Below are 144179 nucleotides of genomic sequence, written 5' to 3' on the forward strand. Positions count from 1 at the left end.
TTTAATTCTTCAGAGATCATTTTAGTCCTTCTTACTCTGTTAACTACCTAATTTAACAATGCTTTCCTCTATTAAACAGACTCTTAAATCGTATTCTAATTTTGAGTAGATTGTCACTAGCCCCTTTTATTTTTTATTTAGAGTCAGGGTCTTGCTAAGTTTATGAGGCTGGCTTTGAACTTGTGATACTCCTGCCTAAGCCTCCTGAGCTGCTAGAATTATAAGCATGCACCACTGTGCCCAACTGTCTCTTATGTGATATGTTAATGTTTCTGATTTGATTGGAAATTAGGAATAGTCTATACCTTCAATAAACCAGAACATAAAGTTTAAAAAACTTATTGGCTAATGTGTAGGATGTCAAATACATAGTTGCTAAAAACAAGTGTTTGAAAAATAAATAATAAACTGGTTCTAAGAATTAATTTTCAAATAGGGCTTTTCTGGGGGGTGCGGGTGGTTAGGGATCAAATCCAGAGGCTCCAGGCAAATGCACTACCACTGAGCTACACCGACAACCCTAAAAATAGAGGCTCTTATATCAGTAAGTCATCCTTTTATCATAAAAGGTAGAGCATCTAAAGTCATACAGATTTTAAAAATAACTTCATCCTTGAAAGCCAATTTAATTATGGAATGCCTGACATTTTGTTTATCCTACATACTTTTAATTGATACCATTTAACTTTTTTTACACTTGATATATCCTCCTATATCCTTACAAATCAACATAGATCTCTAGCTATATTACTTATGTATATATATTACATACGGTTGTAGAGTATTCCATTTGCGGGAGATACTCCACAATTAATAAAAAAAATACTCAAGAAGTGATTATTACATGCCAGGCACTATTCTAAGCATCATGTATTAACTTATCTAGTTTTCATAACAACTTTATGAGATGTAGGTACTATTATGTTTTATACATATCAGCAAGAGATGTTAAATAACTTGCCTAAAGTTACAATTAAGAAGCAGCACAGTAGAAGTTCTAAAGCAGGCATCTAAGGAGTCATCTTCAATCAATATTTTTTTAATATTTATTTTTTAGTTGTAGTTGGACACAATACCTTTATTTATTTATTTTTAAGTGGTGCTGAGGATCAAACCCAGGGTCTCACACATGGCTAGGCAAGCGCTCTATCGCTGAGCCACAACCCCAGGCCCTTTAGTCAATGTTTTTAACCACTAGGTGAGTGCCACTAAGTATGTGCCCTATCAGGATTGATGGTCCCTCTGTATGAAAGGCTGTTCCTTTTGCCTGATACGCCAAATGCTCTTTTCCCAGATCTCACACTGCTGTAATCGTCTTGTCATTCAGGTCTCATCTTAACATCACTTCCTCAGAGGGGCCTTTCTGACCACTTAATATAGTAACTCCCCAGTTAGTTTTGATCACAGATTCCAATTACATTTTCATCACAGAACTTATAATTGCTTCATAAATAACTGCTGAATAAACCCCCTACTGATGGACATTCATTGGGGTATTATTGTAGAATTCCTCTTCAGTCAAATGAACTTTTTCCAAATAATATGAACAAAGTAGAAAAATGCATAAATTGTTGAATCCTATTGTTTTACCTATATTTAACCATACTTGAGAAGTCTACATGTTGTTTCTAATCTTTCACTACTGTGAATCTTTGAGGGTATACCTTATTGCTTTCTTTTAACTACTGGAAGGTAAAAGGATATGGTGGATTTTTGTTTGTGTTTTTCTGAGACAGGGCCTCAGTAAATTGTTAAGGCTGGCCTCAAGTTTGCAATCCTCCTGATTCAGCCTCCTGAGTAGCTAGGATTACAGGCATGCCCCAAATGATGTTTTGAATACTTCTGATATATATTATGGCCCTTCAAAATGGCTGTTCAATTTATTAACAAAGGATTTAAATATTCATCTTACCATACTTGCTCCAACACCCTGTATACAGTTCTTTCAAGTCTTTACCAAATTTCACAGGCAAAACAGACAATATATTGTATGTAACATATGTCAATATATGTAGACTTCTTAAATATGGTTAAATATAGGTAAAACAATAGGATTCAACAAGTTATGTATTTTTCTACTTCATTCATGTTATTTGGACAAAGTTCACTTAACTGAAAAGAATAGTTCTACAATAATACCCCAATGAATGGCATACAAAAACCTGAATTGCATACACTGAATTACCATAAGGTTAATGGATACAAATGGAGGGCTAAAGAAAAGTCAATAACCAGCTGCATTAAACAGGAATTTACTAACTGTGTGGCATGTGACTGTGGGGTTTTACTGTTTTCAATACTTATTTTTTTAAAAAATATTTTTAGTTAAACATGGACATAATATCTTTATTTTAAAAAAATATTTTAGTTGTAGTTGGACACAATACTTTTATTTTGTTTATTTACTTTTATGTGACACTGGGGATCGAACCCAGTGCCTCACATGTTCGAGGCCAGTGCTCTGCCACTGAACCACAACCCCAGCTCTTGTTTTAAATACTTTTAAAAATAGGTTAATACACAAGTTCTTTGGGTTGTTGTTAGCATACTTTCTAATACAGACTCAAGACAAGGCAGGCCTACTGATTATTAAAAGAAAGGGCTAAGCCTGGAGTCTATCCTACTCATTCTCTCAGAAGCAGGATCAGAGTAAGATGAGGCTGGGGAAGAAAGACAGCTACTACTTCTGCCTGTCTCAAAACAACCCATGAATCATGTAGGTGTAAGGAAACTATAAGACTGGCATGAAGGAAAAGATGAGAAAGAAGCAACCCTATCTTGAAAACAGAATATACTTTTAAGATGTAACAATGAATCTCTGGACTAAGAAAGGGAAGTGTCAAAAATATTTGAGCCAAATGGGTTCGTGATGTATGACCTACTCCACTCCATTTTCTTTGGGGTTTTATTTCCTTTGGGGCCTTTATCCCTTCTACTAATTGGAAGAGGGCAGGGAAGGAGGGAGAATTAGCTATGTGGGTTATTAAGAGTATCTGTATTGTGGTATCAGTGGTAAGTTCTTTTTTTTTTAAAGATAGAGTGAGAGAGGAGAGAGAGAGAGAGAGAATTTTTTAATATTTATTTTTTAGTTCTCGGCGGACACAACATCTTTGTTGGTATGTGGTGCTGAGGATCGAACCCGGGCCGCACGCATGCCAGGCGAGCGTGCTACCACTTCAGCCACATCCCCAGCCCTGGTAAGTTCTTTTATAAGGTATTTTGCCAGAACAAAGACTGTATTAACATTGTCTTACAACTGAACAACTAGTTCTCCTTCTCCTTAAAAGGTGGTTTCTGAACTTATTTTACAGGAATAAAGATTTTTCAAAAATCAATCACAGTATTTTATAGGTATGCTTCCTTCACCAATTCTAACATCTATACCACCACTAGGGAAATGCCCAAAATAACGATGGATCAAATTCCTAAACTCCTAATATTAAGATGAACTTTTTTGAACGTGGTTTTCTAGAAGAAAGTAAGAACAGATGCAAAAGGTTGAAAGCTGAATGAGGGTGAACCCTAGGCTCAAGATTGAGGTGAACAGCAAAAGCCATAGAGATTCTAAAGAGATGACTGGAGGCCTTGCAACTGAAAGAAGGGGACTTAATGCCCAGAGGACTTGTTTCAATAAATAGCAGTGCTTTTATGTTTTAGGGTTTTATGTAAGATTTCTTTAAAAAAAAAAGAGTTCTATAGCTGCTTTATAAAGTGCTGAAAATCTGAGTCATACTATCATCCTTATTGTAAAATCAGGAGTTGAGCTGGGTGTGATGGCTCATGCCTGTAATTCCAGTGACTAGGGAAGCTCAGGTAGGAAGATCTCAAGTTTGATGTCAGCCTCAGCAATTCAGTCAGACTCTCAGCAACTTAGTGGAACCCTACCTCCAGGTAAAAGATTTTATAAAGGGCTGGGGATGTAGTTCAGTAATAAAGTGCCCTTGGGTTCAATCCCTTGTACCAAAAAAAAAAAAAAAAAAAAATCAGGAGTTGAAGCCCATAAAAGTGAAATTACTCATTGAAGGTTATAGAATTAAGTAGGGTATTTCTATTATGACTTATTCTGAGACAGGATTAAATTAGTATGGCTATCTCAATGAAATAGTAGTAAGATAATGATGAACTTAAGCTAAAACTTCACAGTTTTAGTATCCTTTTTATGAAGAGCCAAAATGATGCAAACCCAAGTGGACAAATTTTTTTTTAGAAAATAATACGTAGTAAGATAAATAATTTTCCAATATAAACCCAATTTAAACATATTTATCATCTTTTTTTACTCAGTTTTGTTTTTAATTCCATGAACCAAAGAGAAATGATTGCTGAGGCTTTCACTCCAGCCTTTTTTAAAAATCAGGAGAATCTAAATATGAGAATCAACTATTTATTTTCTAATTTTAGGCCACTAACCTGATAAAGTATTTATTGTTATCTTACCTTAAAAAATCAAGTTCATAGGGCCTTTGGCTGGAAAAATTACATTTTAATTCTATTACAAAGCATTTTAGTTTCAACACAGAATTTCTCAATGATAATCATATTTTGGTAATGTGCCTTAGTCTAAAACAATAAAACTCAAATAAAACAAAAAATACTCAGATTAAAGAAAAAAATGTTATTTTTCTTTCCTTATTTACCTAAATTCTAAAAAAAATCATGTCTAATGCCTACCTGAGCCATCAGTGGGAACCGAACTTGCATTGATTCCAGAAAGACCAAACAAAGGACATTCTCGATCTGTGTTGACATGACCCCATTTGTGACATTTAATACATCTTACATTTCGAACCTGAGAAAAGTGAATGAATATTCTTTTGGTTACTAAAATACTACGAATCTAACCAATGTTTGGCAGGATTCAAGTTAAATTACTCACATTTTAAAAAGATCTGTAGGAAAAGATACTACAAAACTAAGTTTGGTAAATTTAATACAAATACTAAAATCTTATTATAAATTCTGCCTAACACCTAAGCTGAATCCTATTGTTTTTTACTTCTTAGTTGGTTGCAATATAACAATATCATCTTAAAATTTCTTAGTTTTAATAAGTCAAAATTAAAAGTTTCAAATTTCTAAACCAGGAGCTGGCAAAATTTTCCTGTAAAGGTTCAAATAGAACTTATTTTAGGCTTTTTAGGCCCAACCTCTGTGCCAACTGTAAGGACTCAGCTCTGCTGTTTAAGTTACAGATAATACATAAATGAACAAGCAAGGAAAGGTTCCAACAACATTTTCTTTATAAGGATTCCCTCTAGTGACAGGCTGCCCTGATTCTAAACAAATTACTGTTTTAAATCTTTTCTTGGTCATGACCTAATTCTCTAAATTCTTGGAAAAGAGCAGACACCAACATCATTATAACTCTTTTTTTTAAGTATTTATTTTTTAGTTGCAGTTGGATACAATATCTTTATCTTATTTATTTATTATTATGTGGTGCTGAGGATCAAACCCAGGCCTCACACATGCTAGGTGAGGGCTCTACAGCTGAGCCACAACTGCAGCCCTATAATTTTTTTTTTAATATTTATTTTTTTAAGTTGTAGTTGGATACAATCCCTTTATTCCACTCATTTAATTTATGCGGCGCTGAGGATCGAACACAGGGCCCCACGCATGCTAGGCGAGCGCTCTACCATTGAGCTACAATCCCAGCCTCCCCATAACTCTTATTAGTAATTTTGATTCACATTTTTGGTCAGTCTACCACATTTAATGTTTTCTCCTTATTCCTACCATCATCTGATACCAATACAAACCATATTGTTCTTTTTCAGCGTGAACACCTTTTTGATAATTATGTAGATATTTACTAAATAAAAATTATTCGTAAAGGGTAAAATACATGTCACTTGCCTGAATGCCAAAGGGCTGATCTCTGATGTTCATGTCATCTTAGGCATATCTATTAAATAGAGAAAATGTATAAATAAAATATTAAGAATAATTTAATAAATTCAATGGTAGTTAACTTGAAAAAGTTATAGTCCTCAAAACAATATGAAATGTGTTATTACTTCAATAAGTATACAGAACTATAGTCTATTTAATATTTCAAAATAGTTATCAAATATCTAGGCTTATAGTTTGTAATTTATAAATAAAAAGAACAAGAATATAAAACAAGACTATGATAAAAGTAGATTGGTTGCATAAGAAAGTTCAATAAAAATGTTTTCATATTAGTTACTTTCTCTAACGCATATAAAGGTAATAACATAAGATGGGATTGCAGATATAGTGATATATATTGTATCTTAAAAGCAAACCAGACCGTACTTTTCTCATGGAGCTCCTTTCTGCCATTCAAATTTGTATTCTGTCTCTCCTTCTGTTTCTTCTTTCTAAAACATTCATTAAAAAGTCTTTCAATTTTCTCCATAAAATCAAAATTAATTATAAGTAAATTAAAACAGTAAATAGTGCTTTACCTCTTTGTTTTCTTGATTGCATATCAAAAATACAGGAGGGGAAAAAGTAAGACAAGTTAAAATTATCAGTGTAAAAATCAAATGTATATTACCACTATGATATGTTATTTGATTATAATTTGTAAGATTGTACTGGTTTGACTTCTTTCTTTTTGCATGAGATAAAAATCAAGGACGAAAGGATAAAATACAATACTGAATTTAACAATACTATATTTAACAAACATGTTAACTGCTAATTGTTAATTGCTAATTTTGAAACTTTTATGCTTTTTACAGATAGTGAATATTGTATTTTATATACACAAGTATATTTAGAAGGAAAGACTAAAGATATAACCACATTATAAAAGAATAAATGCATTTCTGCTGGTGTTGAGATTTTTTTTCCTCCCAAAAGGACACCTCATGAAAAATTACTAGAACAATATTTTTAATATTTATTCTACTTTATTGGTTATAATATTATTCTTTATTATCTCCTCAGAAAACCAATTTTATTTATTTTTTATTTATTATTTTGTAGTACTGGGGATTGAAGCCAGGGGTGCTCTAACACTGAACTACAAACCCAGTCCTTTTTATTTAAGTGAGGGTGTTACTAAAGTTGTGATCTTCCTGTCTCAGCCTCCCAGATAAGGATTATAGGTTTGCACCATTGCACCTGACATGATAACAATCTTTAAAAACAAAGAATACTTTTAAAAAGTCTGTTAGCTGGCTGGGGATGTGGCTCAAGCGGTAACACGCTCTCCTGGCATGTGTGGAGAGCTGGGTTCTATCCTCAGCACCACATAAAATAAAGATGTTGTGTCCACCGAAAACTGAAAAATAAATACTAAAAACAACAACAAAAAAATTTTCTCTCTCTCTCCTCTCTCTCTTAAAAAAAGTCTATTAGCAGTTTTCAATCTTTTTTAAAAATTTTGATTAATTAATTTCTTTGAGATGGAGGTCACTATGTTGTGCAGGTTGGTCCTGAATTTGCCTCTTCCTGTTTTGAGACTCCCTGGTAGCTGCCACTACAGGTTTGTGCTATCACACCCAGCAGTTCTCAATCTGTAGTTGTAAACATATAAAATATTTTAAGGAAACAGGGCAAGTACCTTTTTTGGCTCCTGGTGGGGCTTCATACATGAAATTAAGGCCATTCTTTACACGTTCATCTCCCATAAGCAATCTAAATGACATAAGAAATAAACTTAACAGTTTTATCCTTCCACCCCAAAAGGAACCCCAAGAGAATAAAAATAAATATTTTTTTTGTTAGAGTTCAAATTCTAAAATTTTACCCCACTGATTAGAGGACATTTAGAATATGTGAACGGAAATCAAACAATACTGTTTCTTTAGAATATGTGAATGGAAATCACAATACTATTTCTTTAATAATAGGCTGTAAGTTTTGAAACCGTCTTCTTACTTGAAATATTCTGGTCCTCTCAACAAAAAAGAGGAAAAGCTCTACGGTCACTCTAAAGGACTTTTCTTAAATTCTGAAATGCTGTTGAAATCCTGAAGGTCATCACAGAGTTGGAATTAAGTTAAACAGTTGGACAAGGACAAGGTTGCCAACAGTTTTTCTTAATTGTGAGGAATCAGTTTTGAAAATGAGTCTGGGTTTTCTTGAGAAAGTCAAAGCCAATTAATGCTTGTAAGAATCTAAATGAGAGAATCAAATTCTTTAGTGAGGCCAATGAAAAAAGACTCATTTTAAAAAAACTCTCCAATAAGCAACTTAATATGATAGAATCAGTGCCTGCTGTACCTCAAAAATCTTATTTTTATTGTTCCATTTTAACACTGAAAGTTTCCTGTTCAGGTTCCATTTACAAAAAGAAATGTTTGGCTTTTTATAAAAAATCCTCAGCCACAAATTGTATGCCTGAGTTAAAGTTTAATTCAAAAAATACAGGTAAAGGGCTGGGGATGTGGCTCAAGCGGTAGCACGCTCGCCTGGCATGCGTGCGGCCCGGGTTCGATCCTCAGCATCACATACAAACAACGTGTCTGCCGATAACTAAAAAAATAAATATAAAAAAAAAATACAGGTAAAGTGCTAATTATAAAGAAGAAAGCCAACAAGGAAATAGAATTTCCTCTCATACTTGGAAAAGACAATCAAAATGGATATGCTACATGATTGAGATTCTTCTCTTACTTCCATTGGATTCTATAAACAACTGTTATGGAAAAAAAAAGAGAAGCAAAGGAACATAGGTACAGACATCCATACAATGGATTATTATTCAGCAACAGAAAGGAATTAAGTGCTGATACATGTCATACCATGAAACATGCTAAGAAAAAGAAATCAGTTACAAGATGCCACATGTACAGGACATGTCCAGAATTGGCAAATTTATAGAGATAGTAGACTGGCAATTACTTAGGGCTGAGAGGTAGAAGAAGGACAAGGTTGGGAAATTGGAAGTAATTGCTAATAGGTATAAGATTTCTTTTTCAGAGATGAAACGTTCTGAAATTAGATTATGGTGATGATGCCAAAACTCTTAGTTATTGGTGGACACAACATCTTTGTTGGTATGTGGTGCTGAGGATCGAACCCGGGCCGCACGCATGCCAGGCGAGCGCGCTACCGCTTGAGCCACATCCCCAGCCCCAAAAACTCTTAATATACTTAGAAGTCAACATATCTTTACACAAGTATGTAAATTTTGTCTTATATTAACACCATTAAAAAATGAAAATTAAGGGCTGGGTTGTGGCTTAGCAGTAGAGCAATTGCCTAGCACGTGCGAAGCCCTGGGTTTGATCCTCGGCAACACATAAAAATAAATAAAATAAAGATACTGTATCCAACTACTACTAAAAAATATTTTTAAAAAGTGAAAATTAAAAAGATCAGCATCACTAAATATTATGGAAATGTAAATCCAAAACTGCAATGAGATACCACTTCATACTTACTAGGATGGTTACTGCTGAACACAAAAAACCAAAAAAAAAAAAAAAGTTAAATAGAGCATTTCAGCAAAGGAAATTATTAAAAGTATGGAGAGAGAGCTACAGAATGGGAGAAAATCTTGACCAGTGACGTCTCCAATAGGGGGTTAACATACAGAATATATAAAGAATTCAACTTAATACCCCCCAAAAAAAACACAACAAAAACTCAAACCAACTAACTCAATCAATAAATGGGCCAAAGAACTAACCAGAAACTTCTGAAAAAAGAAACACAAATGGTCAAAAAAATCTATGAAAAAATGTTTAACATCTCTATCAATCAGGGAAACGCAAATCAAAACTACACCAAGATTTCATCTTATTCCAGTCAGAACAGCAGCGATCAAGAACACAAACAGTAAATGCTGGCAAGGAAAAAGTACACTTGTACATTTTTGTGGAACTGTAGACTAGTACAACTACTCAGGAAAGCAGTATAGAGATTTCTTACAAAACTAGGGATAACCCACCTATCTCATTCCTTGGTATTTTCCTAAAAGATCTAAAATTGGCATACTACAGCAATAAATTCACCTCCATGTTCATTGCAGAGCAATTCACAATAACTAAATTATGAAATCAACCCAGGTGCCCACCAATAAATGATGGATTAAGAAATTGTGGCCGGGAGGGGCTGGGGTTGTGGCTCAGAGGTAGAGCGCTCGCCTAGCATGGTGAGGCTCTCGGTTCTATCCTCAGCACCACATAAATATAAAATACAGATATTGTGTCCACCTATAACTAAAAAATAAAAAATAAATTAAAAATAAAAAATAAATTAAAAAACAAAAACATGCCTGAAATCCCAGTGGCTTGGGAGGCTGGGGCAGGAGGATCATGAGTTCAAAGCCAGCCTCAGCAAAAGTGAGGTGCTCAGCAACTCAGTGAGACCCTGTCTCTAAATAAAATACAATAGGACTGGGGATGTGGTTCAGTGGTTGAGTGCCCCTGAGTCAATTCCTGATACCAAACAAACAAACAAAAATCAACAGGGAACTTCACCATTATGCATAAGTAAAAAGAACTGATCAAATATAAATAAATAAGCAAATGGAATTATAGTAGAGGAAGGAGAATGGGAGAGGGGAAGGAAATGGGAGGAAAAAGTGGGGATCATGACCTGAATTAAAATTTCATGCATGTATGAGTTTGTTGGGATGAGCCCCCCAACTACTATATATAACTATAAAGTTCTAATAAAAAAAAAAGATAGCACAGTCACTACAGAAAAGAATTTGGTGAATTATATGATCCAGTGATTCCATTCCTAAAAATATATTTATTATTTTTTAATTTTATTTTTTAATATTTATTTTTTAGGTGTAGATGGACATAACACAATGCCTTTATTTTTATGTGGTGCTGAGGATCAAACCCCAGTCCCACCAGTGCTAGGCGAGCACTCTATCGCTGAGCCACAATCCCAGCCCCACCTAAAAATATATTTAAAGAAATTGAAAACAGGAACTTGAGCAGTTACCTCTAAAGATTTACACAGCATTATTCACAATAGCTCAAAAGTATAAGCAACCCAATGCCTATAAACAGAGGAGTGTTCTACAGTTCACTTGATTTTTATTGATTGGTTTACTTATTTTTATTATTTATTTATTTATATTTTTGTACAAGTGATTGAACCCAAGGGCACTCAACTACTGAGCCACAACCCTATCCCTTTTTTATATTTTATTTACAGCCAGGGTCTCAATGAGTTGCTTGGAGCCTTGTTAAGGTGCTGAGGCTGGCTTTCAACTCCAATCCTCCTGCCTCAGCCTCCTGAGCTGCTAGGAATACAGATGTGCCCCACTGTGCTTTGTTTATTAAATCTATTTTTGTGACAGTGGTCTCACTATTTTCCAAGGCTGGTCTCAAACTCTTGGGCTCAAGCAAATCTCTTGCCACACCTCTGAAGCAGCTACCACACCCAGCTTTTCTCAGAAACTATATGAGTCGTAGAAAATACATTTTACGTGAATTATGGGTAAAGTCAAATAAAGTGACCATCTATGAGAGTAAAGGGATTAGTCTCCTGTAATTGATTATTCTATAAACAATGGCAGAGGGGCATATCTCACCTATTATCATATGACTCTTGTTCTTTAAGGTACTGTTGCATTAATTCTTCTTGTTTCTTCTTATCATATGATATTTTCTGTTCTGCCATCCATACCTAAATGAGTAAAGTAAAAAAGTAAATTAAATAGTTGGATTTAAGTTAAGTAGCAAGTTTGTTTTTTCATAATTAAATATAAAATGGCATTGTTTATGACAGTCCAATTTAGTAATAATGACATCATCACAAAATAATATCTGAAAATATGATTTGTATCTTGATATAAATCCTAAAATTCAACCATTCAACATAGCTATACTTTCACACAAACATGAGAACTGCTTTCAGTATGTGTGGTACAACAGCACCTTGTACCGGTCCCTACATTATTTCAGAGAGCAAAAAAAGCATTTCTTTACATAGAATATGTTTAACATAGATAACCCATTAGTACAGAACATTAGAAGTAGTGTTATGCAATGGCCACCAATGCTACTGGGTGTCACCAATACCCTAAGAGAGGAGAACTGGAGAAAGAGAAAAAAGGGAAAGGAAATGAAATTGTAGGAAAAAAAGAAAGAGACAAGAAAAGAAACAAAGAGATAAGACAGGGGCTAGGGATTTAGTTTAGTGGTAGAGTGCTTGCCCAACATGATGGAGGCCCTAGGTTCAATCCTCAGCATAAAACAAAACAAAAAACCAAAGAAATAAGACAGAAGTGCTCAGGAGCATGAACACCTTAGGGTAAAGGTGTCTGTGTGAAATTCACAACACCATAAAAATAGTAAAGAGAATGAGACATAGATTAGAATGCTTTACAAGCATAGAATGCTTTATAAGTTTTGGTTATTTATTTTTTAGTTTTGGTTATTAAAAGTTATTTTTTATCAAGTAATTGTATTCACAGGTTGCTAGTGTTATCCATTTATTGCATATCCTGCCAAAGATTCTTTTTAATTTTTTTTAAAGTTGTAGATGGACACAATATATTTATTTGACTTATTTATTTTTATGTGCTGTTGAGGATTGAACCCAGTGCCTCACATGTGCTGGGCAAGTGCTCTACCATTGAGCTACAACCCCAACCCTTGCCAAAGATTTTTTTTTTTGGCACCAGGGATTGAACCCAAGGGTCTTATCTACCAAGCCACACACCCTCAGCCCTTTTAAAATTTTATTTAGAGACAGGGTCTCTCTATGTTGCTTAGGGCCTCACTAAGTTGCAGATGCTGGTTTTGAACTTGTGATCCTCCTGCCTCAGTCTCCCAAGCCACTGATATTACAGGTGTGCACTATTATGCCCTGTTCTGCCAAAGATTTTCTAATGCATATGCATTAGTATATAAAACATAATTCTATTTACATGGTGGTAACATACTTTACATATATATGTACATATTCACATGGCTATATAAAACTCAAAAACATAAAACATGCTATATATAAAATTAAAAGCCTAGTTCATTTCACAACTTTGTGTGTATAGTCAATTAACAATTTTAGTACCCCCTGTATGTGATGCACACAGTAGTAAGCACTCACTTTGTTTCAAATCCTCTACCCACACTATCTCATTTTTCCCCCCAAAGGCACAGATAGAGATTTAGGAAAGTAGATACACATTCAAGGAAGAATGCAGGGTATAAAGAAAAGGATGGCAGTTCAATGGTATGAGGTGTTAATATTTATGGAGGACAGTCCTAGGGGCTGGATGAGATACACCATCTCATTTACTCTTCACAACTTTACAAGTCAAAGCAAGTGATACTGATCATCCTTTATTTGTAGATTAAGAAATTTTGGATCAGGAATATTAACTATTTTGTGTGACAATGCCTGTAATTCAGGGACTGCAGGAGGATTGCTAAGTTTAAGGTTAGTGTCAGCAACTTGTAGAGAGAGATCCTTAGCAACTTAGCAGAACTTGTCTCAAAATAAAAAATGGTTGGGATGTAGCCCATTGGTTCAATCCCCAATACCAATAAACAAATTAATATATAAATATTTTATGCAAGGTCTAATACCGACTATGCTGGAATGGTTAGAATCCTCGTCTGCCTCCAAAGCCCTGACTTTTTACTTCATCCTTTTGCTTTTCACCACAATCATTTTCGCTATGGTTTTTCTGCCCTGAGCTTAGCCAAACTGTAATTAATTAATTAATTAATTATTTTTTTTTGAGAGAGAATTTTAATATTTATTTTTTAGTTTTTGGCGAACACATCTTTGTTTGTATGTGGTGCTGAGGATCGAACCTGGGCCGCACGCATGCCAGGCGAGCGCGCTACCGCTTGAGCCACATCCCCAGCCCTAATTAATTATTTTTTAAAAAATATTTTTTAAGATGTTGATGGACCTTGATTGTATTCATTTATTTATATGCGGTGCTGAGAATTGAACCCAGTGCCTCACACATGCTAAGCAAGTGCTCTATCACTGAGCCACAACTCCAGCCTCTAATAAATTAATTTTGCTTTATTTATTTTTGGTGCCAGTGATTGAGTCCAGATGTACTCTATCACTAAGCTACATCCTCAACCCCTTCTTCTTCTTCTTCTTCTTCTTCTTCTTTTTTTTTTTTTATTTTGAGACAGGGTCTCGCGAAGTTGCGGATCTCGCTAAATTGCAAAGGCTGGCCTCCAACTTGAGATCCTCCGGAGTGCGTCACCGCCCCGACTGTAATTAATTATTTAAAACGCTAATATTCAATGAGGGTGATTTCTTTTATACGATCTATCTTAAATAAACAGTAGTCTTTGTAGAGGAGAAAACTAAGGAGCCGTGAACCTCGGATTCGAAAAGACCAAACCCGAACCAGTTAAGGCAAGTATTGAGCAACTGTGAGCGCAGGCTCCACGTTTTATGGATTTACACTTTGACCGACAGAGCCAACGAGAGCATCCCAACTCGTCTTGGATGTAGAACAAACGTAGAGCGCCTGCTTCATCAGTGAGGAAAAGGGGGCGAGAGCACCTGGGCTTCTGGCCTGGAGAGGAGGTGATATCCTGGCATCCCAGCGACATCACCACTCTCACCCCAGCAGCCCCTGGGGACCCAGTGGCCGTAAGCCAGATCCCTTTGGGTTTCTTCTACTCACCTTTTTGATATTGGATTTGGAGGCAGGATGAAAGTCCTTTTTGCACATGAAGTTGGCGAAGGATTTCCCCATCTTGGCATCCGAGCTGAGGAAGGCAACCAACCGGTCAGCGAGCAACGTAAACAAACTCTGCCGCCTAACCGGAACTGCGCCTCCAGCAGCCGCGGGAACTTCCTAGGTCAAAGGTGACAGCTTCCGTCAACTGGCGCCTCCTCCCGCTACTTTCAGCTGTCACTTCTGGAAGCGCAGAGGCCAGGTGAGGGGCTTGCTAGAGGGAGGAACGTGCGCAGCGGAGGCCAGAGCCCTGGACTAGCTGCGGCGCAGCGCTGCCTGACCGCGGGACTCGCGGCCACAGCCGTTTGATCGTCTCACGCAGTGTACGGGGTCCGCGGTGGCGGCTCTTTCTACCAGCTGTCAGATTGCTTTCGTTGAACGCTGACACGAGTTGCAAAAACTTTTCTGCACCGGGTTTTTCACCTGTCTTGTGGAGAGAGTAATTCTCGCTTTAACTGGAGTACGATTGTGAGGTTCAAACGATGTGATGCTTTTTGAAAGCTATAAAATAGAATGTCAGCTCTACAGGAGCGGGAGCTCCTTTTGTTTCTAGTTATTTCCAGCTGTACGTTCCCTAGTGCAGAAAGATGTTCAGCAAACATTTGTTGAGTGATAAATGGTGTGAGAGTCCAAGTTTCATGTCCTCAATGGGCCAAGTACCATTCTAACTAGGCAGCAATTGTACCTAGCTTCCCTGACGACCCCTCTTGGATAGTTGAGATCTCCTAGTGCAGCGTGATGGACGTCAGGACTCCAGGGTTTTGAATAGATGTGGCTGCTATTATTATAGAGCACACATCAACCAAGTCCTCTAGCGGGGTTTAGACTAGACTATTTGTGTAATTTACTCTTCTGCCAGATAATAACATCTTTCATTTGAGGATCTACTATGTTTCATGTTAAGCAAAATGCTTAACTTGTCTAATTGAAATCTCCCGTAATAACTCTGTTTAATCTTTTATTCTACTATTGAGCCTGCAAGCATAGAACAATTAAATAGCTTGTCAAAGTTATGTAGTGGTGGAACCAACTTTGGAACACAAATAGAAGGAGATGCAAGATATAAAAGTTGAAATACTCAAAGAAAAGAACAATAAGGATAGTGACCTCTTTCTCATCATTGAGAAGAGAAAAACTTCAGGAGTTTGGGCATTATAAAATAAACAGCTAAAACAATGTGTCTATTCTGAAAGCAAAATAAAGTATAGAATACTTAAGTATATTACTAAAATTGATGATTTAAATTTTACAAATTTCTAGTGAAGACAATCTACATATGAAATTCTACAATCAGGATTTACAAATTATATTTGTGAACTTCCACCATGAAATATTGACAATTGGAATTTCATTGACATTTTTTATATTTGAAGTAGTGAATCTGTTTCAAAATTTCTGTCTTTTTAATATTATAATCTCTGCATATTCTTCCTTAGGTCAAAGGAAACCTTTTCTTTCTTATTTCGAGAAAATACTGAAAACATGTTTTTTTTTCCCCCTGTAAGTTTCAATGATAACAATACAAAGATAATTAAGGCATACTCTCGCCTCATAAGGATTTTATTGCCAATAAGAGGACTGGTGCACAAATATATAGAATATAGCCTTTATAACAGTAGGCTAGGTGTAGAGATTCCCGAATATAGGAATAATGAAAAGAAATTCAGGGGAGACTTTAGGAGAGAAAGGTTTTAGAGAATAAATTTGACCCATCAACTAGAAGAAAGTAGTTCACATTGCTATTTTCTTGTTGATTCTTGTAGTTCATGGTTGATTCTTAAGTCATGTTGATTATTGTATTATAGTTTATGATATTTAAAGCTTTAATGAACACCCTTTATTAGACATGGTAATAATATCCCTTGGCCAGAGAGTAGGAGTATTTGTTTTGTATATACTTAACAATATTTTCTCTTGTTATTTAAAAACTTCTATGTGATTGGTAGTTGTTTAGAAAATGGAGCCCTATTCCTGTGATACATTTGTGGCATTACCTCCAGCAACAATTGATAAGAGGATTATTTTTGGAAAAAATTCAGACAGACTCTGTGATGAAGTACAAGAGGTAGTTTATTTTCCTGCTGCAGTTCATGATAACAGAGAACCTCTTAAGGTAGGTAAAATATATGTTTTTATTTTCTAGATATTCAAATCTTTATTTTTAAAAATTGCCTTCATTCCAAGTCTAAATCTGGGAAGCACCTTCACCTCACAAAGAGTGCATAAATATGTACAACAGAGGAAACTCATTTTTAAAAAAATATTCGTTTTTTAAAAAAATATTTTTTAGTTGTAGATAGACACAATACCTTTATTTATGTATTTTTTCAATGTGGTGCTGAGAATTGAACCCAGTGCCCCACACATTCTAGGTAAGTGCTCAGCCACTGAGCCACAACCCCAGCCCAGAAACTCATTTTTAAAAGAATGTCATTAAAAAAGTATAAGATAACACCCATAGATATTAGTCCATCTTCTAAGAGGCAGTGCAGTCCTCACATCGCCAGAGTACCAAGGTTGTCTTAAACACCAGAATCTATAGCTTAATTTCTCCACTTAATACCAAGCAATAAAAATTAGACAGTCCTGGGCTGGGGATGTGGCTCAAGTGGTAGCGTGCTTGCCTAGCATGCATGTGGCCCGGGTTCGATCCTGAGCACCACATACAAAGATGTTGTGTCTGCCGAAAACCAAAAAATAAATATTAAAAAATTCTCTCTCTCTCTCTCTCTCTCTCTCTCTCTCTCTCTTTTAAAAAATTAGACAGTCCACCAAGGGAAAAACTGCTTCTATCTGACACTCTTAGAAGGGTCCCCAACTTTCTATTTGAGATGATGTTGAATTTTTGTTTCCCACTGGCCCTTGGATTGTTTCTCCAGATGTAGCACTATTATTTCGTAACTCTTTTTACACAACAGTGATTGAAAACTTCCTTTGATCAGAGAATAATGTTAGGTGTAACCTCTAATATTTAAAAACACTGGTTTATATGTGACAACTTTCAATGAGAATATCCCATGGGTGTTCATGTTTCTTGATGCCACAGAAGGTGAGTATAAATGAATTTTAAGAGGTCAGGCATCACTCTGCTTACAAGACAACCCGTTCCTAGATGAGTTCTGGGGTGGCATGTTATTCACAAAAGGCATTTGTCTAATTCTGACCAGGAGCCAGAATTTAGAATAGTTTATAGACAAATCACCAAGGCCATGAATTGACACAAAAAACAGGCAGAGCCCTCTAGCATGTCAGAGATCTTCATTGCTTCAAATTGCAAACCAAAGTATCCCAGAAAACAGGAAATCTGAAATACATGTTTTATTAGCAATATGCTACTTTAAAAATATCATAAAACAGTTATTACTATCATTTTTTTTGAGAGAGAGGGAGAGAGGGAGAGGGAGAGAGGGAGAGAGGGAGAGAGAGAGAGAGAGAGAGAGAGAGAGAGAGAGAGAGAGAATTTTTTAATATTTTACTTTTTAGTTTTCGGCGGACACAACATCTTTGTTGGTATGTGGTGCTGAGGATCGAACCTGGGCCGCACGCATTCCAGGCGAGCGCGCTACCGTTTGAGCCACATCCCCAGCCCTATTACTATCATTAACTAGCAATTTGGAAGAGATAATAGAAGTTAAAATTCAAGAATTTAAATATGAAAAATAATTGAATTAGAAATAGGCTTCTGATTTTTATTTCAATGATTTGGAAGCAATTGAAATAACTAATGAAAATTATTCTTTGATGAAATATTAGAATACTTTTCACATGCAAGCATGTTAGAGCAAGGAGTTTAAAGTCAGCTGTAAGATTCAGATGTTGTCTGATGGGAATTCAGAGTCTACAGTTGGAATAGGAGGTATATGCAACTAATTCCACTATAAATTAAATGATAAATTTAAGTAGAAGCAACATATTGCAGCATAGGAGAAACATGTGATTCAGACTAGGGATCAAGGAAAGCTTCACTAGGAAGTTTGTTAGACAAAAAAGATTTTGATTGGTGTAGAATAAGAAAAGTTAATCCAGATTCTGGATAAAGGTTTATGACTCATTAAAAGGTTTATTAAGCCCTGCAATAGCACTAACAACATGCATTTTATTCAGTCACTTGATAGTATACAAATGAATTGAAGGATCCTTTAAAATTTTTATGGAAGAAATAATTTACTATGGAACTTTAGTGAAAGTTTCACTTTATATTTTATTGCTAAGTTATGTACTTTTTGTATTTTAATTCTGTGACATTCTAACACTCAGATATATTAGACATTTTCTATATATTAGGCTATATTTTTTTCTTTTTCTGAAACTGTTTATTCATCTGGGATACCGGTTCCACTTTATCTCTATATTTAAATCTGGCTATCTTGTAAACCAGTGGTTCTCATTCTTTCCACTGCTGCAGACATACCTGATGGACTTCTTCCACAAGTGATATAGACTTCTATGATAATACTCCTGTATTTAGGGGTTACCATATGTGTGCCTAATTAGGAAACACTGGACATTGAGGTTGAGAATTCATTTCTTTTTCATATTTTATTTTTTAGTTGTAGATGGACACAATATCTTTATTTTATTTTTATGTGGTGCTGAGGATCAAACCCAGGCCCTCGCACACACGGCCTCGCATGTGCTAGGCGAGTGATCTACTGCTGAGGCACAACCGCAGCTGGAGAATTCCTTTCTTAATCATCAATTCCTATACATCTTCCTTTGCAAAAAATGTTCAAGACTTTACAACTAGAATTCTTTCCTGAGCTTCTGTAGTGCCTCATGTTCACTTCTCTTCATGACCCTTGTACTTTATATTTTGTTGTGTCTTAATGTAGAAGTCTTAGTTTGTTATAAGTAAGCTTTGTATTGATTAAGTCTTTATAACTAAGATCTCTTTTAGCAGACTACTTTACGGTAGGAGATACTCAGCCATTATTTGGATGAATAAATGATTTAGCATTAATTCTGAATATTTTTAAGAGTAATGCCTTTATTACTAAAAGTTTCAATTTAGTTATATTTCATTGACCTCTTTGATAATGGTGTATCTTTTGAATGATTTTTGAAATTCTAGATTTTGATAACTTTTTTTGGTTTTGTGGTTATGGCTATGACTTTTTTTTAACAGTGTACTTATATAGAAATTGATCAAGTTCCAGAAACATATGCTGTTGTCCTTAGTTGCCCTGCTTGGTTGTGGGGGGCAGAAATGGGAGCCAGTGAGCATGGAGTTTGCATTGGGAATGAAGCTGTATGGGGAAGAGAAGAAGTTTGTGATGAAGAAGCACTACTGGGCATGGACCTTGTCAGGTTATTTGTGTGTTATATTTTTTCATTATAGAACTTGTCTAATTGTTAAATCTTGGTATAATTCTTACCTATTTTATTTTTCAATTTTTCTTTTTTTGGACTTTGATACTTCATAGTATCAAAGATAAAAATGTTTTAGAGTTTCAGCATGCAATTTCATGGCTATCAAAGATCACTAATTGGGAGAAGGGAAGGAGAGGGAAATCATGATTCATTGGAAGTACCTAATATAATTGTGTAATTTACACAATAACCTTATGGAATATGTATTACTATCATAATTTTACAAATGAGATATCTGAATTTCAGATATAAAGCAACTTGCCGATAAATTACCAAGTCAAAAAGTTTAAAAATTAGATTTCATATTATTTGTTAACTTGAAAGAATTTTTGCTTTGAATGTAAACACAAAGTCATATGAGCATGAAAATATTTCAGAAAAATAAACAAAGTTTATTTTAATATTTTTATTTTAGACTTGGCCTTGAAAGAGCTGACACAGCTGAAAAAGCCCTCAAGGTCATTGTTGATTTGTTAGAGAAATATGGCCATGGTGGAAACTGTACAGAGGGCAGGATGGAATTTAGTTATCACAACAGTTTCCTGATAGCTGATAGGAATGAAGCCTGGATTCTGGAGACTGCAGGGAAGCATTGGGCAGCAGAAAAAGTAAAAGGTATGGAAAACTTTTTTTTTTTATTTATAAGGGAACAAATCTATTTTGGCTCACAATTCTGAAAGGGGGGAAAATCCAAGAATATGGTGGCACATCTGCTCAGTTTCTTGTGGCAGGTCTTACTGCTTCGGCCTATAGGGGAAAGCAGTAGGGCAAATGGGCACATGCAGAAGACGAAGAACATAAGGAATGACTTTGCTTTAATAACTTGCTCTTGTGGTAATTAATCTAGATGGACAACTTTTTTGTGTGATTTAATTTACTATTAATAAAATATACCCTTAACTGCAGATATTGCATTTCATTGTCTTTGAAGATTTATATTCCAGCAAAATAAAGGGTAACCTGTAGGGGAAAAGTTAAAAATTGGAAAGAACATGTACTATGAAGTGCATTCTTGAAAAGGTTAAAAGGTAGCATTATCTCTGGCTATATGAGTTTCATATAATGTGTGTATATTTTATGTGCATCAGTTTTTGGCTATTTTATAGTGCTTTTTTTCTTTTAATAACCCCTTGCTATCTTGTCCTCTTTTAACTTTGAGCTGAACACCAAAATTCTTTCATGCTTAAGTATGGAGGTGAGAAAAGGGGAATGGAGCTGGAGATGGATGTCTTTGGGTTGGTGGTTAGAAAGGATATAGTGAAACAAGAATGTCCACTCTCACGAGTATATATATTTCAATACATTTTCTGAAATTTTAGCAATTATGTGAGAAGGAAATAAAATAAAAGGGATACAAAGAGTAAAGGGAAAAGTCAAATTATCACTGTTTGCAGGTGATATTATCCCATACTTATAAGATCTAAAAAGTTCCCCCAGACTTCTAGAACTAATAAACAAACTCAACAAAGTATCAAGATACAAAATCAATATTCAAGAATCAGTAACTTTCCTATTCACCAATAATCAATCCATTGAAAAAGAAATTAGGAAAACAATCCCATGCATAATAACCTAAAGAAAGAAAGAAAGAATAAATCTAATCAAAGAGGTGAAAGACCTTTATAATGAAAATTATAGAACACTGAAGAAAGAAATTGAAGAAGACACTAGAAAATGGACAGATCTCCCATGTTCATGGAGAGACAGAATAGCCGTAGTACAAAAAGTGATCTACAGATTCAATGCAATGTCCATCAAAATACCAATAATATTATTCAAAGAACTAGAAAAAACAGTCCAAAAATTCATATGGAAGAATATAAAATCCAGAATATCACAAGCAACTCAAAGAAAATAAAAAAATGCTGATGGCATCACAATACCCAATTTTAAATTACACTACAAAGCTAGTAAGAAAAACAGAACAGAACTGGCATAAAAACACACATAGAGCAATGCAATAGAAGACACAGAGACAGACCCACACAGATACATTCATCTGATCCTTACAAAGGTGCCCAAAATATACTTTGGAGAAAAGATAGCCTTTTAAACAAATGTGTGGAAAAACTGAATATCCAGATGTAGAATAATGAAACTCACCCTGAATTTGAGGTTGAGCTCCCTCTCACCCTGCACAAAAGTCAACTCAAAATGGATGAAAGACCTAGGAATCAGACCAGAAACGTGGCAACTTTAAAGTGGGTCAGCACTTCAACATATAGGTACAGACAAGCAACAACTTCTTCAACAAGACTCCTAAACTTCAGGAAATAGTACCAAAAATTAATAAATGGGTTTGCATCAAATTGAAAAGCTTCTGTACAGCAAAGTAAAAAAAGAGCATGAAGAGAGTATACAAACTGGGAGAAGTCTTTGCTAGCTAGTTTTTCAACAGAGGATTAATATCCATAATATATAAAGAACTTTAAAAATCTATAAAATAACCCAGTCAATAAATGGGGAAAAAAATTAAACACTTCTCAAAAGAAGAAATACAAATGGTCAACAAATATATGAAAAAAATTTCAACATCTTTAGCAATCAGGGAAATGCAAATCAAAATTACCCTAAGAGTTCATCTTATTCCAATTAGAATGGCAGTAATCAAGAAATACAAATAATAATAAATGCTGGCAAGAATGAAGGAGAAAAAGAATACTTATGGGATCTTGATGGGATTATGACTTTGTATAACCAGTATGGAAATCAGTATGGAGGTTCCTCAAAAGACTAGGAATGGAAAGATCATATGATGCAGCTATGATATTCCTCAATATTTATTCAAAAGAATTAAAGTCAGCATAGCTATACATACATACCCATGTTTATAGCAATGCAATTCCCAATAGCCAAGGTATAGAACCAATGTCTGTCTGTAAGTGTCTAATGTTAAGGTCTGTAAACAAGTCAAAATAACACCTGGTATTTTGCCAGGGGAATGTTAGAGTTCGTAAACAAGTCTGGATGGTGCCTGCCTGGCAAAATGCCAGATCTGCTGCAGTCCGGCTGCAGCAAAATAGCCGGGGGTGGGGGGGTGGGGGGTGACGAATAACTTCTGTAGATTGATACAGCAGGAGTAGGAGCGTTTATTGTAGGACAACAGAGCTATTTATACATTTTGCACAGCTTATCTTAATTAGTATAAAGTAGATACATCAGTCAACCAATAAGGAATCTCCACACTTAATGGCTCGCTTTTGTTACTTTTCAAACCACTCCCTCTGGCATTTTGCCAGGCACCATCCAGACTTGTTTACGAACTCTAACATTCCCCTGGCAAAATACCAGGTGTTATTTTGACTTGTTTACAGACCTTAACATTGTCTATCAATGGATAAGTGAATAAAGAAAATGTGGCATATATATACAATGGAGCTTTTTAAAATTGATTTTTAAAAAAATAAATGACAGCGGAATGCAATACAATTCTTTTTTTTTAAAGAGAGAGTGAGAGAGGAGAGAAAGAGAGAGAGAGAGAGAGAGAACTTTCAACATTTATTCTTTAGTTCTCAGCGGACACAATATCTTTGTTGGTATGTGATGCTGAGGATCGAACCCGGGCCGCACGCATGCCAGGCGAGCGCGCTACCGCTTGAGCCACATCCCCGGCCCCGGATACAATTCTTATTACACATATACAGCACAATTTTCATATCTCTGGTTGTATATAAAGTATGTTGACACCAATTTGTGCCTTCATACATGTACTTTGGACAATGGAGTTTTATTCAGACATAAATATGAATGAAACTGTGTAATTTAAAGGAAAATGGATGGAACTTGAGAACATTATGTTAAATGAAGTAAGCCAGACTCAGAAACTCAATGGTCATATTCTCTTTCGTATGTGGATGCTAAAGAAAATAAAAGGCAGGGGCAAGGTTGTCATAAAAATAGAAAGGAGACCAGTGGAGTAGAAGAAAGGGACAAGGAGGAGGATAGAGGAGAGGGAAAAGAAGGTACTGGTGAATGAAATTGACTAAATTATGTGCATGTATTAATATGTAATAATAAATCCCACTATTATGCTTAATTTTAATGTTATCAGTAAAAAAAGAAAGGGTACGATGATATAATAGTAAAACAAAATTTTATGTCATTGGGTAGAACAACACAAGTTGTTTGCTTTAGAATGCTTTGCTTTTTCTTTCCCATGGTTTTGTTTTGATCATATATTCCTTTTATTTGTTTCAAGTGAGGAAATCCAGAGATGTAAGAGACTGGTATATGCAAAACTTGGAATTGAGATCTTCCTGATTTCAGTTCAGTGTTCTTTCACTAGAGCACAACCTGTGTTCAAACATAATCATGTGATTATGTTTGAGATCCAGGAGGATCTCCTAGTTTTACTAAGGAGATAATATATACATGTAAAAATGTTAATTGTTGTATGAATGATACACATAGATGCTGTGAATATTAAAGAAAGGAAAGGTCATTGTAAGCTGGGGGAGTTCAGAAAGGCTTCATAAAGGAAGACTTGAGCTTTGGAGGATTTGGATATTATTTTCAAAACAGATCATTGCCAGTTGTTTTGTTGGACATTTTGTTATATATTTTGCTTTATATATATTGTTTTATGTTTTATTTTATGTATTTTATCTTTTTTAATATATAAAGTTTAACTTAGACTATTTTCTGATTGTGTTAATTGACCCTATTATATCATTAAGCACTTTTAATTTTATCAAATATGCTACATGAAAAGACAAACGAATTCTGTTCAACACAGTTCAACATTCTGTGAAAAAGTCTCATTAGGTCATGCAAAATAAGCACCTTCACTGGGTATCATTATCCAGTTGTACGTTTTGTCACCAGTTTTTCTATTTCTAAATGAGCCCAAGAACTAAATTGTTGTCTTTGAATGTTCCTAACACAAAGAAATGATAAATGTCTGATATAATATACACCCATTTGCCTTGGTCTGATTATTAGACATTATTATACATGTAATGAAATGCTACACTGTACCACATAAATATGTACAATTATTATGTGTCAATTAAAATATATGTTGATTTAAAAAAACTGAATTGTTGGATTATAGGGAATCATCTCTTAGATGGAAACTTCATCACTATCCTTGATTCTATTTTGACTTAAGTCTTGATTTTATAGTGAGACTATCCCAAGTATTACTTCAGTAGAATAATTACTTAGTTGATTTTTACTTTGCAGCTGTCTTTTAAATCAGTTTCAAAACATTATCAATTTTAATTAATTAACATTTATTTTTGTGGTACGGGGATTAAACCCAGGGACACTTTACCCCTGGGCTACATTCTCAGCCCTTTGTAAAAAATTTTGAGACAGGGTCTTCCTAAGTTGTCTAGGCTGTCCTCAAACTTGTGATTCTCCTGAGTGGTTGGGTCAATTTTCATTTATCATCAGCTATATAATTTATTGTGAACAGACTTTTATTATTTTTTCCTCTTTTGTATTTTAGTGGAAAATTTTATTTGTGACTTGTGCCACAATATCTTTGCAAGCAATGTATTTATGATTTAAAAAAAATAGTGTTAGAAACTATAGTAAATCCACATCCTTGAGTATTACTCAGCAATAAAAAGGAACGAACTGTTGATACCTACAGTAAGCTGGATGAATCTTTAGAGAATTATGTTGAGGGGCTGGGGATGTGGCTCAGGTGGTAGCGCGCCCGCCTGGCATGCGTGTGGCCTGGGTTCGATTCCCAGCACCACATACAAACAAAGATGTTGTGTCCGCCGAAAACTAAAAAATAAATATTAAAAAAAGAGAATTATGTTGAGTAAAAAAAAAAGCTAGGATTTTTAGAATTAATATTTAGAGAAATAAGAGAACAAACTAGTGGTTGCCTGGAGTTCATGTATGCTACGGGTGGGAGACAGTGGGTATGGCTCTAAGAGGGGGCAACATAAAGGATTCTTGTGGTAGTACAAGCATTCTTTTTCTTGACTGTATCATTACCAGTATTATGATTGTGACTTTATACTCTAGTTTTTCAAAATGTTTTTGTTGGGGGATATGGAGTAAAGGGAACACAGTTTCTCCCTGGATTATTTCTTATAACTGCATATGCATCTACAATTATCTGAACATAAAAAGTTTAATTCTAAAAATTGTCTCTTAGAATATGCAATAGATGAACATAGTACAAAATTTAGAAGTCTATGTTTACATTTAAATAGTGATTAAGAATTTATAATGTATAGATGGAACATTAATGTTAAACATAACTTTTCGTTTTCATTTCCCTTTTCTTTGAAAATAGAAGGAGTTCGTAATATTTCTAATCAGCTTTCTATAACAACCAAGATTGACCAAGAACACCCAGACATGAGAAACTATGCTAAGCAGAAAGGATGGTGGGATGGTAAAAAGGAATTTGATTTTGCTGCAACATATTCTTATCTTGACACAGCCAAGATGATGACTTCATCAGGCAGATACTGTGAGGGCTACAAGCTTCTGAATAAACACAAAGGTAATTTTAGCATTTTAATAATGTCAAAATAACAAATTACATTTTTGTGGATATAATGTAGGAGTGATAAATCTGTTTTTAGGAATTATATTTAATAAAAATATAGTCATTAAAACTGAAAACAGTATGATGATGTAAGCTATTTTTTGAGATGTGTAAAATTTATAATTGTGGGAAGGTAATGATTCTATGTGAAAGTTCAGATTTTCATTTCTTAGAAACTTTAAAAAAAATTCTGTTAATATTCTTCAAACAAAATTGTGGTTACTTCTCAGATTTTTTTTTTTTTTTGGTACCAGGGTTGAACTCAGGGCTGCTTAACCACTGAGCTACATTCCCAGTTCTTTGCTAAGTCGATGAGCCTGGCTTTGAATTTGTGATCCTCCTGCCTCAGCCTCCTGAGCTGCTGGCATTACATGCGTGCACCACCCTACCTGGCTCTCAGAATTTTTTGAAACATGGAAACATGCTTCTTTGACTCTTGCTGCTACTTCTTGTATTTATCTTTTGATAGTACTCTTTTAAAAAATATTTATTTAGTTGTAGATAAACATACAGTATGTTTATTTATTTTTACATGGTGCTGAGGATCAAACCTAGTGCCTCACATATACAAGGCAAGTGCTTACCACTGAGCTACAGCTACAGCCCCTTGATAGTACTCTTATTGGTTATTTTATTACTGTAAATTATATCTAGAAGTTCTGGTTGAGAAGACAAACTGAGCAGATACAAGAATTCCCTCCTTCCCACTTCAAAACTGCAGAAATATTGATTAAAATAGTCATTAAAAGCATATATAACTAAGTTCAAATACAAGAATAGGAAATCACCAGGTTCTAAAAATGAAGAGAAAACCTATAATATGAGCAAGATTTGGAATATTTCCACCCCCAGACAGTCCTCCTCATCTCTGGGTCAAAGGGCAGGGGGATTCTGCATTGGAGCTAAGCCTTACAGGCTAGAGTTTTAACATCCATGAAAGCATAGATGGCTAGGTCAAAGACTTGTTTGGAAAATAGGAGCTAGGCTCTTTCCCAAGGTACAAATCTAAAAAATACTACTGTACTTCTTGCCTAGATTCCTAGCCTAGAGTTGCGCTTCCTGCTTTCTCAGGCTATAAGTCAATACAGTCTCTTATGAGAGATTGAACTCTCAACCACATTTATTTTGTGGGCTACCTGTGTGGGGCTGAGAAACAAATGTTGGTTTGGAATTAGTAAACCATACAAGACCTCAGCATATGTGTATTTCTAACTCTACTATGTGAATATTTGATACAATACATATTCAGATTTTACTCAAATTACCTATCTAATGGAAAATGTACTATAATAAATCTACATGTAACTGCACTGAAAACATTTAAATTACATGGGATTCTGATGAAAGAATGAAGTTTCTATCTATACTATAATAGCTTCTCCTGTAATGTCCTCAAGTATTCTGACTTTTCCTGTGTATTATCTGATCTGCTGTTAAATCTCATCTAGTGATGTTTTCATTTTCAATATTGTATTTCATCTCTACAAATTTCATTTGGTTCTTTATCTTTCATTTGTCTACTCATTACCTTTGTGTTTTTCTTTAAATCCTTGAGCATATTCGTCATATAGCAATGTAATAGAAATTTTAGCATTCTTGTCTGCTAACAATATCATCTCCATAATTTTTGAGTCTGTCTTCCGGTGACCAAATTTTCATCTTTTTTGCGGGAGGGGGAGTTGCATTTTCAAGGATCTAGTAATTTTGATTGGATGGTGGGCATTATGATTTTATTTGATGAATGCTGCAATTTTGTATTCTTTGAAACACTATTGGAATTTTAGTAATTTCATTCCTTTAGGCCTATTTTTAAGATTTATTAGGATCGCTCTATAGTAGTCTTTCCTTTGGGGCTGGTTTAAGTCTAATTCTGGGGAGGAAGAAGATATAAATGACTAGTGTCAGAAATAAGAGTTCATTATAGGCTCCACAAACTTTAGGAAACTAACAAAGGAATACTACAAATAAATCTATGCTCCTAAATTCATTAACTCAGAGGAAATGAACCAATTCCCTAAAATCCACAGAACACCAAAATTACCTAATAAGAAATGGATAACTTGTTTTAGCAGATACTTATCTTAATTGATTATACTCAATCTGCAAACTATCATTGGCTCAACTTTCAGTCCATTTCTTGCATTCTGCCCCACATGATTATTTAGGGATCAGATGAATATTTGGGTTATTTGGGCAGATGTGTTCTTTTTTTGTTATTGTTTTGAACAGAGAATTTAGAATTTCTTCTGCCTGACTCTCTGCATTATGGGATTTGCCCTTCACTTTCCAGTGCTTGTGGTTGACCTCTGGTTCTTGAGGTCAGAAATACCAAGGTTATCTGTTGCAGCCAGCACAGCACTGACTGTGGACTTCCTATAAGTTGCAGTCATAAAAAAATTGGGAAACTCACCCTATGCATCATCCTCTCATCCACATCACCTCCAAATTTTCTTGCCTTTGTTAGTTGTAAAGAGCCCTCAGGTTAATTGTTCATTGCATTTTTATTCCAAGTTTATATTAGGGAGGGTTGGTCTGATACGAGCTTACATAGTGAAGTTCAAAGTAGAACTCCTTCACATGTCTTTTATTATTCCATGATATTATTTTACTTTTAAAAATAAATATATTCACATGATTGAAAATTTAAAGGTACATTTGTAGTCTGTCCCCAAATACTTAGTTTTTTCCCCCATAGGCAGTTCTTTATATATTCTCCCAGAGATGAAACAGGTTTAATGAGACAAATATGTATATGTATTTTACTGAAATGGTAGCATGCCATTTATACTTTTGTACATATAACTTTCCAAAGTTAGTAGTATATAATACAGATCATTCTATTTTAGTATCTGCAGAACTTTCCTTTAAATAGATACATATTTATTATTTTGATATTGCCTCAATTTTTATGTAGTAGTATTTTGATCATTACATAATAAAGAATGATTGTATGAATCATACTTTAGCTAACAAATAACTGTTACTTAGGTAATTTTTAGTTTTTCATTACTGAAAATCATATAAAGTGTTCATAGCCTACTTATATTCATATCCATGGTTATTTTAGTAGAATGAGTTTTTAGAAGAAGAATGTGCAGTCAAGATGTATATATATTTTAAAGTTTTTGAAACACACTGCCACAGTGGCCACCAGAATAGATACATCAATTTAAATTAACACCAGCAATATTTGAATAGTTGAGTGCCTATTTTCTAAATACTTATTTTTTAACCTTTATAATTTTGTGGGGGGTACCCAGGATTGAACCCAGGGGCACTTAACCACTGAGCCACATCTCCAGCCCTTTTTTATGTTTTATTTAGAGACAAGAGTCTTGCTGAGTTGTTTACGGCCTTGCTAAATTGCTGAGGCTGATCTTATTTTTATTCATTTTTAAATAGTTCTTTTTATTTTTTAAATTTTTATTTATATATGACTGTGGGATGCATTACAATTCTTACCACACACATAGAGCATAATTTTTCATATCTCTGGTTGTATACAAAGTATATTCACATCAATTCGTGTCTTCATACATTTACTTTGGATAATAATGATCATCACATTCCACTATCATTTATAACCCCATGTCCCCCTCTTCCCCTCCAACAACTCTGCCCTATCTAGAGTTCATCCCTGCCTCTCATGCTCCCTCTCCCTATCCCACTATAAATCAGCCTCCTTATATCAAAGAAGACATTCAGGATTGTTTTTTGGGGGATTGATTAACTTCACTTAGCATTATCTTCTCTAAGTCCATCCATTCACCTGCAAATCCCATGATTTTTTCTCTTTTATTCCTGAGTAATAATCAATTGTGTATATGCCACATTTCTTTTAATACATTCATCTACTGAAGGGCATCTAGGTTGGTTCCACAGTTTAGCTATTGTGAATCGTGCTGCTATAAACACTGATGTGATTGTGTCCCTATAGTAAGCTGTTTTAAGTCCTTTGGGTATAGACCCAGGAGAGTGGATAGCTGGGTCAAATGATGGCTCCAGTCCCAATTTTCCAAGAAATCTCCAAACTGCTTTCTATATTGGCTGCACCAATTTGCAATCCCACCAGCAATGTATGTACCTTTTCCTCCACATCCTCGCCAACACTTGTTGTTTGTATGCATACTAGCTGCCATTCTGACTGGAGTGAGATGAAATCTTAGAGTGGTTTTGATTTGCACTTCTCTAATTGCTAGTGATGATGAACATTTTTTCATATATTTGTTGATTGACTTATATCATCTTCTGAGAAGTGTCTGTTCAGGTCCTTGGCCCATTTATTGATTGGGTTATTTGTGTTTTTTTGGTGCTTAGCTTTTTAAGTTCTTTATATACCCTAGAGATTAGTGCTCTATCTGATGTGTGAGCGGTAAAGATTTGCCCCCAAGATGTAGGCTCTCTATTCACCTCACAGATTATTTCTTTTGCTGAGAAGAAACTTTTTAGTTTGATTCCATCCCATTTATTGATTCTTGATTTTAATTCTTGTGCCACAGGAGTCTTATTAAGGAAGTTGGGGCTCAATCCCACATAATGGAAATTAGGGCCTACTTTTTCTTCTATTAGATGCAGGGTCTCTGGTTTTATTCCTAAGTCCTTGATCCATTTTGAGTTGAGTTTTTTGAGTGGTGAGAAATAAGGTTTTAATTTCTTTTTGTTGCATATGGATTTCCAGTTTTCCCAGCACCATCTGTTGAAGAGGCTATTTTTTCTCCAGTGCATGTTTTTGGTACCTTTGTCTAATATAAGATAATTGTAATTTTGTGGGTTAGTCTGCCGAAGCTAATCTTGAACACATAATCCTTCTGCCTCTGCCTCCTGAAACACTGGGATTATAGGTGTGTGCCACTGCACCTGACTAGCCCTTATAAATTTTGTAGGTAAAAGTGGCATATTATTATCTCAATATATATTATTTTATTAGTAAGATTAGACATTCTGATATTTATTGAAAATTTATAATTTTCTTATAAATTGTCCACTTATTAGTGTATCTTTTTCCCATTTTTTATATTGGGTCACTATTAACTCCTAAAAAAATAACTTTTAATGTACTTTTCCCCTTTGCTACCAAATAATTCTGGCAGAATAAATTTTATTTAGATTACTGAGTAGCAGATAATAGCTAAAAGAGTCATTTTACTAAAAAAACATGTGACTGCTCTATCCTCCTTCACTTAAAGAATAAAATGGTTCTATAAATCAATCAGATACCAACTACTCAGATGGATCAGTCAGTGATTGATATTTGCTTTTTTCAAGTATTCATTAAACAAATTAATTTCACATTAGTTATTTTTCAAAGTATTTAATATCTTATATTTTAATTTCTAAAACAATGTCAAAATTTGAAATATTTTCTACAAAGTTTCTTAATGTTAGTTTATCATTTTATTTTATGTATTAATTAATTTATTTTTAGTACTGGGATTGAACACAGGGGTGCTGAACCACTGAGCCACATCCCCAGCCCTTTTTTGTATTTTATTTAGAGATAGGATCTTCCTGAGATGTTTAGGGCCTCGCTAAGTTGCTGAGTATAGCTTTAAACTTTTGATCCTCCTGCCTCAGCCTTCTGAGCCACTGGGATTACAGGTGTGTACAACCATGCCCAGCTAATTTATCATTTTATAAGTATATTTAAACTATTTTTCCATAGGGATAGGTATATAAAAATGATACAGAATGTTATACTAAATATTTCAATTTTAGACTTATTATAAAAGTAGATTTAAAAAAAGTTGTAGCAGTATCTACTCTCATTTATTGCAAACTTATCCAGGGCTAGGTACTGTATTAAGTTATTCACTTACATTTTCTTTTTAAACAGCCATATGAAGTAGATATTATCTTCATTTTACAAATGAGAAAACTATATGTATTTGTGCTCTTCATTTATATTCTCTATGAAACTGAAAAAAGGGCTTTTTAAATTTACCTTTATTTTTCTCTTAATACTTAGCTCAATGTCTTGTACTACTATGTTGTGTGTGCTTAATAAGTGTTGAAATGATTAATTAAGAATCATTATTGGGTTGAATTGAATTAAATTGTAACTTCTAGGTAGTTTAGCAAAGATCACTGTTGTGTATATTTTTCAGGCAGTAAACATAAAGTCAAGGAAATAAAATTAGCAGATAATTTTTAAAAATGAAGAGCAACAATGCATAATTAAGATGGAAAGGAAAATGTCAAGAATGTAAGGTTTAGAGTAATTGGACAAAAGGAAGAAAACCAAATAGAAATAATAAAACATTAATTCCCCAGTGCATCATAATACTTGTTATATTTAACTACAAAATACTGAATTGTAGATTTGATAGTTATACATGAATATATTAATATATGCATCTGACATGAAGCTTATTTTTTTCAAGTGTGAAGTATAGTTCATCTAGCTTTCTGTGCTTTGCCAAAAGAATAAATGTATTTCCAATTCTTTCATAGAAAATTGTCCACTAGTACATTATGGCTAATTTTTCTAGATAGAAGAGCCTACCTTTCTCCTTTCTAACCATCCCTACCTGATGGCTATTAACTGTGCTGCATGTATATCCAAATTGTATCTATATTCACTCATGTATTTTAAATAACTAGTTTAAATTGCAATGAAATTGCACCCTGTGTTTTGCATTTATTTTACTGAACCCTGCCACTGCAGTCTCAGTACTTATTCAATGCTTGCTAGTGGATTACTTATAGCTACCCTACTCAAGTGATCATGTAAATCCTCCTTTCATTTTGAGAATTGTAGGTTTTGAATACAGAAAACATTTTTGTAATACTTGTATTATCACAGTGTTATGTTCTGCCACTGTTTTTTATTAAAACTTGCATTTATAGGAATTTAGACTTGAATCATTTTTAAATCTCACTAGGTATTGGAGCTATGTATCTGATAGTAGTAGATCAGTATGGGTGGTAGGCTTTTGTTTTATTGCCGAGTTTTAACATTAAAGGTGCTTTTTTGGGTAACACCCTTTTTTCTTCCTGTGTTTTTCAAAATTAACAGAAAATTATGACTCCTATAACAAGTTACCTATAAATTCAGTAAGTTATTTTTCTTGTTTGAATTTGAAGTCATGGTTATACTGTGAAGAAACCAGATAGAATTTGGACTTGTGTAAATCTATTTTCATTACCATAAAATTGTTGGTAAGTTGCATGATTAACTGATGACAGAACATTACATTATTGTATATGAAAGTTAATTTTCTTTTGAAGTATCACAAAAATCATATTTTGGGTATAGACTTGCTATGAGCTTTTTCTTTTCTTTCTTTCCTTCCCTCCATTTTCCCTCCCGGAATTGAACCCAGGGGCACTCAACCACTGAGTCACATCTCCAAACCTTTTTGTATTTTATTAGAGACAGGGTCTTGCTGAGTTACTTAGGGCCTTGCTAAATTGCTAAACTCTGGGTTTGAACTTGCAATCTTCCTGTCTCAGCCTTCCATTGGGATTATAGGCATGCACCACTGCTCCCAGTGAAGCTTTTTCTTTTAATCCCCATGTTAGGGGAATGGTGTGGGGAGATTCTTGCTTTCCCTATTCTATTTATCTTTGTGAGTTACTTCATTTTAAAATTTCTTTCTGGTAAGTATTGTAAAATGTTGTGTTTATTATTTGGTGCTGGGGATTGAATCCACGGCATTGTGCATACTAAGCGTGTGCTCTACCACTGAGCTATATCTCCAGCCCCAAAACTGTAGAGTTTGGGGAGAGAGGAAAACAAACAAACAAACAAAAACTTGTGGTCAATTAACCATGTTAAGTGAAAGTTATTTAAGTCTTTAGAACTATGTTTAGCTGGGCATGGTGATGCTCGCCTGTAATCTTAGCAGTTTGGGAGACTAAGGCAGGAGGATAGGAAGTTCAAAGCCAGCTTCAGCAATGTAGCAAAACCCTGTCTTAAAATAAAAAATAAAAAGGGCTGTGGATGTGATTCAGTGATTAAGCACCCCTGGGTACAATCAAAAACAAAACCAAAAACTGATTTTAAGGAAACAATTAAATATTTCCACATAAGTTATCTGAAATACCTGATGGCAGACACTATGTTTTATTACTTAAAAAACAAACAAACTGTACTTGTTACAATATGGATATACCATGTTCATTGTTGTTATTAAGAACCTGGTACTGGGCTGGGGATGTGGCTCAAGCGGTAGTGCGCTCGCCTGGCATGCGTGCGGCCCGGGTTCGATCCTCAGCACCACATAACAACAAAGATGTTGTGTCCTCCGAGAACTAAAAAATAAATATTAAAAATTCTCTCTCTCTCTCTCTCTCTCTCTCTCTCTCTCTCCTCTCTCTCACTCTCTCTTTAAAAAAAATAACCTGGTACTATTTCTGGGTAAGAAAAAACTGATGTATTTAATAAATTGGAGGCATAATAATGGAGTGGTTAAAAGAATACTGCTACCTGTGTTGGAGTACTTGGAATTAAACTTACCTTCTTCCAGGAATAACTATAATAACTGGAGTAGTGGAAATCTCCCTGTTTAAAAACATGAATGAATACCTGAAACAGTCAGAACATGACTTTTTTTTTTTGCAGTCCTGGGAATTGAACATTTTTCAAGTATGCTAGGCTGACTATACCCCACCCCTCTTTTAATTTTGAGACAGGTTTTGCTGAGTTAACCCAGACTGGCCTCTAACTTGCAATCCTGTGTTCCAAGTAGCGGGATTATAGGTGTGCCCCATGGTACCCAGTTTCTCTTTTTCTTTCTTTCTCTCTTCAGTGCTATATATTGAACCCAGGGCTTCATTCATGCTAGGCAAGTACTCTTCCTCTGAGTTACAGAGCTAATATCGCCAGCCCCCCAAAACCTGTTTTATGAGCTAGAGAACAATATGAGAGTATTTATAATACTGTTTTTTTATGTGACATGAAAAACACCTCCTTATTACTCTGCTTTTTCAGAATTATCCTGGCAATTTTTTTAATAATCATATATTTTATTTTATTTTTAGTTGATTTAATTTTTTTTATTTCTGGAAATTCTTGAATGTTCATTTTTGCCAATGAATTTTATAATATTTTTTCAGTTTATCCCAAGAAAAGTCTCATACAAAGTCAATGACAAATAACACATGGGTAGAGTTAGACCTATTAATTGAAGAGAAAACTAAGGATGGTAATATGATCAAGTGCTTTCAAAGACAGTGACTTCAGTATTAAAGGATTAAGAGAGTGACAACCCATTATTGGATGCTGGGAAATGATGGGTTAAGAAACTTGATGTAATCCTCAAATATTTTTGTGAAAATTGTCTTTATGATCATCCTGCAGTAGTCATAAAGTATTCTCATAAAATTTTGTTGGAAAAATTATACTTCATTCTTTGTTCTAAGAATTAGCATGTTAAAATTTAAAACTAAATTGTTTTTTGTAAGTTTATATTTATATAAATTTATTTCTGTAATATTTTTATTTTACATTAAAAGTTCAATCAATCCTTTTTACTCCATTATTTACCATGAAGTTTTGATTCTCATTTTAAATGTGTTACTTTGAGTAGTAGTCTTTTCTTGTGTCAGTTTTCTTTTGATAATGAGAATTTCTTATATTCAAAGGAAAACTTTTAAGCCTATTCTGAAACTTTTTAGGAGAGATTGTCAATGACTTGTTAACTGTTGTTACTTTAGTTGAAATTGGATCATATTCATGAAGAGATATATCTCTTCATATTTATATCTCTATATAGATATACACCTCTAGTTTCTATGACAGTGCCTGGCACTTAACAGATGCCCCAAAATGTTTTTTTTTTTAAATAAATGAGAACTAAATAGAGGGAAATATCATCCTTTTCTATAGGGAATGTATAATCTAATGATGGGGCTACAACAAATAAACAAAAGATTAGTAATGCTTATAGATGGAGAGGAAAAGGTCATTTCAGTTGAGCTTAATAGTAAGTTTTAATTTTCAGGAGTTTGAATTTGATTTAGGAGGAATTTGGAGTGATAAATTTTGCAGAAGAAAATTAATGATAGGTCAGAAGAAAAACAAACTATTTTTGTAGGACTGCTGTGTTAGTCAGCTTTTTAATTGCTGTGACCAAGATACTTGACAAGTACAACTTTGAGGAGGAAGTTTATTTTGGCTCACAGTTTCAGAGGTCTCAGCTGATTCCATTGCTCTGAGCTCTTGGTGAGGCATAACATCATGGTGGAAGGGCTGATGGAGGAAAACTACTCAACTCATGATGTCCAGAAAGCAGACAGAGAGGGATCAGGGACAAATACAAAGGTACACCTCTAGAGACCTAATTCCTCCAGTCATTCCCACCTGCCTATAGTTACTGCCCAACTAGTCCATTCAAATTATTAATCCATCAAGTGGCTTAATCCACTAATTAGGTTTCAACTCTTACAATCTAATCCTCTCACTGCTGAACATTTCTGCCTTCACACAGGAACTTTGGGGAAATACCTTATATCCAAACCATAATAACTATATAGGTAGGTTAGGGTTTTTTTGTTGTTGTTGTTGTTACTGTAAGGTAGTTCTGAGCCACATCTTTGACTATAAATGTGTATAGCAAGGAACAGAGCTGTCTGAAAACATCAATGACTTTAAAAAAAATTTTGTGATGCTTTCCAAATACTGAATTCTGAAACTCTGTGTAACCAGGGACATGTTATATTTACTAAAGATAGAAAATAATTTTTTCTATTTTCCTCAAAAAAAATTCTGAAAAACAATACACATTAAATATAAAAGCATAAAACAGTATAATCACATGCAATATATCATCACATACATGTTTCATCTCACACATGGACGTTTAATTTTTAAAGTAGCCCAGCAGGATTATGCACACCCAAATTCCATTAACCATAATGTGTTTTGTCATCTTCATTCTTTTTCAAGTTCTAGCCCACACTTTAATGTAAGCTTATTAATGTCAGACACAGAAATTAATATAGGAAAAATAATGTGTTGTTTTATAAAAATAATTTTTTATAATATTGGAAACTAAATACAATATTTTTATTGATTGAATGGACAGGCTCAGATAATAGGTTATTGAAATATCATCAGTTCATTACTAAATATGCCTTAAAAATTCTGTTAGTGCAATAGGATTGAATGTATTTTTATACTATTGATTGCTTTTGCTTACAAAGTTTTTACCTGTTAGAATGTTTTTGAGATTTTGCATATTTTATATTTAAAAGAAAATATCTTTCTGTGACAATGTGCTGTTGAAACAGAGTTTGTTTATAGTTGATATCTCATTTATACCAAAATCGATATCTCCTATATTATCAGTAGAGAAAGCAGTTTGTAATTGTAAAATATATATATGCAAACATATTTAATGGATTTTAAAATTATTTCCCTAGGAAACATAACATTTGAAACAATGATGGAAATTCTCCGAGATAAACCAAGTGGCATTAATATGGAGGGAGAATTCCTGACCACTGCAAGCATGGTTTCTGTTTTACCTCAAGATTCCAACCTTCCTTGCATTCACTTCTTTACGGGGACTCCTGATCCTGAGAGGTAAAGTCACAAAATACTGTGAACTAGCAAGTGGTCATGGTATGGGGAAGAATCATAGTGTGTTGATAATTCTGTGAGACTAAATTTTTGTTACATAAATAAGACAACTTGTTGGTGGATTTTCTGGGCCAATTTTAGATTGCAATTTCCATAAATGTGTAACTGTTCTCATTTTTTATGGGAAGAAAAGGCTTATAGTTTTGTATTTACCCTTATCTGTACTCCTCTTTCCTACAAATATATTTAACATTGTCAAGAAAAGAAGGTAGATAGGTTTCTCTACTCAGATTTCAGACATTAATGACATTAGATGATTTATAAGTTAGTAAATTGAATAAGTAATGTAGTTGTGCTAGATTTACTTTTGTACATATAGAAAACACATACATATAAAACTTAAACTATCAGTAGTTCAAGTTATATCTTTAGGACTTTATTTATAGACTATCTTGATTCAAGTCATTTGTATCTCTTACCAAATTTAACACCACATTACATTTAGAAATGATTTCGTACTTGCTATCCCTTAATGTTATAGACTTTCATATTGTTAAAGATACTTCAAGAAGTTAGAGTGTGAAACCTGTGTCCCTTCATTAACACTTGTACTGATTTTCACTCCAAGTTATAATCCTCAGTCTATAACACTGAGAATTGTTCTTACCTTAGGAAATGGAAAACTGTTCATTCACTGACATGGTATATGTGCTGTGCTCTCAGTAGGTCGGTATGAATGCAGCCCTAAATTAAGCATTGCCCCTGCTATAAATGAGATCACACTGTACACTGGGATTTGGGCATAGCATAATTAATATGACAGGAACAACTTACTTATGTAGCATCATTAACAGAAACTTCTCTAAGAGAATCTTGGAAAACTTAGAATAATGCTGAATTTTTAAACATTTTGACATGTCAATTTAATTAAGTCTCTTTCTTCTAGATCAGTTTTTAAGCCTTTCATATTTGTGCCACATATTTCACAACTGTTGGATACCAGTTCACCAACATTTGAACTTGAAGATCCAGTTAAAAAGAGGCTGCACTTAAAGAGTAAGCCTGACAGAAGACACCCACTCTACCAAAACCACCAACAGGCTTTGGAAGTAATAAATAATAATGAGGTATTATTATATTATCTGTTGTATCATTAGAATAGTTTAAAGTATGATTCAATCTGAATTCTAAACATTGAAGAACCAATTTCTTTCCTTCATGTAAAAAGTAGGATTATAAATAGTATAGATGCTGCTGGAGATGATGGTGCCCGCCTGTAATCCCAGCAGCTTGGGAGGCTGAGGCAGAAGGATTGGATTTCAAAGCCAGCCTCAGTAACAGCGAGGTAATAAGCAACTCAGTGAGACTCTGTCTTTAAATACAAAATAGGGCTGGGGATGTGGCTCAGTGGTCAAGTGCCCCTGAGTTCAATCCCCGGTACCCTCTACCCCCACCCCCCAAAAAAAAAAGAAATAGTGTAGATGCTATTACTATAGTAAAGCTGTATTATTTTTACTTTTGGTTAAGAATATGTATGTTGTGACTATTTTAGAGAAATTTAGTATATTAAACATAATAATAACTAACATTTATTTAGCACTTATCATATACCATTTTATATGGATTATTTTATTTAATCTGCACAATCATTTTATGAGATAGGTACTATTGTTATCTCCATTTTACTGATAAGGAATCCAAGACTAGGAGAGAGGTTTAGTAATTAGCTTAGTATCTCACACCAAAAATTACAAAGACTCTAAAGGGCAGTAAATTTTAATCCTACAACTGCAGATGAAAATTAATTGGAAGTGATTGAAGGCCACATAGACTTAAAATAATAAGTTGTTTTTAAAAAAGATAATATATGCTTATTATTTTAAAAATGTGAACATTGTAAAGAGCAACATATCACCTGAAATCTCCAGAAATAAGCAGATGTATTTATTTTATGACATAGATTGAAACTTAATTTTATAAAATATACCTCTTCAGCCTTCCCTATCCCTTGCCTGTCCAACTCCCCCCCCCCCATAAGAATGAAATGGGGCTGGGGTTGTAGCTCAATAGTAGAGTACTTGCTTAGCATGCATTAGCATGCATGCATGAGGCCTTGGGTTTGATCCCCACCCAGCATTGCAAAAAAAAAAAAAAAAAGAAGAAGAAGAAAAGAAAGAAAGAAATAAAAAAGAAAAAAAGAAGGTACAAGTGCTGTCTAAAGGCAACTATCAATTGACAACGTGCAATGAAGGAAAAGATTAACCATCCTATATCTTTTCTTGGCTATTTTTACCACTTGCTAATTTTTCTTGCTATATAATCCTTTAACTTTTTCAAGATCTAGGCATTTACATCTGTCTACATTTAAATCAATTAAATTAATTTTCCTCCAGGCAATTACTCATTTTTGCCTGTAATATGTTTGCATAGTTATCTGCCTTTTTCCCCCCACTTCACTATTTTGCTTTTGCTTGAAGCACTTTGCCAGACTTCCTATTTGCTAAGAATTCTTAATGCTGATTCTGCTTTATTGGGGACCAGTTTGTTTTCACATCTGGTCTACAGTCTAAATACTGTTTTGTAGCTTAGTGGTGTGAAATGAGAGGCAAGTAATAGGAACCCACTTAATATGCTGACTGGGGCCCAAGTGACTGGGCCTGAGGTGTCTATCATTCCTATGTACTTAGCTTATTCTCCACACTCAGAACAGTGTGGTGAACAATGATGTGCACTCTGATTCTTTGGTCTTTGCTCAAGTCCCTTAGTGTTATGCTTCAGGAACTTCCCTTTACTCCTCCTGTGCAGTTTCCACACAGCCTTTGTTGCTCATAATTGCTCTCATGAGCTTTCACTTCTCTTTTCCCCATTATACTGCTTCTGGGAGGTGAGCTTTATAGAGTTAGTATTAAATATTTGTTAAAGTAAATTAAATTGCTGATTGGAATTACAAAGTAATTTTGGGATAAAAATGAAAAGCTCGGGGCTAGGGTTGTGACTCAGTGGTAGAGTGCTCACCTAGCATACATGAGGCACTGGGTTCGATCCTCAGCACCACATTAAAAAAAATAATATGTCTGCCTAAAACTAAAGATACATAAATAAATAAATGTTTAAAAACATTAGAAGCTGTTACTGTTTAAAAGATGTTAATTGTTGATTGACAATATAAAGTGGTGGAAAAATAATGTAATTTGAGGGTGGTATCAATAAGCTGTGTTCTAGTTCTGACTCTATAACTACTTTTTTTGTTTTAGGGAGACTCAGTCCTACTGATAGTTTTAATTTACATTTCTTGATTACTAGTGAGATAGAAAATCTTCTATATTTATTGGTATAAATATTAAATGACTTGGCTGGGTTTTTTTTCATAGCTTATTTCTTAGGTGATTTAAAAAAAATTTTTTTAGTTGTTGATAGACCTTTCTTTTATTTATTTATATGTGGTGCTGAGAATTGAACCCAGTGTCTCACACATGTCAGGCAAGTTCGCTATGCTGAGCCCCAGCCCCAGCCCCTCTCAGTTGACTTTTGGGTCATTTATGTTTGTGTGTTTTGCATCAAAGAGGCAAAAAATATGAATGTTAACTTTGTTATGTGCAGGGATTTTGTTGTTGCTGTTTTAAAATATATATTTTAGTTGTTGATGGACCTTTAGTCATTTATTTGTATGCAGTGCTGAGAAATGAACCCAGTGCCTCACACATGTGAGGCAAATGTCTACCACTGAGCCACAACCCCAGCCCTTGTTGTTGTTGTTTTTGATGCTGATAATTGAACGCAGGGATTTCATTCAGTCTAAAATAGAGATTCATTCCTTCTATATTTACATATTAGGAGGGGTAACTAATCCAGAAGTAGAAACCACAGTGAACAAATCTTGTCTGTGAGGGTGGGTTGGAATTTGGATAGATTCATGTACTCATGTATGTGTATTTGTGTACTTTTCATTGTTTAGGATAAATACTGTTTAGGAACAATACTGGATAACATGAGGAAGCTGGAGAAAGAACTATTCAAAAAGATGGAGTCAGTCCTCCAAAACAAGCATCTTGATATGGATAAAATTGCTAATCTCTTTCCTCAGAGTACAAAGGATGAAATTAGAATTTATAAGGCAAATATTACTTCATAGCAATCATAGAAATGGTGGAAATCTCCCTCAAAGTCAGAATCCATTGTCTTGAGGTAAACCTACTTAGCTATTATTCTTTAATAGCATTCAAGTGATAGTTCAATTGTTAAAACTCATATAGTTTTGCTGAGATACTGACAAAGAAAACCAAACATATATCATGAGGTAGCTAGGTGTTATTCCAGGCAATTATTTCTTTTAGCCACAATAACTTTTTTTTTTGTCACAATAATTAAGTACTCAGGTGCTGGGGCTGAGGCTCGGTGGTACAGCACTTCCCTCTCATGTGTGAGGCATTGGATTTGATCCTCTGCACCACATGCAAATAAATAAAATAAAAGTATTGTGTCCATCTACAACTAAAAAAAATTAAGTATTCAATTCTACATAAAGCATAAGACATTAATATGATGCATGGATTTATACTTATAATTTCGTAGAACCCTCAAATCATTTTATCAATTATTTTAAGTTTTTTTTAGTAACGGAAAAAATATGAAGTGGTGAGTTTTCTTACGCTTTAAGCAAATATTAACCAGTGCTAACATGGGAATTTTCTAGATTTACACACTAAATCTTTGTCATTGTATTAATTCTGAAAATACACTTTCATTTAAACACACTCTGTATCAAGAGTTGGCTTACCAGTGAACTTATAGCTCCAATTGTTTAGCCTTCCACTGTCTCTTAGAAACCACTATTTTGTTTTTAGTTTTCTCTGTTTTGCTTTCCCCATAATGTTGGAATAATACAGTAGGTATTCTTTCAGATTGATTTCTCTTGCTTACTAGTAACATACACTTAAGTTATTCCGTGTTTTTCATGACTTGATAACGCCTTTCTTTTTAGCCTGAATAATATCCCACTGTCTGGATGTATCACTGTCTGGATGTATCATTACTAAAGGACATTTTGGTTGCTTTTAAGTCTTGGCAATTATGAGTAAATCTACACACTGCCATATGCAGGTTTCTGTGTGGATGTAAAATTTCAACTTACATTGGGTAAATTACAAAGTGTGCAACTGCTGGGTCATATGGTAAGACCATGTTCAGTTTTTGTAAGAATTCGCCAAACTGTCTTCCAGAGTCACTACCATTTGCATCCCCACCAGCAATGTTGCACCATATCCTTCCCAGCATTTTTTGTGTCAGTGTTTTAAATTTTTACCATTCTAATAGTTGTGCAGTTGTTTCTCGTATTAATTTGCAATTCCCTAGTGACATGAAATGTTGAACATCTTTTCATTGCTTATTTGCCACCTGGGTACATCTTCTTTGGTGAGGTGTCTGTTCAGATCTTTTGCCCATTTTGAAATCAGTTGTTTGTTCATTTTCTTATTGTTGAGTCTAAAACTCTTTCAAAGACATTGTTCTTGGGTTAAAGTCTCTTAACAAATACCACCAAGAGCCTGCTAATTAATCTGTCCTCTGTCTTTATCTTATTACACGTTCACCATTGTTTTTTATGTTTCACCTATGCTGCCCTTTCAAGTCTTGGAATGTGCCCAGTTCCTTCCTCATGGAACATTCATTCCGTGTTCTCACCTTTTGTAGTTCTTTTAATGGTTTTGCCAAGACAGGAATTCCTTAAGGAAGTTTTCCTCAAACCACAAGGTCAGGTCTCTCTTAAATACTCTTGGAGCCACACGCTATCCTGATCACAAATTAATTATACATTAAACATTTGCACAGAACTTTAAACACAGTAGAACTAAGCTCTATGAAACTAGGAATCATATTTGTTCTTACTGTTGTATGTGCAGTGTTCAGTATTGTGTCTGGCATGTAATAAATGCTTATTAATAGATATTTGCAAAATGAATATTCAGATACTGACAGGAAAAATTTATACAGTCCTCTGCCTATAAAAAGCAAGGTTGCAGAAATTATCTAGATAATTTATCTATACAACTTGTTAGCTTTTGATAAGTTTCAAATCAAGCTGTTGCTTCTTTCCATATTAGAAATGGGAATATATCCCCATATGAAAGCAAGGATAATTGGGGCTGGAGCCATGGCTCAGTGGTAGAGGACTTGCCTCACACGTGTGAGGCACTAGGTTCAATCCTCAGCACCACATAAAAATAAATATATTGTGTCTATCTACAACAAAATGTTTAAAAACACAAGGATTATTAATGTATTATTAATGTATGTAATTATTAGTGTAAATTAATATAATATAGCTTGACTTTTACTGTATAAATGCAATTGGGCTGTGAGTACTTGTGGGGGTGATTAATGCCTTGGGATATATTGTAAAAAATTTAAGGTTTTATTAAATTTTATCTATTGTAAGAGTAAAAAATATAGTTGCTGAATTAAGCTTTTTATTAGGTCAACCCTTAAATTATGTTATAAACCAAGGGAGTCATCTAATAAATTGAGTACTTTACAGAAAGCTACATTGTTTGATCTTGATGAAAATATCAGTTTATATATTTATTGTTAAAAAAAGAATGTTGTCCTAGAAATAATATGTAGCCTAGAATTTTGGAAAGTTAGTTCCTTCTTGTAAAATTTTCCAAAAACAGTTCTACATAGTGAATTTTTCTCTTTTGCATAACTTTTGGGTCACTAATCATTATTCTCCAAGTACCAAAATATACTTTATCTTATTCTAAAAATATTAAAAGCAAAGCACAAGTTAGGCATGGACTTGTTCATTGAGAGTTAAGATAACAATAGACTATGCTGAAGATTAGTAAAAAGGGGTAGATTTTAATCAAAATTGTACCAGATAATTTTCTCAGCTGTGACTCTACATATGAAAAATCATGAGATGTGGCTCAGCAGTAGAGTGCTTGCCTAGCATGTGCAAGGCGCTGGGTTTGATCCTCAGAACCACATAAAAATAAATAAAATAAAGGTATTGTGTCCAACCACAACTAAAAATAATATTTAAGAAAAATCATGAAATGTATGTAAGGCACTCTTAATTTCATATTAACTCACTCATAAAAGGTGTTTAGTGAATTCATAATTGGGGAAGTTCCTATGCACAGGACCTAATGGGTCATGAAGAAAGGGACAGTCTTAAGAAACTCATTTAAGAAAACATTAAGAACTTAGATTAAAGACCCGTTTGATAGTATCTGTATCATTGCAGTTGCCCAAAGAAAAGATGACAGCAGTGAAAGTTAAAATAGGTAGTTTATTGAGAAACTTGCTTTGTCAGTGAGAAAGTAACAGTTACAAATATTTTCATTTAATAAAATTAACATATCCTTAATCTAAAAACATCTCTTAAAATCCTTTATCTGAAACTGCAGATCATTCTGATCTAGGATTTTCTTTTAGTGTCTCCCATGGAAAAAGAGGTTGCAGAATCCTTTTGTGCAAATAACAGAACATATGCAGTATGACTTATTTGTATGACTTGTTCATAAATAAAAAATTTCTCCACTTGAGTTTGAGTTGCCTGCATGCATGTGAGTTACATCTCTATTGGAACAGCAGTGAGGCTTTATGCTTACTCCTGAGCATTCAAAGAGTATTAACGTGGTCATATTTTTTTAGAAAAAGTTCCCCCACAAGACAGTTCTGTTTAAAAACACGCCCATTCTCTAATGATAGCTTGAAATTTGTATAGGTTAATGGTATACTAAAGTAAAATTTACTTGTTAAATACACTAGGCTTCCATGCAGGTTTTTAAAAAATTTATATATCTGTTGCATTAAAAGGGCAATAATTTTCTAAACGGCTTTATATAGAAAACACTAAACATGAGATAAACATTTCAACATATTTTAAGTAAGTTAAACTGACACCTAATAATTAAGTAGATGTTCAAAAATCATGTGAATAACTCCCTTTAATTTTCTGAAGATGAACTTTATCTGTTATGGTCTGAATGTTTGCATCCCCTCAAATTCATATGTTAAAATGTAATCCCCAGTGGGATAGTACTGGGAGGTGACTAGGTCGTGAGGGTAGAGCCCTCATGAATGGCATCAGTCCCTTTCTCAGGGCTGAAGAGACAAGAGTTTTTCCCTTCTACCATGTGAGGTCACAGCAAAAGGGCACCAGCTGTAAACCAGAAATCAGGCCTTCACCAGACACTGAGCCTGCCCATGTCTTAAATCTTAGACTACACAGCCTCCAGACTTATAAGAAATAAGTTTCTGTTGTTTATAAGCTATCCAGTTTGTGGTGTTTTGTTATAGCTGCCTTAATGGACTAAGATAGCAACATTTAGTAATTTAAAAATTTAAAAAACAGATTTTTTTTAATACATAGAATTCATAGACTGAATTCTAAAGGTAGTCATAGGGTGCTATGTCTAGAAGTTTTAACTCTTGACTTGGCCTATATATATGGTCCTTTTTATTCACTGCAGGGAGAAAAGTAGTAGGGTTATTATTCTGTACTATGTTGCTTTGTGCAAATAATAAGTGATACATCACATGACAATAATTTTTTAATATTTAAATAAATATGCACAAATTACTATCTGTAGCACAAAAGTTAGAGATTGGATTTTGATGATAATATTTATGGAGGTTTTTATTCCTTTCCTAATGACATAGATTAGTACTTTGGTTATAAGAGCAAGAAGAGACAAGCCTATTTTAAAAAAAAAGGCAGTGATTCTAATTTGTTAATGAGTTTTTTCGAAGAAATGGACGGGGGCTGGGAGGAATAAGAACCTCTTATTAGATTCAGTAAAATTATTTTTTTTAGGAAGTGCCATTAATAAATGTAAAGTTACCATAATTTTATGTCCATTTCACCAGCAGAACATCTGTCAAATTTGGCAATTAAAAGGAATTGTCAACTGGATATTGATTTTGAAGTTATAGCAAACAGTTGCAGGAAGAAATCATTTTATAATGTTGCCACATTAGTATTATTTATAGTAATTATTATATTCACTATCAGAACTTTTCCTTTTGTTTCTTTCTTTTTCCTAGGTCACTTTCCTATGTGTTTTCCATACTAAAACCACAGTGTTAGCACGGGGCGGGGGGAATGCATCTTGTCAGATTTTACAGAAGTGGCAACTAAGGCTCAGAGAGGGTCTAACTTTCCCAAGATCACACAGATAAATACTGGATCTGGGACTAGAATATGATTCCATGGAGGATTCTCTCCTTTATCATTTAGGACTTAGGAGAAAGTGAAGATGGGGGTGAATGCTCAATTTCTTTATAGCTTTCCTGTTGGGGGCTGTCTGCATTAATAGCAGAAGTCTGTTCAGGACTCTTTTGAAGAAATCTGTAAAACAAGTACTCATCCCGAAATTCATATTCATTGGTAATATGTTGGATGACTCCCCCTTGCACCAGTCTGTCTCCATATATCACAGCTTCACCACGGTCAGAGGCAAGGCCAACTTCAATTAGCCAGTTCACCTGGTCACAGCCACAGAAGGTCCCAGCAGAAGTCTTTGCACCACACCTGTATGTCAAAGGAATGATTCACCCATATGTTCTGTAAACCTGGTATCAGCACTGCATGGTAGAGGACAAGCAAGGAAAAAATAGAAGGAAACAAGGGAAGACGGCACGATAGTTAAAAGCATGGCAGGAATGAAACTGTTCTGAATATAAAGGAATTGTTAACTTTCCTGACCCCAGAAAGACTCCTGGAGAAAAATAAAATATGCCAATAATGCTTGTGAAAACAGAAACGCTTCAACAACAAAAAATGGACATAGGTAATGTCTGAATATTAAATATATTATAATTTCTTATATTCTTATTTGTGCTAAGTAATTTTAATTGTCTCAGGAACATTACATATTTTTTGTAAGCTCTTAAGAAGTGACTATTTTTATTAAACTACTCAAATCAAACTTTATTATCGTGCCCACAAGTAGTGTTTCTTTCCATCAGCAACCAAGACAACCTCACTTTTGTGTTTGTCAGGATTTGCTTCATTAAAGAGCAAGGAAAGAATAAGTGAGATCTGTCTTGCTACAAATCTTAAGATTTTTTAAAATGTGCTTTATAAATCTACTTCTTGATCACTTAAATTTTGTCTTCTTAATGCAAATATGAGGTCCTTCAAATGTGTTCAAATAAACAAGGAAAAGAGAAATGAAAAAAAAAACCCAACCAAACCCAATTACATAAATTCTGTACAAATATGCAATAGACAACAAAAATCTGTCCACAAGCATCAGTCAAGCTGTAAAACCTAAAGTGCTTGACAATGAGAAATAGCGAATGAAGACTGAGATGAAATGAGAAACAGGTGACAAGAATTTAAAAACATTTTATCATAAATAAAATATATGTGTATCATATAAGAATTATAAAAAAGGTTAATAAACGAAAATGTTTCTCAAGTATGTAAAAATCACAGTATGTTTTGTTTTGAGGTGCTGGGGATGTCACCCAGGGCCTTCATGCTTGTTAGGCAAGCACTCCACCGCTGAACTACATCCCCAACCCCAGATTACAATATTTTAACTTAGTAATAAGAACTCTTAACTTAATTCTTTGCAACTGCAAACATCATTTTGACAGAAGCCTGAATGTTACAACCCCTGTCTGAGCCTTCTTCCTGTTTGTTGGCTTTTAATTTATAGTCCTAATGCCTTCTGTCCCAGACACCAATTGAATAGTTTCTTGAAGACTGTGATCAGGCAGCTGTAACAAAAGCCCATGGAGATGTACAGAGTGTCAGAGAATGTGATGCTGTACAGGCAGTAGAGCCTGGAAAGGGACAGGGAACAGGCCAGAACACTACCAGCTGGTGCCCATTCAACCATCTGGGACCAAGGCAGCCTGGCAGCCCTGCAAATGGTAAGAGCTACACTTCCCGACAGTTGGCAATCACAACAGGCCTGACAGAGATAACAACAGAGTTTTCTTTTTTAATTTTGAAAAGCAGTTGAAAAACAAGTTGTTGATGCGGATAATATCTTGAAATAATTGTGCTCAGCCCTTTAAGGGTAGAACATTAGCTTTTCTCCATAGTTTACCATTAGGCTAGGCATATCACAGACATTTTGTCACCTAATTCAAACAATATTGAGAGTCGGATTTTTAAAGAAAAGGAAAACTAAGGCTAGAGAATTGAACCTGCCTATTGTCACACAGCCAAGAAACTTCAATTCAGGAGTTGAATTCTAGTATTAACCTACACCCAAATGCTTCCCCTTTCCACCATCTAACCTAGGCTACCTTCTGATTATAATGGCATGTATATTAAATATAGTGGCATAATAGGTGCAAATAAACTCTCCTATATAATTTTCCGTTATACACATGTTACTTTCCTTATGTTTTATTTTTCTTGCATGACAACCAAAAATATTTTCACTACAAATTTGTTTATTCAAAGTTGGTCATTTCCTGCTGCAGTATATTCCATACCTTGAAGATATAATGTCATATACCAAAGGAAGATTAGGACTTGAGGTGAAATATAAGCAGCAGAATTAATTAAGAGGCAGAAATTTTATTATTATTATTATTTGTGGTACCAGAGATTGAATCTGGGGCACTTTACCCCAGAGCTACATCCTTTTTTAAAAAATTTTGAGACAGGGTCTCACTAAGTTAACATGGCTGGCCTTGAATTTGCGATCCTCCTGCCTCAGCCTCCCAAATTGCTGGGCTTACAGGAGTGTGCCACCACTCCTGCCTTCATTTTGTTTTCTTGGCAATATGAAACAATATAATAATATAACACTAGAAAATGGGAATATAAAACCATTTCTGAATCCAATGTATTTCAAAGCTTTGTGAGAGACACTAATGGCCAACATGAAGTGAATGTTAATATTCTACCACATTCGGGTTTGTTTTAAAGTTCTCACATTTTATGTAGAAATCAGAAGTTATATGATATTTTAAAATAGTAAAATCAAAGTAATATGTCTCTTTCATATGCTACTTCTTAAACTAAAAATTGACCCATAACTATTAGCCTATTAAAATCCAAAAATAGTTAATCTAAAATATAATTATTTGGATCTACAATGGCAATTTGCTTACCTTCTTTCCTTGACGATGTTACGGATACAGAGGTCACGGTGATAATGGATAAATTGTTGACAGGTCATTTTTATTTCCTCAGAAACAAGAGAATCTCTGTTTTCTGCTGTTTCTTTATTGTTCCATAGAAATTCAAGTCTGAAAACCAAATTTAAGGAGTTTATTTTTTCTTACTGGAGATTGAACCTGGAACTTTGTGAAAACCTAGGCAAATGCTCTACTGCTGAGTGACATCCTCAGTCCCCCCACCCCCCACCATTTTTTGTGGTCCTGGGGCTTGAACCCAGGGTCTTGTTACATGCAAGGAAAGCACTCTACCAAACTGAGCTATATCCCTAGCCCCTCAGCCCCTTTTTAAGAAATGTTTTTGTCTTGATACAGATTCTCACTAATATGCCCAGGCTGGCCTCAAACTTGAGGCCTCCCAGGAGCTGGGATTATAGATGTGTATTACCATGCCTGACTAAGGAGGCTATTTTTTTTTTTTAAATATTCACTTTCTTAAAGTTTTTTTTCTAAAACTTTATTTTACTTTTATTTTTATGTAGTGCTGAGGATTGAACCCAGTGCTTCACATGTGCTAGACAAGTGTTCTACCACTGAGCTACAACCCCAGCCGAAGGAGGCTATTTTTAACGAAAGAAAAGCACGGAGAGAGAATCCCTTCTGCTCTATCAAAATGGCTGTTCCAAAGCCAGTCACCAAATTTCCCATCTCATCTACAACACAACTGATTCTGCATTTAGTTTCCTTTTCACAGAAGGCTGGGTGAGTGACCTAATTATTTTATAAATCCTCTAGACATTTTTGGCTCATTTCAGTTTTTACTAAGAAATATTCCTTATACTGTATTTTTGAAACATAAAGATAACTTAGATATCAAATAGTTTACTCAATCATTTTGAAATTTTGGTATCACAGAGGAAAATACTGGGCTCTGGAGTACAGACTGGTTTTGTTTTGGCCAGCTCACACAATTGAACTGTTGAGTAGTTCACATTATGAAGCTGATAACTAAGTTCAATAACTTTCTTACTACGCTTTTCCTTCATGAAATGATTATGACCCTAACAATGAAATCTTAGTGAATAAGATGATGCTGATGCTGATGCTGAAGGAGAAGAAAGAAAGAATAAAAGATACTGTTTTGGGGCACTATTCATAGAGCAGGTAGGATGAATTCTGTTAGCACTTCTAATTTCTACTAATTTTGACTTTAAAAGCAAATGAAGTACAAAGATTTGTCCCTCTGCCTTTTCCTCCCACCTACAAGTTGCAATACTTGTTACTTTTTAAAATTCTTGATCTTAATTCAAAGAAGCCCTTTACTAAGCCAATAAAATAATTTAGAAAGAAAAATTGAGTTTTCTATAAGTTAGTTTGATAGAAGAATCCTGTTGTCAAAGGTGAAAGACAATCAAATATATTCCTTTGGGGGCACCACTTAATACTACCCTTTCTAAAGATATGTTCAAGTTTTATTTAACTTTATGTAGCTAATGGCATAGATCAAAATCAGAGTCCATCAGTTTTTGTTAAAATGCAAATTATATTGCTCCATTTATAATAGTTCTTCCAACATTTTCTCTGCAGTTATTTACAACTATGTGAATCAACAGATAACCCTTGTATGGTGTTTAGTGGTGGTCTAACAGTTTAAAGGTATAAAAATATCAGTATCTTAATATAATGGCTTTGTCATCAAATTTAGGAATATAGAGATTTATTTCAAAACTAAATTTACCTTCTTTTGAAAGGCAGGATGATTAAATGTTTGTCCAATCCAAAGATTCCAAAGGAAATAAATCCCTAGGGAAGAAAACAAAATTATTTTTTCTGAATGCAGCAATAAAATTGTAAGAGCAGGAATTAAGGAAGTCACCAAATTTAGTGCTTGAGGAGGCAAACCTATAGTGTGATTAGAGCAACATTTCAAATGGAGCATACAAAGCAGGTACTCTAAAGTTCAGTACCTGGAACCAGACATGTTTGCTGCCTCTTCCCAATCATTCTGTTCTAATTATGATGGGTGATAAAAACTAGTGCTGAGCAACCATATTCCTATGACTTCTTACTAAAGAAAAATAAAAATATTTAAGAATTATATGTCTTTGTTTTCTTGTTTTGAAAAAAAAATCTCCCACTGTGCTTAGGTATTTATTGTTTTTTTGTTGAAACTTCATAAATTACATAATTAACAAGTGCTGCAATATCCAATAATAATAACTGAACAGAATTTATGTGAAGTGGTACTGGCTAGTGGTTAGGGAAAGGGCTTGAAGGAATTGGAGTAATAAGGCAAACTGGCACCAGATATAAGCCCCAGATCAGGAAATTTAGGACTGCCTGGGAGAAAGAGAGCTCAGCTGCCATTTGTGAAGCATACTGAGGTGCAGGTTGGTGGAAGGTGGGATGGAGAAGGCAATATAACATTATATGAAGGGCCCGATTTTCTTTACCCCAAACTATAAGCAGTCAGAAGGGAATATCTTTCTCCTCCTCTCCAAGAGGAAGACTGGATGAGAGTGAGGTTTGTGTGTCTCTCACTCCCTTGAACTACTTGTGTGGGAGCATTCCTGGCACTAATTCAGTTCATGACAAAGTGCAGTGCAATGAAGCTTTCTCAGCCCCAGGACTAGGAGGGCTAAGCTTGAATTGGCTTTCTGAATGCATAATGCCACAGAAGACTGAGATTTTTCAATCTAGTATTTTATAATTCTTGGATACAAAGTCAGATCTTAATATCACAATGTAAGATATAGTTATCAAGTAGATCTTGGGAAGTTCATATTTGTTGTAATAAGCTGACACAAATAACCGAGGTAATTTGTACCTTTAGATATAACCATTTTGTTCCCACAATAATGGCAAAACAAACTGGAAATACTTCAAGAAATTAATGTTAGGAAAAATCTTGCAGGAGCATTTATTGACAAGTCTTAACTAACTCTTGGCAAATTATTTTACATTTAGTAGGCAACATACTGATTTCAAATACAATATTTTTTCAAACTGATATTCAATCTCTGGATGAGGGATGAGTATTCTCTAATTAAAAAGTAAGGGGCTGAGCTGGGGATGTGGCTCAGTGATAGAGCACTTGACTAGCATATGCAATATCCTGGGTTTGATCCCCAGCACCACCACCCCGACACCCACAGTTAATGAAAAGATCAAATTTTGAAATTTGCACCTAAAAATATTTTCCAATATGTAAAACGTATTGTTAAATATGTATTTTAATAGTGTCATGAACATAGACAATAGTACCTTTTACATCACTTTTTCATGGAATTTTAGTTTTCTATGTTTTAAACTGGGGATGATAACATCTATGTTGCAAGTATTATTGTGATGTTTAAATGAGATAATGAATATAAAATGCTTAGCAATTTTTGGCACACAAATAACTATCAAGGAAAGAAAAGTATTACCCCTGACTAAAGTTTTATTTACACACCACATGATTTTAAAGTAAAGATTTAAGTATCTGTTGTTTAAAATGTAAATGAAATAATATTTGTCCATCTAAGGGGATAAATCCTTTAAAGGAAGGTGAATTATTTTTCTCAAAGTGAGTTTTTAAGATTACAAAAAGTTTAAAAAGAACTTAGGACATCTTGTCCCTGCTTAAATTATGATTCTTTATCTCAAAACCAAAGCAAAAAAATTATTTGGTATTGCTGGTTGAAACACTCAATGTACATTCTGATGACTTTAACCAATATAAGAATTCATCTCTACTAGAAGACAGGCAGCAGCTGTCAGCTGTCATGTATACCAGCAGCTGGCAAACAAACTAAACCCTATTGATTTAGAAGAAAACAACAACATCCGCATACCCTTCTCTGCATTCAACTCATCCAGGAAGACAAAAACCCCTCAAAGTTTCAGTAAATAAGTACCTGGCCAAAGTTAAACACAGCACAGAAAAACTGTAACTCAACGTATAGTCTTCCAGGCTCTTGGTTGAATAGCCACCATAAACAACTGGAAAGATTCTATAAAGAAAAAAAAAGAGTATTTTAAAATGAAGCCTGCTAATCATTTCTCTCCATCCAGAGCACAGTACAATAACTTTTCTACCTAATAATTAGGGGGGGGGAGAGACTAAAGGGAAAAACACTGAGAGAATACAGAGGCTTTGTCTTTCAAACAAGAGGTTTCAACTACTTCTTCTGACAGATGTCTTTCAAACAGCATCTATTCTGATCAGATTTGAAGCAAGAAGACATGAGTCATAATACAGAGACTTACATAATATACCAGGACTGCCGACTAGCCTAAGACAGGACTGATTTTAAAATTAGTTCTACACAATGAAAATAATTATATCACTAAGCAGGAATTCTTGGAAGCATTTCTTTTTTTTTTAATTTTTGTCCTTAAACAGCAGATAAAGTGTAGCTGGCTGATATCATACTATGTAACAAGCATTCTGTGTGAAAAGGGCTCGTAGGTTATATGGCCTATCTCCCACCTCTAGGCAGGTTACACTTAAACTACCTTTAAAAAATTATAATAACTAGCTGGGCCCGGTGGTGCATGCCTATAATCCCAGTGGATCAGGAGGCTGAGACAGGAGATCACAAGTTCAAGACAAGCCTCAGCAACTAAGCTAGACCCTATCTCCAAATAAAATATAAAAGGGTGGAGATGTAGAAATCATATCTGGGTTAAATCCCTCCCCCCAAAATTACAATATTCAATATTGGTGAGAGCACTTTATAAATCTATACTATCGACCCTTTGAAAAACAATTTAGTAGAATACGTCTAAAATCACAGAAATATTTATTCTCTTTGATCCAGGTTTCTCAACTTTGGGAATATATCACTAGAAAATATAATGCATGGAGATGTTTTTTAGAGTATTTTGAAAAGTTAGAAACAATTCATAAAGAAGTGGTTGAGTAAATTATATAGCTCTCTATTGTTTACTAGGGAGCCATTTAAAGTATTAATTTTGGACACTTTGAAAATGCTTGACATAAGTGAAAAACCAGGTTATAAATATATGTATTATTAGAACCATGAAAAATGTGTTAAAAATTCAAAAGCAGGGGCCAGGGGTGGTGCTCAGTGATAGAGCCTGTGCTTAGCATGTGTGATAACCCTGGGTTCAATCTCCAGCACCCCCTTCCCCACAAAAATGTTAGATGTCAGTAATTTTTTTTAAAGAGAGAGAGAGAGAGAGAGAGAGAGAGAGAGAGAGAGAGAATTTATATATATACATATATAAATATATATATATATATATATATATATATATATATATATATATATATATATTTTTTTTTTAGTTCCCGGTGGACACAACATCTTTGTTTGTATGTGGTGCTGAGGATTGAACCTGGGCCACACGCATGCCAGGCGAGCGCGCTACCGCTTGAGCCACATCCCCAGCCCCAGATGTCAGTAATTTGATGGGCATTTTTCCTCTTTTCCCTACTGCATGAAGTAGTTAGGTTGATTTCCATAATTAAATCTTATTCTTTCAAGTTAATTTATATGAGAAATATCTTGTGAGTGATAATGTAGGCATTTGTCCACTTCGGTCAGTCAAGCATGTTAGGGATAACTGGCCCTTGGACACATGATGGAGATATCTATCTGATTTTACCAAATTTACGTTCAGAGCACAGAATGAATAAGTAATTCTAATAGAATAGGCTACTGGAACACTTAGGCAACAGAGAAATATGAATGATTCTCCCCTCGCCACCAAAAAAACTAAAAAAACAAAAAACACTTAAACTAGATTAGAATTTAGATAGCCTAGCCACTCTACTCTTGAAAAGTAGCAACTAAGTTTTGGTCCCAGATGCCTAAATAAAACCTTTGCCAGACATTTAAAGAAACAGGTCCCAAACAAAACCAGAGAAACATTTACAGCAAATAGGCCAATAATGAGAAGTAAACACAGCAAGACATGTCGAGTCAGTTGCTGGTCTCCACTCTGCAGATACTGTTCTTCTTCCTGGGCTAATATGCAGCTCTGGGAGTTACAGCGACTCACACAGTGATCATCTATGAAACAGTAAGCACAACAATTTGTAATCAGAGCTTTTTATTTGAATGCATTTTAAATTTATAATGACTTCCTAAGAGAAACAACAAAAAAGCACATTCAGCTAAGAATCAGTATGTAATTTTCGATGAAATCGGGGGAAAGCTCCGTCATGTTGTTTTAGGAGTTTTAGTTGGAGAGTGTTTTTATCTGAAAAAAAACCACTAGTATGTAATATTTCCCTTTTATTCCATTCACCAATGTTTTCTATCTACATAATTTGTTATATAATTATATATTAATATATGTTTTATAATTATACATAAAATTTTAAAAGGCTAAATTAATAACTCATGTTTCACCTGCATTAAATCTTCATAGTAGTCATGAATACACTATTTTGACTAACTGTGAAATAAATTTACAATTAACTCCTGCCTTTTCTGAGTTTAAAATTTGCCTTACAAAAGGCCTTACAAGGTACCAACTAGGTCTATATGCTATGTTTTGTTCACATATGAGACCAAACTCAAATCACAAAACTGACTCTTTTCTGTCCTAAAACAGGGGTGAGGGATCTTTCAAAAGAAACTTGTTTTTCCACTTCAGCTCCACTTTGTATATGGTACTAAAGAAAAAGGAAAAATTTTTACATAATACATGCCTAGTCTAACATACAATCTTATATAAGTTAAAGATTAAAAAACAATTTTATAGCTCTTACCCTAAAAATAAAAATCTATTTCTTAAGGCCACTTTTTGGGAAAGGACACATACAACCACTAAATGTGGTCTAGCATAATAGTTAATGGTAGGGAGAAAGTTTACAGTCTTGCTAAGTAAAAAGAAAGTAGGTCACCAAACTATCTCTGTAGTATGATTCTATTTTAATAATAACTATTTGTATATATCTGCTCTAGTTTGACTCTTGAATGTCCACCAAAGACCCAGTATTAAAGGCTGTCCCTAGTCTGAGGCACTGTTGGGAGGTTGTGAAACATTTAGGAGGTAGGTAAGGCACAGTGGAAGAAAAAATATTGGGACTCCAGCCCCTCCTTTCTTTCTCTCTTTGCTTCATGGCTGCCATGAGATGAGCAGCTTCTTTGCCACATGCTCCCACCACGATGTACTGTGCTGCCTTAGGCCCAAAGCACCTGGGTCACTTGACCATGAATTGAAACCTCCTAAACTATGAGCCAAAATAAACCTTTTTTCCTTATTAAGCTGATTACCTCAGAAATTTTGTCACAGTAATAGAAAGCTAACATAATAACTTATGTGTAGAAAATTTGAGTTATATTTATATATGTGTGTATATATATTATGAAAAAACTGGTTTTAAAATATTATGTACACACATTATTAAAATGCATAAAATAAATCTTATTAGTTTTTCATTTGCCTTTTCCCACATTGTTGCCACATAGCAATCTAAATGTAATATTTATTTTGCCTTTGTGCAACAGCAGGGAATGGGGGACGAATTATATTGTAAAGCTCTAGAAATTCTCATTTGTCTATGGTTTAATTTCCTTTAGGCTTTTTTTAAAATTTCAGGCTTAGGAATGATACTAAATTACATGGTTAGATGATGTCCATATATGATGGCTTTCTTTTAATATGATTTTTACAAAACATGATCAGAAAATTTTGAAAGTCCCTATAGTATAAAAGTTTTCATGAATCAGTATTAGTAATGAAGAAAATGATAGTTAAAGAAAGACTAAGGATAATTTGAGAAGCAGAAAATGACTTTACTATGATATTGGGTAGAGAGAAAAAAATTAAGAAAGCAAACCTTGGGACATAAAGAAACACTACTTTACAAAAGAAGCACATAAATAAAAACTAAGACAATTTAACTGAATTCGAGATTGGATGTCCTATTAGAAAATTTAATGAAGGCTGATAATCTGATATTTCTTTCTATGGAAACCGAAGTTCTGCTACTATTTAAGATTCATTCCTAGCCAACAGATAGCAGACAAATATAAATGCCACCTGAATAACAACTGTTGCCAGTATTACATTTAATGAACATTTACCACGTATACCATACACAATGCTAAGTGATTTGCACCCATAATTTCGTATAATCCTCCCAACATTTATTATATAAAGACATATGCCATGGGCTGGGGTTGTAGCTCAGTGGTAGAGTGCTCGCCTTGCATGTGGAAGACACTGGGTTCGATCCTCAGCACCACATTAAAAATAAAAATAAAGGTACTGGGTCCATCTATAACTAAAAAACTTTTAAAAATGCCTTTTGCAACAATGTAATTGACAGATTCTCCATCACAAAGAGCAAAATCAACTGAAAGTGCACTGCAATTCCAATTCTATATAAATATGTTCAGTTTTAAATAATTTAAAATTCAGAAAAAAGTGATTTAGTCTCTTAGTTTACATGCCAAAAGTTTATTACTTTTAAAGTTGTTTTTCTTATTTTTAAAAGAAGTTATATTTAAAACACAATATAATTAAGCACTAATTAATTAGTCCTGGTCATAAGGGTTAGTGATAGGGGAAAGTCTCAGCTTCTAAAATAAGAAAAAAAGCCAAAATAATAATAGCTTTTAGGGCAAATTTCTTGGGTTTATCTCTTGAGTTAAATTTATTGGAAAGTGTGTGTGCATGTGTGTGTGTGTGTGTGTGCGTGTATGCGTGCATGCATACACGCGTGTGATACTATAAGAACTTTATCTTTTTAAAATAAATGTTTTCTCTGCACGATTATTATTCTATTCACATCTTTTTCCTATTTTATTTGAGAATCTGTTCTCAAATAGTGTTCTGTAGTATTACAGCTGCTGAAGAAATACTATGTAGAGGTTTCATGACACAGAAGGACAAGGGCTCTTCTGTTCCTTATGCCCTTCCTCATATCCCAGGGCACTTACTTTTCTCAAATGAAGGAATCACAGGCCCACTGGTGCTTGTGTTTGCTGCTGGCTCTATTGATGGGTAGCATAATTCACCATTTCCCATGGAGCAAGAGCAGCAACCTATATATAGAAAAATAATGTGAGAGTAGAGCCCAACCACAACAGAAATGGACAAGTTCAAGAAATTCCAAACAAAACCAAACCACCCAAAACCTACTCATGCTGCCTCCATGGAAATATTTTCACATGACAATTATCAAAAGTATTCAAATGTGCTGTACAATATTAACATTTTAAAAAGTGTAGGATGAATGATCATCATCTTTATATATTGTCTTCTTATATGAGAGAAGAAAAAATTTATTCATTGCTGTTTTAATTCTACTGTATTTTGGGAACTAAAAATTCACTTTCCTAAAACACAGCTTTTATTTCATCACTTTTCAAAAATACATACTAGCGTTCTATTGGTAACTGTGGAAAATTCAAACTCAGTCTAAATGGATAGCTGCCTATGACTTGGCCTCTTTTCCTAGCCAGCTACCCATCCTAAGCAACAAAAAGCATTTCCTTCTTTCAGGAAAATTCTTCACACCCTCCACAAGTCCCATCAAGACCTAGGCTGACTCAAAAGACCTAAATATGGCATACTACAGGGACACAGCCACATCAATAATTATAGCAGCACAATTCACAATAGCTAGACTGTGGAGTCAACCTAGATGCCCTTCAATGGATGAATGATAGAAAAAATGTGGCATTTATACACGATGGAATATTACTCGGCACTAAAAAATAACAAGATCATGGCATTTGCAGGAAATAGATGGCAATTAGAGCAGATCATGCTAAGTGAAGTTAGTCAATCCCAAAAAACAAATGCTGAATGTCTTCTCTGATATAAGGGAGGTGACTCAAAATGGGGTAGGGAGGAAGAGCATGAGAAGAAAATTACCTCTAGTTAGGGAAGAGAGGTGGAAGGGAAAGGTAGGGAGAAAGGGAATTGCATATTCATTATACAGAATACAGGTATGATGATGTGAGGGAAAAAAAAAGAATTGTGTCACATTAGATTGGGTAGAGAGAAGGGAGGGGAGGGGAGGGGAAGGGGGGAATGGAAGGACAGCAGAATAAAATAGACATTATTATTGCTGTGGGTATATAAGTGACTGCATGACCAATGTAATTCTACAACCTGTACACTTAGAAAAATGAAATTATATCCCATCTGATTCAATTGTATATGTCAAGATCATTGTACTGTCATGTGTAACTAATTAAAACAAACAAACAAACAAACAATAAAAGACCTAGGCTGATCAAATCTTCTCCTGCTTTCTAAGTTAGGCTTGAAATCACTTCTTTCAAGAATCTGTCTCCTATTAGTTTAGATGATGCAGTAAAAACAATGATATATGTTTTTCTTTCAAATATATACTGCTGAAAATCTCTTGCAGGTTTATAGGCAGGTTGGCTTATAGAAGTCACACTGAGATATCTGTTATAGAGCTGTAATTTTTTCTTCCATATAGTCATAGAACTGTACACTGTGCTCTTTATTTTATTTATTTATTTATTTTTTTTATTGGTTGTTCACAACATTACAAAGCTCTTGACATATCATATTTCATACATTATATTGAAGTGGGTTATGGACTCCCAATTTTACCCCAAATGCAGATTGCAGAATCACGTCGGTTACACATCCACAATTTTACATAATGCCCAATTAATAATTGTTGTATCCACTGTGCTCTTTAAAACCTTTCACACTTACATAGACATGGTGCTCCTTGACATGAATTATAATTGAATAATAACTTTAATAATAAACTATTAAAATTTAATATGCTAGAAAAATGAATAATTCCCAAGAATAACCTTTCATTGACAACATGCTTAATTTCTTCAATGATGTTCTTAAAAGTATTTAAAAGTAACAAAACTGCAGTCAAAAATGGCCTTGCTAAATTTAAGATATTGATGCTATCTCAAGGTTAAAATAGAACCAAAGGATAATAGAAAAGAAAATACATTATCTAGTCCATACTTCTTCAGAAACTTGAAGGTTTCAATCAGCTAATTTTCTTTTCAGTGTTAGGGATTGAACTACATCCACAAAACATTTTTTATTTTGAGACAGGGTTTTGGTAAGTTGCTGAGGCTGGCCTTGAACTTGCAATCCTCCTGCTACATCCTGAGTAGCTGGGATTGCACCACCACATCCAGCCAGTCTATCAGATAGACAAATCACTTATAGTCTAGTCTAGTGGGCTATATAAACAACTTAAAAAGCAATTATAAAATAGTGAAATAAGAGGGAAGTATAAACATCACAGAAGGTTTCTTAGATAAGGTATAGCTATCATCTTGCTCTCCATTTATTTATACTATAGGTTCACGTTATTTTCTTGCTGGAGATGATAATAATGGATTTAAAGAAAAGCTATTATACAGTTCATCTGCTATTTTTAAATAATAGGTAAAGATGTAGCAGCAAAAGTCTCTGGGCCTAAAACTCTTAGTTCAGCAATTCCCACAGATGTCTGGCCTTTGGTAGCCAGTTTTAAAACACTTGTGGAAAAGAAAGACACAGCCAGCTGTAGGTGGGATGGTCTTCAAGCTCTGTCAGAAAACAATCAATATATGGGTTTGTAGGATACCTGAAAGATTCTTCAAGAAAGTAAAGTAGGAAAGGAAGTTGTGCATGATCAGAACAGTACTCTAGGCCCATGGAAGTCAGCTTTTAAATATTCAATCCTTGAACTTCAGCTTTCAAAAGGAAAGTGGTCAAGAAACTTGAATGAAATTCTGATATAATCATGAATTACCTAAGAAAGAAATTAGTGAGCTTGGGTTTAAAGGCCATGAAGTATAAAAGAATAATAGAAAAGAATATAATAGAAAAGAGGTATAATATATATAAAATATATATTTAAAAGGAGGTATAATATAATATAATATAATAGAAAAGAGGTGTAATAAAATGAATGCCATTTTGGGGAAAAGCATGGAAAGCTCAGTAGTGGAGAGAGGGGAAAGCTGAAGAGGAGAGGGGGCAGAACTGGGCCAGAGCAGGGCATGTCTGGATTGTGGAAGATCTTGAGCACCATGTTCAGGAGTGTGAACCTTGTCCAACTGCAGGGTCCTCCTAGACCTGCATCAGGAGTCTATGTGACCAGAGCTCTGTGAGGAAGGTTTTGCCAATTCATATAAAACAGATTGGAGCAGGGAGTGATGGGAGACAGGCAGCCCAGTTTGGAAGGAATTACAAGAATCTAGCAGAGAGACTGGAGGCCACAGTGGGGAATAAAGGTCAGGTGTAGATGAAGGACCCTGCGGAGGGAGAACTGCCTGTTCTGAAAGGCTAAAATACCTGAGAAGGAAAGAGAAGATGTGCCTGGAAGGCCTGAAGGATGATCACACATTCACTAAAACCAAATTTCTGGAAGTTATACTCAGGTCCTCCATTAGCTCTCACCAGTCCAGTTGATTGCAAGTCCATCAGTACAGCTTCTGAGTCTGACCTATCCGGTCCATCCCACACCTACCACCCTCTGCCCTGTATCTGGCCTAGCCTATTGCAAAAACTACTAATAGGACCCTTTACATGTAGGACAAAACCTTCATATTTTCCGATGACACAGAATGCCCTCTGTATCTGCTTACTTTTCCAACTTTTTTTGATCTCTTCCCCATATGTACCCTGAGTTCAAGCTTTACTGAATTTCTTACAGTTATCTAAGAAGAAAAATTGTTATCTCATATTTCATTACCTTTGCAGAAGTTGTGGAACATTATGAATTGTGATAAATAAACCATAAAATAACTCTGGGGAGTAGAGCCAAGGGCAAGGGAGGGGAAGAGTTTAGCTTCTCTTTTAATTGTCTTTGAATTCCTTTTTAATTGTATTTGAATTATAATTGTAATTGTATTTGAATTCCTTACTGTATGAATGTCTTTTTTTTTTTTTTTGTACTGGGGATTTAACTAGGGACAATTTATCACTGATCTATATCCTAGCCATTTTTATTTTGAGACAGGGTCTCACTAAGTTGTTTAGGGGCTCTCTAGTTTGCTGAGGCTAGTCTTGAACCTTGATGTCTTCCTTTTATAATGAAATGTTATAATAAGCGGGGTGCAATGGTGCATACCTGAAATCTCAGGGACTCTGAAGGTGAGGCAGGAGGATTGCGAGTTTGAGGCTAGCTTCAGCAAATTGGTGAGACTCTGACTCAAAATAAAAAGTAAAAAGGGCTGGTGATATAGTTCAGTGGTAAAGCCCTCCTGGGTTCAATACCTAGTACCAAAAATAACAATAACAGTAATAATCATAATAAAAAATGTTATCAGTACCTAGTCCTATACCTCCAGAGTCTTGGGGTCCCTACACCTGCATGTGGGTGCCCTTGGGATTATTGGCATTCAGGGATGTAGCCACAGTGTTTTCCAACAGGAGAAATGCAAGTGCCTGAACCCCGCTCAGAGGGTTTTGTACAGGGGTGCGATATTGGAGAACTATAGGAAACTGTTTTTCCTGGATAAGGATGTCTTGTCTTCAGAAAACAGGATCTGCCCTGTATCTTTGTGTTTTTTCTTGTGTGCCTCTTGGGAGGCTCTTCATCAAGCCATATTAATTCAAAATGCAAAAGTTTCATATTATTGGATATTTTGATAATTTTGTTGAGTTACTCTCTTTGTTTCAATACAATTGAGTTGATTTGCCATAGTTTGTCATATAAAATATCTGGAGTACACTTAAAATTCTGTAAAAAAATTAATAAATGTTATAATAATAGCTATTACTTACTCATACTTACTATGTGCTGGACTTTATACATGTTCACTCATTTTATACAGTAACATTCTTTTTCTTTCTTTCTTTTTTTTTTTTATATTGGGGATTGAACGCAGAGGCATTTAACCACTGTGCCACTTCCCTAGCCCTTTTTTACATTTTATTTAGACACAGGGTCTCACTGAGTTGCTTAGGGCCTTCCTAAGTTGCTGAGGCCGGCTTTGAACTCGGGATCCTCCTGCCTCAGACTCCCAAGCCGCTAGGATTATAGGTTGCCACTGTACCTGGCTCCAATCACATTCTTACAGGTAGGTGTTACTAGATAAAGAAAGTGAAACACTGGGAAATTGCCCAAGATCAGACAGTAGTAAATCATGAAGTCAGGCTTTGAACATAGGCAATATGGCTCCAGGGTAAGTTTTTAATCACTCTTTTATTTACTTCCAGTTTGGAACGGGTGAGGAAGGAAGAAAGGAAATGTAAAATGGCGAGATTTGTGGGCAGCATTTTAAATGCAACATTCCTAGCACTAACACAGTTCATGACAAAGTGCTGTGCAATGAAACTTTCTCATTTCTTCCTTTTGAAGATGAATAAATTATCTTCTATCTCTGTTGTCACTCTTTCTTCTTATACTTTACTCATCTTTCTACTCCACAAGCTATCTAAACAAAATATTGTAAACCATCATTTATTCTTCTGAACACAATGTCCGTTATCTGTGAACTTTCCACACGCATCAGTGCATCCAAAATGCATACACTATTGTTGACTTCCCTTCATGAATTGAAACAAATCCTGTAACAATTGTTGACTCTTACTAACACATATACTAGTTAGGATCATATTTTTACTTATACCAAGAATGGGCAAACATCTTCCATAAAGGGTTAGATAATATTTTAGGCTTTACAAGCCAGTCTCTGATGCAATGACTCAACTCTGCTATTACAGCATGAAAGCAGCCATTGACAATGCGTAAATCAATAAGCATGGCTGTTTTAATAAAATTACAGACATGAAATTTAGGTTTCATATAATTTCCAGTAGTCACAAAATATTTATTAATTTTTCTTCAACCTTTTAAAAGTGTAAAAATCATTTTTATATGGTGGGTGTGATTTGGTCTGGGCTCTAGTTTGCAGATGCCTAATTTCTACTATCAACCCAGCCTCTTAGTAGGCCTCCTTTAGCTCACTTTGTTGATAAAATGTTGTTAAATTAACATATATATGTGTGTAGATTTCTAGGAAGAATATTCCTTTCCATTGTGACTTTTTTCTAAACTTTCTAAGCTCTCAGGTCTCAGGAAGTCCTACATTTTTAACAAAAGATTGTTCTCACAAACATACTTTCAGAAATAATTTGTAAACTCTTCCGATTATTGACTGTGATTCAGGTTCTTAATTTGGCAAATACCTATGATTTTCAGAATAGTTCAGGGATCCTCTCTTAAGCAAAATAATTAGGATGTATGCTATAAAGGCACGTAACATACTTGTTTCTGGTACTGAACTTGTAAAAAGTTCTGGTTCATTTGTTGGTGCTGGACTCTCATCAAAAGCAGTGTTTCCAGGCTCCACTGCTTTGTGGCTCTGAGACTGACTGAAACCTTCATAGTGTCCTGCTTGGGTGGTGCGGTTCATGCACATGAGTGATATACCAGCTATTAGAATGCTGCAGAACAGGGTGACTGCTGTGGTGATCATCTGACGATGTTAAAAAAAAAAAAAGACATTAGGCCACTTTTATAATCCCATCTGATAATCTTAGCAGAATGCATTAAGAGCATTTTTTGATGGAAAATACATCTGCACAGTTGTAAATACTCTAGAACAGTGGTTCTTAAGAATGGGTAACAGCATATAAGGAATGTACTTGAAGAGAAATCAGAGTCTGTTTATAATCATGTAAGTGTTCTAGATGCTTTGTTGTACAGCAGCTGATTAACATAGCCACTGGTTTCTTTTACAAGTAATTGGAATAATTTGTTATAACTTTAATTTTGAATTTTTGCTTATGTAGTTCAAGTATACTTCAGTTGAGAAATTTTATGATAATGATAGTAAAAATGAATAAGTACAGCTAATACTTATGAGCAGTAACTATATGCCAGCACTAGTCAAAGTTCTTTACATGTATATCTTATTTATTCTCATAAAAACTCAAATTCAAAATTACAGAACAGGAAAAAAAAAGGATAACAAATGAAAATCTTCAGGGAGGTTTTTAAAAACACATTCTTGGGGCCTTCCTGAAGAATTCAGCAGGCTCATAAGCCTCCTATTCTATAGCTGTTCAAGTACACTTTTTCCCAGACACATTGTTTTCTGAAATTTATATTTTTGATAGGATTAAGAATCAAGAGTTTGACATTTACTATAACTACTAGCTTGTTAAATGGCTTTAAATTAATCACTCTTTTCTCCAGTAAAGAAAACATAATTCATAAGAGTTTTTAAGAAGAATCAATTAAGCTCAAGCATTCTTCAGCTAAATACAGACTTAGCATGCAAAACGTTCATCATATTTGAGGTGTGACAAGGTGATATAGGATCACCAGTATAAACTGCAATAAATTAGAATAGATTTTTAAAGTTAATTTCAATGTAAGTATAATTAGGTACATTAACAAGCTAAAATGAGATGTTCTCAAGAACAGAACTGCTAATAAACTCTTCCCACCTGCTCTTTTCCATAAAAGAAGGCTGAGTCAATGCTATCTCCATTGTGTTTTCCAGTTATCAAAAGAACACCAACAAGGAGAGCAGGAATTCTATAATAACAAGGGTAATTGAGAGAGAAAGAGAGAATGAATAGTAACTGTGCATATGGAAACATGTAAGCAAACAAAAAACTACCAACTTACCCCCAGCCAGATATTATGATGATTCCGACAGGAATTTGTACACTTTCTCGTTTTTTCAAAAGAAACAAAGAAATTGCTAGAAGGCCTAAGAACAAGAAATAAAGATAGAAAGAGAGATCATTATTCTTGATGTTTCCCTAATTTAAAAATTATTTGAGGGCTGGGGATGTGGCTCAGTGACAGAACACTTGCACATGTGAGGTACCAGGTTCAATCCTCAGCACCACATAAAAATAAATAAATAAAATAAAAGTGCAGTGTCCATCTACAGCTAAAAATGAATAATAAAAATCATTTGAATTCTCTCCTGTATCGTTTCTTTACTCAAATCTTGTTTTATCCAGTAGGATTTTTTTTCCCCAAAAGCCCTGATCATTTTATTCTTTGGATGTATATGATTGCATTCTAAATATGATTGAAAGAAAATTAGCTGTACAGAAAACATACTATGTCAGTGGTAAGAACTATAAGCAATTCTTATACAAGTTATGCTTCACATTAAGTGTGCTGATGGAGCTTAATACAAACATGGTGTGACCTTAATACAAACACGGATGTTTTCAAGTTTTTAGACTTTCCTTATACCTTATACCCAATCATTTATACAAGTTACATCTTGCTTAATAAATTCTACAGAGCTATAAGAATCTTAGGACTTTAGGGCTAGAAGAGACCTCTGTTTCAAATTAACACCTTCATTTTTTAGACATGGAAACAAAGGTTTGCCCAAGTCAGACAGCCAGCAGAGGGCAGAGCCAGTCTAGAAACTAAGCCTTTTGACATAAGGTAAATTCTTCAATTCCCTGTTTCTCAAACTCAGATCTGTAGGTCTCCCTGGGGTTGCTATCATATATGCTTCAGGATCTGAGGGAAAAAAATCAGTTAGAAATTTTAAGTCCTGGGATGGGATTGTAGCTCAGTGGTTAAGCACTTGCCTCACATGTGTGGGGCACTGGGTTCAATCCTCAGCACCATATAAAAATAAATAAAATAAAGGTATTGTGTCTATAACTTAAAAAAAAAGAAATTTTAAGTCTTTTGGCTTATTTTCAGTGATAATCATCTGTATGCCATCCTTATAATCAAGTATAGTCTCATGACTTCAGAGCTTGTATTTGGTTTTATATTAAGTTTGTAACAAGTTAGCTGGGTGTAATGGCATACACCTGTAATCCCAGCAGCTTTGGAGGCTGAGGCAGGAGGATCACAAGTTCAATACTAGCCTTAGCAACTTAGTAAGGCCCTGACTGAGACTCTGTCTGGAAATTTAAAAAAATAATAATTTATAAAAGGGCTAGAGATGTGGCTCAGTGGTTAAGTGCCCCAGAGTTCAATCCCTGGTTAGTACCTCTCACCCCTCCGCCTTCCCAAAAAGTTTGCAACAACTGAAAGCCAAATGATATCACAATATCCAGTCCAAATGAAGGTTCTGAGGTAATTTGAGGAAAGAAAAGTAGTAAGATAACCAGGTCATGACCTAATAAATTCAAGCCAAATTAAAATACCAGGGAACTGAGTTCCATTTTACATTACAAGTTATTAATTACATTAGTAACACAAGTTCCTTTGTTATGTTATTTAATGTGTTAATAAAGATTACTGGGTTTGTAGTTTTGCTTGACTCTAATCTATGAATTTGCTGTGCTTTTATAGTTGTATACAAAGAATTCATACCTAGATTTGAAATTATACAGATTAAATAACACTGCTAGAATGAATATTTATCCACCTAAAGGTCTTTGAGAATTTTTTTTTCTTACCACTACTCCCTCATCAATATATCTATATACTCTCTAGTTTTAGGTTTTCAAAGTGCCAAGGAAACAAGTAATTCATCATCGAATGGTGCTGTGTTACTATGTAAGAGCACTCCTTAAGATTCTGTTTTTCGTTTCTGCCTTATGAAAGGAAGCATACACAATAAGGCAGAATATAGTCCTGCTTCTCACTGAGGGAGCTGTGAGATCCCCTGCCTGAAATCAGTTGAACTCTTTGGGCCTGTTTTCCTAATTTGCAAAATGAAGGGTTTAAACTAAAGCAGCAGGAAGATGGAGATTTTTTGACTAGCTATGCATTTAATGAGCATTTGAAAAATTGTAATTAGCATATGAAATCTGAGATTTCATTGACATAAAGCTCAATTGATTGAACTAAAAAAATAAGTTGACTTTAAGAAGAAAAAAATGTGGTATGTAGACAGGGCAAAAATTGTGAGAATGGTATGCAAATGAATAAAATTGAAAATAACGGAACAGTAGATTTAAAAATATACTTTGGGGGGGTTGGGGTTATGGCTCAGCAGTAGAGTGCTCGCCTAGTACATGTGAGGTGCTGGGTTCGATCCTTAGCACCACATAAAATAAAGGTATTGTGTCCAACTACAACTAAAAAAATATATAGTAAAATATACACTTTGGGATCTAAAATTCTCTAATATCATAATAATCTGAAGGTTAAAGGGCACCTCTTCAGGGTCAGGGAATTCAGAATAATTTCTTGGGATAAATTTTAACATGCATACTTGAAGAAGGTTTCAGAGAGAATTGGGAATTTTTTAACATATTGATTTATTTGCTATTCTTATTCTCATCCTAAATTTTACCTAAATAAACCTAGGTATTAGAGATCAGGTTGATGCTTCTATATTTGCAAGTATAGTCGATAGGCTCTTTTAATTTGACATTTCATGAAAACTCATGCAAGGTGTACTTCTCTCTAAGAAGTACAAACTATCTTCTGTTTGTACTGAATTTTTCATTCTACAATTCCTCACCTCATTGTTGCTTCACTTCAAAAGACTGTTAACTTGGATGGGACCTGCTTTTGATCCTGAAGGCATGAAACCAAAGGTCTGTCCTTGGAAGCCTCTTTCTGACACTTTCTTCTTAACCATTATGCAATTTCCTTTTATGTACAATTTTACAGGTTCAAATTTGTGGTAATAACACAAAATAGCCAGACAGAACTTTTAATACACAACCAAAATGCTGGCATCCAAATAAATGTTATACTTAAGAATAGCAATGTGCTTAAACACTTTAAATACCCTTCTGGAGCCAGTTGAGATGAGAAACAGTCTTATTGACTCATATTTCCACATTCTTTTATTCTCCTACTTTTCTTGTTCTTCTATTTAATAATTAATATAGGTCCATTTATTGAGCACTTAGCACCCAGCAGACATAAATATCCATACTTTTGTTTCATCCTCAAAATAATTGTAAAATACTATAACCCAGATTTACAGGTGAAGAAACTAAGACTCCAAAAGGCAATTAATTTGCATAAATCAGAGCCACAATTTTGCAGGTCAATGGGATTCTAGTAATAAGCTCTGAGATACACACACCTCTGTTCTTTCTCTACTTTCTCCACCTGCCTTCAGCACCTGCCCCTTGGTGTCTCCAAAGGGGAGCTGTGCTGATAGTGGCCTAGATACAGCCAAAGACTCCAAGAAAAAGGGCCATGCTATTGGAAAAGGCTCTGAGCCCAGGGAGAAATAGAGTACATTAGGGAACAGAAACCAGCTTTGTAGACTGCTCATATTAGTGGGCATATCTGCTTGAATGAACGCCCTGATCCTGTGCTACCAGACTTCAAGTAGATCACTAGAAGCTGAGGCCTTTTAAACATGGGGGAAGGGGAAGCACACCTCAATATCCATCCATTCATGATCAACTTACCTGTCCACAGGTAGGTGCTATACAGGGAGCTGTACAATAGAACAAACACCAAAATTTGTCCAACAAAATTTTTTTCTTTAACGAAATTCCATATCATCATTCCAGCACAGACAATAGACTAAAGAAAGAATTATTAAAAGACTTTGTAAATAGCTAAGCAAATCGTACAATTCAACATTATTATAGAAAATAGCTATTGAATCAACTATATTTGTATAAGTTTTATTCACAGCAAATATAATTATTCATTGTAAATTATTTCTGACCAATTATCAACTAGTTATATGAAAAATTCAACCTTTGTAATAAAAACTTCTGTATATAGAGCCTTTAACAATGTACATGTTTAACTGAAACTGATAATGAATATATTCTAAATACTAACCTTAAATTTAGTAATGATTTATATAGAAAATGCTAAATTTCTTTCCATTATGATTTGTGACATGCAAAGATCTAACTAGAAAAATAAGACTGTGAGAGTTCAGATTTTAATGATTCAATTGATTCTATTAATAACTCAAAGTTATTATCAAATGCTATTATTAGCCTCAACTGAAAGTTCAAGGCCTATTGCAATATTTAATATATTAGGCATAAACTAATTATGATCAAATTTAATTGATCATATTTAATAGTATTTATGACTTTATAACTGGAAAAACCTAACATTAATTTTCTCAGGAGCAGTAGAATAGCCCTGAAAAATTCTAAATATCTATAGATATACTAACCTGAGCAATGAGTAAATTGGTTGTAAGTATATGAGGAAGCTGCTTATATTTTTTACTCAAGAGAAGAATAGCCAGAGACCAGATCTTGAAGACAAAAGTTTCAAAAGTTATTCATGTTTCTAAATATTTAAAATTACTTATTAAATAACATATTGATTAACTCTTTTTTGGTGGCATTGGGGCTCAAACCCAGGGCCTCATGCAAAGTAGGCAAGTATTACACTGAGCTACATCACCAGCCCTGGGATGATTATCTTTAAAGAATCCTCTTATCAAGGCACAGTGGCGCATACCTGTGATCCCAGCAACTAGTTATATGAGGCTGAGGCAGGAGGATTGCATGTTCAAAGCCAGCCTCAGCAATTTTTCGAGGCCCTAAGCAACTTAGTGAGACCCTGTCTCAAAACAAAAAAGGGCTGGGGATGTAAGTCACTGGTAGTGCCCCTGGATTCAAGCCCTGGTACAAAACAAACAAACAAACAAAAACTTCTTTATCTTAGTTCAGAAAGAAATTCCAATGTTATTTTCTTTACCTAGTACCAAATAGAGTATTAAGGTAAATAACTACATCAAAAATAAAATGAAAAGCATGGGAATCTCCCATAGTAATTAACCATCTTAAAATTACGTGATCTTTAAAAACTAATGCTTTGACTAGAGCCATGTTCTAACTATGCCTATCTTCCATGGCTGAGAGGGGACACTGGGTCACAGCCAATTATTTGGGAAAGAAGTTTTAGTGGAGATGTAATAATAATAATAATAATAATAATAATAATAATAATAATAATAACAATAATATAAGATCCTAAGTTTTCCCTTTTTTATTTCTACCACACTGGCTGATAAGGTAGCTAAATTCAAAATTCTAAGCTGTCTTTCTTTAAACAGACTATCTATACTGAGAATTATCATCTTGCATTTTTCATATTTAAAAGGATTAGGTTTCTTTTCTTTGTTGTTCTGGGGATTGACCCAGAGCCTTATACATGCTAACTACATGCTCTACCACTGGGCTATGCCCTGAGTCCCAGGTCTGGGTTTCTATTCTATCCACATAGTGGCCAAGTAAGTAGGCTAGTCAATTTCCTTCTTTCTCCCATCATTGCCAATAGATTTTATATCACCATTCTCTTCTCAGTGGGCATAGATTTTACAATATGTGACATGTCAAATTTATTAAAAACTATGTTAGCCATACATTTATTTGTTGCCAATATACATATTCATCCCCACCCCACCCCCTTTATCATTGAAAATATTGCTTGAATTTAAGAGGCAAGTTGATCTACAAGATATTGTAGTTGTCAAATGCTTAATTATTTAAGTTGAACTAGATATATCCAATTTGAATAGTAATCTAAATTGTCACTAACATAAAATCGGCAATTGAACAGGGCCCCAAAGATCTCTTCTGACCTCATGATTCTACAACAGCTAGTATTTATATGGTAAGTCGTCATTCACAGCATGTTTATCACATTTATTATCTCATTTATTCCTTAAACAACCCATGGAGATATGTGAAATTATTATCTTTCTTTTATAGCTGAGAAAACTAAAGCTTAGAGAGATTAAGTTAACTTTCCAGGGATACACAGCTAATTTGTGATAGGGCCAGGAGTCAAATCCAGGTCTGACTAAATCTCACACCTTGTCTACTCTTACAACTCTCCCAAATGAAAAGACAAAACTCATTTAATTGAAAGGTTGATATTCCATTTTATGGGCAGGCTTTAACTTTATTTTATTTCCTAAGAAACTAATTTTTAAATCTTTTTTCTATTACTAAGCTATTTTCAAACTTGTTCTATGGTTTCCATTCAATTTTACACTGAAACATACTTACCAAGGAGACCAGGCTGATAATACTTATATCGAAACTAACATTCTGGATGGCATATGCCAATGGCTTAGGGTCCATAGTGGGAAAGGTCAATAACCAGGCAGAAACATACATAATTGGAGCTGACACAAATGTGCTTATTACCATCCCTGAGGTTATCTGTAAAAAAATAGATCAAATTGAGGAGTCATGATCTCATTCAATTACTTTAAACTTTAAATACCCACAACACACTAAAGGTTTCTGAAATAAAAATAAATCAGTAAAAAGATATTATAGAATCCAGCATATTGTCTAATAACATATTTTACCTTTCTGAAAGTCTTTAAAAGAAACCATAGGTAAGTTCCCTTGGTCCCTCTTCTAACCTAGGTTAAATCAATATTTGTATCACAAGTACTAGAAATTCCATTGTTATTTTTAGGTTCTAAAAGTGATCCTTTTAATGATATAATTAAACTCATGAATAGTTTCCTTACATACTATTTCATAAAATATAGGACAAAAAAAGCAATTTGCAAAGAGAAAAATAACCACACATACATTCTTCAGATTATATAGTAGAATTGACTTTCAATAAATAATTCAGTTCTTTCATATTTCAAAATCTTTGATGCTGTAGACACAATACTCTTAGACACTGATAATTTGATGTTAATTAATTTTAGATATTTACTGCTATAGGTTATGTGGTATTTTGTATCTGGTGATAAATTATCATGAATATAATATATTTTTTTCCTCAGAATTTCCAAAGCTACCCTTCTTTAAATAACTTTCAGGCTTAAGTATAAGTATGGAAACAGAATACTTGAAACTAAAAAAGAATAGTAAGAAAGCAAGGATGACTAAAGACCCTGGATTAAATAACTATTGTTACATAATGTTACACAATACCTCCTTATTTACAATGAGGTAGCTTAGAGATATCAAATTATCATAGAAAGAATGTTGCTTTCTGGATTTCAATCAAACTTAGAAAGTAGTATATACATACAATCTCTACTTCCATGTTGAACTGTGTAGCAAAGATAGCCACTCCTGGTGCTACAGGGAAGACACCATACAAAAATGCATAATTTGATAAACTTGTGTGATTCACTACACTGTCACCCTTGTCCAAGGGTTCCACCATTTCTCTGCACAGAAGTGGCAGCACCAAGCTGAAGAAAGAAGAAATGCATAATTTACTTGGTATCAAGGTATGCTTATCCCTCAATAGTAGATTGCGCTAGTGAACTGGCATTAGGTTATTTTTCTGTTCTTTCCCAGAGTTGTATCTATTTGCATATATTCTATGTATGCCTACTTATGAACATTTTATTGAAAGAATTAAGAATTCATATTGGAACCATTTCAAGAGTTACAACATTCTGTAAATACTTCAAACATTGGGATGAGGGGAAAACATTATTTCTATACCAAAAAAATATTAGTAAAACTTGCAATTATAGCTGCTATCTTCCTTACTCTATTGGTTCACTGAAATATTAGAAGAAAAAAACCTGATCATTTTGGGGAAGAACTTCTTTTAAGAAAATAACTAAATAAACAAAATATTAAGAAAATAACTAAATTACTTTTTGGAAAATAACCTGAATTCTATTAAATGATTGGGAGTTTAAATGGTAATAACACTGCTTGATTAAATTCTAAAACCAGTAGAAAAAATATGTATCTTACAATTAATTCTTTGTGTGTGTGTGTGTGATTGTGTGTGTGTATGTGTGTATTATGTACATTCAGCAAAAGGAACTCAAACAACTGAAGTAGAGCAGAAAAATTAATGAAACACAGATCTGGTGAAGAATAAATTATTAAACAAATTCTTTTAAGATTTCATTGAAGAGCATAAAACCAGTGACTAAAATAATTGGGTTCTCCTTTAAGAAAACAGCAAGACCGAGGTTGATAACATTGTTATAGCAGCACCCAGAGAGAAGCTCCAGGATGAAATAAAGAACTACTCATTTAATTTTCTAATTGAAAAAAATACATATACTTAATAAGAATTTAACTAGAAAAAATTTAATTGGACTAGTTAAATTCTACTTTTAAGTTGAAGTTGATAATACTGTTATCATTAGAACAATATTTATTACTGTGACAATTTTATTTAATACTTTGTTTCTGAGGAGCATAACAGCAGTGTAAATGATTTTCAGAACTTTACTTTGCAAATATAAATACATATCTTATTGCACCACTTTCATGAACTTAACTGCCTATACAAGAGCTGAGTCCCATAGTTAAGTATGCCTCAAGTACTCTGAGTTAATATTGTAGTCAAATTATGTCACCTGCACCATGAAGTGTGACTCCATGGCTAATGATACACATAAATTGAAAACTAAGAAGCTAAGAAGAACTTTTTGACAGGTTAGGATCAGATATCCAATAATATTCATCAACATCTCTATTTAGAAAGTTCATTCAAACTCAGAATTACAGAATATTTTCCCAAATTCATGAAAAAAATTTGTTAAAAATTATTGTTCTTACATAACTAGGATGCCTCTTCCTTTAGGATTTTAATAGATTCAGAAATCCTGCAAAATTTCTTGAAAAATAAGATCTAACTAGGACATTAAGAGACAATTAACAAACTATATAAAAGCAGGATAAAAAAGCTAAAGGGAAACAGTTATTAATATCTGACAGTAAAATGCAAAGAATAGCCTACATGGAATAAGGAAATGAAAGACCATTTTTCAAAATGCACCAATATTCCATTCTCCTTTAAATCACAACTATTCTATAAGGAAGGATTAATAGTCAAAGGAAAAAAATAATTTCAGACACATCCTAATGAATTGGTTAAACAAGGTTTTTACAAAGTATAATTCCCAAGTTAAATAAGTGAAACTTACAGTTTAGCTGTGATGAGAAGAATTAGTACAACAAATGCTGACTTCTTCAGTCTCCTTATTTTTCCTACCATTGTAAGACCAAGATAAAATAGGGCTGCTCCAGAAAAAGAATTTGCAAGTCCATCAAGAAAATTTTTCATATATACAGGCACCTTTTTATCAAGAATAAAATTGAAGGCAATGCCAATGAAGACCATAAATACTATTGGGTTCTGTAATACACACAGGAATCCAAGTCCCACAATTTTTACTTTGTTTTGAGAAGCATTTTGAGAATCTTTCCACTTCTGGATTTCACAGAAGATAAACCCAATTGGGTTTAACATCATAAGAGATATTGGTGCCACCAAATAAATGTACTGAAGATATTCTGGGTATGTAGTTTGATATAAAGCTTCAACTGCAAAACAAAAATATTGATCTTAAAATGATTACCATAGAAATATATAAACATGCAAATAACATTTTCTGTTTAATTTTAGCATATTGCAAAGTTATCTAAAGAGTTCCAAATGACCTCATTATCCTATTTTTTGAAAAGTCAATTTTAGTAATAAAAAATTATTATACTAAATGCAATCTAGTTTACAAAATGATAACCTAAATTTTTTTTAATATTTATTTTTTAGTTGTAGTTGGACACAATACCTTTATTTTATTTATTTATTTTCATGTGGTTATGAGGATCAAACCTAGGGCCTCGCACATGCTAGGCAAGTGCTCTACCGCTGAGCTACAACCCCAGCCCCCTAAAATTATTTTTAGTAAAACATAATTAATTTTTACTATCTAGGATCTAAGATTAGTCTTCAAAAACAAACATAAAAAAGGCAGAACTGTAAAAGTTTTAAAAGAAACAATAAAAATAAAAATCTAGTATCAAACTAAATGTTTAAGTAGTAATAGCAACAAAGTGATTGACTGTATCCCTGGAGAGAGCAGCTTCATTGGAGTCATGAGGCATAAGTCAGATTTCAGAGGACTGAGGAAGGTGTAGAGAAAAGGAACTAAAAATGAGCACTGAAGTAATGGAGTCCACACTGTATAGGAAAAGAAGTAAAGATGGGAGGTGACTGACTGAAAGTAGAGAGGTCAGGGACTGGAGGCCCTTATGAAGCTCGAGAATTAAGTGCAGTTGGAAGTATAGGATTCAGAATAGGTCAGATAGTGAGTTGAGTTTAATATTTTCCAGATCACTAGGTCCAGAAAGTGGCCACGGGAGTTGTTCACTGACAAGGAGTAAAGTTATCATTAGAGATGAGGAGGCCAAGGGATCTAGAGGGCGGAGAATTTGATGGGAAGTTCACAAGGATGCTAAAGTCAAACAAGAGAACAGCAGGACTTAGGACAAAGAAGATGACAGCAAGCAGGACAGTAAAGTCTTCAATGAATGAGGGGAGATGGCTAGAATGAAGTCAGAAGATGAAAGCAATGAGGATGAACAGACTGGACAGATAGCATGAACTTCAAAATAGTTGTCAACAACAGAGTAGGGAGCAATGGATTAGCAGTGGTTCACAGCAGCTAGCCAGGTGAGGATGCCAGTCTCACCTACCTCTGGCTCAGGTGGTATGTAGGCTATGGGGTAATGAGTATCCTCCATTTGAGAGGGAATGAAAGGCAATGAATACTGAAAACCTGTGAAGACACTAAGCAAGTAGGGACAGAAAGTTGGATCTAACAAACGTTTGTGAGAGTAATGAAGTGGAGTTACATAAATGTACATTTGATAAATACACATTCAACTATACCTTCTTGGGAAAACAAAATCTTTTTTTCTCATATAGCATGTTCTCAAGTACAAACTAATTATTTCACCTTTTGTTCATTAAAGAACAATAAGGCTCAAGAAAAAGTCTGGCTATGTTAGAGTTATAGGAAATAGAATAAGACAAAGTATGTGTGCTGTGTATTATAGGTAATTTTAAGGAATTTTCCCAAGGGTTTGAGTATCCATGATGACTTTAGAATCTGATACTATATAAGATGTGTTTCCTTGGAGGGAGTTAAGTGGATTGGATCTGACTTCTAACAGTTTCCTGGAGGAGTTAAGGGTTGGTGGCCTGGTCTGGGATTATTAGGGCAATTTAGAGTCATGGAATAAATAACTTGGTCTGTGGGCACATTTTTGGCAGTAGGTCCCAAATAGAAAAACTGATACAGAATTGAAATTGAAAAAGATAAAACGTGGACAGCCAGTCGCCAAGGAGAGACTCAATCTTGTGGAAAAATGTAAAGATTAGGTTTCTCTGTTTATATTAAGATAAAGTGACACAGGCAGGAAAACATAGTTGTTTACTTACTCGGGATACATAAGTTCAGTTAATATCATGTGCATGACCCGTTAAAGTTATGTAACTAGATTATATAACCTTTAGAAGTTCACCTTGCTCTCATTAGCCAAAATCTTCTTTGTATAAAATTCACCCCCACCCCGCATTTTTCAGCAAAGAACATAGGAAGTTCTATTATATCTCCAAAATGAAGAAGTTAAAAGATATTTGATTATACAAAGTTTCATAATTTTCACTGAATTCTAAATTATGCTAGCTTTATAACTCTTAGTGGTTTTCTTTCATGATTCATAAGGTTCATTTTACTTCTAATTAAACATTCTATCGCTAAGAGAAAGATACCTGCTCACCACTCAGTTTTTAACTTGAGTGGATATTTTGGAAATGTCTTGTTTTAAATCTGAGTATAAGAATTTTCCCTAAGCAGGCACACTACAATGCAAAGGTGTTTCCTCTAACAACTTACAGTTGTATGATCTACTCAAAGCCACTTATATTAATGACCTTTTTCTGAAATTTACTTTCCTGGTACATTAGTAGTCCTCATCACATAATAGATTCTGATTGTTTTAGGAGCTCAATGCAACTTTGAGCAACCAGTTTTATTACCTAAGGCTGCCCAATCATCAAACAGTGTTTTTGCTTTCCTCAGGTTCAGTAACCTGAGGTCAACAACAAGAAGGGTGAGTATGTGGTAGGATGAGATATTCTGAAAGAAAAGAGAGACTATATTCACATGACTTTTATTTCAGAAGAATATTATTATGATTGTTCTTTATTGTTAGTTATTATAGTTAATCTCTTACTGTGCCTAATTTATAAATTTAATTTTCTTTTAGGTAGGTATGTGTGTATAGGATTAAAACATTGGTACCCTCAGTTTCAGGCATCCACTAGGGGTCCTGGAACATATTCCTGGCAGATTAGAGGAACCACCGTGTTTACTTTCTTCTTTGGCAGGATCTTCTTTATTTTCTCTGCTTGATTCTTACTACTGTTACTAGTTAGAAGTCTCAAAATTAGACTACCTAATGTATTACTAAAATACATTATTTTGGATTTTTTCAATTACTCCCTTCATCAATTTTATTTACTGTTAACAAATCATAACTGTCAAAAGTCAACATTATCCCACGGTTCTCACTGTCCACAAGAAGAACTATAGGGTTGGGATTGTGGCTCAGCGGTAGAGAACTTGCCTAGTACAGACGGGACCCGGGTTTGATCCTCAGCACCACATAAAAAATAAAGGCATTGTGTCCATCTACACCTAAAAAATAAATGTTAAAAAAAACAACAACTATAAAGCCTTTTTTTTGTGGTGCTGGGGATTGAACCCAGGGCCTTGTGCATGCGAGGCAAGCACTCTACCAACTGAGCCATATGTGTAATATGAAATGAATTGTATTCTGCCACCATGTATAACAAATTAGAATAAATAATTAAAGAACAAAACAAAACAAAACAAAAAAACCTCTTTTGACATAAACAGCCCAGTTGCCACAACTGAATTTGGAATTCACCTACCTCAGCCTCCTTAGTCACTGGGGTTACATACAACTGCACCCAGCACCCTCTTTTTCCTTTCTTAGTCCTGAGTCTTGGCTGCTATTTAAAGCCAGTCTCTCATGCTACTTCTTCCACCAAGTCTTCAGTTTACATCAATAATCTCTCCACTGGAATGCTATGGTATTTTGTTCCATATTAGTACCACCTTGGCAAATTCTAAGTTCCTTAAAGGCATCATTTTATGACCCACAGTCCCCAGCACAGTGCTGAACAAATCTGAAAATACTTGCTGAATGGGATTAACTTCCCATCAATGAATGCTAAAGTTTTCAGACTAGCAAAAATGTATTTTGTAACACACAATAATTTTTTATCTAATCAACATCAATTAATCCATTTCTTTTTAGATCAGTTTTTCATGTTTTTTGCTTTTGTGTGTGTTGGGAGGAGTTCTGCAGATTGAACCCAGGGGCATTCTACCACTGACCTACATTCCCCAGCCTGTTTTTGAGAGAGGGTCTCATTAAGTTATTGAGGCTAGCCTCAACTTGCAAACCTCCTTAGACTCACACGTAACTGGTGTTATGAACATGTGCCAATGTGCCCAGCTGTTTTTGCTTTTAGAAAATCTATTTTTTAATTGACAAATAAAAATTAAACATAATTATTTGTACATGTTGTTTGTATACATTGGGGAATGGCTAAATGGAGCTAATCACATACTTATCATTTTTGTTATAAAAACACTTATAATCTACTCTTAGCAATTTTAAAAAATATAAGACATTAACTGTAGTCACCATGTTTTACAATGCATCTCTTGAACTTATTCCTCCAAACTGAAATCCTATAAGTATTTTTTAACACTATGAATATTTACAAGCTAGTTACAATTGGGGTTTTTAAGCTCAGCTGAACAAGTGTTCAAAGGCAAAAGAAGTATAGTCTAGTGGGGGAGCAAAAATTGTAATTAGATGCTTATTAAATTACTAGAAGAATAGGGTTCAACATGGGAATTTTAGTCTATGTCAGCCATTCACTTGCATAATTATTTAACATTATATCTTTATCTATAAATTGGCATTGCTTTTCTGTTATCAATCTGAAGATGGTTTCTAAATCTGAAAAGAAATTACATATGAACATGGAAACCTACAGTAACTAAAATTAGATTTATAATCATTATATCAACTATTAAGTTCTAATTAATTAATGCTTATAAATAAGGCTCGTGGAGGGAGGGAGGAATCCCATTATGAGGACTTATTATATAGCTTTGAAGAACTAAGAGATAAAATTAGCCACCTACTGTGGCTCCTATTTTGATTCCTGCAGGGTTTCAATCTCTAGCAAATAACACAAAGACTCTGACAAGATCATTCTATTATATAATGGCATATAGTTAAATGCTTCATTTCCTTTCTGTTTACAGCTCAAGCACTAGGGCATAATTATGATTAGTCAGGGTACTTATGCTATCAGCATTGTTTGAAGAATAAATTATAGGACTTAACTATGCCCTATTAGTATCTTTTAATGACAGAGGCAGGGAACCATTCTGATTTGCTGAAATCAACATTTCACCTTGGTAGATTCTTGGTTTCTTCTACACTTGGATTTTTAAAGTACTTTTGAAAATAATTGTTATAAACAACAGTGGGCTTTTTAAAAAGTCTGTCATAATGCACTATTCTGTCACTTGAGTAAAAAAGAAAAATCACTTTAATGTAATTTTATAGACCATTATAAATGTCATGGTATTCAAAAAAGCAAATGTGACTACCCTTTTTCTTTATTCATTAACTTATCTGCCTTTTCCTTGCTAGCATTTTTCAAGTCACCTATAAATTGGACAGATATGGAATAAATGTCTTAAAAAGGACATCTTTTTAGAACTCCCAATTGATGCTCCTCTGTGAACAAGAGAGTGGGAATTCTTGGGAGAGGCTACAGAACAAACAGAAAGGTCTTCTCTCTGGAGAGGCTTCTCTGTTCACCCTGTACAAGGCCAAAAGGCAGATGGACACAGGCAGAAATAATAAACAACCTCACCCAGGAGCAGATATATGTCTATATAGTTCAGTATCACATTTTCCAATCTGAAGGCATATGAGAAAGTTGTCTATGTTATTGGGTTTTAGTAAAATTATAGACTACAACCTAATGTTACAAGAGTTCTTATTATTTGGGAGTAAAAAAAATAAAATAAAATACAAAAATTGCAACCCAAAATTGGCATAACATCAAAGAAATTTGGGCAAGCACATGCCCAACATGATTATTACAAGATTCACTAAAACAACATGGGACACAAGAAGAGCAGGATGAGAATGGCTGGTTATATTCTTTATTTAGATATTCTGCCTTGATAAAAAATTTGATTAATTCATCTAATAGATCTTTTTTTCATTACTGCTCATTTCATGGAAAATTTAGGAATACTATAGGGACAAAGAATTTTGATTCTTTCTGAAAATAATGTATAACAAGGGCTGGTTGGGTGTTCTGAGATAAACTTGGCATGTTATATAACTATGTGGCATAAGAGAATGCCCAGGACTTAGAATCAGAAAACTTAGGTTTGGATCTCAGTCACCTGTTAGCTGTGTGACCTGGAATAAAACAATCTCTGTAAGCTTATCTCCTTATTTGAAAATGAGGATAATAGTATCTGCCCTATTCAAATGAGATAAGTGTAAGAAAGTACTCTGTAAACTACAAAGTTACAAATGTTAGTTTTGTTTAGTTATGGGTTTACTAATCTATGAGATTATATGAAACTAATATACTTCTAATTGATGTCAAAGTAAGATAAGCAATATTCATTAAATATATAAACCATGGTACTGAGCCACTTCTGAATTTCTTATATCATAAATATATTGACTAATCTGTTATTAGTTCTAAGGAAATGGTCAAACACATTAACTCCTCGATCTTCTATTTCCAAAAATCTTTTCCTTTAAAATTCAATAACCTTAAAGGAACACCTATTTAGTTTGTTACTATTTATAGCTCAGTTACCTAAGATTCTAGTTTTCCATCTACTAAGGCTCCTGCTTTACTCATGATTTGATTTCTTTGGTATTTTTAAATTTTGGGTAAGTGAGATGGAGAAAGGTCAAAGGTGGAAAAAGGTATGAAGTATAGTTCACTAGAGTCTCTTTGGTACCAGTGGTGAAATAAATTGGGGGTGGGAAGAGAGGATGAAATGAATAGATAAGAAACTTAAAAGTTAATGGTAGAGGGGCTGGGATCATGGCTCAGCGGTAGAGCGCTTGCCTAACATGGGTGGGACCCAGGTTCGATCCTCAGCACTACATAAAAATAAAGGTATTGTGTCCATCTACACCCATAAAAATAATTTTTTTTAAAAAAGCTAATGGTAGATTTCAGTTGTATACTTTAAAATTCCAATCACATTTCTGCTCAGAAGATGTCATCAAATAAACCTTAACTGACCACCTTGTCTCAAATGGCATCTTCTCATTCCTGTGCCTCTACACTACTTATTTGTTTACAGGGGTATTCTTAGCAGCAGGCACAGTCACTGGTATATAACAGTGCTTTACGAGTGAATGAATGACTATATCCATACAAGTCATGTCTGCACATTGCGATTCATGATCAAAATACACATAACTTTAATTTTAAAATATAAAAAAGAAGCTAGTAGGTGTACTTTTTCTTGGTGACCGAGTGTTCTGAAAAATAGAGTACGTTTCCTTCCAAGATACCCCAACATCTCAATTTGGTTTATTTATTGTTTTTCAGGAAAACATACACATATAGAAACATAAAATTAGGCTGCTTAAAGAGATGGAAAGATAAAAATACCCTTACCATTTCTGTTCTTAAATAATAATTTAACTTCAATGAAAATACTCTGAAATTTTGAAAAAAATAAAAGCTTCAAAACAATTTTTAAAGTAAAACCAAACATATATATATAGTAAGAAAAATAAAGAAGGGAAAAATATCACTCTTAATGAGCATAAATTTCTAATGCTAATACTTAGTAACGACTATTTTTATATAAATGTAAGTTTTCTTTACATGATTTAAATCAGAATTTGAGCCCTTCTGGGAAATTATATTTCTTTCATATGTGATTTTTAAGAAGAAATAGAATACTACTAGAAAGAATATTTACAAAGGTTATGAGGATATGACCATTTATTTTAGGTAGGTGTTTAAAGGATCCTTAAACTCCTATGTTGAGGGAAAATTACAATCCATCCTAATTTATGATATACTTAAGATAAAAATATGAAAGATTTCTTAAATTCAAGAATAAGAATCTATTACTAACAAATGTTTAGATTTAAACCTTATATTTGTTACCTCCTTAAACACCTGAATTTTTTAAAAATTGAAAAAAAAAACAACAAAGAACTTACCTATAGGGTATCCCAATGCAAAGTCATTACTTTGTGTAGCAAAAATAGGGAAGAGTCCAGCTTTGCTAAATCGACTATCAGGACTGGCAACCAGTAAGGTTAATACACATACAATGAAAAACACAGAAGCTTTGCCAATTAAGATACTGTATAAGAATGCCCAATCTACATTGGAAAAGTTAAGTACAACCATGTTTTTGAATAATAAAGCCGGAAGTGCAAATCTGGAGACAAAATTTCCCAGTCCTTTAGCCTGTGTTGATGTTATGACATTGGCCCTTCCTGCTATGTAGCCACAAAGGACTATGCCAAAGCATTCTAGTAAGGCTGGAAAAAGCCTTGTTATTGACATTGAAGGTGAATCATTAGTGGAATTGAATCCATGTGTTACTGTGGTAGATGAAGTCTCAGATACATTGATGGCAATGGTTGAGTTCTCTGTAGGCAAATTAGAAAAGGAATCCATTTTCTCTCACTCTCCAACTCTGGTCAGATCTCTGAAAAGAAAAGAAAATTCAGTGTAACAATATGAAGAATTCTAGGTGAAAGGAAATACTGCAAATTTAGAATTATTTACTTATTAAACGGTTAAATAATTATACATACTTCCTTCAACGATCACCAAGGAAAAATACAATGGAAATAAAGTGGAGGTGGGGAGGATACTAACATTAACATTTTTAGTCTCTAAGGTAGATCAGCTCAAACATTTGTATTGCTACTCTACATTCCTATCCAACATATGTTAAATAAGATGCACAAATATTACAGCTGCAGTGATGCCCTGAGGCTCTTCTCTCCAGTGATCCACAACTGAGGTATCTAGTATTTAAGAGATGGGATCCACAGAGTCTCTGTTGTTGTCCACTTGCATCCAGATTCTCTGGAAATTTCAGAAATTATCAGGGGATGACCAAGGAGTCATTCTGAGTCCCTTCCAGAGTGTGATCATAATTGAGTATAAGGAAAAAGAATACAGTATAGCATCACTTATCAACTTTGAACCAATAATTTTAACTTTTCTATGCCTCACTTAATCTGTGAAATGGCAATAACAGTCTATACCTCACAAAAACGTGAGCCTATTCAAGTAAAGTCCTTATGATCACATCTGGTGAATTAAACAAAGCTAAATATAACTTTAGATTGAATATGAGAGCATGAAAGACAAAATTATGAAAAAATGATGGCATTCCATCAACCTACACATACTGACTGGCCCAAGAGTTCCTTTGTACCACAGCGACTTTGCACATGCAAAACCACTCTAAAACATTCCCTACCTACCTGTCTACCACTCTGTACATAATTAACACCTACCGATCCTCCTAAACCATATAATTAATTAGCCAAGTCAAGTCTCTTTCAAATGGAATGATTATCCTTACCTTTAACCACTTTTTTCTCATTTTGTAATTATACTATATATTAGAGTGACATAGAACTTATGTCTGTCTCCCTCACCAGACATTAAGTGTAACAGAAGAAAGAACTAAGCATGTCTTTGTTCACTGCTGTGTCCCTAACATCTAGCATAGTATCTGGCACACAAGAAACACTGAAAAAAAAAGTTCTTGTTTAATGAATCACTAAAACAGTATCTTGTACTTAAATAAGCTCCCTAACCTTTCATGGATCAATGTTCTCTTTCAGGCATTCTCTAGTTTGTGGAATTTTTTTTTTTATTGTTGGTCGTTCAAAACATTACATAGTTCTTAATACATCATATTTCACAGTTTGATTCAAGTGGGTTATGAACTCCCAATTTTACCCCGTATACAGATTGCTGTATCACATCAGTTACCCTTCCATTGATTGACATATTGCCTTTCTAATGTCTGATGTATTCTGCTGTCTGTCCTATTCTCTCCTATCCCCCCTCCCCTCCCCTTTTCTCTCTCTACCCCTTCTACTGTAAATCATTTCTTCCATTTGTATTATCTTGTCTTACCCCTCCTTTCCTCTTATATGTCATTTTGTATAACCCTGAGGATCACCTTCCATTTCCATGCGATTTCCCTTCTCACTTCCTTTCCCTCCCACCTCTCAACCCTGTAAATGTACATCTTCTTCTCAAGCTCTTCGTCCCTACCCTGTCCTTATTTCCTCCCCTTATATCAAAGGAGTCATTTGGTATTTGTTTTTTAAAGATTGACTAGCTTCACTTATCATAATCTGCTCTAATGCCATCCATTTCCCTCCAAATTCTATGATTTTGTCATTTTCTAATGCAGAGTAATACTCCATTGTGTATAAATGCCACATTTTTTTATCCATTCATCTATTGAAGGGCATCTAGGCTGATTCCACAATCTTGCTATCGTGAATTGTGCTGCTATGAACATCGATGTAGCAGTGTCCCTGTAACATGCTCTTATTAGGTCTTTAGGGAACAGACCGAGAAGGGGAATAGCTGGGTCAAATGGTGGTTCCATTCCCAGCTTTCCAAGAAATCTCCATACTGCTTTCCAAATTGGCTGCACCAATTTGCAGTCCCACCTACAATGAACAAGAGTACCCTTTTCCCCGCATCCTCTCCAGCACTTATTGTTGTTTGACTTCCTAATGGCTGCCAATCTTACTGGGGTGAGATGGTATCTTAGGGTGGTTTTGATTTGCATTTCTCTGACTGCTAGCGATGGTGAGCATTTTTTCATGTACTTATTGATTGATTGTATGTCCTCCTCTGAGAAGTGTCTGTTCAGGTCCTTGGCCCATTTATTGACTGGGTTATTTGTTATCTTATTGTCTAATTTTTTGAGTTCTTTGTATATTCTGGTTATTAGGGCTCTATCTGAAGTGTGTGGAGTAAAGATTTGTTCCCAGGATGTAGGCTCCCTGTTTATCTCTCTTATTGTTTCTTTTGCTGAGAAAAAACTTTTTAGTTTGAGTAAGTCCCATTTGTTGATTCTAGTTGTTAACTCTTGCGCTATGGGTGTCCTATTGAGGAATTTGGAGCCCAATCCCACAGAATGAAGATCATAACCAACATTTTTTTCTATCAGATGCCATGTCTCTGATTTAATATCAAGCTCCTTGATCCATTTTGAGTTAACTTTTGTGCATGGCGAGAGATAGGGATTCAGATTCATTTTGGTGCAAATGGATTTCCAGTTTTCCCAACACCATTTGTTGAAGATGCTATCCTTCCTCCATTGCATGCTTTTAGCCCCTTTATCAAATATAAGATAGTTGTAGTTTTGTGGATTGGTTACTGTGTCCTCTATTCTGTACCATTGGTCCACCCGCCTGTTTTGGTACCAGTACCATGCTGTTTTCGTTACTATTGCTCTGTAGTATAGTTTGAAGTCTGGTATCGCTATACCGCCTGATTCACACTTCCTGCTTAGTATTGTTTTTGCTATTCTGGGTCTTTTATTATTCCATATGAATTTCATGATTCTTTTATCTATTTCTACAAGAAATGCAGCTGGGATTTTGATTGGCATTGCATTGAAATTATAGAGAACTTTTGGTAATATCGCCATTTTGATGATGTTGGATCTGCCTATCCATGAGCAGGGTATATTTTTCCATCTTCTAAGGTCTTCTTCTATATCTTTCTTTAGGGTTCTGTAATTTTCATTGTATAAATCTTTCACCTCTTTTGTTAGGTTGATTCCCAAGTATTTTATTTTTTTGGGGGATATTGTGAATGGAGTAGTTGTCCTCATTTCCGTTTCAGAGGATTTGTCGCTGATATACAGGAATGCCTTTGATTTATGCGTGTTGATCTTATATCCTGCCACTTTGCTGAATTCATTTATTAGCTCTAATAGCTTCTCTGTAGACCCTTTTGGGTCTGCTAGGTATAGAATCATATCATCTGCAAATAGTGATAATTTAAGTTCTTCTTTTCCAATTTTTATCCCTTTAATTTCTTTCGTCTGTCTAATTGCTCTGGCCAGTGTTTCGAGGACTATGTTGAACAGAAGTGGCGAGAGAGGGCATCCCTGTCTTGTACCAGATCTTAGAGGGAATGCCTTCAATTTTTCTCCATTCAGAATGATGCTGGCCTGTGGCTTATCATATATTGCTTTTACAATGTTGAGGTATGATCCTGTTATCCCTAATTTTTCTAGAGTTTTGAACATAAAGGGATGCTGTACTTTGTCGAATGCTTTTTCTGCATCTATCGAGACTATCATATGGTTCTTATTTTTAAGTCTATTGATGTGGTGAATAACATTTATTGATTTCCGTATATTGAACCAGCCTTGCATCCCAGGGATGAATCCTACTTGATCATGGTGTATAATTTTTTTGATATGTATTTGAATCCGATTCGCCAGAATTTTATTAAGGATTTTTGCGTCAAGGTTCATTAGAGATATTGGTCTGTAGTTTTCTTTCTTTGAAGTGTCTTTGTCTGGTTTCGGAATCAGGGTGATGTTGGCCTCGTAGAATGAATTTGGAAGTTCTCCCTCTTTTTCTATTTCCTGAAATAGCTTGAAAAGTATTGGTGTTAGTTCCTCTTTAAAGGTTTTGTAAAACTCTGCTGTATACCCATCCAGTCCTGGGCTTTTCTTAGTTGGTAGTCTTTTGATGGTTTCTTCTATTTCTTCTATTGTTATTGGTCTGTTTAGGTTGTCTATATCCTCCTGGTTCAATCTGGGCAGATCGTAAGACTTAAGGAATTTATCTATGCCTTCACTATCTTCTATTTTATTGGAGTATAAGGCTTCAAAATAGTCTCTGATTATCTTCTGTATTTCTGAAGTGTCTGTTGTGATATTGCCTTTTTCATCCCGTATGCTAGTAATCTGGGTTCTCTCTCTTCTTCTCTTCGTTAGCATGGCTAAGGGTCTGTCAATTTTATTTATTTTTTCAAAGAACCAGCTTTTAGTTTTGTCAATTTTTTCAATTGTTTCTTTTGTTTCAATTTCATTAATTTCAGCTCTGATTTTGATTATTTCTTGCCTTCTACTTCTTTTGCTGTTGTTTGCTCCTCTTTTTCTAGGATTTTGAGATGAAGTATGAGATCATTTATTTGTTGGTTTTTTCTTTTTTGAGGAATGAACTCCAACCAATGAATTTTCCTCTTAGGACTGCTTTCAATGTGTCCCATAGATTCCGATATGTTGTGTCCGTGTTTTCATTTAACTCTAGGAATTTTTTAATTTCCTCCTTGATGTCTTCAATAACCCATAGGTCACTCAGCAACCTGTTGTTCATTCTCCAAGTGATGCTTGATTTTTCCTTTCTTCTTTTATCATTGATTTTCAGTTTCATTCCATTATGATCAGATAAGATGCATGGTATTATCTCTACCCCTTTATATTGTCTAAGAGTTGCCCTGTGACATAATATATGGTCTATTTTTGAGAAGGTTCCATGTGCTGCTGAAAAAAAAGTGTAACTACTTGATGTTGGGTGGTATAGTCTATATATGTCAATTAAGTCTAGGTTGTTAATTGTGTTGTTGAGTTCTATAGTTTCCTTGTTTAACTTTTGTTTGGAAGATCTGTCCAGTGGTGAGAGAGGTGTGTTGAAGTCTCCCATGATGATTGTATGGTGGTCTATTAGACTCTTGAACTTGAGAAGAGTTTGCTTGATGAACACCGCTGCACCATTATTTGGGGCGTATATATTTATGATTGTTATGTCTTGTTGGTTTATGGTTCCCTTGAACAGTATGAAGTGTCCTTCTTTATCCCTTTTGATTAGCTTTGGCTTGAAATCTATTTTATTAGATATGAGTATGGACATGCCTGCTTGTTTCCGCTGTCCATATGAGTGGTATGATTTTTCCCAACCTTTCACCTTCAGTCTATGGATATCTTTTCCTATCAGATGCGTCTCCTATAGACAGCATATTGTTGGGTCTTGTTTTGTGATCCATTCTACTAGCCTGTGTCTCTTAATTGGTGAGTTTAAGCCATTGACATTTAGGGTTATTATTGAGATATGGTTTGTACTTCTATCCATATTTGTTTGTTGATGTTACTAAACCTGATTTGTTATCCTCTTTGACTACTTTTCCCCCTTTACTGTCCTACCTCCCATTGTTGGTTTTCAATGTTATTTTCCATTTCCTCTTCCTGCAATGTTTTGCCAAGGATTTTTTGAAGAGATGGTTTTCTAGCTGCGAATTCTTTTAACTTTTGTTTATCGTGGAAGGTTTTAATTTCATCTTCTAACCTGAAGCTTAATTTTGCCGGATACACGATTCTTGGTTGGAACCCATTTTCTTTCAGTGTTTGAAATATGTTATTCCAGGATCTTCTAGCTTTCAGAGTCTGTGTTGAGAGATCAGCTGTTATCCTAATTGGTTTACCCCTAAATGTAATCTGCTTCCTTTCCCTTGTAGCTTTTAAAATTCTTTCCTTATTCTGTATGTTGGACATCTTCACTATAATGTGTCTAGGTGTGGATCTCTTATGGTTTTGTACATTCGGCATCCTGTAGGCTTCTAGGATTTGGGATTCTGTCTCATTCTTCAAGTCTGGGAAGTTTTCTCGTATTATTTCATTGAATAGGCTGTGTATTCCTCTGGTATGGAGCTCTGTGCCTTCCTGTATCCCAATGACTCTTAAATTTGGTCTTTTGATATTGTCCCATATTTCTTGGATGTTCTGTTCATGGTTTCTTAGCAGACTTGCTGAGCTGTCTATGTTCTTTTCCAGTTGAAATACTTTGTCTTCATTGTCTGATGTTCTCTCTTCTAAGTGATCTACTCTGCTGGTAGTATTCTCAATTGAGTTTTTAAGTTGGTTTATTTTTTCCTGCATTTCTAGTATTTCTATTTGTTTATTTTTTATTTCCTCTATCTCCCTGTGAAGTTGATCTTTTACTTCCTGGATTTGTTTGTCAATATGATCTTTCATTGACTGATTTTGCTGTCTCATGTCTTCCTTGAGACTCCAGATCATCTGAAGCATATATATCCTGAACTCTTTATCTGACATTCCATCTGTTGCAGCTATTACCTCTTCTAAAGTTGAGTTGACCTGCATTGCTTGTGGTCCCTTCTTTCCTTGTCTTTTCATACTGCTGGCGTTTCTTTCTGCTTGGTGCAACTGATGTGTTTTTGAAATTTACCCCCTATTTATTTACGTTGCTCTTGTATAGTTGGGAAGCCTCCCTTGCTGGGCTGGTAGTAGCTGTGCTCCTCCTCTAATTATGGTGGTCTGTCTACCTCGCTGATCGGTCGCAGGTCTGCCCCCCCCCTCGGGCCCGGGAGGCGGCTTTACTTTACCCCCACTCCAATTGTGGTAACGTAACTACCACACCCTGGGGTCGTTTGTCCAGATCTGGATGTGGGTGGCGACTCTGGTGGGTCCCTACTCCAATTGGTGTGACGCATCTACCACGCTGGCAGACCTCTAGGCCGGTGGGTCGTAGTTCTGCACAGCCCCCACTCCCAATGGGGGGTATCTGACTACCTCTCCAGCGATTCGCTGAGCCCCCTCCGGACTCGGGCGGCAACCCTGCTGCGCCCCCACTCCGACCAGTGTGACGCGACTGCCTGGGTGTTACGTGTCCACCACGCTGGCAAGCTACCTGGCCTGACTTGCCATTGGGCGGCAGGTCTGCCTGCCTGCACTACTTGCTCAGATGGCAGGTCTGCACAGCCCCTACTCCAAATGAGGTTACTTGACTACCGCGCCGCGAAGTCGCTGGTCCTATTCTAGGCGTGGGCAGCAACTCTCTTCAGCCCCAGCTGCGTTTGGGGTGTCATGATACCACGCCGGCGGGTCACTTGTTCTACTCTGGGCACAGGTGGAAGTTCCACTCTGCCCCCACCGCTCCCAGCAGGACCCTGATTGAGAAGCAATCACCGCCGGTTCCCTAGCCTTGGGCCAATGCAGCTTAGGTAGCCGGAACCCCACCTCTCCGATCCCGATCCCGATACACTCTCCGCTGGGAGCTGGCTCCAGCGAGCCGCGCGGGTTCCCCAGCCCCAGGCCAAAACTGTTCCGGGAGTCAGAACTCAGTCGGCCCAAGCTCAGCGCACACTCCACTTGGAGCTGGCCTCCGCAGGCCGACCCCGCAGTTTCCTCAGACCTGGGCTCGGTTAGTCCCGGAAACCAGCCTCTAGCTGCTCAGTGCCTGGCGCACGCCTTGCCTGGCACGAGCCCCTAGTAGTATTCTCCACAAGATCCCCAGTCCCGAGCCTGAGCAAGAACTCTGTCTGCTAGACGCAGGCAAATACCAGCCTTATGTCACCTGTTCCGTGGTTGAATGGGCTGCGATCAGTAGAACATGGAGTTGATTACATCATCTCTCCGAAATGGCGGCTGCTGTCCTCCTTTGTGGTCTGACCACCGGTATCTGGAACCAAGCTGGACCGCTTCTCTCCTCTGTCTCAAAGCCGGAACTCAGCACTAGGGGCTGCCAATGTACCACTGGCGGTGGCCCCCGGAATCCGTATCGCTGCTCCGCCGCTCCGGCCCCCTGCCGCCACGGACTTCAGCCGCGGGGCGAACGCCTGTCAGGCTATGCGGCCCTCCGTGCGGAGAAATAGAGCTCTCACAGCCGAACTTCACCCGGTGGAAATCTGTCAACTAGATTCTGGAGCACCTCAATTTCACTTGAAATTCCCAGCAAGATATCCTTTAGCCGTTTCACATCGACTTTCTCCCGATTAGTTACGCAGCTCACTGCGGTGATGCCTTCCCTTCGCCGCCATCTTGAGTCCCCCCCTGGAATTTTTTTCTGAATAATAAAATATTCTAATTTTTTTTCACTATAGCAACAGGCCCTAGAACACAAAATGTGCTCTAAAATGTTCTAAAGATGTTCATAAAATGTTAAAGAACACAAATATGTTGTAAAACTTTATGAAGATGTTCCAAAAATGCTCAACAAAGAACAAATTCTGTATGTTAATATGACAAAAAATTATCAGACTCTCCTCTTGCTGCCAGGGACACAATGAAGAAGAGGTTTGGATGACTCAAGTTAAACAGCTTTTATTAGTAATTTTATTAGTAATTTGAAGTTAATTGATAATTATTGCCAATTTCTAAGTAATTATTCTGGGTTTACCATCTAAAGTGGCCTTATATAAGGCAGAAAGTAAAACGGCTCATGCTTCCTGAAATTTATAATACCCTGCATGGTTAAGTTATCAAATATCCTTAGCACATTAAAAGACTCACATGGCAGGCCAGAGATCACCAGGTGATATATGGGGATGTGTTAAGAGAGTTTTCTCTATCCTATCCTTGTATAAACCAAACCACTTTAAAATCTTACATTCAATCTGGATTAGGACAAGTATTTTTCTACCAGGATTAGACAGGAGTGGTTCAATATAAACAAACCTGACAACACTCACGTACTTGAAGTTTACCAAATGAGCATCAAATTATATCCTGGGAAAGTTATTCATTGGTACAAATACCCATACTTGAAGCAGCTGGTAAACAAAGATGTTAAACATTTGGAGCCATTAAGAAACGTGGACTTGGAAAGGCAGTTGTAAAGAAGGTGATAAACTATTCCAGTCTTCTGATGTTTTTCAAAAGTTCTCTTTGTTTGGAGCATTAATAAGTCATACTGCTCCACAACCTCTTATTTGGACCACAAAAACATCAATGTAGTCCAATATTTTTTGAAAACAATTGTAACTAACAGTAGTTCAGTGAAAAGAATCTAACAGATTCTGGACCATAACAGTTACCAACACCTTGGGTCAGTGACTCTACCTCCCAGAATTTCAGTTTCCTCAACTGTAAAATGACAGTAAAAACCCTCTCAGAGGGATATTGGGTAGATGGGCTATTTTATGCACAGCTTATCACAAAGTAGGCCTTTAAGAAATGGTAGCAATTGCTATTAGAAGCTATAGTCCTAATAAGAATGGTAACAAAGTTAATAAAATGTATTCCTGGTTCTCCAAACATACTAGGTATTAAAGATCCTACAACTAAACTAGAGGATAGCATATGTCATGAAGTTATCAGCTTCTGTTTTATAATCAAATTAAGGGAGGTTGAATTTAATTTAGTTTGATCTTAAATAGCTGCTAACAGTAAAGGGAGCTCTTCATTTTTCTCTCTGATGGTCAAAAAATTGTAGCAATGTCCAGAGTTAACTTTCAATTAATTGAAAATTAAAAGAAAAAACTTTGAAAAGTAACTTCTTCCTTCCTATGAGGTTTCTTTTAATGTTTTCCAGTATTATAAAAGCAACACCTGCTGAGGGAAAAGTCAAAACAATCAAAAGGATTTAAAAGTTTTATCCATCCTAATCTTTTTTTTTCTTTTAGAGGTGCTAGGGATTGAACCTAGGATTGCTCCACCACTGAGTTACATCCCAGTCCTTTTTATTTCTTATTTTGAGACAGGGTTTCTCTAAATCGCTGGCCTTAAACTTGTAATCTTCCTGCCTCAGCCTGTCGTGTAGCAGGGAGATTACAGGCTTGTGCCACCACTCCTGGCTCATCTTAAATCTATTTTAAACGTGAAGAAAATATGTTTCCAAAAGCATATTTTAAAAATGAACAGAAACCATAGCAAGGGAAGTTTTTAAAAATTACACCCAGTCTTTTCATCTATAAAAATAAGGCTTGTTACAGAACAAACAAGTTGACCTGTCACAGTACAAGACGGTTCACCGGACCAGGTACTGGAGAAATTATGTATACAAACTGCGTCTGGCTCCTTCATATTTGACTTAGAAAACTTCTGCAAACCACATAAATTGCAAATAATTATTAAGTGAAAACGGTGTGTGTTAACATCAAAGATAAAGCTGTAAACTCTTAGGCTATTTCTCAAACACGGACATCCTTTATCCCATGGGAAAAGCCCAATACAGTGAGAAACTACTAAAGAATTCTACAATACGAACAGTCATACCATTCATCCACTCCCACCTACTTGCTGGGGACCAAATATCCTCCCTAGGGAACCCATGGTGTGGAGCGCTGAGCATTTCCATCTTCCTTTATCTTCAGGGACAGACTTTAGCCCTTCCAGATAAGGAGTGCGGAGAGTCCCTAACTAAATACTGTCCAGAGGGCAGTTGCCACCCAACGCCTGGGAAAGCAGTGGAAATGGAAAAGGCAAACGGGTAAGAAAAAGGTGGTCGCTCAACTTTGCAGGGCATGGAAGTCACAAGGTCATGGTTAACTAAAATGCTCTAGGTACCTGAGCAGATGCTTTCAGGAGGGCAGATACTGTGGCCACCCGCGGGATAAAAGGAAGAGTCGGAGAATGACAGGGTGGATACACGTGCAGTGAGGAGCTGTCCACACTGGGAATGGTTGTTCTGCCACGGGAGGGAACAAGCCGCCCTTCCTGCGCAAGCCTTCCCAGGTGGTCCCACTCGGGCCAAAGGCAGGCGCTGAGAGGCAGAGGCGAGCAGACGCAGGCAGCTGGCCGCGGGGCCCGATTGCAGAGGGAGGGCCGGGCGCCGTCCACCAGCCCAGCCCCGAAGGGCGGGGGCGGGAGCATCGGGTGCCCGCTAGGCAGAGTCAGGGCTAGGCGGGTCCGCGCCCAGGGGCCCTAGCTCACCTGCTGCGTCTGCAGCCCTGCGGCCGCGAGAAGGGAGTCGGTGCTTGCCGAGGGCCAAGCAGCGAGGAAATCACCGTCATCTCCCGCCCCAAGCCCTCGCGGCCGCACGTTTCGAGAAAGTGAGGTGGGGTAAGCCACTGTGGCCGGGTCAGCCCCTCCCGGTGCCGGCTTTTGGCCCCGCCCCCGTCCCGCCTTCAGCCCCCGCCCCGGCCTCCAGCTTCGAGCAACCTGGCGCGCGCCTCGCCTGCAGGCCCGCCCCAGCCTCCAGTCGCACAGCCCCCGCCCCTTCCTCAGGCCCGCCCCGGGTCCCTAGACTAACCGCACAGCCCGCCCCCGCTTCAGGCCCCGCCCCAGTCTCCAGCTTCATTCAGGGCCACACCGCCCCCGCGCTAGGCCCCGCCCGGCCACCACAGTCTGCAGCCGCGCGACTTCCGGCCCGGCCCCTAGAAGATGGCGGTCGCCGCGGGGGATTTCCAGGGGTTGCTGGTCTCTCCTCTGGTCGACTGCGGAGCTGTCTCGTCTTTCTGGCTAACGTCAGTCTCGTGTATTGAGATCTGCTAGTTCCCCTCTTGGTTAGTGTAGTCTTTGCATAGCACAGAACATAAAAGCAAGGACTGAGACTCCGATCAGTGTCGAATCCTGCCTCCCATCTTTCCTAAGGAAGTGTGACCTTGACCTTCGAAATCAGATTAAAGTGTAAAGCTTTAGCATTGTGTTTGATTTTAGAATAAGGGCCTTATTAGTAACTGCTTGTATTTCTAATTTGGGGGAAACATAAAGGCAGTATTCCCTCAATATACTGAGAAGAATCTGCCTGTATCGGAGGCTAACCTCTGAGCCTGAAGTCAAGGTCCTCAGATACAGTGTGCCATTTTGAAAACTGAAGAAGCCCAGTACTTGGCTAATGCCATGAGAATCAAAATTATTTCATATTTTAAAAGATTTATAACCTGATCCCACTTAATATCTCCACAGCATTTTTTTTTAATCTTTGCATTTTTAAAAACTGTTCTGTCTGGCAACTTAAGGACATTCTTGTCATCCTGTCATCTCTGCAGTTTCAGTGTAAAGATATAAAACTCTGTGGCTTCCGAGAAATGACTCAGTAAGTTGATCATAGGTTAAAGGGTATGAAACTTCGAGAAAATGAACATTATTGAAACTATAGAAAAGGCATGCATCCTGCTCCTACTTTCTTACACTTCTTTGTTCGTTGTGTTTTTCATTTTAACATCCTTTTATGTTTCCCTTGAACCTGGCTACTTAAAATAAAAAAATCTTCTTAATACCACAGTTATCTCTATTTAGAAAGTTTGGAGATTAATTCAATTAAATAAATACTTACTAAGCTTTGAATATTAGGGGACTACTAAGAAGATAGGCCTAGAAAGTTAGCATCAACCTGTAGGAGGTTCCTTAGATTAGCCTTAGAATTTGAATTTCATTCTTTGACCACAGTGAAACCATCAAATTTTTCCCCCACAGAAACATGATCACACTACTTTTGGATGTGTGATCTGGAAGCTTTCCCAGGATTAGTTGAAAGACTGAAGGCAAGAAAAGCAGTAGGGTGATTTGGGGAAAACCCAAGACATAAGGAAATGAAGGCCTACTCTAGGATGATGGCAGTGAAAAGAATGGAATTGGCTTAAGAAATATTCTAAAATGAGAACTGATGTGACTAATAGGGCTAACAAAGAAGAAGGCGTTAATTAAACTATGTATTTCCTCATGTATTGCAATGAAGAGAAGATATTGGTGTAGTGAGCTTTTAATATCTCTTCCAGTTTTAAAATCCATTGTTTTCTGTAATTCTTTTATCTGAAGATGAAAGGAAGAAATATTCCTAAAACAGTTACAAGGAGGGTGAATTTGGTTTTAGACCTAAAATCTAAAACTTTGGGAAGCAATCTTGTGTCGTCTTTTTTCTTGACGAAGTTATTTGCTCCATCTGAGGCCTTATGGGATTAGAACACCCAACTGACTAGGGGTGAGAATTAGAATGAAAGACCTCACTGTCTTGTGAGCTAACTACTTATGAAGGCATTGGTGTATGTGCATAAACATTTCTGGTAGATACCCAGAGAGAAAAAAGAGAAGCTCAAGAGATAGAATAGCACTAAAGGTGTGGTTTGAAGAGACATCTGTGTGGACTGATTGAGTTTTCCAAGAATATCTTGTGGAGGGAAACTGTAGGAACAAAGTGAAGAAAAAGATGACAGACTTCAGTGAAAAGTCATGTTTATGTAAGCAATTAGTGGTGAAAGCCATAAGAAAATCATTTGATTTTATTATCAAATCTACTAATCATTCTGTGTAATGCAGATCTCTATTAATTATAATGTTAACTGAGTGAGGAAAAGCTCAAAGTTATGCAGACCAATGAATAGGAACTATAAATTTATCTTAACTTCCACTACTTACAAATAAGTTATTTGTAGCCATTGAACCCGTTGCCTTCAACTCCAGCTGATTGAGAGGAGAAATAAAACAAGTGTTTTGACTCAATGATAAGTGTCATGTAGGTATATGTTGAGACAATGTGATGTGCATATAGATTCCTGATAAAATTTTGCTTTTTCCAAAATGAAGTAGTTCTGATTTTTCTCTGATTTTTAAAGTGTAAATAACCATTATAAAATATTCAGATAATACAGAATGGAATGAAGGAAGTGAAATCATACCTATAAATAACCTGTTAATATTATAAATGATATTATATCACTTTCTGTGCACATGCAGCTTATTTAAGGAAAATGGGATTATAATACATATGAGATTTTAGTACCTTTTTCCTTTAATAATATTAACATTTTAACCCATAGATATTTTCAGCATTTCTAATGAAATGGTGAAAATTAAGTATTACCTAATGAAAAAAAATTTTAAATATACTTTTAGTTGTAGTTGGACACAATATCTTTATTTTATTTATTTATTTTTATGTGATGCTGAGGATGGAATCCAGCGCCTTGCACATGCTAGTTGAGTGCTCTACTGCTGAGCCATAACCCCAGCCCTACCTAATGAAAATTTGAGGATGATCTTCCATGAAAAAGTGGCAATTAAGTGTAATTGAAGAATAGAAATGTAAAAGAATGTCTTAAAATGTGTTGTTTGAATATATCTAATATGATGTAAGTTTCTTTTAAAACAGCTTCTTGTGTGTTTGTGTGTTTTTAACTTTTTATTGGACTATTATATTTACACAAATTAGTGGAACTCATTGTTATTTATTTGTTTTTTTTTTTTTTTTTTTTTTTTTTTTTTTTTTTTTTTTTTTCACAGAAAACATTGCTTTATTAACTGCGTTTGCCAACACATGAGGAGTGCAGAGGGCTCCGTAAGACACAGGCCCTGGTAGGGGCCGGGGTCTGGAACCCCCATGAGTGAGCAGGGCAGGATGGGGTTGGGAGCTATGCAGCAGCGGCAACACAGAATCATGCAGGGCACAGCGGGCATTGGCCACACCGAGGTGACCATACATTCTATTGCTCATTAAGGGTTGCGAACATGGACAATGTACAAAAAGGAGAAATAGGTCTTTGCGGTAATGAAAAATACATTTTTTTCTCTACAAAGGAATCTTTTCTAATACAAGAAAATAAATATTGCAACATAAGCCAAAAATAATTTAAAATTGCTCTTTTCAATATATTTTCAATATTTCTCTTGTATATTAACAAATGGCACATCACTTTCTTTGAAACAAAGACAGAAGGTGTCTCCTCCTGTGACATTCATATCACCCCCCCCACCGCCACCCCCCAAACGATTTGGAGCACACAGTGTGCATCTGAGGGAGAAAGCGGAAGGAAGTGCCTTAAAGAACAACCAAAGGTCCCAGACTCCAGCCCTGGCTCTTTGGCCAATGTGGCCAGCAGGGCCAGGGACATTGGAGAGTGGCCTCCCCAAGGGCCTTGCTACAGGAATCCAGATCATTCTGCAGAATTTTGAGTATGGCCAGAGGTTGGCCACATCTGGCAGTGAGCAAGGAAATGCCAAATCCAGCTGCTGCCAGGGTTTGTTAGCATCGGGCAGTTGAATCTCTAGGAATTGCCCCAGCAAGTCCCATGGTGCGACTCTCTGCAATGCACCCAGATGTGCATGTACGGAGACACAAGACATGCTCTGGCACACATGCACACCACTAAGGTCCAATGCCCACGTCTGGAAACCTGGGTGACTTCTCCAAAGAAGCTGAGTCCCTTACATTGCAAATACTCATATACCGTCACAAAATCAGAGCTCATTTAAGAAAGTAAATGAGCATTCTACCTTTCTTCTCCTTATTTGTTTCAAAATACATTTATAATACATAAAAATACTTTCCTTGCACATTATCCTTTGTCACATAATGAGAGGGAAGGAGGTGGAAGGCAGCGGGACTGTGAGAATGGGGGACTATATAGCCAGAATGAGTTTACGGAGCAGCTTCTGCCTCCCTGAGGAGGAGCTATGAATGTGGGCAGACGTGGTCAAGAAAAAGATCTGCCTCTGGTCTGGAAAAGGAACCTTCTTGGTCTCAGAGGGCAACACAGCCCTGTCCATTGTGGATAGTGGGTTAGAAAGAATGAATGAAGGGGCTGTGGCTAATGGGGAAAACTGGGAGCCACTGGGAGTAGGAGGGAGGAGAGACTGGCATCTTTGTCCTCCCTGGAGCCTGGTGGACATCCTGGAGGTGGAGTCAGCTGCCTGGTAAAGACTGCTCTAGGGCCTGGCCTGGGAGCGACTGGCCCAGAGACTCTGGGCTTTCCAGGACACAGACTCCAGGAACAGTCTAGTCCAAAGCAAAAGCCAACAGAGAAGAGGGGCCAGAATCCAGAGGCCATCACTAGCAGAGGCTTCCTGAAGAAATGCCAGCCACCCTATCTGCATGCCCAGCCTAGGCCCTGGCTTAGAAGCAAGGCCAGCCCCAGGGCAAGAGGCTAGATGTTTCTAAAATTCACTCACCCCTTGATTCTCCATTCAGAGTCCAGACCCTGCCCCGAGATGGAGTGAACGGGTCGGGGCAAGTGTCAAGACTGCTGAACCCTGAGCCTGACTGGTGCTCCACCCCTGGCAGAGTTTGGTTGTTCTTTAAGCTCACCCCTTTGTTCGCCCCAGGGCCAGACCAGGCAGTCCGCCACAGAGAAGGATGCGACCCGAAGTGACCCGAAGCACAGGGAAGGAAGGTCTGTTCAAAGGCAGTAAACAGAGACTGGGGTTGGGATGCCCATGCTAACACTGCACTGTCACTACTACCAAGGCGGGCAGGCAGACTAAGTCTACGTGGTAGCTCATGCCATCCCAACGCCCAGGAACCTTGGAGCCCACCCACTCCCTCAAGAGTCCACTCGGACTGGACAAACTTGCCCGATCCTCTGAACTGAAGTCATTCTTTGTTTCCGGTTTTGCTAAAATTCACGAGATTGAGTGTTGATGACAATGCCACTGTCGTACCTTGTTAAGTTTGGAGTCAGGGGAGGGGTGAAGGTTAAGTTGTTCCCCATCCTGCTTGTTTGCTCTTTGTGTATTCGTGCGGGGGGGTGGTGGGAGGGTCCACATGGTAAAGACGGTTTCCACGCTGGTTTCACAGTCAGGATTTCCCCTGGGAGTCTCAGAGTTTAGGAATGCTCACAGTGGCCCAGCCCAGGGTCTGAAATCCAACACCCAGGTACAGAGCAGCAGCAGTAGCAGTAGCAGCAGCAGCAGCAGCAGCAGCAGCAAAGCATCCTGCTCCAAGGACCTTGGGCTCTCCGTGGGTGTGCGCAATGAACGTGTTTCTGTACTTTGTTGCTAAAGAACTCCATTTAAAAAAAAGTCCCAGTGACAAGTTGTCAGGTTCAGACTGTGCTGTATTATGGTCAAAATATTCTTTGGCATCCATAGAATGATTCGACTGATTCACTGGACTTTTGCAAGGTTCTTGTTGGAGAAGTTCTGGCTTTACCAGTGGTGGAAGTGACCCAGGAGTAATTCGTTAAGAGGAAAAAAAAAAAAAAAAAGTTTTCACGGAATTCCTTTTATGTTTGTTCCCTGAGCTATCACCCTGGGGCCACTCCACGGAAAACTCTTCAGAGCAACTATCTGGGACCTAGAGGTCAGGAAAGGTGGGGTGAGGCAGGGTGGGGTGGGATGGGGGTACAAGGAACAGGATTAAGGCGCCAAGGGACACAGGTACAGGAGAACATCCAGCAAGACTTCAACCAGCCCCAGCAGGCCGACACTGGCCTGCTCTGGCCCCGGGATCCCACTGCTTGTTGGAAGGAGGTGTTTCCAAAAGGAAACCGAGGAAGAAGCTCATCTTTAGCAGGACTAAGAAACTTGAAAAGGCAAACGGTCTGGTCTGGCCAGCTCCACGTGGGAGTGACCAGACTTTAGCCGAGACTGGCCCCGAAGGAAGGAAGTTGGAGCCCCAGAGTGATTCTCTGCAGTGGGCTGGTCTGAGCCCCACGCCCCTGGCTGGGCACTGGCCCTCCCTTGGAGCCCTCCACCGGCACTGGTGGCTGGCTGTTTGGGAGTCCCCTGAGTAAATGAACAGCTCAGGAAGGATTCTGGGAACCCCTTCCCAGAGCTGCTGGGCTGGGCACTGGCAGGGGCAGAGCAGCAAGGGAGGGGAGGGTGGTGGGGTAGGCGGGCAGGCCTCAGATGATGTGGGTTGGTCAGGAACCAGTGGGCCCCCTGCGCCCCCTCAGTGCTTTCTCTTATAAACTCGTTGTGCTTGTGACAGTGAGTAGACTCTGGCTGGGTTATCATTTATTATACTTCCTTGGGGATCAGTGGAGTGCAGCAGGACCCCCCCCTTATGGGCCCCAGTGTGATCTGGGGGCAAGGTGGGGAAGGCCCTGGGCTGGCCCATCTGCCATGAAATAATGCCCAAACGACAGTCTGTCACCCAGTGGCAGCGGGCTTGAGTCCTGAGCGCTTCTTCACCTTGCCTACATCTAACCAGAAGCCCAGCAATGCTGCGTGGGCCGGGACAGAGGTGGCACACAGGACCTGGTATGGTCCTTGTGGCCAGAGATATGGAAGGAATCCTAATGTCCTAGGCCAGCACAGAGGAAAGACAACAGTGTGGAATTCAAAACTCTCTATATTAAAAATAAAACCACAACAGAGTGGCAGCCTCAAGGGTCTGGGACACTCAGCAGAGATTGGAAATGGCAGTTGTGACTGGGCTGAGGCCTTATAGGGACCAGGGCAGGACCTGGGACAGGGGTAGGGTGAATTAGGAGGCCAGTACACCCATGCGGACCACCTCCTCAGCCCCTGCCTCTCGGGAACCCCGCTGTACCCCGCTGTCGTCGGCCTCTACATCCGAGTCGCTCATCTCCCCATCAGAGAAGTAGCCATCAGTCTCAGTGTCAAAGTGTAGGCTGACCTTTGGCCTCTCGGCCACAGCAGAAGGCGGTCCTGTCCCAGCATCAGGCCTGGCACCCAGTGATCTCCGGGTGGCTTTGCTCTCACGGGGTGGCCGGAGCCGACCCAAGGGCTTGGGGCTCACCGTAGGGCCAGGCACTTGCACATTCGAGTCAGCAGCCATTGGGACTGCCTCGTCTGGGGTCTCAGGAGCCAGTGGAGGGGGGCTTTTGGGGGCCGCTGGGATGGGACAGTCCCCAGCTGTAGGGCTGGACGGCAAGTGAGAAGACGTCCGCCGTGGTGGTTTCCTGGCAGGTGGCCCCTGCCCACCCTTGCCACTGCCTGCCTCCTGGCCCCAGGGCTTCTTGGGGGCTTTGTCTGGAGTTGTCCGCGAACCATCCTGCAGCGGTGGTGGTTTCTTCTTGGCAGGCAGGCGGGTGCGGGCCCGGGCTTTCCTGGCAGGGTCGCCAGGTCGCAGGGAGGGGTCCCGCATGAAGCTGAGCAGCGTCTCCTCGTCCTGCAGCAGCTCTTCTGACAGCAGCCCCGGAACGGGGTCCTCACGGTGCCCGTTGTTCAGTGACCACTCACTCATGGCCATGTCCTCTGCTGTGATCTGCACTGACTGTGCCAGCCAGCTGTTGAAGAAGGTGCCGTCGATGGGGAATGAGGTGGACAGCCCCAGCTGCCCCAGCACGGAGTCTGGCCCAGCCTTCACTTTCTCTTTCTTCTCAGGGCTACTGCCCTTAGGGCCTTCGTGACCTTTCTTCTTTGAGTCGCTCTTCTTGCCCTTTGCTCTCCTCCCAGACCGCTCTCGACACAGATCCTGTTCAATAAGTTTCATCTGCAGGTGGAATATCTGCTCCTGGAGCTTGCAGATGGCGTGTTTTGTTCTCTCGCGCCTTGTCACCATGTAGCACAGATTTCTAACCCTCTCCAGGTCCTGCCTCAGGTGTGTGAAGAGCTTCAGGCGGCGGTAGAGGACGTCCTGCTCCTGCTGGGCCAAGTTGTCCACCTCATCGGTCTTGGGCGTCAGCAGCGGCTGGTTGGCATTGGCTTTCCTCTTCAGCTTCCAGTACTGGTAGATGAAGTCAACCAGCGCCTCAGCCAGGTCCAGCCGCTCGGCCACCTCAGCCGGCTCCACCAGCTCGTAGAAGTCTTCTTCCAGCTGCTGCAGCCTCTGTTTGCGCAGAGTCACCTTTTCCATGTCCTCAATGGCCTGGCTGGGCTCTGTGGGCTCGGATGTAGGCTCGCACCGTGGGCCCCCATCACTGTGCTCCTGGCAGAACGACTTGAACTTGACCTCATCGTTGTCTGCTAATATAGTCCGCATTTCTAGGCCATGGTCAAAGGCGCACGTGACATGGAATGCAGTGACACAGGAAGGCATTGAACACTGGATGCAGGTGCCTGTGCACTCCTTGCAGAGGCTGCAGGACAGAGCCCAGCGGCTGGCTGGAATATGTGAGATCTTGGTGATGGGCTCCATCTTCTCTGGACAGCCAATGCTGACCTCAGGAATCCACAGGGCGCAGCTGACGTGCACCCACTTGGTCCCACTTCGGGTGGGCTTCAGGGCTCCTCCTCGCTTGGGGCAGAGCAGGCACTTTGGCTGGACTCCCAGGGCACACGTCCGGCATAGCCAGCTGCCTGTAGGCACCTTCAGGATCCCATAGCAAGCCTGGTGCACACAGACGTTGCACTTGTCACAGAAGACCATCTCATTGCCATCCTCACCCTCAGGGGAGCGGCACACGTCACAGACCACATCCTCATCATACTCAATGCCCAGCCCCTCCTGCGTCTCAATGGCCCGGGCCATATTCTGGTGGCACAAAGTCTCCAGCTCCTCCAGCACACGTTCTAACGTCAGCTCGTCCAGCTTGGGCCTCTCCATCTCCTTGAGCTCGGAGTTGATAAGCTCCAGCCAGTAGGCGTCAATCTCGTCCAGGTCATAGCGGCTGCCCTCTGGCCAATCAGGCTGGGAGCCCTCACCAAGTGCAGAGTTGTCTGGGGATCCCTGTGCAGGGGGGCCTTCCAGCGGTGGGAGGATCCTCACCACCGGCTCTGGAATGGCCTCTGCCCCGGCGGGCACCTGCACACCTTTCTCCCATTCCTGTCGCCACGGGTCCGCCAGGATATAGTAGTCATCCGGGCTCAGCTGGTATGAATCTGGAATCTTCATGGCTGTGATCAAGTCTGTCCGGAAAACCTCTGAGGGCTTCTTTTCGTTTTGCCGGGGCCAGCCGGACTTGGTGCTGCTGGGTAGTTTGGAGCATCTTGATGCTGATGCAGATGTAGCGTGACTGTCACTAGTGTCCGAGTTGTCGCTGCTGATGGAGTATTTTCGCCTCTTCTCTTCCATCTTGCTCCGCGGTGCCCTCCCGAGGGGCGCTGCCCTCGGCTACGCGCCGCGGCGGGGGCCGGCGCGGGAAGGATGCTCCCGAAACCAGGAGCTCCTGGGGCCGGCGCGGGAGGGCGGGGGGCGCGCATCCATCCGGGGTCGTGGCGAGGGAGGCGGCCGTGCCCGCGGCGTCCCCAGCCCCGCGCTCCTGCTGGGGACGGTTAGCCCGCCAGACTCGAGCTGGTGCCGCTAGGAGTGGGAGCAAAGTAACTCCATGGACGCTACTCACCCCCCAAAAAAATAGCCTCCAACTGCGATGGCCGCGGTCGGCACCATTCACCAACCCCCTGTGTATGTTTCTGTTTCTTTTTAAACCAAGACTTCCTTGTGATCTCTTTAGAAAAAAAAAATGTGTTGGGGTGGGGTGGGGGCGGGCAGGAGGAGCGAGGGAGGGGGAGTAGCCACTTTTTTCTTATTCACTCGGATCTCCGCTCCCGACACCCCCCGTCACCGCCCCCCCCTCGCCCAGTTGTTTGGCTCCCGCGGCGGTTCCAGGTAGTGTTGCGGGCCCCCGGGGGGGGGGGAGGGTGCCCTGCCCGGCCCCCGCCTGCCTGCAGCGGGGCCCCGACTCAAGCACTCTGGGGCGCCCCCAGCCCGCCCTGTCCCCAGGGCCGGGCCCGAGCGGCGGCTGCGCCCGTGCGTCATTGTTATTTATTTGTACATGTACACAATGTAACAGTTTACTTTTGGTCAATTTCATCCTGAAATATTTAGTTTCTGGAAAACTCTCCTCCTCCTTACAACAGTACCATTTTTCTCTAGGTATCTATATGTTCCCAGAGAAGTTGACATCCTTCCACCTTAAGTGGTAATGTAACCTTGCCTATCCAATCAGTACATGGCATGCTTTTGAACTTAGTGATTTAAGTCAGAGTGGGCATTTACCCTAATGTACTTCAACATAATGACTCTTAAGACTTTTGCAGAAAATATTGATGTTCTTTTTTGCTGGACAAGAGGAAGATGCTGACAGCCTTCTTGGGACCGTGAAAGAAATCATCCTCAAAATGATGCAGATACCAAGTTTGGCACAACAGAGAGAAGGAAGTAATAGGGAACTTGATGACATACTATACATGTGAAGTAGCCTCACAAGTTTACCTGGGGATCTTTCGTTTGTGTGAACCAGTCATTTTTTATTTTCATTATTTAAACAAGTTTGAGTTGAATTTTCTGTTACCTGAAATCAATTCATGGAAAAAATTCTAAAAGAAAATACCTATAGTAATTATCTCTGTATGACAAGAGTACATATGATTTTTTTTCTGTGTAGAAAAGTTCTCAAAATTTCTATCAAAAATGTGTATTAATTTTATCAGGAAAAAGTCTGAAGTAAGTCATAAAGGATATATTTTGGTTATATGGAAATGTTAAACAATACTTAATAAAAATTCTTCTAAATCACTACCAAGTACTAAAACAGGTAGGTAAACTAAATTCACCCATAAAACAGAACAATTTAAGAGCACTGATACAGTGAAGTGCATAAACTTATATTATACAAAGGCTTTGTGTTTGTTAATTTTTGTACCCTTAGCACTTAGACTAGTGCTTTCTCTGACATATGATAGACATTCAGAAATGTTTTTGAATGATTGAATAAAACTGATTTCCACTAGATATCTAGGAAGTTGAAGTGTACTTCTATTTAGTGGGAGCTATTTGATATAAGCAGTGGAGATATAGCTCTTTTACAATAAGTGGATTTCTTATTTTTTCCTAGCTTTCACTTGTGCTTTTTGTTTATAGCCTTATTTAAATATTCTTCCAAATTTCTGACTTCTTTTTGTTATTATAAATGCTTTAATTTAATAATTTGGTTTCTCATCTGTCAGGGTAACACCCTGAAAATTTTCTTTTAACTTAATATTTGTAATAATATGTGTGTTTGAAGAAATGCCTACTAGTTTTTTCTTTCCTTTCAATTTTATTACTGAAATATTCTCACAAAAGCAATGAAAGAAAGTGGAGCCTAACCATCTCACCTCATTATTATTATTATTATTATTTGCACTGTGGATTAATCTTAGGGGCACTCAACCATTGAGCCATATCCCCAACCCTATTTTTGTATTTTATTTAGAGACAGGGTTTCACTGAGTTGCTTAGCACCTCACTGTTGCTGAAGCTGGCTTTGAACTTGTGATCCTCCTGTCTCAGCCTCCCAAGCTGCTGGGATTACAGGTGTGTGCCACTGTTCCTGGCCTTTTATGTTTTTGATGTTGTTTTGTATTACTGGCCATTGAATCCAGGAACACTACCACTGAGCTACATCCCAGCCCTTTTAATTTTTATTTCAAGACAGGGTCTCACTTAATTGTTGATGCAGGCTTTGAATTTGTAACCCTCCTGCCTCAGCCTCTGGAGTAGCTGGGATTATGGGAATGTGCCACTGCTTCTGACTTTGATCTTTTTATCGACTTAGGTAATGTTTGAATATGGGTAAATAGGCAGAGGCTTTTAACTGGGCCAGCACTTAAGACATTAAGAAGAGAAACAAAACAGAATTATGTGATGAAATTATAAGCTAATTCAGTTACTTAGATAAGACAAAGAGTAGAAACTATTCAATAGAAGCATGGTAAGTTTGGGGGCTCAGCCAGTCTCTTTCAAGACTTAGTTTCTTAATACCACATTTTTTTTTAAGGTCAGAGATCTGAAATAGGAAATGAAAGACAAAAAATACACTTGTTTCTTCTAGCTTGTTCATGAAAAAGTGGGCTCACTGACAAATTTAATAAGCATTCTTTAGTGAAGTGACCTTGTAACTGCAGAGCATTTTCTAATGTGAATAGTGTCTAAAATGAAATATTGCTGGATGTGATGGTGCAGGCCTGTAATCCCAGCCCCTTGGGAGGCTGAAATAAGAGGATTGCAAAATCAAAACCAGTCCCAGCAACTTAATGAGGCCCCAGGCAACTTAGTAACCCTGTCTCAAAAAATAAGAAGGGCGAGGTGTAGTTCAGTAGTAAAGCAACTCTGGGTTCAATCCCTAGCGCCAAAAAAAGAAAAAGAAAAAAAAAAAAAACAAAATACTTAAAATAACCAATTTTGTACATTAGAAAGAGGAAGTGGAAAAAACCTCAGATTTTAACGTTGATTTGGAATAAGTAGGCTTTTAGCCACTTCTAGTTAGAATATGTGTAGAGCTAGTGAATGAATAGTTAGCTAAGAGGGAGAGAAAAGAAAGCTCTCACATGCGCAGTCCAACAATTAAGCCCAGTACGTCAGAAACATTCTTTTTGTAGAGTATATATTTCAAGGGTTCCAGTCTTCTTCCCTCCTTGAAGGGGCAGGTCCTCTATCTGTTGATTTCCATAGTATTCTAAGTGCCTATAACAGTGCTTGTCACATAGTAGGCACTTGTTGACTTCCTAACTCTTGGAATACAAGCCAAAAAAGGTTTGTGAAGTTTTCTGTATTTAGAGAATCACTTAAAAAACGGAAACACCTGCTCTTTCTTGGCCTGTTTCTTTCACTTTTGGTAAAAGTAACTGATGGAAAAGAAGAATCAGAACTCAATTATCTGTGTGGCAACAGAGGAACCAGATCAGTAGTTGAAACAGAATAAATGTTGAGGAATCATCATTGGTTGTAATATAGACTAAATATGATAAAGTGTTTCTATAATTAATTGTACAAATATTTAAATGTCTCTATAAGTCCAAAGGTTATGTATATTTCCTTTACTCTCTTATGCATGCTTTCCCTAACCCTTTCCAAAACATTGAAACTAGAAAGAAAATTTACAGCTTCTGAGCTGCAAGAAAATTACCCAGACCTTGTCACAAAGAGGCCTAGTCACTAGTTTGGCAGTCATTATTGTTGGAGAATAAAGTGGATAAAAGTGAGTTTCTCATGCAGTGTTAATTGAGGTTTCTGTACTATATAGCTAGTAGTAGCCTGGTTAACTATATCCTCAAGTCTGGCTTATTATTAGTCCTAAAGGCCTATCCCAGACCCTCCCACATAGGTTTATTATATGCATTCATTATGGAGATGATATTTATGGTGATGTTAAAATTTGGTTAAATTCCTAGAAAACACTTTAAAAAATTCATTTCATATGTTGCCTCAATAACTGATCAACAATTTTCCTTTTTTTTTTAACCCACCTAGGTCTAGTATAAAAAGTTGAGGCCCAAGGCTGGGGCTAAGGCTCAATGATAGAGCCCTGGGTTCAATCCTCAACAGGAAAAAAAAAATCACACCCAATATTTACCATAGTGAATTGATTTGTTTGTTTTAGTGACAAAATTAGATCATCCCTGAGGGCAATAGGAACATTTTAAGAAATCTTTGAACTACATACAAAGACCCCAATAAAATTGAGAAGACCCTCTCTGAATCTCTTCTCAACCATTGGAATTTCACCCATCCAGCTGCAAGTGTTAAAAATTGGAGAATTATGTTTGTCCAAAATCCTTTCCTTACTATGGAAGGTGGTAAGCAGGGAACGAGTGTGACCTCTGTTACGTGGAAGTTAGCTTGTATACGAAGGTTGGAGAAGAGAAAGCCTTCATTTCAAATGATGTAGAACATTAGTGAACATAACTGCAAAGTAAGTGAAGAAGGGAAATTTGTCTCCCCAGATCTTGGAAATAAGAGCAGTGTTGCAACAATCCACTGAGGATAGGTGACCAATGGAAAACTCCTGTAAAGAGACAGCAGGGACAGGGATTATATTATATGAGGAATGTTTCCCGAAACAACAGGGGGTTAGAGTTTAGACCTTTCCTCCCAACAGAACGATAGCTGTTCTGTTCTTTTTTCTTCAGGCCTCAGTCTTAATGTGCTTCCAGGCACTCTATCATTCTTGTACTTTCTCAGCATTTTCTCATCTTTTTAGTGATCTCATCTTGTTATTACATGCTAGTGATTTGGTGCTACCAGGCTACTGCTTGTTCTACACATTATTTGTTCAGTATGACTTGCATGTGTGGCTACTGGACAAGAGCCTCGGGAGGCCAAAATGGGAAGAACATGGAAGAACATGGGGTGAAGATCAGTCATAAAGATTGAGGATTTAAGCAATATTCTTAATCACAGTCAGGAATCCAAAGGTCTGTCACAACAGTTTTCAACTAGAATCATCTGGGGAAAACGTGTTTGTGTGTGTGTGTGTGTGTGTGTATTACTGGTTGAACCCAGGGTCTCACGCTTGCTAGGCAGGTGCTAAGTGTACCACTTGGCTACTTCCTCGGCCCTTTCTATTTTTAACAGGGTATACTAAGTTGCCCAAGCTATTCTCAAACTTACAATCCTCCTGCTTCAGCCTCTTTGGGGGAATATAATGTTTAAAAATATAGATGCCAGAACCCCACGCAGACTTTCTAAATCAATATCACTGCAGTTGGGTCCATGGTCTGTATTTTATTTTTTCATATTCTCAGATGTTTCTAATATAAATTCTTGGTCAAGAGCTACTCATCTAGGTAACAAACTGAAAAGTAGAAATAAATCTTAAAAGCAAGTAGTATTTGTATGAGAGGAGCACAGAAAGTTTTACTAGAGTCTTAGTACTCTCTGGGGATAAATGTATTCTCATTATAGGAAAAAAGTCACATTGAATCTGGCATCTTCCTTCAGAAAACCATTTCGGTAACTTTTTCCATTTGTTTGGTTTGTCCTTTGTGGAGAAGAGCAAAACAAAGCACAACAAACCACTCTCTTTATGTCTTGTGGATATATACCACATCTTCACTATAGTGCCATTTTTCAAATCCCAGACACAAAGTTCACATCAAGGGAGAACTAGTTTTCTGTCAATACGTTGAGCATATTATGAATCATGTAACAGAATATCAGTGCAGTCATTTCACCATCTCTTAAAACTAAAGTTTTTGAGAAACAATCAAAATTCCTCCCATTTTTCCTGAGTTTCTATTTATAAAATATAGCTTTTAAATAATCTTTTCTTTAATATTTGTGCATGTGGCATCTTATTTAAAAATTTTTTCCCTGCATCAAGGATGTGGGGGAAAAGGCACACTCATATACTGCTGATGGGACTACAAATTGGTACAGCCAAAATGAAAGCAGTATGGAGAATCCTTGGAAAACTGGGAATGGGACTTCTATTTGACCCAGCAATCCCACTCCTCACTCTATACCCAAAGGACTTAAAAACAGCATACTAAATGTTTATAGCAGCATAATTCACAATAGCTAAACTGTGAAACCAACCTAGATGCCCTTCAGTAGATGAATAGATAAAGAAAATGTGGTATATATACACAATAGACTATTACTCAGCAATAAAAGAGAGTAAAATCATGGCATTTGCAGGTAAATGGATGGAGTTGGGGAATATAATGCTAAGTGAAGTTAGCCAATCCCAAAAAACCAAATGCTGAATGTTTTCTCTGATATAAGGAAGCTAATTCATAGTGGGGTTGGGAGGGGGAGCATGTGAGGATTAGATGAACTCTAGATAGGGCAAAGGGAGGGGAGGGTAAGGAAGGGGGCATGGGGCTAGAAAAGATGGTGGGATGTGATAGACATCATAACCCCAAGTACGTGTATGAAGACACGAATGATATGAATATACTTTGTATACAACCAGATATGAGAAGTTGTGCTCTATATGTGTAATATGAATTGTAATGCAGTCTGCTGTCATATATAACAAATTAGAATAAAAAAATTCCTCCCTGCATCAAGGTGATAATGATATTCACCTACATTTTCTTCTAAGAGTTAAATGACTTTTAAAATTGTTATTCTTGGTACCATCTTTCAAATTTCCATTTGTTATTAGAACCCCACTCTACATACACTCAAAAATGCAGAAAGTTCCTGCCCAACACAGAGAAAAATGCTTTTGTAGTTTCTGCTATAATCTAGATAAAAAACCCTTAATGTAAAATGAAATAAAATTAGAATGTACAAAGAGATGTAAACATCTATAAAATGTATTCAGAGAAGATAGCACAGTGGGATTAGCTAATGGAAATATAAATTTTTCCATACTGAAGAGATAAGGCCTATAGCACACGTGGCCTAAGGGCTAGTTATCACTCCCACTGTAGGTAGGCATATTACATGTTTGTTTAATGTCTAACTGGGATATGCTTATCATATAGTAATATCTGTCAAGGCCTTGAAGATGCCCTTGAGCAAAAGTCACTTCACAGCTCCATGTGAGGTCAAATTAAAAAAAACCGATCATTTCAAAGAAAGCAATATTTGAACAATTTCTAGAAGATGTTCCCACAGATGATTAGGAAGAGTTGTTTTCCTGCTTTGATACTCACACCCACCATTTCCCTAGAGTCCTTGACTCAACTTTGGAATTGATTGTTGATTTCCAGCTCCTGCTCTTGCACTGCGTTGTGAATATTTATCCCCTACTGTCTTCTACATGCTCCCAGGATTGCCTTAGGTACCCAGTTGCTTACTTGTGTACTGTCCTGTGTCCCATCAGAATCAGAGGGCCTCCATGCAGAATCCTCCATACTCTCTCAAGATGAGCATAAGCTTTCTCAACCGTAACTGGCCAGCTGTTACCTTCTGAAACTATGGTTTATATTAGCATAACCAAATCTTGATGATACTTTCCACTTACTCATAGGATAAGATTGAAAATCATCCTAGCAAAGGCGGCATCTCCATGGACATGGAATTATCTGTTTTCAAAGCTGTAACTTGTATGAGGCTGCAATGGGCTAAGTAGCCACACCCTTTGTGGAAAGACCTGTTTTCCTCTTAGCAAGTAACTCCAATATTTGGGTGGGCCCAAGGGAAGATTCCTCTCCTCCCAGGCAGCAGCGTTCCCCACTGTTCACCAGAACAAGTATCACTGCTGTTACTGAAACTCTGAGCAGGTTAGGGTGGGTCTCTGGGTGTGAGGGTGAATGAGGGGGTTGAACCGGCTGCCTTGGCTGGCTAGGTGATGGCACTTTTCTTTCTCACTACTCTGTGTACTCTCCCCCCCACTCCGCCCCGCACCCCGCAAGTCAGCTTCCTCAGTAAAAAGGCATGGACTGACACTGTCACATTTCTACTACTTCCATGTTCAATACCCCTTACCAGCCCAGGAATATGAGGCTCTGATATCTTAGACCCCCACCCCTCAAATCATTGGCTGTCATCTATGCTGTGCTATGACCTCCAGTGGTTAGCATTCTACATGGAGGCAATTTTGTGCCTCTCAGTGTGTATAGATCTCATCTGTCACCAGAGTTCTTGCAGTAGCAGAGCCCTGGCCATCACAGAAGCCTCATAAGCTTAGCTACAATTCATGAATTGTAGGTCTGGAATTCTCTTCTGCTTTCTTCAAAGTCTTAGGTGGGCTATTGCCACTCTCAGTGTTCCTTCTCTGTCCCTATCAACCTCCCCGGCATCCCTAAGGGATAGCTTCTTTGCAAGCCCCATGAGACATTCCAGTCATTTACAGTTTGCATTTCTGTACTGGGTATTCAGACTAGATCAATGAGGAGTGGCACCTTCACACCATGGGGACAGCCTCAGTAGCTTTATGTATCTTGTGCTAGAGCCAACATGTGCCTGTGACCCAGGTAAATTGTTCTTCTGCCTCCCCAGAAAATACCCCAATTCTAGCAGAAAGGTTTTCACTGAGGCTCCCTACATGATCTTCCTCCTAAGAGGAACTTGGTGTTAGGTTCTGTGTACTCTTCAGAACCACTGAATACACTATCTGGGAAAACATGCATATTATGCATATTTGTTTTCAATTGTTGATATAATAAATTATAATGAACTTAATGACTTAAAACCATACACAGTTATTATTTTGCAGTTCTGCAGGTCAGAAGTCCAAAATCTGTTCCACTGGGTTAAAGTCAAGGCATCAGCAGAGCCAGTTTCTTCAGGAGGCTCTAAAGAAAAATTATTTCCTAGGTTCTAGAGGCTACTCCCATTGCTTGGCTTGTGACCCACTTCCTGCACTCTCAAAACCAGCAATGTTGCCTCCCCATGACCTTTCTTCCATGATCTCATTTCCCTGTGACTACAATCTAGAAAAGTTTTCTGCTTTTAACGATTATACGATTAGGTCCACCTGGAAAATTCAGAATAATCTCTCCATCTCAAGGTCCTTAATTTGATCAGGAATTTTCTTTGAGTACTTTTTTCCAAGTCCCTTTTGTTGTGTAATGTAACAGATTCTGAAGATAAGAACATGGACATCTTTGGAGTGCTATGATTTAGCCTACCACATATATTTTCGTAAGAATACAACAAGCCAGATTACTCACAAATTCCATCCTGTAAAAGGATAATTTTCCCTCGTGCACGTATTCCTGAGCAGATTATAAACCCTGTTTTTGTCCTCTACTATTTAGCTTTGTACCCTGCATACTGAAATCACTCAAAGGCTTTGTTTCAAGAATAAAGATACCCTGGTCTTATGGGGAGAGACACAGTTCTGTTTGTGTGTGTGCTGGGGATGTGGAAGTTTCATAAGAACAGAGAAGATAACTGTAATTATGTGGGTTAGTCTCTGTTTTCTCTATTCTGTACCATTGGTTTACCAGTCTATTTTGGTGTCAATACCATGCTGTTTTTGTTACTATTGCTCTGTAGTATAATTTAAGATCTAGTATAGTAATGGAACTTGCTTTAGCTATTCTGGGTCTCTTATTTTCCAGATGAATTTCATGACTCCTTTTTCTATTTCTATGAGGAATGTTACTGGGATTTTGATTGGAATTGCATTAAATCTGTATGGTGCTTTTGGTAGTGTGGTCATTTTGACAATATTAATTCTGCCTATCCAAGAACAAGGTAGATCTTTCCATCTTCTAGGATCTTCTTTAATTTCTTTCTTTAGCATTCTGTAGTTTTCATTGTGGAGGTCTTTCACCTCTTTTGTTAAGTTTATTCCTAAGTATTTTATTTTATTTTTTAATGCTATTGTAAATGGGGTAGTTTTCCTTGTTTCCCTTTCAGAGGATTTGTCACTGATATACACAAATGCCTTTGATTTATTGGTGTTGATTTTGTATCCTGCTACTTTGCTGAATTCGTTTACTAGTTCTGGAAGTTTTGTGGTGGAATTTTCTGGGTTTTCTAGTTAAAAGAATCATATCATCAGCAAATAGTGCTAATTTGAGTTCTTCTTTACCTATCCAAAAATGTACATTGGAGAAAAGATAGCCTCTTTAACAAATGGTGCTGGGAAAATTGGAAATCCATATGCAACAAAATGAAATTAAACCCCTGTCTCCCACCATGCACAAAACTCAACTTAAAGTGGATCAAGGACCCAGCTATCCCACTCCTCAGACTATACCCACAGGACTTAAAAACAGCATACTATAGGGACACAGCCACATCAATGTTTATATCAGCATAATCCACAATTGCTAAACTGTGGAGCCAAGCTTGATGCCCTTCAGTGGATGAATGGATAAAAAAAAATGTGGTATATATACACAATGGAATATTATTCAGCATTAAAAGAGAATAAAATCATGGCATTTGCAGGTAAATGGATGGAGCTAGAGAATATAATGCTAAGTGAAATTAGCCAATCCCCCCAAATCGAACACCGAATGATTTCTCTGATTTAAGGATGTTGATTTATAATATGCTGCTGGGGGTGGAGGGGTGATGGGAGGATTAAATGAATTCTAGATAGGGCAAAGGGGAAAAGGGGAGGGAAGGGAAGAGAGGGAACATAGGAGTAGGAAAGTCGGTGGAATGTTATGGTCATCATTACCCTAAGTGCATGTATGAAGACGCGAAGGATATGACTCTACTTTGTGTACACCAGAGATATGAAAAATTGTGCTCTATGTATGTAATATGAATTGTAATGCATTCTGGTGTCATATATAACAAATTAAAATTAAAAAAAAGAACAGAGAAGATAGCACAGACTGTGATCAATTGTCAGTTATCACTGGAGGATCTGGTCTGATTGGGCATGACCTCTGATAGAGATGCCCTGAACTAATGTGTGGAAAGTGGAATAACGGGGAAAGATGAGGATTCCATGGCTAAGGTGCTGAGAGAGCAGCTTTGCTGCTAAAGCATGCCTGAAGAGTGGGACCTCCATCTGGTCAGAACTTCTAATCCTAGAAAGCTGTTCTTATCCCACTGATTTTCTGCCTGTCAAATCTGTCCATTTCTGACACCGTGTTGTTGAAGTCACCAACTATAAAAGAAGATTCATCTGTTTCTCCTTGCAGTTCTATCAGCTTTTGACACATGTATTTTGATGCTTTGTTGCTAGAGGCATGCCCATTAAAAATTATTCTGTCTTCTTAGAGAATGCATTTTCTAATCCCTGATAGCTTTCCTTGCTTTGAAGTGCTCTGTCTGAAACCAGTATAGCTATACCCACTTCCTCTTTTTTCCTTTTCTTTTTTTGGTACTGGGGATTAACCCCCCTGGGGGGGTGCTTTACCACTGAGACATCACCACCCCTTTTTATTTATTTTATTTTAAATATTTATTTTTTAGTTGTATCTGGACACAATACCTTCATTTTATTTATTTATTTTTGTGTGGCGCTGAGGATGGAACCAGGCCTGCACACGAGCGAGGCGAGTGCTCCACCGCTAAGCCACATCCCCAGCCCACCCCCTTTTATTTTTATTTTGAAACAAGGTCTTGCTAAGTTGCTGATGCTGGCTTTGAACTTGCCATCCTCCTGCTTCAGCCTCCTGAGCTGTTGGGATTACAGGACTGTGCCACCATGCCCAACTCCCCTTTCTTTTTATTAGTGTTAGAATGGTAAATCTTTCCCTAATTGTTACTTTCAAATTATATGCATATTTACATTTAAAGTCAGCTCCCTGGGTCTTGTTGTTTGATCTACTTTGACAATTTTGTCTTTTAATTGGTACACTGTCTTTTAATTGGTAGACTGATATTCAGAGATTATTGATATAGTTGGATTAAATCTACTAACTATATCAATAATCTGTTACTGTTTTCTATTTGTTGTCCTTGTTTTTTGTTTATGTTTTTGCCTTTAATTCTTTTTTTGTTTGTTTTTTGTGGTTTTAATCAAGCCTTTTTATATGATTCGATTTTCTCTGCATTTTTTTTTTTTAGTATATCCATTGTACTTTTGGGGGGAAGCACTGGAAATTGAACACAGTGGTGCTTTACCCCTGAGATACATCCTCAGTCCTTCTTATTTTTAATTTTGAGGAAAAGCCTCACTAAGTTACTGAGACTAGCCTCCAATTTGCCATCCTTCTGCCTCAGCATCCTGAGTAGCTGGAATAATAGGTATGCGCCAACACTCCTGGCTTCAAGTTATACTTTAAAAAACTTTTTAAAGTGGTTGCCCAAGAGTTTGCAATATTCATTAACAACTAATCCAAACTTACTTTTCTATAACACTATGGTACCCATGAAATAGTATAAGTACAATAGCAAAATAATTTCTCCCTTCTATCCCTTATATCATGGACTGTTATTTGTTTCATTTATATATAAGCATATGTTTATATGATATATACATAAATTATACATAATCAAATGCATTAGTGATGTTATTTGCTGTCTAAGTCAATTAAGAATAAGAAAAATAAAACTGTGCATGGTAGCACACACCAATAGTCTATGTTTTAGTCAGCTTTTTCATTTCTGTGACCAAAGGATTTGACCAGAACAACTATAGAGGAGGAAAAGTTTATTTGAGGGCTCACGGTTTCAAAGATCTTAATTCATAGAAGGCTGGCTCCATTCCTCATGGCTCAAGGTGAGGCTGAACACAGAGGAAGAGTGTGGTTGAGTGAAGCAGCTCACATCACCGTGATCAGGAAATAGACTTCACTTTCCAGATACAAATATATACACCAAGCCACAGCCTAATTCCCACCTCCTCCAGCCACACCCTAACACTTCAGTTACCACTCAGTTAATCCCTAGCAGGGGATTATATCACTGATTTGATTAAGACTCTTACACCCAATCATTTCTCCTTAGAACCTTCTTGCATTGTCTCACACATGAACTTTTGGGGGATACCTCACATCCAAAACACTAGTTGGGAGACTGAGGCAGAAGGATTGCTTGAGCCCAGAAGTCGAAGCCACACTGAGCAATACAGTGGGACTCCATCTCAAAAGAAAAGATTTTTTTAAAATAAAAGTTTTTATTTTACTTCCTTTAAAAATGTCCTTATTGGGGCTGGGGATATGGCTCAAGTAGTAGCGTGCTCACCTGGCATGCGTGAAGCATTGGGTTTGATCCTCAGCACTACATAAAAATAAAATAAGGATATTGTGTTCTCCAAAGCCAAAAAATAAATATTTAAAAATAAATATTTATAAATATATATGTTTGTAGATCTGAGTTTCTAACTATATTAATTTCTTTTTTAAAATTTTTTAAATATTTATTTTTTAGGTGTAGATGGACTTCTTTTAATTTTTTTTTTTTTTTACAAGTTGATCTACTGGCAACAAATTCCCCGATTTTGTTTATCCAAGAAAGTCTTTATTTCTTTTTCACTTTCTAAGGATAGTTTCACAGAATTCTAGATTGTTGTCTTTTTTCTAAATTGTAGTCTTTTTCTCTCAATACTTTAAACATTCAGTTTTATTTTGCTGGTGTAGCTTCTGGGGAAAGTAATATGTATCTTATCTTTGCTCTTCTTTTGACAGGGTGGTAATCCCTCCCCGTGTCCCACTCTCATCCCACCCCCAAGCTTATTCAGGGCTTTATCTTTGATTTTTCTGTAGTATAAAAATGATATATTTAGGTGTATTTAGATGGATATTTATCCTGTTTGGTGTGGTCTGAGCTTCCTGGTTCTGTGGTTTGGTAGCTGATCTTAATTTAGGAATTTCTCAGTCATTATTGCTTCAAATAATTCTTCTATTCTTTTCATCTTTTCTTCTAATTCTGGCACTCCCATTATATGTATTTACACCTTTTGAAGTTGTCCCATCGTTTCTGGATAGTCTGTTATATTTTGTTGTCATTGTTTATTCTTTGTTCTCTTTAAGTCTCAGAGGTTTCTATTTACATATCCTCATATCCTCAATTTTAGAGATTTCTTTCCTTAGTCATGTTGTTCATTAAGTCTATCAAAGGCATTCTTCATTTCTAAAACAATGTTGTTCCTTTTTGTTTTTTCCACTGGGGATTTGGGGATTGAACCAAGGTGCACCTAACTGCTGAACTACAGCCCCAGCCCATTTTATTTTCAGATGGGGACTCATTAAGTTGCTTAAGAGCTTGCTAAATTGCTGAGGCCAGCCTCCTGCCTCAGCCTCCCAAGTTGCTGAGATTACTGGTGTGTGCCACAGCACATAGCGTGTTGTTGCTTTTTAAAGTCCCTAGTATGTTTTGATTTTTAAGGATTTCTACCTCTCTATCTTTGCTTACATTGCCCATCTGTTCTTGCAATGTTGTCTGCTAACCAATCAGAGCTCTTAGTATATTTGTCGTAGATATTTGAAATTCCCTCTTTGATAATGTCAGTGTTCTTGCCACATTTGGTTCTGATGCTTGCTCTGTCTTTCAAACTGTGTTTTTTGCCTTTTAGTATGCCTTGTAATTTTTTTTAATTGGTAGCCAAACATGATGTATTGGGTAAAAAGAATAGACTAAGTAGACCTTTAGGAATGTGTGGTAAGGTGGAAGTAGGTAGGAGGCACTCATGGTCCTGTGATGAAGTCTCATTATTTCATGAGCCTATGCCTCTTAACTATGAACTTCAGAAGTGTTTCCTCAGCTTTTTTTCTCCCCACTTAGGTGGGATGGAATGACTAGAGTAGGTTGGATTTGGGTTTTTCCCTTCCTCCAGGTTAGTTAAGTGCTAGTAAAACTCCAGCAGGTTAGGTTCTGGTAAACTAGCTTTTCCTGAGGGCAGACCTTGGTACCAACTGAGGGTTCTGCCATATTCAAAATAGGACCTTTTCTCTTCTCCCACCGGAGCCCTAGGGGAATTTTTCCAACATTTACTGTGGGCACCTGGAGGTAAAAACTCACAAAAGCATGGAGGCTCTCCATGACTGTGTCCCTCTGGAGTCTTTAGCTCTTAGTTTTGTCCACTCCTTGCCTTCAGTGATTTGTCAGTTAAAGCTCAGATATTCCTACCTAAATGCTAGCTCTTGCAAACCTTTCTGCTCTAGTAAATTGTTTCTATATCCATCTGTCTGTCTCTCCAATTTGGGAAGTAGCAGTTTACCTGTAATTCTACTCTGATTGATCTAAGAAGAGTTTTGATTTTTCAATTTATTCAGCTTTTTACTTGTTAGAATGGAGTGGTGATTTCCAAGCTTTTTAGAGGTGAAAACTGAAACCAAAAGACTCCACTTATTTTTTAAATTTCCTCTTTTATATGTTTCATCGGTCATTGGTAAGTGTTTAGGAGCTCAAAGTATGAATGTACATGTTAGCCTTACTATATGCCATGTATATTTTGTCTTTATAGCTTTAGCACATTTAAAACTTTCCCATGAGAAAAAAGTACACTCATACGTTGCTGGTGGGATTGCAAATTGGTGCAACCACTATGGAAATCAGTATAGATATTCCTCAGAAAACTTGGAATAAAACCATTATTTGACCTAGCTATCCCATTCCTCAGTTTATACCTCAAAGACTTAAAGTCAGCATTCGACAGTGAGGCAGCCATGTCAATGTTTATAGCAGTTCAATTCACAATAGCTAAATTGTGGAACCAACCTAGATGCCCTTCAACAGATGAATGGATAAAGAAAAATGTGATACAGATACACAGTAGAATATTACTCAGTCTTAAAGAAGAATGAAATTATGGCATTTGCAGGTAAATGGATGAAGCTGGAGAATATCATGCTAAATGAAATAAGCCAAACCCAAAAAACCAAAGGTTAAATGTTTTCTCTGATAAGTGATGCTAATCCTTCATGGGGGAAGGGGTCAGGAATGAAGGGACTTTGGATTGTGCAGAGGAGACTGAGGGGAGGGGAGGGGGTTTGGGTATGGGAAGGACAGTGGAATAAAACAGACATTATTACCCTATATATATGTGTGATTATACAACCAGTGTGACTCTGCACCATGTTCAGCCAGAGGAAGGAGAAGTGCTCCATTTGTGTACAATGTCAAAATGTATTCTACTGTCATGTTTAGCTAATTAGAATAAATTTAAAATTAAAACAAACTAAAATTTCCCATGATTTTAACCTGTTACTCCCCAAAGGTTTTCATTATGGCACTTTCAAAGTTCATTTATTCCTGTGGATTCTCTTTTCATACTGACCTTTCAAATATGTTAATCCCTACTCTTAAATTAGACGAGTTTAGGGTAAACTGCTCTCACGTTCCTTCTCACCCAATAAGAGCTCTACTTCTTTTCTTCTCATGTAAATAAATTCTACTCCTTTCACTCTTGAAAAAAAAAAATTCAGAATGAGTTTAAGGTACTCTCTAAGGAAACTAATGCAATAGGTGTGAATCTACACCTTACCTCATGCTTTCTTAACTTTAACATAGGAACAATAAAGCCCTATTGCATGATTAAATGACATGAATTAAAAATGACATCTTATTCAATTTGTCATACTACAGACACCCAACAAAATTCGTTTCTCACTATTATTTTGTGCCACTGAACCCTGCATCCCCAAGAAATGGTCTTCCTATGAAGTAATGAAGTAACATCTTCATTACTTCTTTTGAAAACTTTCCGTGTCTTTCTTTTTACAACGCCATGCTTCATCCTCTACTTTATCATTCTTTTCACAGTTGCCTCTGTCCTTTGAATACTATTTCTTTTAAGCACAGGGCGCCCTTCCATTAGTCCTTTCAGTTGTTCCCATCTACCTTTTCATCACTGAAACATGAGAAGGCTCAATGATTTTGTGTGAACTGGGGCTGGGTCTCTCTCAGCTGTTTCTCTAACTTGTCCTGTTGTTCTACTGGGGCTTCCGGAAGATATATGTAAATGGACTTCATGTCTCCTAACTCAAAATATTAAAATGTGTGTAACTGAAACAGATCGGTCAGTCCTACACTGACCTCTAGTTAGTTTCACAATCTGCCATCTGGCCACCCTCCCTCTCTTCCTTTTTGTTCTTAAGCTGGAGATGCAGCCTAGTGGTAGAGCACTTTCTAGAATGTGTGAAGCCCTGGGTTTGATCCCAAAACACACACACACACACACACACAATCACAATTCTTTTTGTTCTTAATGTGATGCATCTTCCATGCCAAGACATAACCCGAAAATTCTGTAAAGTTCTGTAAAGTTAGGTAGTTATTCTATCTTTACAGATGTTTGTTTTACGGTTTTACATAGTGTTTTATGAACTCTGGTTGAAGTTTTTTTGTTTGTTTTTTTGGTACTGAGGATTGAACCCAAGGGTACTTAATCACAGACTCACATCACCAGCCCTTTTTTATATTTTATTTAGAGACAGGGTCTTGCTGAGTTGCTTAGCACCTTGCTAAATTGCTAATGCTGGCTTTGATCTACGGATCCTCCTGCCTCTGCCTCCCGAGGCACTGGGATTACAGGCCTGTGCCCCCAGGGCCAGGCTAGTTGAAGCTTTTATAGTGAGCTTTTGTTGCCAGGGTGAGATCATCTGTTGAATTAGTATTGGCTAAGCTTTCAAATAAGTGTCTCTTTCATCTTCAACATTTCAATTCTGTTTTATATGTATTTCCTTGTGAGTAGTCTCAAGTTCCCTCATTCTCTGTCTTCCTTAAAATTTTCCTTTGTCTCATATATCCACTGTGGAAATGCTGGCCATGTTAATATAGATTAGCCCACATTAACTCTCCCTCTTCAGTGGCCCAGAGTGTCCCTTTGCCCCTTCTCATCACTACCTTGTTCCTTATCACATCAGTCCTGGTCTTCCTCTGATCTGGAGCCCTTCAGTATTTACCCATTCCATGTTATTTTGCTGTGACAGTAGAATCCTTGAATTTCAACTAATGGGGAACTCAGATGGATTTCAATAATGAAAGTGATGTATGCACCAATAGAACTCTCCTGAAGGAGCAAGAGAGTCCCATTTGGTGGCTCCCTCCACAATGTGAGAAAGCTTTTCTCCCAGAAGGCCTAGTAAACTTACTGGGCCAAACTAAACCAGCTGCTCTCCATGAACCAACATCTGTGACTGACAAATGAAAGCACTAGTTGGCTTAGGTCTAGGATGCAGGGGCCAACATTGTGAAAGAGGGATGGGATAACCTGAGAGATTTACAGTCGGAGATTCCTCCTCTGCGGCAAGTGCATCAGCTCCGTCCTACACATGAGAGAAGCAGACATCTGACTGGAAGCCTGGAAACCACGAGGAAGGAGAATGGGGAAATAGATGCTGACTCAGTAACTGTAAAATGTATACTATGCTTGTACGTGGTCACTTAAAAAATTCTAATAAAACCCTGCTTTATTTTATGACACTACCTCTCTAGCCTAAGGGCCAATACTAGTTTGCCGCCTGTTTTCATAAAGTTTTAATGAAACACAGCCACACTCATTTTTGAAGTATTGTCTAAGGCTGCCTTCACACTGCAAGGAAGATTTGAGTTGTTGTATGGCCTGCAAGACTCAAACTATTTACTGTGTGGCCCTCTCAGAAACAGTTTGCTGACTTCTGACTTGGAAGGTCAAATCTAAACTTGTCCTAGATTTTAAAGCCCTCTGTCATCTATGGTTACTTGGCTGACCTAACTTTGGTGGCATTCTTCACTTTACACTAGTACCCTACTCCCATCAGATCAGTTTATTCACCCACCCTAAGTATTGTACAATCCTCCACTCTTCTGTTCATACCCTATCCAACCTGGAATGCTCTCCTTCAATTTTATTTATCTTCTTTTTTTAAAAATTTTTTTATCTTTTGATTTTTAAAATCTTCTGAGTCTTTAAAGACCATTCTCAAGTTCATGGAGCTTTCCTTATTAACTTTACCCACACTGGAGCCTTCTTTCCTACATTATTGCCTCTGTCACGCTAGAAGGCACGTTGAGTCTGTGTGTGTTTTATAAATATGTCATAGGTATACATCTTATCTCTAATTACATGCAAAGTTACTAGATATAAGACTTGGTAATTTCTTTTTCACCCTTAATAGAATTTCAAGTAACAGTAAGCCCAGAGAAGCCACTTAAGTTATACTTTGCTAGTCCCATGAAACTCTACCTCCCAATATGTAGAATGAGTCCACTTCTCTACAACCCCAGTAAACTCTGCTCTTAGCTCCACTTAACTCTCACCTAGCCTATGGCTGCAGTCTCCCAGGCACCTCCTTCTCCTTGCACCCCACTGACCCTTTTCCTACACAGCATCAGATTGACTTTACATGTTTAAATCAGAAAATGTTACTCTCCTACTTATTATCCTTCATTTCCTTATGTTTTAGAAAAGACAGTGATCTGTCTCTACCTAAGTCTCCTAGTTTAGTTCCTTTTACTCATCAGTGGTCACTCTGCCTGGAATGCTCTTACCCCAGGTCATGAATGCTACTTCTAATGATTCAGATTTTAGCTCTCTCTTCCTTGTCTCTCCACCCAATCTAAACTGGCTCTTTGCTCCCGGTCCATCACTAAATCACATCATCTAGTTTCGCTTTCTTCATAGCCTTGATCTCAATCCTGATATGTCTTGTTTGTGGCTTCCCCTCTGAATGTGAGCTCTGTGATGAGCAGTGACTCAGTCTAAATTGTTCGCACTGTCTTTCCGGGTCCTCAAAGATGCCAGTGCATAGAGGCTCTTATGGAATAAATACACTAAAGCATTCATACATTAAGGAAACGTTCATTCAATGTTATAAAAACACATTTGCTGGGTTTGGGGATATACCTCAGTGGTAAAAGTGCTTGCCTAGCAAGGATGAGGCCTTGGATTCAGTCTTCAGTGCAGCGCATGCATGTGCGTGCGCGCGCACACACACACAAACACTATATATATATTCACTAAGTGCTATAATTTGGATGTGATATTTTTCCAAAAAAGTTCTTATGCTGTAAGCTTGTTACCCAGAGGGGTTTTACCCTTATGACCACTCATGATGGATTAATACCATCTGCAGGAGTGGGTTGGGTCTCATGTGACTGAATAAGTCTCTCCAGAACAGGTTGCTATAAAGTGAGGCCACCCCACAAGACTGGCCCTTCTGCATGCAGCTCTTTCCCTTTCTACATATTCACCATGTTGTGATATAGGCTGGGGGTGAGGCTGGTGGGTGTCCTCACCAGATACTAGCATCTTGCTCTTTGGACCTTCCAGGCACCAGATTCAAGAGCCAAATCAACCTCTTTAATTTGTAAAGTATCAAGTGACAGGTATATTTTGTTATAATAACATAAAACATACTAAGGTATAAGCGTTCACTTCCATAATCTTACCTCTTAGGGTTCTGCAATAAAGAAATTGCTCTTAGGAGTTGTATTAGTTTCCAAAGGCTACCATAAAAAAAGTACAAACAGAATGGCCTAAAACAACAGATAAGTATTCTCTCACCACTTAGAAGGCCAGAAGTCCAAAATGAAAGTGTGGACAAGGTAAGTTACTTCTGGATGCTCTGAGGGAGAAAACATTCCATGCCTCTCTCTTAGCTTCTGGTGGCTGCCAGCATTCCTTGTTCCACAGATCTCTTGGCTTGTAGATGTATCACTCTAATCTCTGCCTCCATCTACATATCTCCTTCTTCTCTGTGTGTCTTTGTGGGTGTCCTGTTTTGTCTTTTATAAGGATACTTATCAGATTTACACTCCACCCTAATCCAGTGAGATCTTATCTTGAACCATAACTAATTACATGTAATAATTCTATTTCCAAATAAGGCCACCTACTGAGGTTTTGCATTTGAGGTGGGAGGGGCACTACTCAATCACATATAGAGCTTTACAGTGCAATACAGAAACTCAGTCTGTTCTTGCTATAGTAGTAATACACATGGTTGGGCTGGGGATGTGGCTCAGTGGTAGAGCACTCACCTAGTAATACACATGGTTGATTTTTTTTTGGGGGGGTCAGCCAGCAACCATTCTCCCTTCCTAGGAACACTCAATTTCCTCTTACCCTTTGTGGGCAGTCTTGTTAGGGGTGTAAATCAATATATCTCATCCCATTGAAACCAAGGAGCCACATGTGACCCAAGGTAAGACAACTAGACTTCTGGAATGTTTTCTTTTTTTTCCAAACTGTATTACTTTATACTTTGCAAACTTTCAAGGTTCCATAGATCTATGAGTGCACAGAACACATTAGGCAGTCTAGCTGCTTGGAACTCTTCATCTTGAGTAGAGACACACAGGTTGGGAAAAAAACTGGAATGCATACATTGGAACAGCAGCACCCAGACAAGATCCTGAAGTGGTTCTTGCTATATGTACTCCAGGAACTGACCTCATTCCTGTCTTGTGTCCGGTATTGTCCCTCCTGCCTTCCATCTATCCCAAGACTTCCTGGTTAGCTCTCTGTTGAAATCTGCTTTGGTTTGGTTAGCCAGAATTGTCCTATCATTTGCATCTTAAGAAACTGACTGTTCCACAGATCCCAGATTTTGTTCAGCACTGTCGCTGTTTTGCATATTCAGCTGTGAGTTCTGACATGCTGAGTTTACTACTACAAGAGATACTACCTTCAAAATGTCAATTTCATCCCAAACCCATAAATTAGTGTAATTACAAGACAGCATATTCGCATTATTATTAATTTATTTATAACCCATCTTGTTCCCCAAGAATTTCATTGTGTTGAATTATCCTACAAAGATACAGGAAGAAAAAGTACATTTGAAATAAGGAACAAAACTGAGACAAAGGGGGAATAAGGACAGAAAGCGAAATAGAACCATAAGGAAACTAATCTATAAAATGGTTACTGACAAGGCAGGGCAATAGGTAGAGGAAAGATGCACTGATGTGAGAGGGTCCTCAGGCTACAGTTGCCATGGTATTTGGCAACAATATTTTCTACTTTAAATAGGACCAGCTCAACCTGCATTTCTATTAAAAGTTTACAATCTCTCTACATTAAAGTGGCTTCATGAGATTATTATGCAACATGTGAAAAGAGACCCGACTAACCAACTAACAGAAAAGACAATGTATTTGCTTAAAGTCATGAGTGTTATTTCGTTAAAGATTGTGAAACTCCTGAGACACTTGCTTTAATTTTTATTTCCTTTCCTTACTTCTGTTCTCCCTTCTTTCCTTACTATTAATATTACTTATAAAGACTTTAAGCAGTAGTGCTTTATTTTAAATGAACAATTACTTATTTTTCTTTACATGATAGATGGGCCTTGGAACATAGATTTTGTAATCTGTTTTTACAAATTGAAATATTCCAAGTGGAATAGAACAGTTATTTTAAAAACACCACTGGTCAATCTAAGTATAAATCAAATATTATTTTCTCTTTTATTATTTTAGTAATATTGGGTTTTCATATATTATAGAGATGTTAGCTTCCCTCTTATGGTTTTTATAAAGCAAAGCCCAGGTTTAAATGCAAACACTGCATAAAGATATTGCTCATACATATGAACATAGTAAACTCAATCATAGGAAACTGATCTTCATTATTGTAATGATGATTTTTCCATTTTAATATTTATTGCATTTTTCCCTTTTCTAAAAAGAATCCGAGGCAACAGATCCTTGATTGAATACATCACAAGTGCCATCTAGTGCTTTCTTTGAAAATAACATTTTTTCCCCCTTCAGACACATGAACAAACAACATGCAGAACACTCAGACTCCTTGGCCAGAGTGGATTTAAATAGCTCTAAAACCTAAGAAAGAGTCAGTTTTCAATCAAACAAGATTTTAAAAGAAGAATTTAGAAGTGATTTCCTTGACGACAGTCAGATCTCCCAATACTGCATGGTTCTAATTCTACATAGGTATTGACAGGGATAACTAAAGAATGTTAAAGAAAGGACAAATAAAGTAAGGCCTTTCACCAAAGTAATGACAATAATTTCAAAAGGTAGTTTCTTCCAACTCTTGATAGCAGCTGGCATCTCACTAATCTCTATTTCCATCATCATTATTTTATGCCCCAAAGCATAAAATAACCTTTACAGTATTGAAGCAGCAGCAGCAGTAGCAGCAACCACAGCATTATCTGAGTGCCTGCTGCCAGGGGCCCCAGAATTCCTGTCAAGGAGACCAACACACACTTTCACCTCTGCCAACACGGAGCTTAAAATCAACCTGGTGGGAAGGAAGAGGAAAAGGAGGTGGCCAAGGGCCAGGAGGAGGGGAAGTAGGTGAGTAATAATTAAACAGCAGGACCAGATCAACACCCTCATCATTTTCTTGTCTAAACACCCCAAAGCCTTGGAACCCTCCCCACCCATGTATCCAGTCCTTGTACCTGAGTCCTGCAGAGTCCTGCTTTGAGTGCCTTCCTGATGGTTCTCTTCTCCTTACCTAGTGTGGGGCTATCCTCCTCCTCCTTGGGCCTGGAAAATTGCAACAGGTGCATCCTTCAGCTTCCTGTCTCTCCCACCGCAGGCTGGTGTTTACTCCAAAGCTGCCTTAACGTTTCGTTCTGTTCTTCAAGAACCAGTTATGGTTCTCTGGGCCTCTTTAGACCACAGGTACACATTGGAGTGTAGCTTTGAAGGTCTCCCTTAATCTGTGCAGACACTTGAACTTGACGGCCACTCACTCCACTCAACACTGAACTTGGACCACTAGAGGGCAGGTCTCTCTTGGGAACTTGGGCACACGGTGCTTTCACTTCCTTTTCTAATTGTGGGATTTTTCTATTTTCCTTCCTCCCCCCCACTCCCAGATTTTTCATTTTATTGTTTATTCTATCACTTGTTGCCATCCCTCTCCTTTAGGTACCCTTTCTTACCTCCCGTGGCATCACAGTCTCCTCCAATCTCTACAGATTTCTCATTAGTCTTGCTAAACAGCAAATCAAAGAGAAACTTCCTTTTCTGGCTTTTTGGGTTTGTTTGCTGTTTCCTGGATCACTGGTCTTCCCCTTTCTTAGTTTTTCAAGGAACTTCCCCCAAATGAGCATGTGGGAGGTAAATGAATCAAATCCTTGTGTATCTAAAAATGGTCCTATCCCACATTCACACTTAATTGTCTTTTTCTGAGTACAATTTGTCTTTTTCTAGTTCATAATCATGTTATGTCTGGCTAGGGTGTAGCTTGTGGCAAAGTATTTGTTGAGCATACTCAAGGCCCTGGGTTCAATCCCTTGTACACACACACACACACACACACACGCACACAAAATCATGTTGCCAAAGAATTTGTGTGTTAGTACCCGTGTTGCTAATGAGAACTCTGATGTCACCCTGAGTGTTGCTTTGTAACATGGGAGATTGTTTGTATTTTATCAAGTAAAATCCTAATAATCCATTTTCCATTTTCTAAAATTGAGCTGCAGTCTGGGTGTAGTGGTGCATACCAGTAATCCCAGAGACTCCAGATGCTGAGGCAGAAGTTTCACAAGTTTGAGGCCAGCCTCAGCAACTTAGTGAGACTCTTATCTCAAAATTAAAAAAAGAAAGAAAAAGGATGTGGATGTAGCTCAGGGTTACAGCGCCCCTGGGTTCAATGCCCAGTACTGCTAATAAATAAATTGAATTAAATTGAAGTTCACAGGTTTGCGTTCTGGTTCTTAATAATGCTAATGAACGACACATCAGAACTTGGCTCTAAAAATATAAAATGTCATTTTTTTAAAGTCAAAAGTCAAATAAAGAGATGGAAAAAAAGTTTCTTCTCCACAGCTGCAAAGGGAGAATCATCCTTTACAACTTCAAACTCAAAGGACCTAGTAAGGAAAAGAGTAAATGTGAACTCTCCCAAAGACATCAGTCTTTTTCCTTGTGTGTTCTGAAGTCTTGTCCTGATACCAATTTGTTCTGTTCTCTTTAATATCAATCTGTCACCAGAATAATTTGAACAAAGCGGTCTTTCAGATGCTAGAGGTTTTAGAAATTGTTGCCATGTTTTGTGAACAAAACCTTCAGTGTCACCTGTAAATGCCAAATTACAGTTGTATTTGTTGATTCGTTGCCCTGGGTGATAATGTAGTTGGCATTTATGTTCCCAAGTGACATAAATGTTAACAGGGTTGCTCAGTCCAATCAGAAGAGGATCCTTGGTCCTCTTCTCTTCCAACTTATGTAACAGACAAACAGAAGTCTTAGCATAGTAAATACTAATGAATAAAGAGGTTGAGTCTTGTACCATTTATAATGCCACATAGATAACCAGTTGCATCAATACCAGGGACTACAGTGACAACTTCTCAAATCAAAAACTGGTTTTATCAGATATTTTAGTGCTGACACCTGACCCTTATTCACGTCATGGTGCCTGTTCAATATTATTTACAACATCTATCATTTCAATGCCATTTAGGAATTTTGGGAGGGGGGAAGAATACTTGACAACAACATAAAAGGCAAAATGACTGTTCCTTTGATTTAAAAAAAAAAATTTACCCCTGTCCTTCCTCCAAACCCACACTAAGATTCAGTGGGACAACTTTCCAGTAGGGGGGATATGGCTCAGTGGTTGAGCACTTGACTGGCAGGCTTGAGGCCCTGGGTTCAAGCCCCAGCACTGCAAATAAAAGGGGGGAAAAAAAGAGAAAAGGACAACTTCTCACAGTCGGTGTTTTTAAATTATATTTTTTAATATTTATTTTTTAGTTTTAAGTGGATACAATATCTTTATTTTGTTTTTATGTGGTGAGGATCGAACCCAGTGCCTCACACTTGCTAGGCGAGTGCTGTACCACTGAGCCACAACCCTAGCCCCTAATTATATTCTTCTAAATATAATTAAAATATTTCTATCAAAACCAAAAGTATTTTTCTACACTACCATAGTATTAAATCTCACTGAGCCTATCGTAAAGAGTAACCAGTTCTAGAACATAGAACAGGAGGAAAAATAATATGGTGGAAAATTTTCCTTGTGGTTTATATGAACATCCATATCAACATTAAAACTGATGTAATATATAAAAGATAAACAGAATAAAATTGAGCCCAGAAATAGACCTGCAATAGAGGATCACTTAATTTATCACAAAGGTGCCAGTGAAACCCAATGGGGAAAGAAAAGGCCTTTCAAGATATTGGGTTAGTTCAAAGAATATCTGCATTGAAAACTAGGATAGATATTTAAAACTGGAAAGCTTACACTAATTTATACTCTTACCAACTTGGTTGAAGAATGCTCCTTGTTCTCTTCATGTAAATGTTTAAGGATGTTGGAAAAGATTGGCTATTCTATTTATGAAGCCCCAAATCCTCTTTCTGTATGTGTACACAATGCATTGTGCTCATTGTTCAAGCAACAAGTATTTATTCAATGCCTCAGACATAACAGGGATGCTCTAAGCCCTGGGGATTTGGCTGAAGCAATGTGCTTATTTCCTCAGAATTTACATTCTAGTGGGAAAAGACAGATCATAAACAGATAGAAAAATAGTAGAGTCTCCTATGGATCTCAGTATGAGGGAAACCCCTGCAGCTGAAGGAGATGGAAAGAGATGGGTGGGGGTGAGAGCTCTATTTCAGATAGCAGAGACAGGGAATGCCTGTCTGTGGAAGTGGTCTGCATATTGAGAAGGGGGAGACGTGCAGCCCAAGGGAAGGCATGGGTCCCTCCACAGGAGCTCAGGGAGCGTGCTGAAGATGTCTGAGAGAGGTCAGTGTGGCTAAGATGCTCAGAGTGGTAATGAAGCCAAATCATATCTCGTTGGCTATAGCCAAATGTTTGGATTTTATTATGATGTAATGAGAAACCACCAACGGTCTTCAGCCTTGGTGTGGCATGATCTAATTTACACTATATTGTGGAGGGAAGGGGTACTGGGATTGAACCCAAGGGCGCTCTACCACTGAGCCACATCCCCAGCCCTTTGTATTTATTTATTTTAAGACAGGGTTTTCCTAAATTGCGCAGGTTGGCCTCAGATGTGTAATCCTCCTTTCTCTGCCTCCCAGGTAGCTCAGATTACAGACATGTGCCACTCACTGCTCCTGTTGGTGGCTAGGGAAATAACCCAAATTGGGACAGATCTTGATGATACAACAGTTGGGAATTGCTGATGGTTTGGGGTCAAGAGAAAGAGGAATCAAGATGTCTTCTAGGTTTGGGGCTTTAACAACCAGTCAGTATTTGTACCACCAACTGAGATAGAGATGTCTGTAGAGGGGAAAGAGCATAGGGCAATGAGAAGAAAAACCTTAGTGTGTATTGGTGGAAAAATTCATTCCAGTGAACACCAGCAGATAAATGGATAAGCAAAAGGTAGTCAGTTTGCCCGCCCTTAATCCAAAAGTCTGAAATCTGAAACATTTTTTTAGGTTTGTTCCTTAAACATTTTTATTTTTATTTTCTTACTTGTTCTCTTTATTTATACAGGACAGTAGAATCTATTTTGACATATTTATACAAACATGGAATCTATCTTATTCTAAATAGGATCCTAGTCTTGTGGATGGACACAATGGTGAGATTCACTGTGTTGTATTCGTATATGAATACAGGAAAAAGATGTCAGATTCATTCCACTGTCTTCCCTTTTGCCTCCTCCTCCCCTTCATTCCCCTTTGTCTAATCCACTGAACTTCCAACTACCCTCTTTGTTGTGGGTTAGCATCCACATATCAGAGAGAACATTCAACTGTCGGATTTTTGGAATTGTCTTATTTCACTTAGCATGATAGTCTCCAGATTCATCCATTTACCAGCCATAAAGTCATTCTTCTTTATGGCTTAGAAATATTCAATTGTGTATATGTACCATAGTTTCTTTATCCATTCATCTGTTGATGAGATTCTAGGTTGGCTGCACAACTTAATCATTATAAATTGTGCTGCTATAAACATTGATGTGGCTGTGTCACTGTAGTATGCTGACAAAGTGAAACTTTTGGCATCTGACATGATGCCACAAGTGGAAAATCCCACACTTAACTTTATGTGGTGGGTTGCAGTCAAAATGCAGGCACCTAACACACAGTTTATTCAGGCAAAGTGTGCAAGTTATACATGAAATACAAATGAATTTATATTTAGAAATATAAATGAATGTTTATATTTTATATTTTGGGGTTTCCATCCCCAAGATATATCATTATGTATATGCAAATATTCCAAAATCTGAAAAAAAAAATCTGAAACACTTCTGGTTCTAAGCATTTTGAAAAAGGGATACTCAACCTGTATTCCACAAGTAGAATATTATTCAGGAAAGAAAAGGATGACACAATACAAATACATGCTACAACATGAGTGAACCTTTAAAACATTGTGCTAAGTGAATGATCTCAGACACAAACACCACATATTGTATGATTTCATTATATGAAATGTCCAGAGTAGGCAAATCCGTAGACAGAAAGCAGGTAAGTGGTTAGCAGAGGATTGGGCTGAGAAAAAGGCAATGGGAAGTGATTGCTTAATGAATATGGGGTTTCTGTTTGGGTGTTGAGAAGTTCTGGAACTGGCTAGTAGAGACGGTTGCACAAAATTGCAAATAAACTAAGTGCCATGGAACTGTTTTAAAATGTTTACAATGGTAAATGTTTTGTTATAGGTACTTTAGCACAATAAAAAAAAGAATCTGAGCTGTTACAAACACTTTAGAATGTATGTAGAGAATTTCAAGAGTTTAGTTTGAGACATTAAATTTGAGCTGCCTATTAGTTATTCAAGTAGAGTTGGGTAAAGGGATCTGAAACTCAGGGGAGAGTTCAGGGCAGGAGAAATACATTTGGGAGTAGTTAGCTTAGAGATGTCATGTAAAGACTGCAAACTGGAGGGATCACCTAGGACTCATTCTCAGGCAAGTCAGTATTAATGAGGTCAGGAATAGGGGGAAGAGCCAGAGAAGTAAGTTCACCACACTGGACCCACTACAGGAACATCAGAGGGGAGTGGGGTCTCTAGAGCTCAGTGCAGAGCTTCAGGAGAGGGGATGCTGAACATCAATTGCTGCTGAGACAGGAAGGTGAAAATAGTGGGATTTTGTGGAGCAGAGATTCCTGATATCTTATAAAGTTATTTTTTAGTTTAAGATGGTTCAACACATTACTCAAATATACTTACTAACTTAAAAGAATGTCTTTTATTTATCAACTTCTGAAACAGGTATGATAGTCCTCCCTCCCTCCCTCCCTTCCTTCCTTTTTCCTTCCTTTTATAGTACTAGGGATTGAACCCAGGACCTCTTGTATGCCAGGCAAATACTCTGAACTACATCCCTAGCCCTTTTTAGTTTGTTTTGAAACAGGGCCTCCATATATTGTTCAAGCTGGCTTTGAACTTGCAATCCACCTGTCTCTGTCTCCTAAGTAGCAGGGATTATCCATGTGCACCACTGTACCTGGCTCAGATTATTGTAGTTTTCTACCATCGTTGTAGATAGATCAACATCTTTTGGTTTTCAAATTTTCAAGTTCTATGTTAAGTGAATAAAGATTCTTGATTTTTTTTGGTCTGGTTAGTAAATTGTGACTTTTATCATTTGGAAAGAGCATTCTCTCCCTTTAATGTAATAGATATCTGTTTCATAAGTAGCATAAAATTGGATTATTTGATTTTTTTTTTTAGTTTTACTTGGACATGATACCTTTATTTTATTTATTTATTTTTATGTGGTGCTGAGGATGGAACCCAATGCCTCACAGGTGATAGACGCATGCTCTGCCACTAAGCCACAACCCCAGCCCAAAATTGAATTATTTTTAACCTGAATCAGCACTAGATTTTTAAATAAGGGAACTTAACTCATTCACATTTATTATTGTTTAGCATGTTTGCATATATTCCTGTTATCTTGATACATATTTTCCACTCATTTTTTTCTTTCTGTTTCCTTTTTCTGATTTTCTTGTATGTTGTTGTATTAATTAAGTTCTCTTTGTTTCATTTGTTTTCCTTGAATGGTTGGCAAAGGTATATATTCTATTTCAATTATTTAGATGTTAACTTATTTTTTTAACTCCCATGCTGTTTTCTATCAGCATCTACAATCAATACATCTTTACATTGTAAGGGAAGCAAAGTTTTATCTCCACCCTCTCAGGGTTTTCAGCTTGAGAATAAATTGGCATGAGACAGATTAACAGGAGAAAAACATCCAAATTCAAATAAGTCTTACTTAACACAGGAGGAAATGAAGGCACAAAGAAATTCCAAACCTAGGTTGAATAAAGAGAGGCAATTTTGGGGGAAAAAAAACCCTAAACCATGTGGGGAGCCTAAAGTAAAAATAATTTTAACAAGTTCTGTTTCTACAGAGTTCTCTTGTCTTTGACTCCCTGCACAAGAATGTTTTTTTCCTCTGGTACAGAGACGACATCTTTCACATGGTGGTTTTCATTTCATTTCATTTCCTTTTCTTTTCTTTTTTGGTACTGGGGTTTGAACCCAAGGGTGCTTAACCATTGAGCAACATCCCCAACCTTTTTTATTTTTTATTTTGAGTCAGTGTCTCACTAGGTTGCTTACAGCCTCCCTAAGTGGTTGAGGTTGGCTTCGAACCTGCCATCCTCCTTCCTTAGCTTCCTGAGAGGCTGGGATTACAAGTGTGCACCACTACGCCCAGCTCTGGTTGTAATTTATTGTGTCCTGGAAGGAAAAGGGAGACTAGAATGTCCTGCTTGCATTGGCTGTTTCTCAAGTGCCTTTAACTCAAAATAATCCTTAAACCAAAGTGTCATATTATAGGGTCACATATTCTGCCACCCCTCAATATCTCCCATAAGAAAAAAAATATAAAATGTATACACTTTTATATATATATATATATATATATATATACTTTTAAATAAATTATACATATATGTATATATATGCATACATATGCTCTGACTTTCTCCTTCCCTTATAGTGTAAGCAATTCGCTAGATTAGTTTTAGTTTCAGTTGAGTTTGACTCTTGGGGGTTTTGTTTTACCTCTGACTTTCCCCTTTCTTTGTGTGTCACGTGATCTTTTTCTTTGGAGTACTTCTTGTCATTGATGTTTTTGTTCTAGCACATTTTTGAGGGCAGAAATCATTTTACTTTTACTTATTACTCATATTTGGTGCTAGGGATTGGATTTAGGACCTTGTACATGCTAAGCACATGCTCTACTCTTAAGCTACATTCCCAGCCCTATAATTCTTTTAGAGATGGTATATTTGCAGCGAAACTTCTGAGTCCGTGTATGTTCAAAAATGTTGCCAGGCTTTTCACCCTTGATTATAAGTTTGCCTCCATATAGAATTCCAGGTTCAAAATTGCTTTTCCTCTCAGAAATTTGCAGATATTGTTCAGATGCCTTCAGCATCCAGGATTGCTGGTGAGAGGTGTAATACTCCTCTGCTTCTTCTCCTTTGTAGACTTTATTTATATGGAATTTTTCAGGATGGTTTTCTTCATTTGTGTGCTTCTTAAATTTCACGAGGACTTGCCAGAGAAACTTTCAATCTAAAATTTGTGCCCTCTTCATCTCCAGGATGTTTTATTAATAAAAAAATTAAATGATTTCACCCTTCATTGTTTTCATACTTTTCTCCTGGAACACCTATTCAATGCATTTTTGGTCACCTGGTTGAATTCTCCATATTGCTTAAGATATTTCTTCTATTTTCTGCTTGCTTTTTCCTTCTTATTTTAAATTTTGTGAGCTTCTTACCTTTATCTTTCAGATTACTAATTTGAATTTTCAGCTGTATAGGTTCCATCAATATTCATTCACTCAATAAATATGTATTGAGTTCCTGTTGGATGTTAGACATTATTTCAAATGCTGGGCTTTGGTGGTGAACAATGTCCTCTTATTGGAGTTTTATTATCTAAGAAATTTTTCACATTTTGGCAGTATTAGGGATTGAACTCGGGGCTTTTCACATACTAGACAAGAAAGCTCTACCACTGGACTAAATCCCCAGGTCTTTTTATTTTATTTTGAGTCAGGGTTTTGCTAGGTTGCATACGTTGGACTTGAACTTGATATCCTCCTGCCTTAGCCTCCAGTGTAGCTGGGATTAGAGATTTGTGACACCTGCTGTGCCTTCAAGGTCTCTTTCTTGTGGACCTGAGTGCCATGGGGGTGAGGCTCCTTGGGGGCTTGAGGCTCCACTGAAGCTTGGGGCTCCTCGAGGGTGTGAGGCTTCGCGGAGCCTTGGGTCTCACCTAGCTATGAGCAGGTGGCTGGCTGACCTTTGTTCTTTCAAGACAAATCCCCAAACTTGGGTCCTCATCTTGTGCAGGTTTCTGGCCTTGGCTGGAAAATAACTGTGAATGATAATATGCTGCAATTTTGAAAATGAAGCTAGAAGAACTACTTCATTAAAATAAGGAAATTAAACAAGAAGATGGAAGATGTGGAAGCATCAAGGAGAACCCTAAGGTGGCTGGAGGGGATATCCCAGAACCTCAAGGGAACAGCTGTGCTATTGAGAAGGAAGGGAGAGGGCTCCAGAAGCAGCTTAGAAAAAAGAATCTTAAGTGTTCTCAGCTTCAAAAAAATAGAATTGGTTAGTATAGAGCAGATACACTGGAAAATTGGGAAAAAAATGACAATAGGTAGATGAAAAACAAAGCCAATGAGAAAATGAGGCAATTATTAACTTCAGAAAAAATGAAAGCAGGTGGAGGAAAAGAGGTTGCAATGCATTATTTGGTGCAGTGAATAACATTGATATTGACTTAAGGTAACATTGACCATTGGTTTAACAAAAAATTACATATAACTAGCCATGAGGTAAGAAAAATGAAGGGATAGGGGAGAGATATTTAACATTTTTTCACCCTGGAGGGAAGTTGAAAGACAAGGATTAAAGTTGACAAATCAATAGTGACATAGGGGCTGGGGATGTAGCTCAGTGATTGAGCACTGGCCTACCATGTGCAAGCCCTGAGTTCAACTCCCAGCTCCAAAATAAATAAATAAAAATAAAGAAAATTAATATAAGCATATAGTTTTTTAAAGATATGGAGAAAAATGTCAGTGAAACTATAGGGATAGAACTGGGTGTTGGGAAGGGAGGAAGGAGAGATTTGTTTTAATCACAAGTCTTCTAGTACTGTTTGGCTTCTAAAATGATACAGACGGGTATGCTTATTTCTCTGTTTTCCTTTGATTAAAAACAGTTTATTTTTAAACTTCAAAAATGAATGTTGTTATTCTCTTTTATTGCTGAGTAATATTCCATTATGTATATACACCACAATTTCTTTATCCATTCATCTACTGAAGGGCATCTAGGTTGGTTCCACACTTTAGCTATTGTGGATTGTGCTGCAATAATCATTGATGTGGTTGTGTCCCTGTAGTATGCTGTTTTTAGGTCCTTTGGATATAGACCGAGGAGTGGGATGGCTGAGTCAAAAGGTGGTTCCATTCCCAGTTTTCCAAGGAATCTCCATACTGCTTTTCAGATTGGCTTATCATTTTGCAGTTCCACCAGCAATGTGTGAGTGAGCCTTTTCCTCCCACATCCTCGCCAACACTTATAGTTGTTTGTATTCTTGATGGCTGCCATTCTGACTGGAGTGAGATGAAATCTTAGAGTGGTTTTGATTTGCATTTCTCTAATTGCTAGAGATGATGAACATTTTTTTCATATATTTGTTGATTGATTGTAGATCACCTTCTGAGAAGTGTCTATTCTTATCCTTGGCCCATTTATTGATTGAGTTATTTGTTTTTTTGGTGCTTAGCTTTTTGTATATTCTAGAAATTAATGATTTTTAGTATATTCTAGAAATTAGTGCTCTATCTGATGTGCAAGTGGTAAAAATTTGCTCCCAAGCTGTAGGCTATTTACCTCACTGATTGTTTCTTTTGCTAAGAAGAAGCGTTTTAGTTTGAACCCATCCCATTTATTAATCTTGATTTTAAATGGATGGAGTTGGAGAATATAATGTTAAGTGAAGTTAGTCAATCCCCAAAAAACAAATACCAAATGTTTTCTCTGATACAAGGAGGCTGATTCATAGTGGGGTTGGGAGGGGGAGCATGGGAGCATTAGATGAACTCTAGATAGGGCAGAAGGGTGGGAAGGGAAGGAAGGGGGCAAGGGGGTAAAAAAGATGGTGTAATGAGATGCACCCTCAGTACATGCATGAAAACATGAATGGTGTGAATATACTTTGTGTACAACCAGAGATATGAAAAATTGTGCTCTATTGTATAATATGAATTGTAATGCATTCTGCTGTCATATATAACAAATTAGAATAAAAAATTTTAAAAAAATGGATGTTGTTAAAATTTTTATTGGGGCGGGGACTAAGGGTATAATTCAGTGTTACAGTGCTTGCCTAACATGTGCAAGGCTCTGGTTTCTATCCCCAGCCCTATAAAAATAAAAATAATGAAGGTTGTTGTTAAAAAGAAGATCTCTTTCTTATACACTAAATAAATGCTCTTGTGTGTAGGCAAAATATTCTCAAATCCCTGAGTATACCAAATAAACTCTTATAGTGTTAAGATTTTGTTCTGATCTCTTTTTCTCCTAGGACAGTTCTGTTTTATTTTTCTCAAAATGCTCAGGGTGTTAATTTTCATCAATGCCTGGTGATCCTGGGTTCTAAATGAAGAACAAGGTGAATGTTTATAGACAAATAGCATGGGTCTTACTTGCTTTTGCATAGGAGTGTTATCTAACAGACCTTTCCTATAAGTGCAAAAATGTAAGTTGTGTGTAGGTCTGTGGGGGAATCCACAGGAAGCATTTATTTAAAGATAAATGGGTGTGGAACAGGCAGTAGGATATTTTTATCAGTCAAACTGGCTCCGGGGGACTGTGGATATAGCCTAGTGGCAGAGTACTTACCTTTCATGAACCAAGCCCTGGGTTCAATTTCTAGCACCACAAATGCAAATAAACAAAAACTGGCTTTGGCTAATTTATGCAGAAAAATAATTTATTGATAGGCTTTTTGGGTGCTTGCAAAGTTGACCAGAAGCCTAAGAATCAGAATTGGGAAACCAATAGGAATCAAGGGAAACAGCCAAGGCTACCCTGCAAAAATGGGCTGGCTTAGGCCACTGCTGCCTCTGCCCAGGGACATCACTCCAGCTTCAAGTGGAACCGCCAACCAGGATACAAGGGCATCTTGTGGTGGTCAAAGTAATGGCCCCTAATTCCTGAAAACCTGTAAACATGTTCCTTTACATGGCAAAAGGGACTTTGATGAGATTAATTAAAGGAATTGTAACTGAGGAGATTATCCTGGGTTATTCATCTGGGCCCACAAACAGGATTCTTGAAAATAATGTTCCTTCCTATTATCAGAGGGAGATGGAACTGTGAAAGAAGGGTCAGATGGGGCGGGATCGTAGCCCAATGGTAGAGTGCTTGCCTAGCTTGTGAGGCACTGGGTTTGATTTTCTTCACCACAAATAAACAAAGTAAAGGTCCATTGACAATAAAAAACTATCAAAGAAAGAAAGAAAGAAGGAAAGAAGGGCCAGAAAAGTGCAACACTGCTGGCTTTGAAGATGGAAAAAAGAACCAGGAGCTCAGGAATGTGGGTGGACATCAGTTGCTGGAAAAATCTTCTCTGGGGTCTCCAGGAAGGGATGCACCTTCCACAGGCCTTGATTCTAGCCCCACAGGGTCTGTGTTAGACTTCTGACTTACAGGACAGCGAGACTATCAATGTGGGTTGTGGTAGGCCACTATGTTTGTGGTCTTTTGTTCTGGCAGAGATAAAAAACTAATACCCACACATCTGCAGGTTTCCCTGCCATGGTGCTAAAGTAAGGAGGGTTTCACTCTGGGGGCAGGTCATATGCATGACCCTCCTTGTGGAGTTAGAAGTAACACTTCCTCCCAGGCATATCTCTGGTGCCCTCTCCTTGCCCTCTGCCCTCCTCAAGCCAATCACTACTGATGTTTTCCTTCTGCCAGTTGAGGGGCAGAAAAAGGCCATGGATTCCATGCTTTGAAAATAGATTTTAATAAATCATCCTGATGGTTTACTCAGAGTCTTTGTTGTAAATGCCCTTCTGAGTTGGGAACCTCTCTGGATTTGCTCTTGTCTTTCCATTATTTTAAAAATTTATTAGGATCATTTTCTGCAGCCAGTTTTGGAATGTGGGCCCCCCCCCAACTCTTGTTGATATTTATTTTATTTAATTTCTATCTACCAGAAACTTTAATTTTTCTTTTCTGATAGTAGCACATTTTCCTCTTTTCCAGTGCTGTGTGTTCTTTAAAAGCACCACTTTCCCTCCTTTAATTATAAAATAAAAAATCGGGGGAGGGTAATGGTAGGGGATACAGTCTTAAGAGCTCACTTGGGCATCTATTATTTAGACTAGTTGTGTACCTGGGGCTCCAACAGAACAAAGGACTACAGTGTTTCCAGAAGAGTGGACTATGTGATCCAGTCTCAGCCACAGGCCACAGGAGAGAAGCAGATTACTGGTGGGTTAATACTAGGGCAGTCCAGGAGGAAGCAGAAGTTGGGAAGATCCCACTTATCATCAGGGAAGTCCTCTAACAGGAAAAGACAAGACAGACCTAGTTTCAAACCCTGATGGTGCCCTTGGCTAACTATGCAAACATTGTCTCTTTGAGCTTTAGTTTCTTCCCTTGTAAAATGGGGGTGACAGTATCTATTAGAGGGTTGCTGCAAGGATTATAGCACGTAATCCTGGTAAAATCCTTGCTATGGCTTGGTGTATAATAGTATTGGATATCTCTGAGTGTGCTTACATGGATTAAACTTGTTTAATCCTGATTATTAAGCCTATTACACAGATCCAGAAACTGAGGAATGAAGACTTTAAGTAAGCTGCTTAAGGTCATAACCACCAGTGACAGAGCCTGGCTCTGCTATCCTGCATATAAACACCATGCAGAATGCCCACCATGGATGAGGATTCTTGGGCTGAGTGTTTTTCTCTAGCTTTTTAAATTTCTCATGCAATTTTGGGGTAGGGAACTATGTTCATTTTAGGAATTGGAATGGGCTTGAGTCAGCAAGAGGGGAAAAATGACCCCAATAATAGGCAGGCCACTCTAGGTTATTGTTTAGTATCTGTGTTCATTTATTGGCTTGTTTGCTTTATGATGTATTTACTATTGCGGAGGTAACATTTACCTAACAGTAAATAAAGTCCATGGATCTTATGTGTACAGCTCAATGGCTTCTTACATATGTGTGCACCTGTGGAACTCTGAGTTCATAACAAAATTAACAATTGTTTGTTTGTTTTTTCCCCTGTAGGAAGCTTTAGTTATTCTCTCTTCCCAGTAAACATTTTAAAATCAAAGAGCACATCCTTTCTTTTAAATATCACTCAGGAGCTAGGTGTGATGGCACGCTCCTCTAATTCCAGGTACTCAGGAGCCTGAGGCAGAAGGATGTCAAGTTCTAGGTCAGCATGGGTGATTAAGTGAGACCCTGTTTCAAAATGAAATAAAAAGGGCTGAGGGTGTTGCTCAGTGGTAGGGTGCCCCATGTTTGTGTCCCAGTACCTCCAAACAAAAGAACCACACACACACAAAACTCACTCAGGGAAAGTCTGATGGACCCCTGCTAGATTTATTTTGGATAACACTTCTGAAGCATGGTCACCTTGGTAACTATTTTTTGAGCTGGGGTCTAGCTATATTGCCCAGGTTGGCCTTGAACTCAAAACCGTGGTCTCAAGCCATCCTCCTGCCTCAGCCTTCCCCATAGCTGGAATTCTAGGTTTGCTCAATTTGTGGTAATGATCACTATAAGCTTTCTAAAAAGAAATTTTGAGAAAGAAGCATTGTCTGGCTCTAACTACTTAAAATCACAATCTTTCTCACCTACACCTGCAGAAAGCATCTGATGGGCAACCCTCTGGTGTCCCCCCCCCCAAGGCCAGGCTAATGCTGCCTTTTTCTGACCCTGCATTCTGTGCAGTGCCATGAAGTTTGTCCACACATGTACCACGACCCCCTGTTTTACCCACCCCATAAATACTCGCAGACCCTGTTCTTGGGGAGGTGGATTTGAGTCCATAGACTCGAATCTCCTTTTGGTTGGCTGCTTTATTGACTCAAGAATTCAAATGCTTTCTCTTTTGCAAAACTGGGCACTTGAGGGATTGGCTTTTCCTGGGCATCAGGTGGAGATGAGCCTGGTTTAGAAACACAGTTACTATCCAGACCAAGATAAAGAAGGTTTCCAGCACCAAGAAGGCTCCCTGGTGCCTTCCAGTCAATACCTGGCCAGAGATACTTGCTGTATGAACCTCCGTTACCACAGGTGAATTCAGCTATTTTCTAACTTCACATAAATGGAACATAAACAGCTTGAGCTCTTTCACATCTGGTTTCTTTCATTCATCCTATTTGATCCTTATTTTGATAACAAATAAGATGTTTGACAGGCCATGAATTTGTAAGCAGAGGAGCACACTCCATGACTCCACAGCAGGGGCAGGAGGAAACGTGCTGGACAGGGCCGCCTCTGCTCCTACTTGGACTCAACCAGAAGGTTCTCAGGATCCATGGGTCCCAGAAAAAAGTGATCTTGGAACAGTAGAGGTTGCAATGAATGTTTCTTTTCTCTTCCTGCAGTTCCTGTGAGTCCGATTTTGAGATGCGAGGTTTGCTGAGGGTGGCATGTTCCTTGCTCCTTTGCAGGTATGGTGGAGGGAAAACTGAATTTGCCTACACACTGAGTGCAGGAGATGTTCACACCGCTTTCCAACTTGGAGTGGGGTGGTTCCATCTCTCTGGGGAGAGGCATATCTGTCTCTGACCAGAAACAATGTCTTACATCTCCTCTATTTTTAGAATAATCCAATTTTTTTTAGTCTATTTATCTATCATCTATTTTGAGGAGTCAACAACTCCTTTGGGGCCTTTTCCAGGTTAACTTTTGGAACACAAAGTTCTTAAAACTCTTACACTTGAGCATATAAATGTCCTGTGCCTTGGAACAGGAGTGAGGGACTTCCTTCCCAAGAGGAAAAGAGGGGGGAAATCAAATTTTCTACTATTCCTAGAAACAAGGACATAAATTACTATATAAATTACCATTTAAATTACTTTATAAATTACTACAAGGGCATAAATTACTATGGCAATAATCTAGCCCATCCCAT

At 37.1% G+C, this 144179-nt stretch overlaps 3 protein-coding genes and 1 pseudogene across 6 annotated transcripts; 1 reads left to right on the forward strand and 3 right to left on the reverse strand.

Moving 5' to 3' along the window:
* Positions 1–6285: 6285 nt before the first annotated feature.
* On the reverse strand, positions 6286–14723 carry LOC144251589 (corepressor interacting with RBPJ 1-like). Its single transcript, XM_077794425.1, has 4 exons — positions 14555–14723; positions 11480–11574; positions 7541–7614; positions 6286–6347 (listed from the first exon to the last, which is right to left on the reverse strand). Exons 1-4 carry the CDS (start codon positions 14624–14626, stop codon positions 6310–6312), a joined length of 279 nt encoding a protein of 92 aa, XP_077650551.1. The 5' UTR covers positions 14627–14723; the 3' UTR covers positions 6286–6309.
* Positions 14724–48767, forward strand: LOC144251588 (secernin-3-like). 4 transcript variants are annotated; one of them, XM_077794422.1, is made up of 8 exons: positions 14724–14810; positions 16555–16721; positions 19734–19915; positions 20394–20593; positions 26241–26450; positions 37860–38022; positions 38966–39146; positions 41975–44226. In XM_077794422.1, exons 2-8 carry the CDS (start codon positions 16566–16568, stop codon positions 42149–42151), a joined length of 1269 nt encoding a protein of 422 aa, XP_077650548.1. In that variant the 5' UTR covers positions 14724–14810; positions 16555–16565; the 3' UTR covers positions 42152–44226. The 4 variants fall into 4 exon arrangements, with proteins under 4 accessions (XP_077650548.1, XP_077650550.1, XP_077650547.1 ...); XM_077794424.1 differs by lacking the exon at positions 41975–44226 and adding an exon at positions 48690–48767 and having other exon boundaries at positions 14726–14810; positions 26238–26450; XM_077794421.1 differs by having other exon boundaries at positions 14727–14810; positions 26238–26450.
* On the reverse strand, positions 46794–95164 carry LOC144251590 (lysosomal cholesterol signaling protein-like). Its single transcript, XM_077794426.1, has 16 exons — positions 95103–95164; positions 84004–84500; positions 75801–76200; positions 73928–74093; positions 72934–73089; positions 71085–71168; positions 70351–70468; positions 66668–66752; positions 66484–66574; positions 65297–65507; positions 59016–59120; positions 55996–56132; positions 54009–54104; positions 51848–51912; positions 50104–50241; positions 46794–47554 (listed from the first exon to the last, which is right to left on the reverse strand). The coding sequence occupies exons 2-16, from the start codon at positions 84467–84469 to the stop codon at positions 47257–47259; spliced, it is 2616 nt and encodes an 871-aa protein (XP_077650552.1). The 5' UTR covers positions 84470–84500; positions 95103–95164; the 3' UTR covers positions 46794–47256.
* A 7361-nt stretch (positions 95165–102525) lies between these two features.
* LOC144251587 (E3 ubiquitin-protein ligase Jade-2 pseudogene) lies at positions 102526–105531 on the reverse strand (annotated as a pseudogene).
* Positions 105532–144179: the final 38648 nt, after the last annotated feature.

This window comes from Urocitellus parryii, unplaced genomic scaffold (assembly GCF_045843805.1).
Source record: "Urocitellus parryii isolate mUroPar1 unplaced genomic scaffold, mUroPar1.hap1 Scaffold_114, whole genome shotgun sequence".
Taxonomy (NCBI): Eukaryota; Metazoa; Chordata; class Mammalia; order Rodentia; family Sciuridae; genus Urocitellus; species Urocitellus parryii.

Excerpts from the sequence above, each read along its gene's own strand:
- LOC144251589 (XM_077794425.1), bottom strand. The coding sequence starts at position 14,626 with ATGGGGAAATCCTTCGCCAACTTCATGTGCAAAAAGGACTTTCATCCT. Across the intron at positions 11,575-14,554 it reads CCAAATCCAATATCAAAAAG|GTATGGATGGCAGAACAGAA; the intron begins GTGAGTAGAAGA and ends TTACTCATTTAG. Across the intron at positions 7,615-11,479 it reads CAAGAGTCATATGATAATAG|ATTGCTTATGGGAGATGAAC; the intron begins GTGAGATATGCC and ends TATGTCATTTAG.
- LOC144251588 (XM_077794421.1), top strand. The coding sequence starts at position 16,566 with ATGGAGCCCTATTCCTGTGATACATTTGTGGCATTACCTCCAGCAACA. Across the intron at positions 19,916-20,393 it reads CTGGGCATGGACCTTGTCAG|ACTTGGCCTTGAAAGAGCTG; the intron begins GTTATTTGTGTG and ends TTTTTATTTTAG. Across the intron at positions 26,451-37,859 it reads GCTTCTGAATAAACACAAAG|GAAACATAACATTTGAAACA; the intron begins GTAATTTTAGCA and ends TTATTTCCCTAG.
- LOC144251590 (XM_077794426.1), bottom strand. The coding sequence starts at position 84,469 with ATGGATTCCTTTTCTAATTTGCCTACAGAGAACTCAACCATTGCCATC. Across the intron at positions 74,094-75,800 it reads CTTCTCATCACAGCTAAACT|CTTGGTGCTGCCACTTCTGT; the intron begins GTAAGTTTCACT and ends TTCTTTCTTCAG. Across the intron at positions 66,753-70,350 it reads TAGCACCTACCTGTGGACAG|GCCTTCTAGCAATTTCTTTG; the intron begins GTAAGTTGATCA and ends TCTTGTTCTTAG.